The sequence below is a fragment of the Meles meles genome, chromosome 5, assembly GCF_922984935.1.
Source record: "Meles meles chromosome 5, mMelMel3.1 paternal haplotype, whole genome shotgun sequence".
NCBI lineage: Eukaryota > Metazoa > Chordata > Mammalia > Carnivora > Mustelidae > Meles > Meles meles.
Window position 1 is genome coordinate 65,360,741 of NC_060070.1, and position 144,179 is coordinate 65,504,919.

At 41.4% G+C, this 144,179-nt stretch overlaps 1 protein-coding gene and 1 long non-coding RNA gene across 3 annotated transcripts; one reads left to right on the forward strand and one right to left on the reverse strand.

Annotated features, from left to right (window-relative positions):
• The first annotated feature begins 36,974 nt into the window (after positions 1 to 36,974).
• On the forward strand, positions 36,975 to 107,764 carry LOC123941893. Its single transcript, XR_006818365.1, has 3 exons — positions 36,975 to 37,082; positions 69,833 to 69,893; positions 107,671 to 107,764. It is a non-coding gene; the product is annotated as an uncharacterized LOC123941893 (long non-coding RNA).
• Positions 107,765 to 113,713: 5,949 nt separating this feature from the next.
• On the reverse strand, positions 113,714 to 129,940 carry TNFAIP3 (TNF alpha induced protein 3). Of its 2 annotated transcripts, none has more exons than XM_046005707.1 (9): positions 128,040 to 129,940; positions 124,199 to 124,508; positions 120,827 to 121,017; positions 120,025 to 120,172; positions 119,690 to 119,860; positions 118,688 to 118,868; positions 116,621 to 117,540; positions 115,787 to 115,968; positions 113,714 to 114,819 (listed from the first exon to the last, which is right to left on the reverse strand). In XM_046005707.1, the coding sequence occupies exons 1-9, from the start codon at positions 128,574 to 128,576 to the stop codon at positions 114,535 to 114,537; spliced, it is 2,925 nt and encodes a 974-aa protein (XP_045861663.1). In that variant the 5' UTR covers positions 128,577 to 129,940; the 3' UTR covers positions 113,714 to 114,534. The 2 variants fall into 2 exon arrangements, with proteins under 2 accessions (XP_045861663.1, XP_045861661.1); XM_046005705.1 differs by having other exon boundaries at positions 115,772 to 115,968.
• Between the last annotated feature and the right edge of the window lie 14,239 nt (positions 129,941 to 144,179).

Consider the following 144,179-nt stretch of genomic DNA (forward strand, 5'->3'; position numbering starts at 1 on the left):
GATGCAAGACTCCATAATTGAGAATTTGCATTTCCAACAAGTTTCCAGATGATGCTGAGATTGATGGTCCAGGAACCACATTCTGAAAACCACTGCTCTACCCGAACTGGACTACTAAGTCTTCCTTCAAATACCCTGAGTCTTTGACATCTGTGCCTTATTGGTCACTTGGTCTAAAGTGCTTTCCTTCTTATCTTTACCTTGTGAAATCCTATTCATACTTTAAGGCCCATCCCTAGGGCTGCCTTCACCATAAAGTCTATGCAATATTATCTGTGTATATGTTTTTCTTGTTCTTCTGACTGGTTTCAAGCTCCTTATGGGCATTGAGTGTGTTTGAATCATCTTCGTAGGAAAGCCCTGAAGGCTGGCACAGTGCTCATACATTGCTGGTACTCATTAATATGTGTTCAGTTGAACAGAATGCCAGGTCTTTTAAGGTGGTAGTCCAGAGACATGACTCTAATTAGGTGGGGCTCTATGTTTCTCCTTCTCCCAAGCATCTGATAAATCCTAATAATTCAGTACTCCGGAAGTCCTTTCAAAAGTTCTTCCCTGGCTGGCCTCATGATCAGGATCCAGAAGATCAAACTATTAAGATCTTTTTAAGTTATATCATTTAAAGAGTATTTTTACAATTGCTCCTCAGACATTAATATAATTCTAGAAGCCAAAGTCTCTATGGAATGCTGGGACATGACTGGGATAGTAAATTTTACCTATGGATAGATTATTTCAAATATAGAGTAGCACATCTATTTATATAGCTTCTCATGTAACTTGCACAGGTATTCAGTGGAAAATTGCAAGATAGCATCTTCCATTTTCCTAGCAATGCTGAAAAATAGTTAAAATACCAAACAAGTCCTCTATTAGCAAACTTGTATTTAAGGGTTAGTCATACTTCAGAAGGCGGAGATGAGGGCTCAATACAACAGTGTATAAAAAAGACCTGACCCACCTTCAATACCCAATATATGGATTTGTTAGTAGTAGTAATGGTAGTACCCATTTCCTCAACTCTTCTTGCTCCAAGCTTTTGTTTACAATATACCAAGAAAACAAAACCATCAACAAGAATTCTGTCTTATCCTGTCCCACATCTATAAATGTGTCTGCACTTGCTCTTAATCCTTTCATTCTCCTCCATAAGGTGAGCTCTTCTGTGCCCCAGAGCCCCACCCTTTCTACTTACTCAGGAACTTGGCTCCAATAATCATCCATTTCTGATGCTCCTGGCAGGACAGCCATGGAAGACCTTAAGAACTCCCTTCCCCCACTCCCATATGGAAAGTAAGAAGAATCTCATCAAAGTATGAATTATTTTGAAGTATCTTATCTCAAAATTTCTCTAGTATAAGGAAGGGATTGTGATTTTGTGTCTCATTGATGCAGAGAGGAATCTTAAAAATTATGAAAAAGTTAACAACATATTTAATTCCCTTTTGTAAGTTGGTCTTTTGAGAATGTTTGTCATGAGAGGTGTGTGAATATGAGCCAAAAGATGTGCAGAACCCCAGAGGAGTTCTGACTGGAAAGGCCCACACTTGATCTTGGCCACACCTGCTCTCCTCTTCCAACCCAGACTTTTGAGCACAGCTTTTAGTTTCTTCTTCTGTACGTTCCACTTTATTTCTCCAGTCCTTTAGAAGAGAAGGTCATATATGTCCCCATAGTCAGGTGTGGAATGGTGGGGAAGACCCAAGAGATAGGGCGTATGTTGGAAGAGTGGTTGGTTTTCTTCTAGTCTTACAGAAAGAGCAGAGGCAGAAGAGACTGCAACTAGGAGCCCATGCAAGGGTTCACAATGGATTTGGGAGAAATGCGGAAGAGTCCAGAAGACAGAGGAGCAGTTCTGCTTGAGCACTCAGTTGGAACCTGAGTTATAATTTCCCCCATATGGGTTCTAATAACTCCTGACTCTACACCCTTGGGTAGAGTCTGTCTCTCTCCTACCTATTGGGGTCTACCTTACCAAATGAATAAACTCACGCTGATTGCTTGATCTTCGGCTCATTGCCATCTTAGTGATACCATCTTAATGATTTTCTCTCACTAAGCCCTCTCATTTAGGGCACCAGGAACTTCTGTATTACAAATATAACGAGTGTATTTCTGCTTATATCTTTCTCAGCATCTCTGAGGCACTGTTGATTATGTCCTCCACGATAGATTACTATCCTGTTTTACCATTTAAATCATTCCTACTTTGTCTTCTTCCTGAAACTTCTTTCTCTGACCTCGCCTTGACTATTCCCCAGAATTGTTCTTAGCCTTCCTCTCATTGTAAAAGCCATAGATTCAAATATTTTGGTAATAGTTATTTTTTCCTAAATCAATGCTAATCTATCCCAATCTTAAATTATGATTGATTTCCATAGCTGCATGTTGGATACACAGACCTGGATGCCTTTATTTTTGTTTTTATTTTTAATTTTTTTCAGGACTGGATGTCTTTAAACTCAACATTCCTTGTTCCAGAATTCCTTACTTTGGTGAATGGTACTGTCACCCTCTCAATGACCCAGGCAGAAGCTTGAAACAGAATTTAAAATTTCTCCCCCTGCCTTTTCTTCATGTCTTCTCTAACCCACATCCCATATTCAACCATATCTATTCCATCTTCCTATTTACCTCTCCTATTTAGGTTCTTTTACCACCGTGAGGGTGAATACTGAATAATCATTAAGGGCAAGTATTGTATTGCTTATCTTCTTGTTCCTGGTGTCTAGAATACCGGCACTATTTTAATAGATTATGTGGAATATACAAAGAATTAAGAAGTGAAGAAATAATTCAATAAATAAGTAAACGGATCCACACAATTCAAGTTTAGCCCTTCTGATGTCAAGAAACAGACACCTTCACAAGAGAAGTCAAGAAAAGTACAAAGGAAGGTGGGGCAGCGGGTTTATTATAAGGAAACCCATGGAACATAGGGAGATGAACCAAAATAGAAAAAAAGAAGCGGTAACTCAGCCAGCGTCTATCAAGGCAAGAGTGTTTACAAACTGTAACAGCTGGGGTGTCAGACCCTTACCTCGGATTCCTTTCTGTTTATGTGAGGTGGTTTTTTCCCAGGGGTTTGCTCTGTTCATCTCTCACTGCAACTTACTTTTTACCTCTACTCTGCATACTTTTTTTCTTACATCACTGAGTCTGCCCACACATAATGTCTGCTTTCTCATGACTTATCATGACCACAGCCTTACCTCTTGGCTTTAGCTATGCATCCCTTCAACTTTAGCCTCTGTTGCTAACTGCCGGGTTCTCTCCGCACTTCCCAATTCGAGTCCCCGAGGGCAGGAACCTGACAGGCCTACTCAGCTTTGAAATGTCCGCCCACTGATTAACTGCCTCTGAGTAGAGGCCCAACCTAGGCCACCACCCACGGCCACCCAATTGTTACCATTCATTGGTAACAAAGAGTCCCATGATACAAACCAGGCTGGCCAGGGCTGCATTTTGTGGGAGCAGTAGTCAGAGAAGAAACTGTGACTAGTGTGAACACAAACATGTGATCACATCGTCCCAGGGAGAGGAAAAACAGAGGCATTCTTACTTTCAAGGAGGATGGGATGGAAGCTCACCTGATGTGGTGGGGAAAGCTGGCGCTAACTAAGCCCACAGAGTCAAAATTCATGGAGGAACCTGGAAAGTGCAAAAGATGGGATAGGATTCCAGAGAATCAAGAAATCTATGGGGACCACAGTAGGTTATTAAGGGAGGAGAGCAAGGTCCAGAGGATTTCCTGGAATATTGTTTTCCAACTCTGGATCACCCAACACAAAGACTCAGAAACCAATGAACCATAAATACCAACTCACTGATTTCTCTGCTTCTAATCTGGTCCCCCTCCAGCCACTACTCTTATATTTTAAGTAGCATTCCCCACACCCCAACTAGAAAATGTCTTACTTAGAAAATTAGAAAAATAAAAACTGTTAGAAGAAAATAAACATCAGTTGTATCTCTACTATTTAGCAAGAACTGTCATTTCATAATTTCTTTTTCTAGTGTTTCCTCCATTTTTTCCTAAAAAAAAGGATTTGGGGGGATATAATTTTATACTGTGCATTTTTCTTTAGTTATTATGTCACTAGTATAATAACACATTACCTAAAAATACTGTTGGTATGTTTCATCATAGGGCAGTATTCTAATTTATTTTATCATGTCTTATTGGTGACATTCAGGTTGTTTCTGATTTTTCCTTACTATAAATTAAGGAGTTGAAAAAAAAATTCTGAGAAGTAATATCCTATATTAAAGGGATTTAGAAGGATAATTATCTTTTTTTTATTTTTTAAAGATTTTATTTATTCATTTGACAAAGAGAGATCACTAGTAGGCAGAGAGGCAGGCAGAGAGAGAGGAGGAAGCAGGCTTCCAGCTGAGCAGAGAGCCCAATGTGGGGCTCGATCCCAGGACCCTGAGATCATGACCTGAGCCAAAGGCAGAGGCTTAACCCACTGAGCCACCCAGGTGACCCAGGATAATTATCTTTTTAAAACACAAATTAAACCATGTACATTCTCAGCCTAAAATTCTTCAAAAGTTAACTTTTATCCTGAGGATAAATTTCTAATTCCTCTTGTTACCACAACAGATGCTTCATGAGCTGTCCCTTGCTGGCTTCTCTAGTCTCAGCTTCGCCCAGCCCGCAGATGGACCCCCATCTCACTTTCTCTACTTGCTGTGTCAAAACCAGCCACACTCTCCTGTGCCTGGGGACATCTGCTTACACCAGTCTTCCGCTTAGAACCCCTCTCTTGCCCATGCCTCCCCCATCACTAATTTGCCTCATCCTCTGCGATTTGGCTCAATCGTTGACCATCCTTTGAAGCATCCCCATCTTCCAGTCTGGGTATGTACCTGTATCCATTTCAGTTTGGATTCTGTTCTGCAGCTAGTCAGAAAAAACCTGACTTGGTATACAAACAGAGGAAGCTTCTGGTATTTGTTGAATGCCTGGACGATGCTAGAGCAAGTGTACCTGTGCTTCTCTTGGCGTTTACTTTGCAGTTACAAATGGTTGTGGCAGGGTAAGCAGCTGCCTTGGGTTCCACATACACATAATCCAGGCCCTGGGCAAAGACGCTGTATCAGCTTTGCATATGCTTTTCTCTTTTTTTTTAAATAGAAAAAGCAAAAGGCTTTTCAGGAACTGCCAGCTGATTTTGACTTGTCTCTCTCTCCCTGCAGAACCGTCTCAGGGCCACTCCAAGAGGCTGGGGAAAAGAGCATTTAGTCCCCAGTTTACTCCACTGAAGGCAACAAGGGATTTGGGAAAGTGCTGGTTAGCAGGGAAATGGCGCCTGCACTGACGCCCTTCTTTGCGCTCCTCTCTCCCACCCTCCTGGTGCGACTGGCTCACTCCTGTCCCTCGCCCTCCCAACAGGAAGCCTTCTGAAGTCAGGAAGAGTGTTTTCGAACCTTGTTTTCCACAGTGTGCCTCCAACCTGTTACCTAACGCACGGTTTTGAACAAATCAGCTGCTTTTAGAGACCATCCACTCCACACTCTCAGCGAGCAACCAAGGGCAGGAGAGCAGAAGAAACTTCCCCAAAGCATGATATTCGAAAACAGCAACAATTTTTTTTTTTTTTTTTTTTTTTTTTTTTTTTTTTTAAGAACAATGTACTGACCAGACAGCTCGTGGTGCAGGGGATGAGAAGGTGATGGTAGAAGCAGCCTGAGAGAAAGCTGCAGGACCTGGGCCGGCAGTTCTCAAACATGGCTGCCCAGGAGAATCACCTGGGCCTGGTTCTCAGTGACCCTCTGCTCTGGCCTCCCCGATCACCACTGAAAATTGAATGTCTAGTGAGGGCACCTGGGTGGCTCAGTCACTCAAGCGGCTGCCTTCGATTCAGGTCACCAGAGTAGGGTCCTGGGATCGAGCCCCGAATTCTCCCTCTGCCTGCCGCTCCCCCTGCTTGTACTCTCTCTTTCTGTTAAATGAATAAGTAATATCTTTATGAAATAAACAAACCTCCCCAACCCCCAGAATCTCTGGTGAGGCCCAGCTGTGTGCTGGAGCTGGTTCATCCGGGCTCGGAGGCTCTTCCTAAGCCCGTGTTCATCCTGTTGGTGGCTTAAAATCAGCCGCCATGTTGCATTTCTACCATAGCAATTGGCAGACACCACAAATCACAAGTGAGTTCTCTCCGGCTGTCCCCAAGAGCCAGTTTACCAGCACACTGCTGTTGGTTGTTTTAAAAACTCCCCAAATGTTACTAGCTTAAGCGGCCAAGTTTAAGATGACTGGTCCAAAGTAAGCTCCTCTTTTGACCTGTAGTTTTCTGCCACATACTATATTGGATTCATTCATTCTTCTTCTTCTTCTTCTTTTTTTTAAGATTTTATTTATTTACTTGGGAGAGAGCGAGAGAGAGAGCACGAGAGGGGAGAGGGTCAGAGGCAGAAGCAGACTCCCTGCTGAGCAAGGACCCCAATGTGGGACTCGATCCCAGGGCTCCAGGATCATGACTTGAGCTGAAGGCAGTTGCTTAACCAACTGAGCCATTCAGGTGCCCTGGATTCCATCTTTTGCCCTAATCCTACATGTGGGCAAGCATGGTTGTATGGGATAACTTGGCTTGCATGTATAGAACCTGAGGATAGATTTTGGGGGATTTTAGCCACATCTCTTTCAGTAAACCTTTAGGGTTGGATCTATAGAGGCATGCTAATTCACTGAAGGACATAGGGGATCTCTGAATAGTGCTGTACAATTAGGAACCTTAATGATCCCCTTCTGAGACTGCAGTTCCTTATTTGAAGGCATAATTGTCTGTAGTATAATTTATTAGATCTCACTCCCCTGGCTGCATCTGATTTAAATAATTGGGCCCCACCCTATTCTAGGGTAGTCTTTCCATAGCTATCCATATCAGATCTTGCCCCCACCAGGATATCTACATATTTATATATTGATATATGTTCCTTAATTTATAGATAGGACACTAGACAGAGGAAGGAGTTGTAGCTTTCCTAATATCACAGAGTAAGTAAATAGATTCAAATCCAGGTAGTGCATCTCCAGAATCTGTGTTTCTAAGGACATTACCATACCATGCAGGGAGAAGTACAACTCAGACCGACTTGCCTGCATCATAAAGATACACATTACTAAATGCCCAGCTGGTTCCTCTCTCCTAGACCATGTTAGTCAATGGTGTGGTGTTGTGGACTACAGCCTAACTCAAATGAAACGATCACCACCATATGATGTTCAAGTCTGGCCGGAGAAATTCGGATGCAGCAGAGTTGCTATGCCTCATGGGCAACTAGAAGTCCCAGGGACACAGGGGACCTGTGAAGAACCAGGGGCCACTGTCTTTACAAAGTGGTTCTGGAGCTTTGGTGAACCTTCAAAGCTAGCAGCAGTGTTGGGCTCTTCCTGAAGAGGTAGAAGGAAGCTGGAGGGCTGTTTCCAATCAATTTGAAGTGGGGGTCCTACCAGGATTGAGCCCAACATCCCAGTGAAATGTATATACCTTGGGGTCCTGTGGGGGAGGTGAGCTGCCATAGGAGAATATTTCAATGCTCTAACTTGATTTCTGTCAAAACCTAGTTGCTCAAATTCCACCCTGAATGACCTAAATGGAAGTTCCTCTTAAAATATTTTTACCTTGGGGCACCTGGATAGCTTAGTCAGTTGAACATTTGACTTTTGGTTTTGACTCAGGTCATGATCTCATGGGTCATGAGAATGAGTCCGAGATGGGCTTAGCGCTCAGTGGGGAGTCTGCTTGAGATTCTTTCTGCCCTTCCCTGCAACTCATGTGGGCTATTTCTCTCTCTCAAATAAATAAATAAATAAATCTTTAAAAAAAATTTTCTCATCTTGAACCTTTATTGTGATTAGGAAGAATGGAAAATTATAAATTAAGTATTAAATTTAAGTAGACACTTCTGAAGAATGTTTTTGTGACAAAGGATGGATTAAATCTAGACATTGACTACTTTATAGACATGAGGGAAGTTTCTAATATGAGGTGTTCACTCTTTAATAAGCATTTCTGGTGCCTTGTAACTCAGTCTGTCGCAAGATTGGCCCCTAGGAAACATGACCTTTTTATTCTGGTCACCTGCCATCATAAGATCATTAATTTATTATTGTTATTTCTTTATTGTTTCTGAGGTTTAAGTTCCTTTTTCCTCAGGCTTTCTGCTCCCTATAACAGAATGAAAATGCCATTAGAGCTATTATCCTTTCTGGTATATTTCAACATATCCTTTTATAGTGTCACAGTCCTCACTGAATTTCTCCAAGAGAATATCTTATATTGGTTAAAGTTCATGACTGATTTTTTCCGTAGTCAGCCATGTAGGGGAGGAAAACAGATTCTCCATCTACCCATGTTAGGTGCTCCAGGAGGGCTCTGTTAATCAGACTAAGAAAAGACAGACTGACAAGAGAAAAACAAACACAGTTTTATTAGCAGGTGCAACATGCATCCACATGAGAGCACTCAGAGATGAGTAACTCAAAGGGGTGGTTAGAACTTGGGGCTTATTCAGCATCTAAACCAAAAAACAATAATACGCAGAGAAGCTTTGAGACAAAGGAAAAGGACTTTGAGTTCCTAGAGTAGCAAATTGTGGGAAGGTGAGTATATGGGTGAATTAATGGAAGATCAGTTTATTTAGTAAAGCTTGTATGCAGATTCCTCTGGTGCCTCTTGCTGGGTTGATATGAGTCTATAGCTGTCTCTGGTGATGAACTTCTGTCCTTCCTGGTAGAGTGGGGAGGGGACACCTTTACAAATGTATGTCCTGCTTTTAGGCAAATGGGGGAAGGCAAAGAGCTTCTCTTGTATTTGCTTCTCAATTGCCTTTAGCTCAAAATATCAATATGCTAAATGTGCCATATTCTGCTACCATCAGCTGGATAAACTATTCGTTTCTTCTTTTTTTCTAATCCTCTGGCTAGGATAGATTGCCGAAACAGAATCATGGAGATGAAAGCACTACAGATAAAATGAATATTACCATTTTCTTGTTTTTCTGGGGTTTTACTTGGCAGTATCCTTCCCTGGCAGAGATGTGCCTGAGAACAACTCTGGTCCAGACCAACCTAGAAACTTTGCTTCTGAGACCACTTTTCTCCTTTCTAGCCTCTCAACCTTAAACATCCCTGTAAGTCACAAAGTATGCTTGGGTAAAGTTCCTTTTTATATGGGTGTTTCATATCAATATCCTTTTTATCAACCCCTGTTTCTCTCCCAACTTGCTGTCAGAAGTTGGTGTCAAAATCTGCTTACCTCCTATTTTTCTGAAGATGTTCAGAGTTAGCCATTTATCCTGGACATGTGTGTCATTCAAGGGCACATGGGAAGAAGTCAGGACAACATTGTGAATCTGGGAAGTTTGGGGTCTTTATTTTTTCTGACTTTACCTTCTCTTCTTTAATGACTTACTTTTCAGACACCTTTCTATTTTCCTACACTATTCCCTATGTCAAAACCAAAATGACTTCACAAAATCACCTAAACTCTGGTTTAAACTTATTCCCATCATCATGTGGGTGAGAACATTGGGAGGAACATAGGCGAATGAGAAGAGAATTTGTACAAAAGCAATATTAATTATGTCAGTTATGCAGCTTGCTTAGGAGGGATGCCTAATCACTCTGCAGTACCTTATTGATGATACACTGTGAAATCACAGCTAACTTTGCTGTAGGCTTGACGTAATTGGAACAGGGTACTGCAAATGCACTTCAGCCTTCAGAGCTTGTTGCTCAATAAGCAAACCGACATCGTAAGCCCAGTAGGCGCATTTTCACTGTTCCATCAGATAGGAGGGGACCTTCCCCAGTGAGGATGAGTAGGGGCGTCCTGTAACAGGTCACAGATTTCCTGCCTTAAACCCTCGCTCCTCAAAATGTGGTTTGTGGAGCTGCAGCGGCAGTATGAACTGGGAGCTTGTGAGAAATGCAGAGGCCCAGGCCCTACCCTGGATCACCTGAATCCAAATCTGCATTTTAACAAGATTCTCAGGTGATTCTAGTCACCATGAAATTTGAGAAGCAACCCTATAAATCATTCATTCCTTTGCCAGGGGGAGTTGACAGAGGAATGGAGAGCATGAAGAAAAATAGGTCACTGCTCGAGTTACTACTTAGCCAGCAGTAGTGAGCCCATGGCTTATGTAAAATGCAGATTTCCAACCCTGCCCCCAGAGTTTCCCATCCTCAGGTATAAGGTGGGACCTGTCCTTTGATTCTTTAACCCTCAAAATGTCTGAGAAACCTTCAAGTTTGAGACCCACTGTCTGTGCCTATTTATTGACTGACACTAGAGGAAAGGGAGAGGGCGAGGGAGCTGGTGGTGGGCCGGGGAGGGGGCACAGAAGGAAGACTTCAAATGGAATAGGGAGAAAGGCTGCCTGGAGAATATATTCTACAGATCTTTTTATTTGGTTTTCTCTGAATTTGATTCCATTACTCAGTAATTTGCTGACACTCGCCAAAATAAGAGTATTGTTGCTATATTTAAAGGCAAAATGGCTTAATAGCCTCTTCATTTTTCTCACTTATGGGGCGTTTCTCTCCAGGAGCCATCAAGGCTCTTCCCGTGGCCCCAGCGACAGCATGTCATATAGAAAGCATTCTGTTACTCCAGGGCTAATCTACTCATCCATTTTTGAATCTGGGTGACCAGGAGGCACGGGTGGTCACCAGCCCTTCTTAAGGTCCCAACCCAGAGAATAAATATTTAATATCTAAAGGCAGCTCGATCCGTATTTGCTGAATATAGCATAAATCTGAAGTTGCTATAGAAAGAAAAGCTCAGCTAATGTGAGCCGGGAGACTGATTCATAGTTTTTAAAATGATTAACCCCACACCCTCCCCTGCCCTAGCTGGCCAGTAACAAATCATCCTTTAGAGATTTAATGAGTTAAGAGAACACGCTTAACATCAAGGACTATGTCATGGGTTCTTTTAAATGCACTTGGTCAGACATAATATGTTGAAGTCATGTTTCATATATGGCGTCATCTCTATGTTTGCAGAATTTGTGAAACTCTGAAATTTTTATGGTATACTTTAATATACATGAAAAAATATTAAAAAGTAGCCCTGAATTCTTCCAAAGTCTCATTAATTATAAGATCCTTGGAAGAGATATGACTCTTGGAGAAGATATGACCTATGACCTATGACTTATGAGAAGGTATAAGAGTAGAGCACGTATAATCTGGGGGTAAATGTGTTCTATAGAGAAAACCACATTAGGTAATGTAAGAGAAGATCTTGGAAATATAAATAAATAGATCAGTATATACAAGACTCCATAAAAGAAAATGCCTCACAACTTGTTCCAGGGATCACAACTTACTGATTCAGACTAACATCGTAAGACACTGAGCCTGATGGGTGTGCTGTGTGAGATGACACCCTCTTTGGATTTGTTCTGCTGGGTGGAAAGTGGACCCCTGGAAGTGCTGAAGAGACGTCACTGCTATCAAAGAGCATTTTAAAAGAAAATCCAATGACCATGACACATCAAGGGCATTTTTCATGACCCAATTCCACATACCTATTTCAAATTCACGAAGTAATGGCTCCTCCCTATCCACTTTGCTATCGTCTCAATCATCACAAAAGCCCCTGTCTTTTCAGTTTTGTTTTGTTTTTAAGACTTGTTTCTTGGGGCGCCTGGGTGGCTCAGTGGGTTGAGCTGCTGCCTTCCGCTCGGGTCCTGGTCTCGGGATCCTGGGATCGAGTCCCGCGTCGGCCTCTCTGCTCGGCGGAGAGCCTGCTTCCCTTCCTCTCTCTCTGCCTGCCTCTCTTGTGATTTCTCTCTGTCAAATATATAAATAAAATCTTTAAAAAAAAAAAGACTTGTTTCTTTAGAGAGAGAGAGAGCGCGAGAGCGCACAAGTAGGGAGGGGGCAGAGGAAGAGGTAGAGAGAGAGAAGTTCAGAGCTCAGAGTATGAGGTGGGAGCTTGATCTCAAGACCCTGAGCTCATGATCCTGAGATCAAGACCTGAGCCAAAATCAGAAATCTGCTCCTTAACCAATTGAGTCACCCAGGCGCCACCCCCCTCCCCACCCCGGCTTTCAGTTTTAAACTGCGCTGCTTCTTTTCTTTGCATCATTTAAAAATTAATCAAAGATTTCCTGGGCACTTGCTCTATTTAGCTAAAAGCTGGGGAAATATGCAAAGAGGAACGGAGCTTGCCCTCACGAAGCCTGAATTTCTGCTTGGATTGTAAGCAGAGGTGTGTGAATAGCTGATACTTATGGGAAATTTTCATCAGGAAAAATCACCATTCACAATCCCTTCTCTTAAAATTTGGCAAAAGACCCAGATTATTGATAGTATAGAACGAAGTTTTTTTAAAAATCACGAAAATAATGCAGAGAGAAAGAAACCACACTTTACGCCTCTATGTAAGTAGCCGCGCATTTCATGTCAGGAAAACCCGTTTTTCTTGAACTTGGTTTGACGAGTAGGTAGAAATCTGCTGTACTCTGGCGCCACCTGGAGGCCTTCTGGCACCACGGAGAAGGCCCAGCCTGGCAACTGCAATGGGAGAACCTGCTTCTCATTTTTGTTCATCAAATCACTCTTTTCCTTTTTTCTTTTTCTTTTCTTTTCTTTTTTTTCCTTTTGCAACAGGAAATTGTGATCTGTATTTGTCAACTAGAGTTTGTTCTAACGTACGTATTTTCCAAGCAGAGTACAATTGAGCGGAAGAGAACATAAAGGAATGTCATAGGTTCTTCTAAGGGTACGTGAATGTAATGTACGTTTTGCACCACTTGTGAAACTCTGAAATTCTTATGATACCCTCTGGATTATTAGGTTATATGTCATTTATATCTCAGTAATAAAATAAAATATAGCAAAACTTATTTGTGCAGAAATGGTGAATCAATAAAAGAACAAATGGTCATGTTTTGGTGTCCCATGAGGTAAACATATCTCATTAAGCTGCCATTTCCTGACTACCTTCTTGGAAACCCTTCTATTCACAAGGACTTGGCACCCTTTTGTTTGAGGGCAGTTATTGACCTTGGTTATTGTTCAGAGATGGACAAAGAAGAACCAGGACGGTGATATAATTTGCCTCTAAGAAAAAGTGTCCTGGGGATGCCTGGGTGGCTCAGTTATTAAGCATCAGTCTTCTGCTCAGGTCATGAGCGGAGGGTCTTGGGATTGAGCTCCGCATTGGGATCCTGGCTCAGCAGGAAACCTGCTTCTCCCTCTCCCACTTCCCCTGCTTGTGTTCTGTCTTTCGCTGTGTCTCTCTATGTCAAATAAATAAATACAATCTAAAAAAAAAAAAAAAAGAAAAAGTGTACTGTCTTGTAAATGACTGAATATTTACATCTGGTTGAAGGTTATTCTTGCCTTCAGAAGAAACTTCCTTAAAGACACCATATAAAACACTTATACTCATTTTCAACAAAACGTTTTTATTTTCTGGAATAAACACTCGCCTCTAATTCATCAGCTGACCTGAAATTTTTGGATCCCAGACTGCTAAAGATGCACTGTGTTTTCCATCCAGAAAGTTCCTGAGCTTCCTTTCTCGAGAGGAAGTGGAACTCACCAATACTAGAGACACAATGTTATCAGCTTTCACTTTATTGTGCCTTGTAGGCATTAAACTTGGTTTTCCAACAGGATGGGAAAAACAGTATTCTTATTTATCCAATATTCTGCTTAATAGGAACTTATCATTTCAAACAGGTACAATATACCAATTTCTTAAGAATCAGGACACGGGGGCACCTGGGTGGCTCGGTGGTTTAAGCCTCTGCCTTCGGCTCGGGTCATGATCTCAGGGTCCTGGGATCGAGCCCCGCATTGGGCTCTCTGCTCAGTGGGGAGCCTGTTTCTCCCTCTCTCTCTGCCTGCCTCTCTGCCTACTTGTGACCTCTCTCTCTGTCAAATAAATAAATAAAATAGTAAAAAAAAAAAAAAAAAAAAAAAGAATCAGGACACGGCAATTATCATCGGTAGTATATTATGTGTAATGGAATCTCCTTTTCTTTGTAAAAAGTAGTATTGGGTCTTACTTTACTTATTGAAGCATAATTGTCCTACAATATCCTCCTGGTTTCAGGTGTACATCACAGTGACTTCATACTTTTATACATTATGAAATAACCCCCCACAGTAACTCTAGTTCCCATCTGTCAGCCTACCATGGATTGTTTTCTCAGTGGCTAGAATACACTTCAACATCATTTACTGCCTTGGTAATCACTGTGACCATTAAAATACGAGGCTAGGAGATGTACTTAAGGCTCAACTGGGAGTTTTGAACCGAGATTTGGCATTCGAAAGCAGCCATTGTAGGGAAGGAAGAATCCAAATAAGGGTATTTGTAAGAGTCATTATCCCAGCTATAATTACTACTACAAGGCTGAGCTGAAGAAATATTTAGAATGAGGAAGATATTTCCCACTCCTCCCTACTGTAACTATGTATATGTTAGTTTGAAGATGGATCTAAATTTGATGATAAATGCTCAGCCCTGGGAAGAGAGAGGGCAACATTTTTTTTTCTTTTCTTTAAAAAGAGGGGCGTATCCCACAATTCAGCAATCACACTCCTTGGTATTTACGCATCGGAGTTGAAAACTTATGTCCAAACAAAATCCTGTACGTGGATGTTTATAAGCAGCTTTGCTCATGATTACCCAAACTCGGAAGCCACCAAGATGTCTTTCAATAAGTGAGTGGATGAATAAACAGTAGTGTATCCAGCGGATGGACTGCCCTTCAGGGCTAAAAAGACATGAGCTATCAAGCCAGGAAAAGACATGGAGGAAACTTAACATGCATGTGACTGAGTGGATGGAGCTGATCTGAACAGGCGACCAGCTGTCTGATTCCAACTATATGACCTTTTAGAACATGCAAACTACGGAGATGGTAAAATGCTCAGTGGTTACCGGGAGTTGTAGGGGGGAGGATGAAGAGGCAGAGCACAGGGGCTTTTTAGGGCAGTGAAAATATTCTGCATGATACTCTAATGATGGATACATGTGAGTATACGGTTGTAAAAACCCACAGAATGTACACCAAAAAGTGAACCTGAAGGTAACCTACGGACTCAGAGTGATTAGGGCATGTCAGTGCAGGTTCAGCAAATGTGACGAATGTACCATTCTGGTGGGGGATGGGGACCGTGGGGGAGGCTGTGCCTGTGTGCACTTTCAGCTCAGTTTTGTTGTGAACCTAAAATTGCTCTAAAATCATAAAGTTTTAATAAAAATTTAATTTAATTTACAGGCACCTGGGTGGCGGGCAAGTATCTGACTCTTGGTTTTGGCTCATGTTATGCTCTCAGGGTCCTGGGATTGAGTCCAAGAGGGGCTTCACGCTTAGGGGGGAGTCTGTTGAGACCCTCTCTCCCTCTGCCCCTTCCCCTGCTCTCTCTCTCTCTCAAATACATAGAATAGATCTTTGAAAAAATTTTAATTTAAGTTAATTTAATTTAAAGAATCACCATGAAGCAGGTACTGTAACCATTCTTATTTCACAAATGTGTAAACTGACTCACACCTACAAATATGCTAATAACGTATGCAGGTGCGTAGCTCGTTAGCCACAGAGCTGAGATTTAAACACAGATGGTCCTGCTCTAGAGTCTCAACCCTTCTGCCATTCTCTTCTCTGCCGGTAGGGCTGAGTGTCAATTATCCCCATTTTAAAGATGAGGAACCGGTCCTCAGGATAGTTCAGTAACCTGCCCAAGGCTGCCCAGCTAGTGATCCACAAAATCTACATTCAAACCCAAGTTAATCTCATTCTAAAGTCTATGTTTTTCTTAGCAAAAGCCTTGGCCAATAAAACTCTAAAACTTTGGTCCTAACATTTCAGTCCAGAGCACAAGGAGCAGCCCCTAGGTAAATTTCCTCCTGTCACTGAATACAGTATGACTCTCTCACGGCCCTGAGCCCATCACATTAACACGATGGTTTGTTTAAGTATCTGTTCTAACACCTCATTTTTAATTCATCCTTGGTTACTCTGTGCCTAGTGTGGTGCCTGGTACTCTAATGGTGATTAATAAATGCTCCCTGAACCAGACAGAGCTGCTGAACTAAACATCTATTTTTTTTTACTGCTTATGATACATAGTTCCTTCAGTTCTTTCTATCTCTGCACCCTTCCCCAACCTATGCTCAAAGTTACATTCATGCTATGGTTATGACTATTGTGTTACTGAAACAAAAATCTAGAACCCCATCTGACAGGTATAGGGAAAATAGAAGAACATATTTGAAATCTGTGCTTCTTGTATGAAATCTCAACCTATACCAAAACATAGAAAACATAGAGTGGCTTTTCCAGGGAGACTACCTGAACTGAAAAAAAAAAAAAAAAAAAAAAAAAAAAAAGCACTGGGGATTTCTGCCATTAGCACCTAGTATTTGCATAAAGCTCGATCTCTCTAGACTTGCAACTCACTGATGGCAGTAATGTTAGGATCCTTTAACACTCTTAGTTACCAACTCCATTGTGAAAGATATTTAAGGTTCTATACACAGAGTCCTTCTCAAGGGATGTCTGTTTTCTTCCAGCTTTTTCACTGATTTGTTTCTTGTCCTGTTTTAGATACTAAAAGCTTGAAAGTCAATTTGTGACTAGGAAATAGGAAAGTGTGTAATTTGTTAGAGTTTGAGTATTTATTCATTTATTAATTCCTATTATAAAAACCTCCTGGGTACCAGTCAGGGACCCCGCGTGGTTCTAGGTACTGGGGATTAAGCCGGCAAAGCCTCCCCCTTCTGGAGCTGACATTCTGGTGAGGAAGAGTGCCCGTAAGCAAACAGTCAAGTAAATATATAGTAGGTAAGCTGAAGACAAGACGGTGGAGAAAAATTAAACAGGGTGAAATGAATCGGAAGTGCCAGGGTTGAACACAGACCTCAAGAAATGAGGGCACACCACGTGTGTAGGGGGGAAGGAGATTCAAGAGGAGTGAACAGCTGGAATGAAAACGGGCAGGAACATGCACAGTGTGTTTGAGGAACAGCATGGGCTACATACAGCAGAGTGAGCGAGGTGGGGATGAGGCCAGGGTAAGTAGGGGTCACGTCGTGCAGGAGCTTGCGGCCGCCCAAAGCCTTTGGCTTTTACTCAAAATAAGATGGGGAGCCTTTGCAAGGCTTTGGGCACAGATGGGACGCGTTCCAATTTAAGTTTTCAAAGGATAATTGGCTGCTATAAACGGAGGTGAGGGAGGGCAAGAATCAGCACCTTCTAGGACCAGTTCAGAGTTGTTTTTGATTCATTACACAGAACCCTGTATTCTAAACTCAAATCTCACTAGCATCTTACTCCTCAAGATAAGAGAGTTCTGATTTTTTTTTTTTTTAAACAAGGTGGTTGGCTCTGCAATTGCACTACTGAACATTTACCCCAAAGATACAGATGTAGTGAAAAGAAGGGCCATCTGTACCCCAATGTTTATAGCAGCAATGGCCACGGTCGCCAAACTGTGGAAAGAACCAAGATGCCCTTCAACGGACGAATGGATAAGGAAGATGTGGTCCATATACACGATGGAGTATTATGCCTCCATCAGAAAGGATGAATACCTAACTTTCGTAGCAACATGAACAGGACTGGAAGAGATTATGCTGAGTGAAATAAGTCAAGCAGAGAGATAAGTCAAGTATCATATGGTTTCACTTATTTGTGGAGCATAACAAATGACATGGAGGACATGGGGAGATGGAGAGGAGAAGGGAGTTGAGGGAAATTGGAAGGGGAGATGAACCATGAGAGACTATGGACTCTGAAAAACAACCTGAGGGTTTTGAAGGGGCGAGGGGTGGGAGGTTGGGGGAACCAGGGGGTAGGTAATAGGGAGGGCACGTATTGCATGGAGCACTGGGTGTAGTGCAAAAACAATGAATACTGAATGAACCATGAATACGCTGAAAAGAAATTAAAAAAAAAAAAGTGGTTCGCGGGTGGATCCTGGCCCTCCTTTCCGCGGCTCCCAGGCGCCCCCTACTGACTACAATAAGAACTGAAGGGCTCCTGCAGATCAGTTTCAGAACCCAAATTCTGGGTACCCACACACCTGCCTACCTTAAGGAGACAAAGGGAACCTGGAGTAAAGAGAATCTCATAGACTGGGATCCCTTCCTTGAGAGGTGTGAACAAATGACCATATTCACAGGGCTTCCCTGGAAAATAAGTTTTTGAATCTGGTTGGCTTGTGCTGGCCAGTTCCCCCAGTCACAGAAGGGTGTCAAAGAGAGGGAAGTCACAGAGGAAATATGTTCAAATACTTTGAGAAAGATGTGAAAAGATGGGTCATTCAGATTGTGACATGCCTGGTCTTGACCAAGAAGATGAGAGGGCCCTGGAGAAAAGCCCGAGAGATAATGTGGGGAGCAGCAGCGCCAACTTAATCAGGATTAATGGGCTTCACTCCCTGCTTTGTGTTGGAGAGGTGTGTGTGCATCTGAGAAATGAGCTGCAAGTCCTGTGCAGAATTTCCTGAACTCTGGAGGAAGCAGGGTGGGGTCTGATGGGTAGCTCTTATTCGCTAAGTGGAGAGGATAGTCTGTCTCAAATACAAAATGCCCGGGGTGCCTGGGTGGTTCTGTCAGTTAGGCGTCTGACTCTTGATTTCAGCTCAGATCATGGTCTTAGGGTCATGGGATTGAGCCCGGTGTTGGGGTCTGTGCTCAGTGCAGAGTCTGCTTGGGATTCTCTCTCTCCCTCTCCCTCTGCCCCCTGCCCCACTCATACTATCTAAGTAAACAAATAAAATCTTTAAGGAATACAATAAAATAAAATACAAAAGGCCTTTTCACAGCAACATTGTGCCTTTATAGGGCTTTGCATAGAATAGCCTTCACAAATGCTTAGTAAGATAAATCAAAGACTTTGTTATGTGTAACCTTTCAAAGAACTATCTCTGAGCCCTGTGAGAAGTAAAATGCCCTATAAAATAAAAATGTTCAATAGATCATACTTAATAAAATGTCTTGCAATTATATTCTAATAGAATTTTTCATGTAGGGGCGCCTTGGTGGCTCAGTGGGTTAAAGCCTCTGCCTTCAGCTCAGGTCATGATCTCAGAGTCCTGGGATTGAGCCCCGCATCGGGCTCTCCACTCAGTGGGGAGCCTGCTTCCCTTCCTCTCTCTCTCTGCCTGCTTCTCTGCCTACTTGTGATCTCTGTCAAATAAATAAAGTCTTTAAAAAAAAAAGAATTTGTCATGTATATTTATGTGACTATTCAGGAAAACAAACTGACTGATGAACTTCCGATCACATTTTTTCTGTAGGTAAACCAATACGTGGCTTACAGAATTGAATTATTCCAGGTAGGTGAATGTATTTTAATGTAGCATCTCAAGTAACTTAAATGTTTGTGATATGACAAGAGTATAACTTTCACAGTAAGATTCAAAAAAATAATAATAATAAGCCAGGGATATTCAGGTTCTTACCCTCCTATATTATCTAACTATACATTATTGGACATTTCTGATTGAGATAACATAATATTTATGGTTGTTTACTATAAGCCAGGCACTCTTCTAAGTTCTTTACATATATTAACTCATTTAATCCCCACAAAACCCCTATGAGTTGTTTGTTTCTACTTTACAGATAAAACCAAGCACAAAAAGACAAAGTGACTTGCCCAGAGATAAGTGTGTGTTATGTATCCCAGAGACTTCCCCTGGTCCAGTGATTTGCTGGGATGATTCACAGGACTTAGCATATAGTCACACTTATGCTTAGGACTGACGACAGTGAAAAGATACAAAGCCCAATGAGCAGAGAGAAAAGATACATGGCATGGAGTAGTGGGGAAACCAGGCTCAGGCTTCCAGTGTGGTCACCCCGGACATAAGTAATTCCCAGCAATGAATTGTGACAACACAAGTGGAAAGCAATAGCCAGGGAAGCTCATTAAATAGTCAGTGCCCAAAGGTATTATCGGAGGCTGGTCATGTAGGCAGATTCTGCCCCATGTGTGTCAAATTCCAGGCTCCCAGAAGCAAAAGCTGGTGTTCAGCGTATCATTTGCCCAGTTTAGGCACAGTGAACCACTCATATCAGTTTGGGAAATGGAAGGAATGCTTTTGGTATCCCAGATCCTAGATGTCAACCAAAGCCCAACCTTGGAAGAATACCTTTCTAAGAATAGCAGTTCGAGTTGGCATGTCAACACTTTTCTGCATGTATGCTTACTGAGTGGAAGGGCTGGGCTTCCCTCACAGAGAGATTCTGGAGGCCAAACACAGAACCCCTGTGATCTTTGCATTAGTGGACATGTGCAGCAGGTCAATTTCAGAGTGTGACTATGAGTCAAGTGCAGTCAGTGTTTCAAGAAGGTAGAGAGGAACGACAGACACTGTTTCCAGCTCAGACAAGACTGTGACGTGACCATTGAGCTTAATCACGTGGAGCTTGCTGACCTTGACAAGGACTGTTTCAGTGGAACAGTCAGGCAGAAGCCTCATCGCATGGGTGGGTTTAAGGGAGGATGGGAGGAGAGGAAGTGATTGCAGAGTATTAAAAACTCTTTTAAGGCATTTTGCTATAAAAGAAGGAAGGGAAATGGGTTACTGGCTAGATGGGAAAGCAATTTCAAATGGTATGTGTGTACATGACAGATGTGATACTATAGAGGGTTTGGATGCTGATGAGATTGATCCAGTAGAGGAGGGAAATGACTGTTGAGTGAGATAAAGGGATAATGGTGTCCTCCAGTAGGTGAAAAGGCATGGGGCATAGTGTACAAGTTGGCCTTAGATTAGATCATGGACTGTTCACCCACAGTTACAGAAGGAGGAAAATTATTTTGGTATCAAAGTGGGTGTATGGATGGGGAAGTGGCAGTGTGTGGGATTTCTCTTCTGGTTGCTTCCACTTGCATCATGAAATGGGAAATGAAGCCTCCTGCTGAGAATCAGAAAGGGGGAGAACAGAATGAAAGGCTGAAGAGAGAGGAGGACGTGTACGACAGTCACCTAAAAGGTCCCAAGGGTGAGCTGACTAGGGGAATATGGTAGAACTGCTTGGGCTACTAGGGCCCCAAAAGAACATTCAACCTTTACTGCCATGAATTTCCAGTAAGACCAGCAGCCATCACTGGGTGTTTTTTTCTAGCCCTGCGCAGCAGCAGGGTTGCAGCCACTGAGTGACAGAGGGTTGGACTTAAACAGGTTGGGTTTTGCTAGGCAAGTGTAAGGAAGAGAGAAAGCTGCATGACATTGGGGGTAGATACAATGAAATTTATCTCTAGAGGGGAGGCTGTGTTGTCCTACAAAGTTCTAATTCTTTCTTGGAGGTTGGTGTGGCAGGAAGCTTGGTTTTAGAGCATCTCAAAAGTCATTTTCTTTAAATGTGTGGTGTATTGTGCAATAAATACATGAAGAGAGCAAGACTGATCTGTGTACATACAACCTACTGATTTTTTTGACTGAGACTCACCTTTGTACTGGTTGTCCAGTCTGGAAGCCCCAGTCCTCTGTTTTGGAGGTGAAGTTCTAGTGACGGGTTGTGGCATCTTTATTAGATGTCACTGTGTGGCCTTGAACAGACACAATCATGCTCCCAAATCAGTACACCATTCATAGAACAAACCTGGCATCCACCAGCCTGCCCTTTATAGGAAATAGGGTTTGAGAGGTTTATTGGTTGTTCCAACCTAGATTCAAACCCTGGTCCCATCATCGCTGGCCCTGCACCTGCCAGAGAACCTTGTACAACTTCTCTACTTCTTACTCAGATCAGGTCCTTTTTTCAGACCCACACACCTCTGGTTCTTTCATTCTTCTTTATTGCAGGCTCTGGTGACTCAGTCTGCTTTCCCGACCCTTACTGTCCCCTGAGGGCCAGGCCATCTTCCCTCCTCTCCAGCTTCCTTCCTAGTCTTCTCTAAAGAGAAGTCCTTGGGCTGTTATGATTTTTAAAAGATTTATTGGCATATCACAAATATATAGGACAAGTAAATATATCAGAGATAACTGAAATTGTCATGCTACAGAGCTTCTAGAATCCAACCAAGATTGTATAAATATGGTTTGCTTTATGGTCTGCCTCCTGCCTGTGATGGTGAGTGAGAAAACCACCTGGTCTTCCCTCCTGTGTATCTCCTTTACTCTCACACCACAACCACACTCATAACACTTGACACCTCTGGTCACCAAATGTGTGTTGAGCTTTCCCCACATTGAGCAAATCTCTGTGACACCAGCTCTGTGTCCTACAATATAACTCAATTCTGACACTATCTGGAGAAAGCATCAGATCCCACAGGTTATGGCTCAGTCCCATGAGACTACCCCCCACCGCAAGTAGTAGGTCCTATGCTACCCACAAGTTCCGCCCGACTTGGCTACACATCGGAGGTTCCCATGATCTCCTCCCCCTTAGGTGCTTTATTTGCTTCAACAGCCAAGAGAACTCAGAGAAACACTACCATCTCCCAGTTTATTAGAAGATGTGGTAAAGGATATAGAAGAAAGCCTGATGAAGAAATACATGGGGTAAGGTCTGGGAGGGTTCTGAGTACAGGAGCTTCTGTCCCCGTGGAGATGGGGGTAGGTTGCCCACCTGGTGTGAATGTACTCACTAGCCTCGAAGTTCTCTGAACTCCCTGTTGCTGGGATTTTATGGAGGCTTTCTCACATAAGCATGATGGATCATAAACTCTACTTCCCAGCCCTCTCCCCTTTGTGGAAGGTGGGGGGGGTATGACTACAAATTCCAAGCTTCTAATCCCAGCCTGGTTTTTCTGTTGACGAGCCTCCATCCAGCAGCCATCCAGGAGGCCCCTCAGAGTTGCCTTCTTAGAACAAAAAATCCTCCTTAGATAAGAAACTAGGGTCTTAGCCTACAGGACCCAGGAGGAAGACCAAATATACATTTCCTATGATAAATCACAGTATCACAGATGGGGAATGGAAACAGCTGCTTTTCATTCCCAAGGCTGAATTCACAGTCAACAACAGGAAGGTCTTAGTCTTCCCCCAGCGTTGCCTAATGGCCCAGTGTTCCTGCTCTCAAGGCTGAGGAACTCACCTCCCTGGAGACCAAGATGGCTGCTGCTGAGGGCTGTGGTCATCACAGCTCATTTGCCCACAGGGCTCTGACCAAGTCACTTAACCTCTCTGGAGTTAAATTTCCTCATACTCAAGTCGTGGAGAGTAACAGATATTTTATCAAGTGACAGTAAATGCTGAAAACATAGAAGGTTATTTTTCTTTCTCTTTCCTTTCTCTAGAGCACATCAGAATGACTCTGAAAAGGACTTCCCCAACCATATAGTCTCAGAATTGAACTATTTTGAAAGCTTCTGAACAAAGAGAACCACAGAACTCAGAGTAAAGTCCCAAAGGACCGGGCGGCAGGAGATGCTTCAGGCTTATGGAGGCATCACAGACCAGACATTCATTTATTCCTTAACCTCTTACCGCACTCTATTTTCACCAAAGGAAGCACTCTGTCTCTCCATCTCTTCTCCCAGAGAGGCCTAGGAATTGCTTGTTGGGATAATTAAATTCTGATTCCAGGTGTGCCATTAAACAATCAAAGGGATTTCCACCATTTTCTCCTTGCTTCTTTCTCTTTCTTTCTTTCTTTTTTTCTTTCTTTCTGTATTTGATTGATTGATTGACCATGAGCAGGGAGTGGGGAGAGGGAGAGGGAAAAGGAGAATTCTGACACAGGCCTTGATTCCCTGACCCTGAGATCATGAACCAACAAACTAAGCTACCCAGGCACCCCTCATTGGGCCTGTTTCTTACCTGGAAACTGGCAGGGGGCCTATAGATTTTCTGCTCTAAAATCCTACCTTATTTCACTGTTGTTGAAAACCACATTCAGAGGTAAGTTAAATACATATTTCTGAGCATTCAGTATGTAGCAAGCAAAATGTCCATAGTCCCAACCCTCTGTAACAGGAAAAATAGAACTTAAAAAATGAACTATCAGTGTGAGGATTGTTATGAAGGGAGAATTACAGGTGCAGGTAGGAAGGGGAACCAAACCAACTGCATGGCACTGAAAAGAATCACAAGAAGGTAAACATGGATGGCAAAAGATGCGAAACAAGTGGACAGGAAATCAGATCTGGGTTGGGGATTTTAGACTTTAATCTGAGGACAAGGGAGACCAGGGAAGGACTTTAAGCACAGTGATAAAATACAGAGTTTTAAAGAGCTATTCTGGTTGTAGTGTGTGTGTGTGTGTGTGTGTGTGTGTGTGTGTGTGTGTGTGGTGATGGATGTATGGGAAGACTATGGAAATAGGTGAATTTCTACCTTTCTTTCTTTCTTTTTTAACATAGGAGAAAGAGGGAGAACTGGGGTAGGTGCAGAGAGAGAGAGAGAACTTTAAGCAGACTTCATGTGAGGTCTGGAGCCTGGTAGGGGCTGGATCTCACAGTCCTGAGATCAAGACCTGAATGGACATCAAGAGTCAGATACTTAGTTGACTAAGCCACCCAGGCTTAGTCCCGAATGAATTTCATTTTGGATCCACTGAGTTTGAGGCCCTAACGTCCCCTGAGGGACCCAAACCGCTTAGAGCTTTCATTAAATGTCAATTTTTTGTGTGACTCCCCTGCTGTGATAAAACAACAGACATTTGCATCGTTTCATTGAACACGTACGATTTTGACCCTTAAAAATATCTCAGTAACTTTTGTTGTGTTATTTTCTGTCTTTCCCAAAACATTTGAATTTTGGTTATTCATCTAGATTAACGTGAACATCCTGACTTAGGGCAATCCCCCCATATTAATAAGTAGGTCTTGATTCTCCATGGGTGGCTTAAGAGAAGCTCAACTCCAACTGCTCAAAACCTGAGAAGTTCTTTCTAAAGAACTAAAACATGTCATAGGCCTATGTAAAGGTTTTATTCAATACTCAAGACTCAGTCTGGGAACAGGAAGTGTACCTCCTTCCTAGGAGAAATCATAGACTTCCCCCCCACTCCCCCGGGGTGGGGGGAGGAATAGAGAACTTGAGGCGGCCTTAGCTTAGGGCCCTCACTTTTAAACCACGAGGTGAGATAACATCAATTCTTAGTTAACTGGGGCCCCAACTGCAGGGCTGTGCATTTTTAGGTTATTTCAATAATTCTGAACTCAGCATTTGATTTGCTGAATAACTCAGTTTACCACAAGATGGCAGCACGATGTTATTTTTTTTAAGTAGATGAAGAATTTCTTTTTCTCAAGCTCACATAGACAAATAAAGAGCTAGAAAGGAACCATAGCTGAGAAATTTTCTTCTTGTTCCTATAATTGAAAAGAAAGGAAGGAATGAATGGAGAAGGAAGCAACCAAGAAAGCAAGATAAGAAAGGAAGTGGGATGGAGGGAAGGTGGGAGGAGAGACAATGAGAGGGAAAAGGAAAAGAACAAAGAAAAAAGGCCACATTCAGCTAGATTCTATTTAACTAAAGAAAAGGAAATAACCAAGCAACCGATGTAGGAAATTTCCGAGAGAGGAAACCAGCGCTTTAACCACATTTATTCACAGCCTTGAAGTGTGAGTATAAGATAGACATTTGACCTTCTTGTGAAAGCATTTGTGTCTTTGGGAAACTATGAGAATGAATACATTTACAAAGGGCTCTGGTCCTTTCAAGTCAGTCTTACATTAGCATCATTATCAGCTTGCGCTTAAGACTTCATTTAGTCTTCTTCAAAGAGGCTGCACATGGTGGTTTCCATGTTTAATTGAGTGAGGAAGAAAGAGATGATTCAAGAAGAGAATAATCAGGGGCCCACTGGCAGGAATGCCTTGATATGAGAGCAGTGGGGAGCTTGCTAGCAGTTCACTGCTCCTCGGGGGTCTGTGAGCCGAGAAGAAGAATTCTCTCAGAATTGGCTCCTCCATTCTCCACTGACCACCGCCTACTTACTTGGCCTCCTGTTTATCCCCTCTATTTGGTCTTCCTTGTCTAATGAATGTGGCATAGCAGAGAGTTCTGGAAAGGGAGAGATCATAGGAAGGGTGATTGCCTCAGGCATTGAAAAACTTCAGATTGAGGTTTTTCACCCTTAGTACTGATGACACTGTGAGCCAGATCCTTCTTTCTTGGGGGCCGAAGGGCTGTCCTAGCCATTGAAGGATACTTAGCAGCAGCCCTGGCAGTGAACACTAGATGCCTGGAACATGGCCCCAAAAATGTCCTCAGGCATTGCCAAGCGTCTCCTGGGGAGAAAACCTGTCCTCACCTTCCATCTGAGAACAAGTGCTTTAGATTAACTCTAGGAATGAAGGAAATCCTGAAAGTTTTGTTTATCTGGGTGTCTTGTTCATGGATAAAACTCATGTTGAAACGCCAGAGAAATGTGTGTTCTTCAAATCTTTGTTAGAATTAAATCCAGGCATAAAATGCCTTTAGTAGAGCCAGGATAATGTTCTCTAGATGAAACAAATCAACAAATATTTATTGTTAATGCTGGGTTGAGCAAAAACCTATACCAGTCACCATAGGGTATACAAAAGGGAGAAATCGTAGGAAGGGTGATTGTCTCAAGCATTGAAAACCTTCAGATTGAGTTTTTTCTTACAGGAATGAAAGGAATTAAGGCTGGTGGAATTGTTATTCCATGCCAGGCACTTTCCTATCCACTGAGAATGTCCATTTTCTGTTCATTTTATTTGTATTTTGCAGGATCTCTATGAAGAAGTATTATTTGCATTCTATAGGTGAAGAAACAGGCTGAGGGTTTAGTTACAAGCTCAACGTCATCTTCATAGTGAGTGGTAAAGGCCAGATTGAACCTGATCTTTCTGACACCAAGGACTATGCATGATCTAGTACCAGCTACTAATCCTTGAGGATCTTACAGTCTGTTTAGGAGAACAACACATGTACGTAGGAAAGGTGTTTAATATCACAAGGCTGTAGATGATCTATTTCAAAAGCCATAAAAATTATAAGACACACTGCTGTAGACTAGAGTATTGAGAAATTGTAGGGGTGTGATGGGTCTTGATATGTGTGCCTTTAAGGAAGGAAAAATGAGAGAGGTGGAATAGAAAGATGGGCAGGGGTGGGATCCATCCTATCTAGGGTCATCTTCTGAGGAGAAGCGGGGCACACCAGGGTATTGAGAGTACAAGATAGAGGTGGCAAAAAGGAATGGAAGATCCACGTGGATGGAGAACGAGAGATCATATGGGTTGGAAATGGAGGCTGACAACAAATGTCGGAAGGTCTTGAATGTAATCCAGATGTCATAACTGTCAGGCCAAAATAGTAGTTTCTGTTTGGCTCAGAGTGGTGAAAATTGAGAAATTTGGGGAAAAGAAAAAGAATTTGGATTCCTAACATTTTTAAATATGGCAACATTGGGCCTACATTCCTGTATCTCAACTTTTGGCTGAAGCCAAGGAAGTCTTGTTTTCTTTGATGGGGTGTGGGCTTTCCACTTCACCAAAATCCACACCACGCCCTATTTTATTACTGTCCTCTTGCTTCGGTTAATTACCTGATTGCCTTTAAGAATAGTGGAATTTGCAGCTCAATTTAGAAAGAGGTGTTTTCAAACACTTAATTTGATAAAACTGATGAAAACTCTACTATTTCTTTTAATAGTCCAATGATATAGGAGCAAAGGCTAATCCTCCACTCAACATTTCCCTGTATATCCAAAGATTGTTACTTTTTTTTTTTTTTTATTTATTTGACAGAGAGAAATCACAACTAGGCAGAGAGGCAAGCAGAGAGAAAGGAGGAAGCAGGCTCCCCGCGGAAGCAGAGAGCCCGATGTGGGGCTCGATCCCAGGACCCCGGGATCATGACCTGAACTGAAGGCAGAGGCTTTAACCCACTGAGCCACCCAGGCGCCCCCAAAGATTGTTATTTAAGTTTCCTGACATTCCTGTCTTCCCCACTGAAATTACTCTTGGCTGTTTAGTCTTTTCCTGTGGCTGTGAACTAAATATGGTCATTGTTGTTGCTCAACATTGACATTGATGCTGATTTTCACATCTTTGTAATCTGTGAGCACCAACCTATATATCCCAGGACTTACACCATTTCCTTTACTCCTGCCTGGTGTACGACGACTCAACATGCTTAGTTTTGAGTGACTATTATGTTTCAGGCCCTGTTTTATGAAGGTGGGGTATCACTGAATAACAGACAAAAATCAAGAGGATTTAAATTCTACTGGGATAAGCAATGAACATAATAAGTAAATGACAGATGTTGGAAAATGCTATCTGCTAAGGAAAAAAACATGATAGAATAGGCTAAGGGCACTGGTGATGCGAAATGCAATATTTAATAGGTAGTCCATGTACGCCTCATTGAGAAGGTGACATTTAAACAAAGACTTGGGGAAGATTGTTGTGGGAAATGGCCTTGATGTGGGGGTACTTGCAAGTACCAGGCCAGCTGTTTTGTTGTGGAGCAGAAAGTTTCACAGACCAAATCAGATGCATTGAATAAGCAGGTTATCATAATGCATATCACCAAGGAGTGGCTAATTTGAGATTACAAAGCCGTCAGCCTGGAGGTGGTGTGATCAGTACCTTACTACTTGGTCCTTTAACACCTTTCTTTGTAGAAATAATACTTCATATCATTCCATGCCTTTAAAATCATGTACCTCACTCATCATTTTTAACATGTCTCATAAGACACTTACTGTATTTATCACATCTTAGGAGTTTTATCCATCACATCGTTTTTCTTAACTTTCTGAACAGGATTGAATATTCCCCCCAAAATGGAGGAAGCACACACTACAGGATGAAGGAGTGAGCCATGAGCATATCAGAGGGGAGAGCACAGCAGGCAGAGTACATGGTAAAAGTTTGAGGGTGTCTGATGAGTTCCCAGAACAGCAAGGACAGTGTGGCTGGGGTGGAGTGAGTAGAGATTCACGGGAGAGGAGGTAGACTTTGCTGGGCCTTGTAGCCTTCATGAGAATGAACACCAATGCATCCTTCATTGAATTACACTCCCAACATGACTTTTCTGTCCTCTAGGAATTACCGTTTACGCAGAAGTAGGAGGAAAATCACAGTACTGCAGTGTCATGGAAGCTCTCAGAGTTTCAGAGAGAGACTGACTGTGTCAGCGTCACCAAAATGACTTTGATAAACAATAAGCTATGAGGGATGTTGAGAATGGGGTGGAAGAAAAGGCCATTTGAATTAGCAATAAAGATGTCACTGGTGACCTTCAAGGGAAAAGTTTCGATGAAGCAGTAGTGGCAGAAGGCTGAGTGCTAATGTTACAGAGGAAACATGTGGGGAGGAAATGGATGTACTGCTTCCTCAGACCCCGTGACCTTTGTGCCTCAGAGATGCTGATATGAAAAAGCCCCCTCCCCTACTGGAGGACTGCGGCCCAGGCACTCAAGCACTTCCCAGCAGAGCCACCCAGACCCAGTTCCCATGTATCAGGCTGCTGATGAAAGTGTTTCCAGCAAAGTCTACAAGATTCTTTGAAAGGCCTTTGAGGTTGCTCATTCAAGTGAATCCTTTTACTCACTCTTTTTTTTTTTTTTCGGTCATATGAGTGAAGGGAAAGATATGATTAATAATTCTATCTGCTGATTGATCATTTCTAGTACTTAAAAAGCTATCATTCTGATTCCAAAGTTTACCTGTGTATCTATCCACCCACCCATCCTCTTCCTGATAGCTCTCTCTATGAAAGACAGGCTCTCCTTCTCCACAGGGCGAGTTGGTCCCCCTGTACTCAGGATGCCAGTCTCCTCCCCACCTTATCTCTGCCTCGATCTCCCCGAGAGAATAGATCAGTGAATCCCTTCTTGTTTCTGATCTCTTATGTCCCCTTTTCTTGAAAAAACTCAAGTTATTTCTATCTTTCTGTCTTCAACAATAACACCTCTCCCTGCCCATATTCATCCGTAGTTATCCCTCCTGGTCTCTTATTTGCTGAGAACCAAGTTCTCTGAATGTCACAGACGCGCGAGCTTCTAATTGCCCTTGACACTCCACCGAAGGCACTGTCAGTAAGGTCCAGTTATCCATGCCATCTCAGAACATTTATTCCTTATATATTGTATTGTAAGCATGTTGGTGTCATTTTTACCTCTGTCTCTAGCATCTAGAACCATCTCTGGTGCATATTAGGCATTCAGTGTTGGATGAATGAATGAATCAGTGAAGAAATGAGTCCTGTTTGCTACCTCTTTCATATGTGACTCCCATTCTTCTATTAGTTATTCAGTAATGCTCTGGTTTTCATCCTAACCTGTTGACTTTTTTTGTGGCTCCTTATCTTTAAATGATGCAACTTCATAGGGTTGTCTTTGTTCTTCTTTTCTCAACAGTATCTATTCTACCTAGGCCAGATCATCAATAACCAGCAGCTTTAATTATAACCTATTCTGTACCCTGAGCCCTGGTCTCACACCTGTTCTTCAGACTCATATAACCAGCTGTCTACTAACCACTTCCATCGAACTCTCTTTTGGAAGGACCTCAAATATATAAATTCAATCACTGAGCCCATAACTTCTGTGTTAGTAAATGGGATGGCTATCCAGTTAGTCACCAAAGCAAGGGATATGGGCATTTTCTTAGATATCTCTTCCCCTCCCCTATTTCATTTAATCAGATATGAATTTCTTTAGGTTAGACTCCTAGGATGTAGCTGAAACGTATCCTATGCCTCCCTATGTTTATTGTCATAGTCTGAGTATCATAGGTAACACATGTAGTTTGTTCGGGCAGGGCGAATGAATGCTGCTACTCTTCTCCTGAAACCCCTCCTTTCACACACACACGCACACACACACACACACACACCCTTGTGCCTGAGCATACAGAGAACTGTGATTAGAGTCAGGATGTTACAAATGCTAGGTTCCAGGCCTTCTAGCCATCTGTGAAACAGAGCTAATAGCCTCCTCCCTACCAGCAGAGAGAGCAAAGTGGGGAGTAGCATGGAAAAATTGGGTCAGTCTAACGATAAGAGATAAATGATAAAGGCTGTCCTGCTCCCATCTGAAAAGCTTCTCCCTCAAGTAGTATAAAATAAAATAGGGGGGAAAAGAGCAAGTATAAAGGAACTAAAAGATATTTTGATTGGGGCAATTCCAACCACATATTTCAAAATCCCTTGTTAACTTCTCTATCTCCATTTCACTGTACTGAGTGCCCCTCAATACAGACTTGTCATTTAGAAGTGGATTATGTTGCCTCTTTTTTGTATCATTTTATTTTTTTTCCATTTTATTTATTTTTGTATCATTTTAAAATGAATTCATCAAATAGTTGACATCCCAGGCACTACTTGTACAGAGCATGAGACCAGCACAGCAGAGAGATGGTGGGGGTATGGGTTGGGTGCAGTGCAGGGACAGCAGAGAGATGGACAGAGCTGGATGCAGGGACAGATTCCCTGATTTCCTGACTTAGAAGTCACTAGGCCCTTTCATGTAGCAACATCTGTGACCTTTAACTTGCTCATGGTGATATTATTTTCTCATTGGAGTTCTGAGGAGAGGGCTGGGCCGGTGCTGCCATGAAAACATAGGGAGAGGGAAGATACAGGCAGCTTGAGAGAGTGTGGCTCTTTATACTGAAGGCAAAGAGTAACAATTCAAAGATTTTAAGTAGGGGATGATACAGTCAGATTAAAGTATTAGGAATAATAATATAAATAAGCAGTATTTCTTAGAGCTTATTATATAACAGACGCTGTGCCAAATGTTTTACATAGGTTTTCTTAATTTTTAGAACAGCTCCATGAGATAAGTACTTTGAATTCCCCTTTTTTTCAGACACTGAAACAAAGACCTAAAGGACCATTTGTTCAACTTCTCACAGACAATAGGAGCAGAGCTGGGATGTAATTCCAGGTTCAATGGACTCAAGTCCATTTCAACCATGACCCTGAGCCCAGAATCATGATGAAGTAGGTGAATGAGATGGGTTGCTAACGTAGGTTGTTTGTTCCTTGGACGAATCTCTACCATCCTTCCCAGTCTCCTTTTCCATCATTTGCCTGTGTTTAAGTTACATGACTGTCATAGCTAAAGGCTCTAGGCTCCCTTTTGCATCTGCCTTCAGCTCAAGTCATGATCTCAGGGTCCTGGGATGAAGTCCTACATCAGGTTCCTTGCTCAGCAGGGAGCCTGCTTTTCCCTCTGCCTACTCTGCCTGCCACTCCACCAGCTTGTGCTCTCTCTCTCTCTGACAAACAAACAAAGAAATAAATAATAAAAACTTTTAAAAAAATGCAACAGTCTGGGAGAGGTGCACAGACATAGAGAAATACAGAATTTGCTGAAATGCTATGAAGTAGAGGTGGGGGGATGCAGTGGTCGGTCTGGGGCAGGTGTCAGCATTTGTGTGGGATGGGGATTTCTTTCCAGGTTGCTTCCCTACCTTCCTTAATCCAACAAATGCCCAAATATTCCTTCAGCAATTCTTAGACTAGTCTGTTTATAGACAGATTACATTGCATTAGAAGAGTGTTGAATATCAGCCCCTTGCCCTAACATATTTTTCTCCCCTGGCTGTTCTGATCCTCAAGTCCTCCTATTGAGTTGAATGATTAATTTGGATAGGGCATTATGTGTCCAGAAGGCCCTATTAGAATGCAAAGGCGCATCATGCTCAGACACTAATATGTTAGTAAGGACTGTCTCATCTCTTACACTGCCTGGCTTTCAGTTAGCTGGGAGTAGGAAACGAAGACTAAGGCTTGAAGCATTAAGCACTTCAGAGCCACAGAAGGAAAGAGAATGAAGAGAAAGAGAGGACAGGGAGGTGAAGAGAAAAGAGGAGAGGTAGAGCGAGGCAAGACCTGGAGGAAGACAGACTCTTCCCACCAATGACTCAAGGTAGAGCAGTGTCTCCGGAGGGTCCCCAGAGAGTACTGGAAAGGCATTCGCTGGTCCTAGAAATTTGGGAATAAACCAAGTAAAACTTTCTAAAATTCTTCCTAAACTCTTAATTATGCTTACATGCCCATAAATCTTATCAAGATATCGGGGCGCCTGGGTGGCTCAGTGGGTTAAAGCCTCTGCCTTCGGCTCAGGTCATGATCTCAGGGTCCTGGGATCAAGCCCCGCATTGGGCTCTCTGCTCAGCAGGGACCTTGCTTCCTCCTCTCTCTCTGCCTGCCTCTCGCCTACTTGTGATCTCTCTCTCTCTGTCAAATAAAGAAATAAAATCTTTAAAAAAAAAATCTTATCAAGGTATCGATAGTAATATCCATAACCATATTGATAATAATCACTGATACCTATTGAGGACTTGTTTCTTTTCAAGTACCATGTGTGTGCTTTCTATAGGGTAGCTCTCTGAATCCTCACAACCCTATCCACCAGGCTATTCTAATAGAGATTGTTCTATAGACAAAGAAGCTGAGGTTTAGAAGAGGTTAAGAAGCATGGCTAAAAGCCCAGCCAAAAAAACTGAGGCACTGGATTCTAATTGAAATTCTTGCTTTGACTCCAGCATAAAACCCTTAACCACTGCCATGAAGTCATGTCTTGCAGGGGGTGATTTTCTAAAGCAGGGATTGGCCAATTTTTTTTTTTTTTTTGGTAAAGGGCCAGATAGTAAATATTTTTGGCTTTGTGAACCATATGGTGTATGTTCCAACTACTCGGCTCTATTGTTGTAGCCTGAAAGCAGCCACAGATGATATGTAAACAAATGGGTATGACTGTTCCAATGAAACCACATTTACAGAAACAGGAGAATGGCCTGTTCTAAAGAGACTTTAAAAAGGCCAAAAGAGTATACACTCAAAATGACACTTCAAATAACAGTAGTTGCTTACAAGGAGGGGAGTTACTTTTAACAATACAGCTAGCCTATGGAATTACAACAGCAAAGAATTAATGTTTTTGTTTCTCTTTGCATTTTAGTAGTGATCTCTCTGTTCCCTTGAGGGCGGAGACCAAGCTTGATTTGAAATGGGGGAACAGTAAAGGACATAAAGGGCTCCCCAGCACCTCCTTCTTCTTTTGTGTGTCAGGTGAGTATAGTTGAATTCTGTAAGACAAAACATATGGGTGGTGCCATTCTGTTGGAGGTTCTTTCCCAAAATACTTAAGGGCAAAGCATCTTATGGCCTTAAAGGTCCCTGCAACATTTTTGAGAAAATGCTTGGCTGGGATTATTTGTACAACCCCTGTCTGAGTAGTAGGGAAAACTACACTTAAAAGAGTTGGAAGAAATGGTTTGGGTCTCAAAAAGAGGACAAGCTGGCCCTGGGGTGGTACTGACTGGCTGGATATTATGGGGATGCAAGTTGTCTGGAAGCGGGTATGATTTCTTTGGAGGCATCTATTGTGAATCCCTTGAGACCTAAGGAGAAAAAAAGTCTTATTTTGATCCACTATAGGGACTCAATATAGGTCTAATGTCAGGGGAACCAAGGCTAGCCCAGGGACAGAGAGGCTATGCATGGGTGGAAAGCTTAGACAAGTATTAAGAGGTCTGTTTTCATGCAGATGCAAACAAATCTCTAATACAGGTTTGTTTCTTGTGGCTAAATCCATACTTTCCAAGACTATTTTCTTCAGTTACAACTATCTTTGGATTTGCAATTGACGGACAAGGATTGCATGATGGCCACACACCACACTCAAGATGTAACGTTAGCCTCCATCCAGGCTGTGCCACTTCCTCACTGCAACCTGGGAATGTCCAACCCTCCAAACTTAAATGTCTTTATCTAAAATGAAGGTGACAATAATGCCTACTTCCTAAAAATATGGTAAAGGCTAAAATATTGCATAAACAAAACATTTTGCTCTGTGTCTAGTCTATAGTAAATGCTCAGTAACCTTAGCTTTTATGATCAGATATCAGTAAGCATTTATTAGCCATTCTTAGTAGAGCATACTGGGTTTCCCAGAATGACTTCCACAACAATAGCGCCCCCCCCCAAATATTAGATAAATAAGAGAGAGAAATCTCCCTTGCTTCAGGAAGAGAAAATGGAGACAGTGTATATATAGGTCAGGCAAGAGAGGCTGGCTTAGGCATGAGGCATACTTGGATTCTGTCCTGATTTTTCTACTCTGAATACAGTTGACCCTTGACCAACTCAGGGGTTAAGGGTGCTGACAACCGTCACTGTCAAAAATCCGTGTATTTATGATTTGTACTACTACTACTACTACTAACTACTAACAGTCTACTGTTGACTGAAAGCCTTATCAATAACATAAATAGCCAGTTAACTTACATTTTGTATGTTACATGTATTATATACTGTGTTCTTACAATAAAGTAAGTTGGAGAAAAGGAAATGTTATTAATAAAACCAAAAGGAAGAGAAAACACATTTATGGTACTGTACTATAATTACCCCCCAAATCTGCATGTATGTGGACTTGTATCATTCAAGAGTCAACCTTACTTGGAATATTAATTTGGGAATTTACTTAATTCTCTGGGCCTCAGGTTTGTGTTACATTAAAAAAAAAAGTGGGAAGTAATATTTGCCTGCTTTCTAAAGCAGCATCTGGAATAAGGGAAAGAGAGAATACATTGGTACATAATAAATAGCAGCTACTTGCATTGGGCCCACCACATTGGTGCTCTTCTTATTAATGGTGGGTTACAGAAAGGCGGTGGGCAGTAAGTGGGGGCTGAGCACCTACTGGAAAAGACCTCACAGTGTGACAGGGGGTCCTTAGAATGGAAATAGGAGAGGATCAATGACAATTCTCACTTTACAATTTTATCCCAAATCATTGTCAAAGCTTTATTTTCCTTTTTATTGTATCCTGAACACATATGAGAGGGATGGCTTTTAAGTTTTCTTTTTTTTTTTAAAGATTTTATTTATTTGACAGAGATCACAAGTAGGCAGAGAGGCAGGCAGAGAGAGAGGAAGGGAAGCAGGCTCCATGCTGAGCAGAGAGCCCGATGCGGGGCTCAATCCCAGGACCCTGGGATCATGACCTGAACCGAAGGCAGAGGCTTTAACCTACTGAGCCACCCAGGCGCCCCGGCTTTTAATGTTTTCAACTCAGCCTGGTCCAAACTGAACACAAGTCTGATGAGGCAGCGAACACAGCTGGGGGTCAGAGTTCTGGAGGAGGCTGGCGGTTAAAGGCCCTCCCTGATGTAGTGGGGACATGGTTGGTGGAGAGGTGACTGGTAGAGGTACAGTGTGAGTGCATGAGTGTGTGGGGAGGGGAACATTTTGAGATTAAATGTAAAAATCCACCATGACTCATGCCATTAAGAAAAAAACCCAAACAGCTTAAAAAGTCATGTTTCAAAGAAGAAAACAACTGAAAAAGTCATGTTAAAAGTGTGGAAACTGAGAACGTTCTTGTTTGGGTCCAAGGCCCTGCTATTTGTTTTATTTGCAATGCAAAGCAATCCTTTGTAGCAAAGAACATAGCATTTTTTTCCAAGTGAGTAACACATTTACATGATTCAAAAATCAGAATTATATAAAAGTACACACAAAGAAGTTCCCTCCACATCTGTCCCATCTGTCCTATCTTCTCTCCTCCGAACTCTATGTATTCATTTTGGTTTGTTGGCTTGTTTATCCTTCCAATATTTCTTTTTTTTTTTTTTAAAGATTTTATTTATTTGACAGAGATCACAAGTAGGCAGAGAGGCAGGCAGAGAGAGAAGGGGAAGCAGGCTCCCCACTGAGCAGAGAGCTTGATCCCAGGACCCAGAGGCTTTAACCCACTGAGCCACCCAGGTGCCCCCCTTTCAATATTTTTTTATGCATATGCAAAAAAGATAAGAATAAAATATATCCTTACCTACCCTCCTCATTTTATTACACAGAATGTAGCATACAGTACAGACTGATTTGCACATTGTTTTCTTTACTGAACAGTATAACCTGAACATCTCTCCACATCAGTACAGAAAAGGTTTCATCATGTTTTTACAGCTGTGTACTATTAGTTATGTAAATGGGCCATAGTTATTTTGGGTTCTGTCCAAGCTCTGCCACAATAAGTGGCCTTGTGCATTTTTATTTACTATGTGTGCAGAAGTAGCTGTTGGAAACATGTCCAGAGGTGGGATAGCTGGGTCCAGAGAACATCAAATCAAAATTTTGGTGGGTATTGCCAGACTTCCTCGAAAGGGGCTGGACCATTGCTCCTTTCATGGTAATGTAATTTTCATTTGTATTTATCATACTAACTTTTATTTCACCAGGGATATTTCTTTTTCTGTGAAATGTTTAATGTGCTTTGCTCATTTTTCTATGGAATTATTTCTAATCTTCTTAATTTCTGGGTCACCTCAGAAGTACATTATCTCTTCAGGAAAACAGTATTTGTCATTGATCTGATTTGTCATTTCTTTCTAGTTTATCATTTAATCCTTTACTTTGTTTATCTGTATTGGCCAGGCAAGTGAATTAAAAAAAAAAATCATGCTATTTAACTTACCTTCTTTAATTTTTTGGTTTCTTTATTTTTGGCATAGAAGGGCCTTTCCTATGCCACATCAGCAGGAAATTCACCCATATTTTCTTCTATAATTTTTATTTATTTCTTTTTACTTTTAATATCTGATAAAATTAAAGTCTTCTCCTGATGTACAATGTGAGGCATAGATCCAATTCTCCTTTTTCTTTAAATGGACAATCAGTTGTCCCATTAATCTAAATATCCATCTTTATTCTATTAATATGGATGTCATCTTTATCCTATACCATATTTCTGAATAGATTTGTGTCTATTTTTGAAGATTTTATTCTATTCCACTGGTCTTTCTATTCATGTGCCAATATTAGACATTTAACTAATAAGACTCTGTGCCCTGTTTTATTATCTGGTAAATTGAATCTTAATCTTCTTTTTTTTCTTTTAGTTTTTCTAGTTATTTAATTTTTTTATTTTTCCACATGAACTTATGCTGTTGTTTTTATTGGGATAATACTATATTTAGAAATTAACTTGAGGAGAATTGACACCTTTCCCTTATTGAGTCTCCCTATCTACAATGGCCAAGGTATGTCTTGTATTCATTTAAGATATAGGGGAAGAAAAAAAATTCCCATCTACCCTCCTTAGTTCTTCAGCTGAGGCCCTACAAATTAGACTGACAAAAGACAAATTAAGAAGAGAAAAGCAAACAGTTTATTAACACATGCTGTGCTCAAAGTAGAGAAACCTCAGTGATGAGTAACTCATTTTTTCATTTTTTCAAAAAAAAACAACTGGGACTTATTTAGCATCTTAACAAAAGAACAATAAATTTGTTAAGAAGGGACAAGAAAAAAGAAAGGTGGTTTGGTCTTTTAGAGGTGGCAAACTGTGGGAAGGTAAATGTATAGGGGAAAGAAATGAAAGGTATGGGCTATTTAGTAAAGTTTGTTATGTACATTCTCTGGGCTGAAAAGTCTAGAGTCAATTTTGGTTATAAAGTATCATTGTCCTTCCCCGTAGAGAAGGTAGGACAGAGTGTTTTTGTGTCTTCTTTTTTTCAATTGCTTTTAGCCCCAAACAATCCTTGTTGGAGTGTCATATTTTGGGGTGGCAAATTCTAAATCCCTTCAAAGTCTGTTGTTGTGTTCTTCAGAAGGACTTGAAAATTTTCCTCAAATAAATTTGTAAATTTTGTGTTCAGTTTTTTCCCCTTTGTATTTTGTATTTTTTTGGATCTAGTGTATATACAATCTTCTATTCCACTTTATCTTCAGACTGGTTGTCTTTAAAATTAAAACACTGAGAAGCACCACGAGGCAAACCACATATTGCATTGAAGTAATTTATAAGGTCAATCATTGAAAGACAAAATGAGTCAGCTTCAGAGCGAATTCAATCAACAAAATTTGTACAGACACTTTTCACTACCATGAAGCTACTGTAACACATACTGGTTATGTAGCTTCTAAAATCTGAACAACTCAAAGAAAAAGTTGTTAATGGAAGTTATAGAATGCCAAAACATAGTCAGAGATATGATTGTAAAAGGGTTTTGTTCTCATTCATAACTCCTCACTGCCTCCTAATGGGTGGTCTTAGTATTTGAAGGGCCCTCTCTTTTGCTGAGGGTCTAGATGTGAGCGTATGAGTTAAGAGGTTATTGGATTGGGTGGAAATAAATTGTTCTGGTAAGAAATAAAAGAGAGATTTAGATGTCTGGGGAAAAGTCCTGGACTGTGAAAGCCCAGAGGCAGCTGGGCTGGTAATTGGAGGGGGGAAGGAAAAGCCCCCTGGTTGGAGGGAAAATATGGGTATAGAAGAAACAAATCATATTGGGATATTTGAATTTGTGTGGTGAAAGCTAGGCCATGTTAACCTTCTCTGACTCCCCTGTGGAATGGTTGTTAACGGGGAATGAGATGAACGTTGTGAGTTGGCAGTTGAGGGATTTTTGCATGTTAGGAAACAGTGTTGATGTTGGGTGGTCAGCCGTATCTCCTCTTGGAGACATTAAGTCTGTCTTGGATTGAAGAGGTGGAGAGAAATTCTCAATCAAGATGATTTCAGAAAATGGATTGGGATGGAATTTGCAGATTAGGAGGGAGGGACAATAGGAAACACAATAGTGACGATCTGAAAAAGGCTGGGGAAAGAAGAGTAAAGTTGACACCAACATTTATTAAGCATCTGTTTGATGGGTGAGGATATAAAGCTGGGGAATATTAGGTGAATGGCTCAAGGGTACTCAGTTTAGAGGTGGAATATACATGATTGGGAAATGGTTGCCTCTCCCAAATGGCTCCGTCTCCATGTTAGGGTTTGTGCTTTGGTTCCTGCCAGTTGTAGTCCAGAGTTTCCCAACCCTGTGACTGTGGACACCCAGAAGATTGCTGGTAGCCATTGCAAGGGATTTAAGAATCCTTTATATTCTAAACATCACCTGTAGATTAAATATTTCTAACACATATGTGTTGTTACTCTTCCAAATGAACTTATATTAACCTCAGTTTAATCAAGAGATAGAAACCAACAGTAATGTAAAACAGGGGAAGTTTAATATAAAGAATTATTAAACTATGATAGAAGAGTATCTATAAAGATGTAAAGACAACTTTAAAGGGTGTCCTAGGGCTGAGAAAGAGCATCCAGGGATGGACAGCTTGGAAGGAGGTGTTCCTTTCTCAGGCTGGGGTTTAGGGCTTGTTGGAGAAGTTGTGTTTATAGCCTATTGGATGTCAGAGAGGATGGTCATTTACCATGACCAAAGGTGGTTCATAGTTGTTGGACAAGAAGGAAGCAATCTCCTCCTTCAGCATGGGCAAACAGACATATGAGGGAGTAGAAGGTACATGCTATGAACTGAATGTTATGTTCCCCTCAAGTTGATATGTTGAAGCCCAAATGTGATGGTGTTTGGAGGTGAGGCCACTGGAAGGAAATCAAGTCACGAGTGTGCAGCCCCACGATGAGATCAGTGTCCTTGTAAGAACACAAAGACAGCTGAATCTTTCTCTCTCACTCTCTCCTCTCTACAAGAACACCAGCTATCTATAAACTAGGAAGAACTTCACGAGGAAGTCCCAACCACCTCCGCACAACTCTATAGATTACTATGAAGAACACACATTGAACATATGTGGAAGTGTACTGAATAGTATCAATCATCATTGCTATTGCTAGTAATAGAATAACTTTTTAATAAGGTTTCCTTTGCATTTCAGTAGATTTCATTTGCAAATTGGTGGGATAGATACTCATACACAGAAACACACACATGGTTTCTACTCTTCTAACCAAACTCACTAATACCTAAGAAATTCAAAATTTCTGTCAAGTCTGCATTATATAGAAGATTCTGTCATTAAACTCTACTGGTAAACCTGTACCTAAACATTACAGCTACAGTGTGATACTGTCCCCAGTGCTGCAGCACCTGGTTTGCATCTGAGAACACTGACCTGAATGACATTTTCAGGAAGTAAGTGAGAAGAGAGGAGAGAAGGGAGAATCAAGAGCAAAAGTTAGTTTCATATAAAATGAAACAATCAAGTCAGCTGACAGTGTGCTAGATGAGCCCCCCTCACTTTACAGGTTGAAATTTTACTTTAAACTCAACTTTTCAGTAAAAGAAAAAAGAAGAAAATTCTAGGATACAAATTGTGAAACTTGTAACGATAATGTGATACTTTAATTTGGTTAAAATGCCTGACAGTATAAGTCAGTACAACTTTTGGCTGACACAAATGAAGAGTTATGCTCAAGTGCACAAAAGCTTTCCCATGAGCGACTTGTTTTTGGTTTTAATAAGTCTCCATCTCTTTAAGTGGATTGCCGGTAAACTCTTTTGCTAGTTTAATGCTAGAAAACAAATGGGAACCTTGAGGTTTTTCCCCTCAAGATGCCTATTTCTAATATCAAGATTGCTACAGCCATTTGGAGGATGGGAACATGGAGACAAGAGAAGGCATCAAAAAATATTTTGGGCTGGGGAAGTAACAGAAAGAAACACATCATAAGGAAGAATATTTTTATATATTTTTATAATTATTTTTATAGAATATTTTTTATATGAAGTATGTAGTTAAGAAACTCAACAAGCTGACCAATAGTTCAGGTACACAAGTCCTGAGAAATTATCCAGGCAAGCCCATTCCTAGGTTAAATGAGGACACTGAGCCCTGGAGCTCCACAGTGGGACTTGCCCAAAATCTAATAGCTGATTTTGGGTAGAGCTATGTCTCGTGATTGATCTGAGAATTTGTGTCAACTGTTCATTTCATAAAACTCCACTGAACTTTAGAGGAAACATGTGCTTGAATGTTAAATACTTTTATGTGCCCTAAGAGCTATAGAACTCAAAAGATTATTTCCTATTTGGGATCTCGGTTGTGAATGTTCCTTTCTCAAACTATAATATCCTCACTGGGCTTTCCCATTCTCCAAATCTACTCAACCATAGCACAATACCAGACTCCATGTCAACTGACTTCCTCTCTCTTTGACCTTCCTGAGCCCAACCCCACCATAGGTCACCCTCCATCAGCTTTCCTTACATCTCCATCAGTCTATGAAGCACAGCTATAAGAGGACCAGTCAGTGTGAGGTCTTGGCTCAACGAAGATTCAGGTGCCACAATGTCATTACCTCTTCGTGTTGCCTCTTACTTCTCTGCTGAGGAGCCTCCTCAGTATTATCCTCATAGTGGCTATTTGAAGGATCTCTGTCTTTAAACTCCCTTTTTCCTGCTCCACAAACCATCAAACTGCCTATCTGCCTATCTAAACAATTCTTTTTTCTTTCTTTCTTTCTTTTTTTGACCAAGATGATCCAAGCCAAAATGTGTGAGCTTCATCAATTAAACTTATCTTCAATTCAAACAACCTATCATTACATCTTTTACTTTGTTCTTATTTTTACATTCAAAGAAGAGATAGTATCTCTGTGTCCTAGATCAGGGATTCTCAAGTTTGGTTGCATGTTAGAATCAATCAGGGATTTTGATGGCAAGGCACTCCCAGCCAATTAAATCAGAGCCTTGTTTTTAAAACTCCCAGGTGATTCCTTTATATTTCCAAATTTCAGAACCACTTTTCTAGATCTCTTGTCTCAGCTCAACTTTGAAGGGTGTCTGTACCCTTGTCTTTCTGTCCCTCTTCAACTTCTTCATTCTCTTCCCCCTCCTTTTGTTTTATGCATTTTAGCTTTCAGTATTTTTAGAGCTCCTGATGAGCAAATATCTCCCTTTACCTGCTGTCTTCTCTAGCAACTATACTACTTGCTACTTCTGTTTGCTATCAAATGTGTGGAAGAGACTGAACCTTCCACTTACACTTGTCACCCACTTTTTAGTAATCTGACTTCTAAATCCCCTACTCTGTTAGAACAACCTTTGAAATGGACTTAATTTTCTTGCCTCAATTTAAGTGACTTCTGGTATTCTTGACTACTGCCTCCTTGAAGTGCTTGATTTCTAGGGAACTACATTATCCATGTTCTTTATGTCAGCCTTCTTTTCCTTATTCACTAATATAAACACATTCAGGCTCTTTCCTTAACTACCTGGTTTCCTCTACTTTTGCTCTTTCTTTTCAGGGACTTAGGTATGACATTTCTATTTCTGTGGCAGGAGGCCTTTCTCTCTACCTCTTTTCTTTATCCCCCTCACCTCTGATGGAAAACACATCTTTGGAAAGATGGAATAAAGAGATAGAGCCCACACTATAAGACTGTAGCCTAATGGTTTTAGAACAACAATGCTGAATCCCTGCTGCATGGGTTAGAACCCCAGCTCTCATAAGTAGCTTTGTGGCATTAGATACTCTACTTAGCCACTTTATGTCTCAATAGCCACCATAAAATAAAGAAAATGATAGCACTTATTTCATAAGGAACAAGTTAGTTAACTTGTATAAAGTGCTTAGAATAGTCCCTGGCATATAAATGTTATATAAATTTTAGCTATTTTTAGAAACCTTAATATAAGAAGAGAAAGAGTTTTTTGTCGTATTTTGCCTTGTTTTTCCATTAGGTAAAGATTCACTCCACCTGAGCAAGATCCTACAGTCAATGGTAAACAGTTTCTTTAGAATCCTAAAGTTAATTCTTGTTGACCTCCTTAGGAGCCTCTAAAATGGATATGGGATGCTGTGAGGAAGTGTCTGGAAACAGAAATACCACAGGGATCCCAGTGACGGCAGGGTAGGTAAGAGGGTGGGTGGATTAGAGAGAGAGGGTGAGAAACCCATCTGAGGAACATGTACCATCCTTCAGTCTCAAGGAGGGTGTGTGTGTGTGTGTGTGTGTGTGTGTGTTTCTACTAGTAGACTCCACCTGCACAGCTTTCCAGATATGCTACTATGATCACAATGGTGAGGTTGTATTTTTTAATGCTCCAATCTCAAACTCCTGGCTTCTGAATAAAAGTTCTGTATCTCCAGTAGTTTAGTAGGCATCAAACGTTGGGTATCCAGCTCTCTGCTCAGCATAATACATCTTTCCCTTGGAGCCACCGTTGTCCAAAACTTATTTATATTGTCAGAAATACCTTTCCTCCAATCACTCAGGCTTGAGACCTGTAGTTATTTCCAATTATTCACCATTAGAATTCAAGCTCTATTTTGTACTAGCTAAGTGATCTGAAGGAGGCTATTTACATTTCTGATCTGTATTTCTTTATCTGTAATTTGTAGTTAATTTTGACTGCCTCATAAGGCTTACTGAAGAGGACAATGGTACACTACCATAACTACTAGTAGTAGTAATATGGAAAATAGCATTATTAGTAATGATGATAGGTAACATTTATTGATCTCTTAGTATTTTCTCACTTAACCCTCATAATAACTCTATGAGGCAGGTTGTATTATCATTAGGTCCCAGAATAATAAAATGAAGCCTATAAAAGGCTCATGCATTGATTCAACAAATGTTTACTGAATGTCTAGTCTATACCAGGTATTTTTCTAAGAGTTTGAGATGCATCCGTGCATTAGACAACATCTTTGATCTTAATGAGCTTATCTCCTAGTTGGGATAACCAAGTCAACAAATAAAATAAATACAGCCTGGGAAGAGTCCTGTGAAGTAAACAGTAGAGTCTTGTGAGATGGAGTTACAGGTGGACTGCCCTACTTTGGATAGAATAATTAAAGAAGGTTTTTCTTTAAGCTGAGACATAGTGATAAGAAACGATTCACCCAGGAAAGTCCTGAGAGGGAGTGCCGAGGCCTTAACACAAGTGGGGGATGGCATGTTTGAGAGACTGAAGACAAGCAGGGCTGGGACAAAGTGAGGCTGGGGGAGTTGAGGGAAATGGGGTGGGACAGCCCCAGAAGAGGAGATTCCTGTGGACCGCGGCAAGGAGTTTGGGGTCTATTGCAATGCAATGAGAAGACTGAATAGACTTAGAGCAATGAAAAGACTGGCCTCAGTTAAAATTTGAAGTAGCTCTCTGGGGGTGGGGCGCCTGAGTAGCTCAGGTGGTTAAGCGTCCGACTCTTGATTTCAGCTGGGGTCATGATCTTGGGGTCCTGGGATCGAGCTCCACATGCGTCCCTGCGCTCTGCAGGCAGTCCGCTTGAGGACTGTCTTTCTCCCTCTCCGTCTCCCTCTGACCCTCTTCCCACTCACAGAAGCATGTATGCTCTCTCTCTCAAATAAATAAATAAATCTTAATAAAATAGCTTTCTATCAGTGTGGTGAATGGCTTGTAGGAGTGCAAGAGGGAGCCCTGGAAGACGGGAAGGGGGACAACTGCCACAGTCCAGGCAGGAGCTGGTGGGGCTTTGGCTCGGGAGTGATTGCAAAGGGAGAAAAGTACATGGGTGAGGGGCCTGTTTGTGAGGCAGGGTCTTTGCGACTTGCTGGTGGGTGTGGCGCAAATAAGGAAAGAGGAGGACCCAAAGATCGATATCGAGCTGAAGCAACTGGGTGAATGGCGGGACGATAACTGAGCTGGGAGGACTGGAGTAGAAGCAGGTTTCGAGAAAAAGAAATGAGACATGAATTCAAGAGTTATGTTTTAACCGTGTTTAAAGAAAAAAAAAAAAGATAAGTGGGCCTCCAAAGGAAGAGGTCAATTAGACATTTGGATACATGACCCTGGGTGAGAAAATCGGGGTTTATCTGCACATACATGGTGTCTAGAGCCATGGGCCTGAAGCAGAAAACATACTTAAAGAAAAGGCAGCTCATAAGCACTAAGGACCCCTAACATTTATAATTTATATGTCAGGTCGAGGAGAAGAAACCAGAGATATGAGAAAAGAAACCTGTCCCAAGTCACCCAGTCAATAAGGAGCTGAGCAATGATCACGGGTGAGGATTCGCGCAGTCCCGAGGGCTCTAGGATGTGGAGAATCCCCTCCCTGCAGTCTGGATTATTGCAACAGCCTCTTCTTCTTCAGAATGCTGAGTCTGGCATTCAAAGCCAGCGTTGATGGACTTATCCCCACTTCCCAACAGTTTTCTGGCACCACAGATGTTCCTGTATTTGTTGACTGAGAAGCGCTCTACAACCTACAAACTTCTAGAAATGCACAGGTATTCCTCTAGGTAGCAGGAACCATCCCCCCCGTAACACTCATTCATTCAACAAATATTGGGTCCTTGCTGTGTGTCAGGCCCCACTGAAGCTCCTGCAGGGACTGCAGAGAACAGAGCAGATGAGGTCCCCACTCTTATGGAACTGACACCGGGGAGGCAGGTCTTTCCATTCCAGTTCTCTCAGGGGACCTCCCCGAAGTCATAGCCATTTCCACTTCTACAAATGTTCTTTCTTCCTCCTCACCTTCTTTTGTCTCCTCCACTTTCTCAAATCCTTCTTTTCCACAGAAGCCAAACAGTCTAAAAAGAGCATCTGTTAGGTTGCCACATGTGAGTCGCTGATAGGACTTAACATAAACATTACCTGCTCCCCTCCATTCCCTCCCACCGAGATACACAACTACCTACAGAGATCCTGCTCTAAGCGGAGACATCAACACAGAAACATCTGCAGAAACCATCAGATCTCCCTATGCAAACTGATACAAAGAGACCAATCTAGAGGAACAGACCTTCAAAAGAGGAGGAGTGAGAACACCAGTGTTGGTGAGTAAAACAAAAGAGGGAATTTAGGGAGAAAACGTGTTGGCAGAGAAAATGAAGGGTGATAGAAGAGATGAAGGCAATGGGAGAGAGGTGATCAGCAGAACAACTTCAGGTTCCGCAGACAGATGGTAAACCCAGAAGGCCCATGGGTAATAAGCTCTTGGTACTATTTTGTGCTCCCGTGCCTGACTCATTACCTATTGCCAAGAACGAGAGGCAGAGAGAGCCACACCTGGGGGTTCTTCTCACGAGCTCAGGTTCAGAGTAAGACTTGTGAGGAAGGTCAGTTCTTCCTCTCCAGCAAGTGCAGGCTATATTAGGGATGTTTCCCTGGGTGTTAACCTATTTAACACTAAAGCCTTCTCAACCAGTAGATTAGTCTAATGCTTTCTGATGGCATTCATAGATAATTCTCTCATATGTTTACCTACAGCGAACAAACAAATAACTTCCATTAGCACAAGTGACATGGTTGAATAAAGAATTATGATGTAACACGGGTACAAAGCATCATCTATATTGAAGACTAGTGAGACACAGGTTAATTTATGTTCCAACAGATGGAGCCACAGCCTGGAGGGGCTCCATATGCTTCAATGACCCATGCCCACCCCTCAAAAAAATCAATAACAAGAAGACCCATGCGGAAGGAGAAGGAGAATTGCAAAGAAAAAAAAAATATATATATATATATTTGCAATTGTATATATGTATGTATATATAATAACATTATATATATATATATATATATATATATATATAAAATGTTATTTGGTATAGAATTCTTCTGTGGTTGTGCCAAGTACCTGTACCAGTGTTTAATTCACAGTAGACGCTCAATAGCTCATGAATGAATACTCGTGACATAATCTGATGACTAGACTGTACCCTGAGCATTCTTAGAATAGCAAATTTCTCCTCTTCGTTTGGCTTTGTTTTTCTCTCCTGTCCCTTTTATTGTTTGCATATGCATGCCCTTTGGACACCCATTTCCCATCAAAATGTCGTGGAAAAATTCTGTGAAGCTTGCCTACAGGGTCAAACTGATGTCAGAGGGAGGTGTTGGGAGAGGCAAGTGATAAAAATAGCCCAGCTGAGATTCCCACCCGCTCCTCCTCCCTTAACAGGGCATTCTAGGTGGTATTTCTCGAATTGTGTTTCTTTAGCCATCTGCTTCAGTATCATCTGGGTTGTTTGTCAAAAATTCCAATTCCCAGGCCACAGCCCAAAAAGTCTGATTCAGTGCTTCTGGATGGGGGTACCTGACGTCGTTCCTCTGCACAACCAGGCTTGAGAATCTCTTTTAGAGGAAGGTGAACCAGCCATCTTTTATCCCTAATCCAGAATCCAGGGAGAACCGAAAACTTTGAAAATTGTGACTTTTTCATAACTCACTTGGGGGACAAACTAGGACCCACAAAGTGCCACAAAGACACTTCTGATTCTTTTTTTTTTTAAGATTTTATTTATTTATTTATTTGACAGAGAGAGATCATAAGTAGGCAGAGAGGCAGGCAGAGAGAGTGAGAGGGAAGCAGGCTCCCTGCTGAGCAGAGAGCCCGATGCAGGACTCGATCCTAGGACCCTGAGATCATGACCTGAGCCGAAGGCAGCGGCTTAAACCACTGAGCCACCCAGGAGCCCTTATGATTCTTTTTTATTTCACGTGATGTGAACTGTCAAACATTCTGCTGCAGAGATGTTCATAATCTGTTTGATTAGAAGGTGTTGCCCCAACCCCACTAGGAATGACATGGGATATACAGTTTACGCCCTGGATTGCCTTTCTGATGTGCAAACATTTTTTTTTTTTTTTTAATTCAGAAACACATATGGCCTCAAGGAGTTCAGGAAAAGGGCACTTGGACTGGGTTCTCATGTCCCATCTGGAGGCGGTGTTTGAAGCAGTTATATTTAGGTCTGACAATAATAAGAAAGTCTAATAGAAAGAAAGCTAGATGGGGACCCTGGAGACTTCCTTTCTGGGCCTCCATTCTCCTGAAAGTGAGAGAGGAGATGATATTTAAGGCCTTTTAACTCTAAAATTTTGATTTTTACAACTTCTTGCTCTTGCAAATGTTGAGGCATTACGGCCACAAAGATTCAATTGTGGTCTTATTTTTGCTGAGAAGATCTAAAAAGGTAAAAATGTTTCTTGGTCTTTGGGGCTTGGAGACAGATTCTTGAATTCTGACCTGTCTCTCAGCAGTGTGAAAACACGTTCATCCAAATACTGTAGCTACTTTGATACATTACTGCACTCAGTAAAGCTGCTAGGAAACTACTAGAAGGCAGATGCAGTCACAAACTCCAGAGAGTGCTACGGAACATTGTGGAAGAAAGTTTGACTTATGTTAGGCAGAGGAGGAAGAAAGAGATTCAGGATAACAGATCTGACAAAGCCTCCATTACCAGCTGATCTCAGAATGGATTTCATTCAAAGGGCAGCAAATCGCCTTTAAGCAAAATCCTAGGGATTCCTAACCCCACGTGAGTAGGGTCTCTCTAGTCCTCTATGCAGTTATTGATGTTTAAATGATCATTCTAGGACCCTATGAAAACCTGAAGCAAGATTTAGAAAAATCTGAAAAAAAAAAAAAAAAACCCACTCATATAATACAAAATAAAACAAAGTAACATCCTCTGAGTTTATTCTATCAGAAGCAAATTGTGTCCGCCTAAAATATACATGTTGAAGTCCTAACAACATCCCCTCGCCCCAGTGTCTCAGAATGTAAACTTATTTGGAAACAGGGTCTTCATGGAGGCAATGATGTTAAAATGAGGTCTTTAACCTCATTATTGGATGACTGGCATTCCGATGTGAAAGGGAAATCTGTACGCACATGTGCAGGGAGAACATCATGAGAACAAGAAGGTAGCCATCTAGAAGCCAATGAGAAAGGCCCCACGAAACGACACACACACTTTAGTCCAATGGCGGAGGGGGGCCTTGGTAACTCTAGTGTGTGCATTCTAGTCCCCTTTCATTCCTGGCTCGGTTTATCCCTCATTCTTTGTTTTCCATTTGTTTCATTTTCTAATTTTGTCTTCTAGTGTTACCTTACTGTACTGGATATCTATTTATAAGCTTCCTGAAATTCTTTTTAGGTTTAGAGATGATATAAATTTATAAGTAAATATTGTCTTGCCTGAGCCCGTTTAACTCCTACATGGTTGGTATGAAACAATTCGATGACAACAGACAGTTATCCTCTAACTACTGGGGAAAGAACTGTGAGATATGAGACGGTTTGGTTTCACAGAGCAAATGATTTCTCACTCTGGACAAGAGTTCTTTGGGCAATATGCCATTTTAAAGTGGTGCTTGCATAGTCCAAAAAGTAAGGGCTGTCCTCAACTCTTTATGATAGAGAGCAGGTGAAAGGGACAACATTTCTACATGAAGGAATTTTATAAAGTATGCCCATACGTCCATTAAGCAAAAAGAATGACCATTTACTGAGCACCTGTTCCATAGTCAGCTCTGGGCTGGACACGTGTTGTGCAGCTGGTCATCTAATCCTGGTAATAACTGTGCAAGGAGATCTTTCTAGCTTCCTACTTAGGACCAAAAATACCCAGCTGAGAGAGGTAAAGTAACTTCTTTAAGAGTAGGCAATGAGTAAAATGTGGAGCAGAGATTTTTTTTTAATACTTTTCTTTTTTTTTTTTTTAAAGATTTTATTTATTTGAGAAAACAAACACAGAGGGAGAATGAGAGGGAGAAGCAGAATTCCTACTGAGCAGGGAGCCCGATGTGGGGCTCGATCTCAGGACCCTGAAATCATGACCCGAGCCAAAGGCAGATGCTTAACTGACTGAGTCACCCAGGTGCCCCTGAGCAGAGATTTGATACAGAGAAATCTGACTCTTAACTCCATAATGCTTACATCCCTCCCAATTGCCTCCTTATAGTTCACACACTGCTTGTCTCTCTTACATAGAAATAGGAGGATCAATACTTCTGGAAATGTCATTGATGAAGACACTTACCTTAAATTGAACATTTATAAATCTAAGACCAAGACAATGAACGTATCTGCATTTAGTGTAAATGTGAATAAAGATATGTAAAGAAATAACTATATTTTTAGAACAGTGTGGTTTCTAAACCATGTGGGCCACAGAAAAGGATTAGGAAAAAGATTTGGAGTGAAAACAAGGAAAACAGATTAACTCCAGACTATGGTTTTCATCCATTCCTTAGTGAGAAGGGTTTGGAAGACAGTAAAGAACCACTCTCTATATTGACTGTGGATACTGTCTCCTAATCCATGGAGGGGAGACTGTTGTGGAAATTACTAGTTGCCCCAATATCCATTTTCTCCCATTTAAAAGGCTATGTGGTTGGGGCTCCTGTGTGGCTCAGTCAGTTATGCGTCTGACTCAACTCTTGGTGTCAGTTCAGGTCATGGTCTAGGTTTGGCTGATGGAGCCCCAAGTTGAACCCTGTGTCTGAACTCCATGCTGGGCAGATTCACTCTCTCTCTCTGCTCCTGCTCATCTCTAAAATAAATAAATAACTAAATAAATAATAAATAGTGGTTACCCAGGTAAAGTATATATTTCATAGCCTTCCTTGCAGACAGATATAGCCATAAACATTGGTCAGGTGGCTGTGAGCAGAGGTGCTCTGTGCCTCTCCTCACTGTGCTCTTGGGGGAGGGGTTGGCTCCCATGCTCTGTATTCCTCCCTTTGGCTGGAAAGCAGGTGTGGTGGTGGGGTCTGAATCAGACACTGTAGACCTTCAGATGGAAACCAGGTTGTTGGGGATGAAAGAGTAATAAAAAGAAGAGCCTCAAGATCATGCAACTGCTTCCCTAGCCTGATTGCCTACCTGCACTTTTATATAGGAGAGACATGAAAAATCTGTTTCTAAAGCCATCATTCTTTTGTCTCACTTTTATTGCAACCAAACCATTATTCTCACTAATAAGCTATATTTTAACTAATAATTAAACAAAATGCATCATTTCCCCAAATCTTCTGAATAAGAGTGTATATGCAAATTCTCTCTATGGAATTACTTACTTCATTTCAGTATACCTTTTGTGCCCCAATGGCCCCCAACAATGAGAGATCTTTAAATATTGAGGGCAATTCATTTCCTTAGTTCCTGTACTCTCTTCAGGAAAAGTCAACCAAGGGGATCCTGTGTTCTCAAGTTCTCTTAGGAGGATGTGAAACTCTGTGGAAACTCTGGCTCATTTCTTTTCGGTGCAGCATAGAAGCAATTGTGAAAGTGAAGACAGCATGAGGATGAACTGATATTTATTTGTGATTTTGCTTAAGCCCAAACACTCCAACAAGTGACTGGAAATTTCTGTCACGACCTGACCTATCAGAGCCCTTCGAAACTTGGGCAGGGGGTTGGACCAGGGGTTTCTCAGACCTATCTGAGGTTTCTAGAGATAGTACATTGGCAGCTTCCGGAAGAGATGGGGGAAGGGGGTGTTATAACCAGAATTCCCCTATGGTCCCCTTTTCTAAAATAGGGTATAGAGAAGAAGTGGGAGGAGTCCCCCTAAACCACTAAGAAGTCTCAGCTGTGAAACTGATGACTTATTGATGAGCACATGGAGTCAACAACTACACGTTGTATAATACATTTCAATGAGGAGAAAAAGTGAAAGGGCACTTACCCACTTCTTATAGGTATTCGAATAGGCTCCTGCTCTCAGCAAAACTGCCAGGAAGTTATTGCAGAGTTTAAAGCAAAGTTAATTAGTAGGATCAGGAATTGCATATAAGGCTCTTGAGCTCTTTGTCTTCTCTTCGTGGACGGTGGATGCCCGGAGTAGAACAGAGGGGCCAGCCTACCAGGAGATGCTAGAGTTAAGGTGGGAGGCCTGGGGGCAGCGGGGAGAGCACCTGCGCCTGTTAGTGAGTGCCCGAAAGATAATGGGTCTGATGTTGGTAAAACACCTCTCACCCCCACTCCCGGAAAGGAGATATTTGAGTTATGCCTTTTTTATTTTGCATAAGGGAAGAAAAAAAATGAGAAGAGGGGGGAAAATCCTGGGGCTCATTAAATAAAAAAAGTAAAAGTTAGTAAAGAATATTGGGAGGGAATTATATTGTAAGAAGAGAGAAAGAAGTCTGTTCATCAAATTGATAAAACGCAGGGTCCCCACAGTCGAATATTCGAGAGTGTCACCACATACCATCTCTAAGTCCTGGGCAGATTGTAGTTGAAGAAAAAATTAAACAAATGTGGTCCTTACCTTGGAAAATAAAATTCTAGGCGGGTAACAGTGACCTAAATTGAGGTAAGTTACTAATGCCGTAAGCTATAAAGTTGGTTTTTAGACTGCAGTTAACCCTTGAAGAACACAAGGGTTAGGGGTCTGACCCCCTGCATAATCAAGAATCCTTGCATAATTTTGACTCCCCCCAAACTTAACTGCTAATAGCTTAGTGTTGACTAGAAGCCTTAACAAGACATAGTCAGTTAACACAGTCGGTTAATGCTGATCTTGTATGTTATATGTATCATATACCATAGTCTTAAAATAAAGTAAACTAGAGAAAAGGCAATGTTAATAAGAAAACCACAGGGAAGAGAAAACACATTTTCAGTACTTTATGGTAGCCACGAGGAAAAAATCCACGGAGCAGTGGACCTGCGCAGTTCAAACCTGTGCTGTTGAAGGGTCAGTTGTACAATAATATTTTCAACATGCTTACCATGCTCTCAACCCCAAGAAATTTCTGCTGCCAGGGATTAGTATTGTGTTAAGTTATAATTCAGAGATATGTAGGTTAATAAATTTTCTTTAGAAGAAAAACAAGTTTATGCAAGAAAATGTCCATTTTAGTAGAAAGTGAGTAAGTATTCTATGTAGAGATACCCTCTATATATTTTTATTTTATTATTTATTTTTTTTTTGGTGACGTGTTACCAGGAGAAAAATGGACATTCTGGAAAAAATCCACATGAGCAAGTTCCACATATGGTTCCCAAGCTAAAGTTCCCTTCTGTGTTTATGGCAAAAGAAAAGCAGCATGATTCTCTGAAACTTTCCCTTGGTGCATGAAATCCTTGGTTTATTGGCATGAGACAATGATGAGATGAGTAGGTGTTTAGATTGAGGCTGATACACAGCCAGGCTGGCCAACTCCTTCACTAGGTAGACCAAGGTCTTCTCATTCTCAGATTAAATACTAAGGAAGTACCTAAGGCCAGAATTATTTGAAATAAGCGGGGAGTTGGTGAACCTTTGATGAGTTCATGACTTAAGTTAATGAAACAAAACTCTGAAACACAGCAATCAAAAACTGAGAAGCTAAAATAGGAAAGGTTGAATGGTATGGAACCCCAGCCAAGCCTTGACCAACACAGTATTTGGAAACAGATGGCATAAAAGATTAAAAATATCTGGCACAAACTGGATTAATTAAGAATGGCAGGGGCCAACTGAGTGTGGAACATGTGGGCGGATATGGAGTTAAGCTGAGTTTATAAAGCTAAGGGAGTCCAAATTATTTCAGAGTGTATATATATGAGCCCTACCTTAGAAATATGTTCTGTAGCCTACATGCAGATCTTAGTGAGTATTAATACCTCACCAGGAATGTTTGTAAAGGTAAATTTAATGGCGTATTCCTTATGTTTAGCTTCATTATGGTCTTTACTGTGAATTTCCTAAGAAGAAAATAAAAGTATATAAAACAAAATTGCCATGTATATTTCACTACGACTCAAGACTTTTCAAATACGTTTGTAGCCTTCACCTCGTCATCTCATATACTTCTAAAATAAAAAGGCACTGGTCATTATCTAAAAAGTTCATATTCTTTTGTGTCTTCTAAAAAAACTTTTCAACCTGCAGAACCAAGAAGAACATATTGTAGAGTAAGAAAGCCCTCAAAATCTAAGAGACTATAAAACAATAGGGTTATATTTGCCAGAAGCCTTTTTCTCCTGACACTTCTGTCTTGTATTCTGTGACCTGTAAATACTGACAAAGAGCAAGAATAGACACCAGCACCAGGCAGATGTCACTGTTTTTGCGTAAGACAGAGGAGCTACACCTGAATTTGAAGCCTTTTATAAACCAAAGAGAAGAAATAACCTATTTTTAGGTCCAACTTGTTCAACTTAGTATTCCAATATCATTTTCTTTAACGTTGTTAATTATTACAATTCTGAATAATTCAGTTGCATAGGAAATTCTTTAGAGATGTCACGGAGCCCGGCTCTGTCACAGAATCAATGGGGTAAGATCCTGGTCTCCAGAATTAGCATTTATAAACTTCTGGATACTTTTCTGTAAAATAGTTTTGGTTTTGAGGATTAAATGAGATAATATTTATGGAAGTACATTGGAACTGTAAGTCACTATACAAATGGAAAGTATTGTTTTGTAAAGTTGTTATTCTCTGCTCACAGAATCATGGCTTGGTTATCCTGAGACCCAACTGGATTTTCTGTTCTATGAAAAACAAAGGGAAAAGCAACATCAACAACTTTGAATCTTCTCATTGAAGAATAAAGAGTTCTGTTATAGGTCAAAGGACTTAAACTTAGTCTAGCAATTATCTTTCCCTTTCCCTTTTCCTGAAAGGCAAGACTGCGTGCAAAGTTAACTGCTGACGGTTTCCTGTCCTGCTACTAACGACTGCCTCAATTAGACTGAGAGCCTTGATCCCTGAAAATAATCCTTTGCTGCAAAAAGACACCATAAACTTTGGCTATAAAATAAACATATTTTGTTTCATATAGATAATAAAAGGGAACATTCACATTCTCATGCCTTTTTGAGCAGAAAAACTTTGAAATGCTTCAAGTCAAATGTTTAAAATACAAAGGGAGAATGGCATAAATTATTTAGACTATATGTGATAGATAGGGGATTAAGTTAATTTATACAAGGTCCCTTTAAGTTAAAAAGAAGCAATCCAAAATAAAAGTAGTCAAACGACATAATCAGTTCCTAGAAGTGAAAATGCAAATGATTAATAAACATACGAAATAAAAAAAGCCCAGTGATGTATGGTTTCCTCTGACGAATAGTTCACAATTAAAAAGATTGATAACTTGCAATGCTAATAAAAATAGAAAAGAACAAACATGCTCATGTATTACTAGTTGGGAGTACAAATGACTGTACTCTTTTCAGATAGCATCTATGGACCATCAATGGACGGTAGTAATTCTAAATACTGCGTCAGAAAGGATGGTTGTCCATCTTAATTCACTTATTTATCCAACAAGTATTTATTGCATGCCTACCTGTTGCCAGGAATGCAGAAGTAATAAGATAGAAATAAATCTCTGCTTCCATGAGGAAGGGATTCACAGTTTATTGGGAAAGAGACAAACAGGAGGCATAATAAAGAAGTCAATTGCATAGTATATAAGGAAATGATATGTGCAATGGAAAAAAACCAGCACAGTGAGGAAAATCCACAATATTGAGATGGGAATGTGGACTGCAGTTTTATTTTTTTTAATTCTTTTTAAAAAGACTATTTATTTGCCAGAGAGAAAATACAAGCAGAGGAAGTTGCAGGCAGAGGGAGAAGTAGGCTCCCTATGGAGCAAGGAGCCCCATGTGGGCCTTGATCCTAGGGTTCTGGGATCATGACCTGAGCCAAAGGCAGATGCTTAACCAGTTGAGCCACCTAGGCAACCTGGACTGCAGTTGTAAATAGCGGGTCTGTGTAGGTCAGACTGAGAAAGCAAAGTTTGAGCAAAGACTAAAAGGAAGCATGGGAGTTACTATTCAGATGCTCCCAGGGGAAGAAAGTTCCAGGCATAGGGAGGATAGGGTGTAAATATAAATACATATAAATAGATTTAAGGGAAAAAAAGAGAAGTGATTGAATTCAAATATAAAAAGCCAAACTGGTAGGGGTGCCTAGGTGGCTCAGTGGGTTAAAGCCTCTGCCTTCAGCTCAGGTTATGATCTCAGGGTTCTGGGATCAAGGCCCGCATCCAGCTCTCTGCTCAGCAGGGAGCCTGCTTCCTCCTCTCTCTGCCTGCTTCTCTGCCTACTTGTGATCTCTGTCTGTCAAATGAATAAATAAAATCTTTAATTTAAAAAAAAAAAACCAAATTGGTAAAAGGGTGTTACCAGGGCTGGAAGGTGGAGGGATAAGAGAGATGTTGTTCATGGGTACTAACTTGCAACTTATAGTTAAATCAGTCCTGGAGATCTAATGCACAGGGTAGTACCAATAGATAATATTATATTATAAACATTTAACTTGCTAACACATAGATCTTAATTATTCCCACCACAAAAAAGAAATGAGAATTACATGATGTGAAAGAGCTGTTAGCTAACACTTCAGTGAAAATCATATTGCAATAGATAAATGTATCAGATCAACATGTTATATACTTTAATATGACACCACATTATATGTCAAATATAATTCAATTAAAACACTGTCACTTTATTCTGTCTAATCAGAGACCTCTCATAATCTAGTGGTAACTTTCACATCCGACAGTATCCTAGATTTTTTTGTATACCCCTTTTACTAGCTCTTCTGACAATGTCTCATACTGTACAAGTTTTCTTCATAATTTTTTTGGAGGATTAACATACTTTTAAGTGTAGAATTGGATGAGTTTTAAAATACAGACGCAGGAGTGCCTTGGTGGCTCGGTTGATTAGCAACTGCCTTCAGCTCAGGTCACGATCCCAGAGTCCCAGGATTGAGTCCTACATCAGGCTCCCAGCTCCACAGGCATTCTGTTTCTTCCTCTGATCTTCTCTCTCTCTCTCTTTCAAATAAATACACAAAATCTTTTAAAAAATAAAATGTGGATGCATTCATGTAACTACCACTGTTTTCCAGAGTGAGTGCCCAGTTTACATTCCCACCAACAGTGTAAGAGGGTTCCCCTTTCTCCCCATCCTCACCAACATCTGTTATTTCCCTAGTTGTTAATTTTAGTCATTCTGACCTGTGTGAGGTGGTCTCTCACTGTGGTTTTAATTTGTAGTTGATTTGTGGTTTTGAGTTGTAGATTTGAGTGATGTTGAGCATTTTTTCATGTGTCTGTTGGCCATTTGGATGTCTTCTTTGCAGAAATATCTGTTCATGTCTTCTGCCCATTTCTTGCCTGGATTTTTAAAATTTTTGGGTGTTGAGTTTGATAAGTTCTCTATAGATTTTGGATACTAGCCCTTTAACTGATAAGACATGGGCAAATATCTCCTCCCATTCCCGTTCTGTAGGTTGCCGTTCAGTTTTGTTGGCTGTTTCCTTTGCTGTGCAAAACATTTTATCTTGATGAAGTCCCAATAGTTGGTTTTTGCTTTTGTTTCTTTTGCCTTTGGAGATGACTCTAGCAAGAACTTGCTGCGACCGAGGCCCCAAACGTTGCTGCCTGTGTTCTCCTCATCCATTTTTTAGAAAAAAAATTTTAAAGACTTAATTTTTTTAAGGGCAATTTTAGTCTTAATACAAAATTAAGAGGACTTTACAGTGATTTCCCATATACCTCCCAGGCAATTTTGAGACATCTTCAGCCCTGACACAATATAGTAATATCTCAAGAGCCCCTAAGTGTTAAAAGAAAATAAGTAAAATCACATTTTATATAACTGGAGACAGAGGCCTCTTGTTAGTGTTCATCACTATAATTCCATACTTTTAAATATGCTGTGTACGTCTGTCATTGTTAGATTGGGTTTCTGATTTATTCAGGCAAGAACTGAATGACCATAGGAGTGAGGTGACCCTGAGAGGGTTGCTAGAGGGAGACAGGCGGGGGGAGGGGTAGTTAGGTGACTGGCATTAAGGAGAGCACTTGAAGTAATGAGCACTGCGTATTGTCTGCAACTGATGAATCAGTGACTTCTACCTCTGAAACTAGTAATACAGTATATGTTAATTACGTTGAATTTTTTAAATATTTTTTTATTTATTTGACAGAGAGAAATCACAACTAGGCAGAGAGGCAGGCAGAGAGAGAGAGGAGGAAGCAGGCTCCCTGCAGAGCAGAGAGCCTGATGTGGGGCTCGATCCCAGGACTCTGGGATCATGACCTGAGCCGAAGGCAGAGGCTTTAACCCACTGAGCCACCCAGGCGCCCCTAATTACGTTGAATTTAAATAAAAAAATTTTTTAAAAAGTAGGTGACAGGGGCACCTGGGTGGCTCAGTGGGTTAAGCCGCTGCCTTCGGCTCAGGTCATGATCTCAGGGTCCTGGGATCGAGTCCCACATCGGGCTCTCTGCTTGGCGGGGAGCCTGCTCCCCCTTCTCTCTCTCTGCCTGCTTGAGATCTCTCTCTCTCTGTCAAATAAATAAATATTAAAAAAAAAAAAGTAGGTGACAGAAGCAGTCCCAGTCACATAGGGGCGACAGGTGGCTGAGGCATGAGGAGCTGTGCCGTTGGTGGCAGGGCCCACCAGGAAACCAGTCCCTGCCAAGAATGTTGCCCCAACATCCAGAACGCACCAGTGTCCTAGGCAGGCTGATTGGCACTCTCAGTGTAGCCCGACTCAAATCCACCGTGGAAATGAATTTTGAAGGAGAGTGTCAGGACCTGGAAAAGCTTCACTTTCTAAAGTGACAGACGGATTGAAAATTTGCAGAAAGAAACTGCTCCATTTCTATACAAGTTTCTCTCTCTTTTTTAAATTTAAGTAATTACAAGTTGTTTGATGGAGAAGCGTTGGCGAAAGTCCAGAAACCAGCACAGAACAGAAATGAGGGCCGAAGAGCCATGCTTCCGACAAACATCTGGTTCAGAAGGAGCCCCACGCACAGCCCAGGGAGCACATTCAGCTCCCCTGGGAGGGTGTCACGTTTAACTGATGGCTCTTGTTGCTGACCCCGTGGGTGGCAGGAAGGAAGAGGAGTGACCATGGTATTCACCGAAGGACCAGCATGTCCTCCTGCCCCCCGAGAAGTTGAATTCTTAGACGGCTCGACCACGGACTTGTGTGGTGCAGGAGGGGATTTCCACTTTCAAAAATAGTCTGACTTCAGTTAAGGTTGAGATCGCATTTTTGGGAAGTTTGTTATATTTAGAAGCTTTCTTTCACCCTCATGGCTTTTCAAGTCCATCTGCAACATGGCGCAGTACTCTCAGTTTTTCTGGCCTCATTTACCTGGGGGTTCCATTTGGAACCTAGGCTTTTTCTTAAAAATGTATGAAACCACCATTGCATTGACAAAAATATATTTTATTTTTTAAAGGATTTTATTTATTTGCCAGAGAGAGAGAGCAAGCCGAGAAAATGGCAGACAGAGGGAGAAGCAGGCTCCCTGCTGAGCAAGGAACCCCAGGCCATACTTGATCCCAGGACCCTGGGATCATGACCTGAGCTGAAGGCAGACTCTTAACCATCTGAGCCTCCCAGGCATCCTGAGAAAAATATATTTTAATCAAAAAGCTGAAAGTGGTGAAATGATAAGGGACTTTCTTCTTCTTCTTCTTCTTTTAGGCTTCTCTGTACTTTTCAAATCTATATTGTGCTTTTCACCAAGGAGATGTCCCAGATCTGGGCAGTGGTTTCTCAGGGGCTCTCACTCGTGGAGCTGTGCTTTTGCTGCACTTTTCTGGGAGCCCTGGAGGCTCGGTCTTGAACCCACAAGCCACAGGAATCTCTGTGGAACCTAGAAGATCACTTACACATAATGCAAAAGTAGAGTCAAGAAAAAATAAATTCCAGAATGAGTGTTTTTGCTGAAGAACTAAAAATAAACATTATTTTTAAAAAGCAAAGCAAAAAACATCCCTTTAAAATGCAATAACCCGGGGCGCCTAGGTGGCTTATTGGGTTAAAGCCTCTCTGCCTTCGGCTCAGGTCATGATCTCAGGGTCCTGGGATGGAGCCCCGCATCCATTTCTGCTCAGCAGGAAGCCTGCTTCCCTCTCTCTTTCTGCCTGCCTCTCTGCCTACTTGTGATCTCTGTCTCTCAAATAAATAAATAAAATCTTAAAAAAATGCAATAACCCTATAAAGAAAGGTTGGATTTCAGAGATGGGCCTTTCATGGAGGCTCAGATGACAGCTCTTCCATGCGTTCTCGTTGCTCAGCAAGGTGAGGGGCAAAGACATTATGTATGGCTGTCTTTGGCTTGAGGGAGGTGATGGTCTGCTCAATCCAGTGTCCATTATTTTTCCTATCCTCCCTGTAAATGACTCTCTGTGCAGACTATAATGTGATGTGCCCCCCAGCGGCCCCAACATGGAGCTGGTGGGACAAGACAAGGATGAGGAGGAGAAAGCTCTTTCTTTTTACACTCTAAACAATTCATAGAAGCTGATGGTTCCCACTCACCTCCTGCCTCTGCCTTGGAGCAATGATGCCAATCACTGATTGGGGGTTAGAGTTTTTCAGCAAATATTTTTCAGCAAATATTTTAAGATATCTACTTTACCCAAACACTATCAATTTGAAATGCCCAATTCCTTTTCTTTTGGCCCCCACTCCCTGCACCAAGTTTCTAGAAATTTTTTTATAACAAGGCTTTCTCTTCTTTTTTCCCAACTTCACTAGTCATTTCTAGCACAAGCATGAACATTCCCAGCAGGCAGCCTTTCTGAGTAAATAGACTATTCTCCCTCACTCCCCAAGGATGGCCTTTGGGAACCACGGGTAGTGAGGCAGCAAAGCCTGCCAACCTTTCATGACTCTGGCCATTTGGGGCTGCTCTTAGACCCTGATGCCTCTCACCCTGAGTAAAATTTCCTTACATCTATCCTGTAACTTTGTAAGGTACATTCCAAGAGGTATACAGCTGATCTATCAATGAGCTTCTGGGAGTACGAGAAAGGGAATTTAGGTACATTTTAATGAAGCCTTGTAAGCATCCCCCCCAACTCCCAACCCCACTTTTTTACTCTTATGGCTTCATAGCAGCTCACATGTGCCAGGGAACTGGTGGGTCAGAAGAAAGAGAGGTTTTGGTTGTTGGAGGACCTCTCGGCGCAGAGCTGGTCCTGGTCTAAGGGTAGAGACCAGCATTCTGAACTGTACTCAAAAGCAAAGAAGAACTATAAAGCTCAGAGCTGATTTCCTCTCTGACGCTAGAATCCCATCCCACCCCCATTTTTTCCCCCAGTCCTACCACTTTATTCTGAGCTGGGCATAAATGTACATAAGTATATATGTATGAATTTAGAGTGCTGCCTAAGATGTCAGCAGAATTCCTTGCACATAAGAGGCGATCGGTGACTATTTCTGGAGTATAAGTAGCAAATGGGTTTGAAGGGGAGAAAATGGGAGCAGTCTTGGGAAAGAAGCACATGACATAGAAGCTGATGGAAAAACCTCGTGGGCAGATGGTTGAGGGAGTACTCAGGACAGGATGGCAGAATAAAGAGCCAGGATTCAGTGGAAAGAGTAAAGGCAGAGCCAATTCTGCTGATATCACCAACATGTAGACTTAGCAAATCATATCACTTTTCCAGGACTCAGTTTTCTATTTTGCAAATTGAGGAAATGACATGCATTGGATTTAATGCTTTCTCTGCAAGTTACCTTCCAGCTTTACATTTTAGTGAGATGAATTTCAGCAAAGCTTCTCATTCACCACACCACACTAATAGAGAAAAGTTGGAGGTCCTGCCAAGGGAATAGTGACCACGTTTGATGAATGGTCAGTATGAACAGACAGCACTGAGGTTTTGGTCTGTGAGGAGCAGTATAGAGGGGTGGGTAAGGGTGGGCTTGGGTTCCATTTCTGCTCTGCCGTGGACTAGCTGTGTCATCCATGGCTGTGGTAGCTCCCCTTGGAGGCTTTCTCAACTTAAAACATAAACATTAAATCCAGATAATACCAAGACTTGTTTTATTGGTACCTATGGAAATGGTGAGGATCATCTGACATAATGAAAATGCAGATCGTGAGTCAATGCCTGGCACATGGCCGAGAACTGTTGGCTGCTGTTATGAAGTATATGAGGATGGGATCACAGGAGACAGAAGGGCAGGAGTGCTTGGGAGACTTTGGGAGACGCCGTGGCTTAGGAAAATCCCCACTGGATGTAGGCTCCAGACAATGAGGTAGTTAATATAAATAACTGTCCGATAGGGATCCCGAAGGCCAATGGCCTGTATTCCATAATACCGATCCTAACTTAATTTAAAATGTTCATATTTTGCTCATCCTGGATATTTTGCCTTAGTTTCTATTTTCAAAACTAGAGGGGTGCCTGGGTGGCTCAGTCAGTTAAGTGTCCACCTTCAGCTCAGGTCATGATCTTAGGGTCCTGGGATTGAGTCCCACGTTGGCCTCGCTGCTCAGTGGGAAGTCTGCTTCTCCCTCTCCCTCTGCCTCTCCCCCTGTTAGCATGCCTTTGCATGTGTTCTATCTCTCTCTCTCAAATAAAAAAATAAATAAAATTAAAAAAAATTTTTAAAGATATTATTACAGTAAAACATCTATCTTGGTGACTGAGTTTTGGGCTGCCCCCTTTACATTCTGCAGTCAAGGTGAGTGTTTGTCTCACCTTAGTCCCAGCACTACTCAAAGCGAGGTTGAAGCTTGTTTAGTCCTAAAGGGTAGTAACTTGGTACAGAAGGTTGAAGGGGTGCAGGATATGCCACTCCAAAATATGCCACTTTAACATCAAAATTATTTTGAGCTGAAGACATTTGAATTCATGAAATCCCTTATCTTCCTAAAAGCAGAGCCCCCCACAAAGAACTCAATTGTCATAAATCCTTTCCCTGGAAGCAACTCTACTCTTCTCTTCTGGGAGCCTGGAAATCGGCACCACACCCAAGACAGACGTCTTCCAAGTGATCATATCTCCCATCTATTCTCCTAAGGGCCCATTTATCTTTCCAAAAAGTCATTTGTTTTTTCCATAAGTGCCCTTTCTCCCCCACCTTTCTTCTACTAGGTTAGATACATAGGCCCCACATTCTAACCACGCCTTTCAGCACTCACCACTCATCACTGAGGGCTCCCATGTGTAAGTGTGATATACGTGTTAATAAGCTTCTGTTTGTTTTTCTCTTGTTAACCTGTCTTTTTGTCAGTTCAGTTTATAGGGCCCCCAGAGAACCCAAGATGGGTAGAAGGAAAAAATTCCTTTTTCTTTCTGAGTCCTGAGAAGACTCAAATACATCTAAATGATCACAACAGCAAGAAGAGAAGGAAATGTACCTGTTTTGTTTTATTTTGTTTTACTGATTATGGGAGTGAGAAAATAAAAACTGATGTGTCTCTCCTATTTGTCACCCATCTTCCATAAGGACAGCGTCTAGGCCCCTTAGGGCAGAGGAAGAAAAAAAATAACAAGAACACCATTAACCTAAGTCTTTCTTTGGAATGTCAGGGGTGAGAAGGCTCCAGAGGAGTTTTCTAACTTGGAGAGGAAAAATGGACTGCTGTATAGGCCTTGAGTGGGAGGGCGAAGGCAGAAGTTCAGCTAGCTTCACAGCTAGTTGGTCAAGGATGGTTCTCCAAAGAAGGAGGAATTGTTCTTGTGGATTAGCAGCTATTGGGCAATTTGGATTTTATCAGGACAGACAGAGAAGGGCTATTATGATGGGCAAAAGTGGGTGTGGAGGAATAGCTCCAAAGGGCAAGGACAGGTGAAGGCCCTTGTGGGCGAGCTCAGGTCTTCAGGCTCCTTCGCAGGTCTGTCCTGGGCATCCACAGGTAGGAGGTCTAGCGGGCCTGCGCAGGTACTTCCAACATTTTCACTGGGTCTTTCATTATTTATAGCTGGTGGGCTCAGTGGGGGAGGGAATGGATAACTTGAAGTATCTTGGAAAATTCCAGTTTCCTTTGGCTATAGCAGGCTCTTTCTTACCTGTTCTTGGGAGATACAAGAGCACCATTCCCAGGTAATATGACAGACAATATGGTCAACAGCCCATTCACTATCACTTACTCTCAAGCCCCCTATTAGCGCATGAGGCTGCTCACAAGAGTGCTGCTCCAAGGAGACTAGGGGGTAAATTCAGACATCTTAGTGACTAACCCAGTATGAGCAACGTTTTGTTTGCTATCTCTGATGTTTCATATGGCACAGAAAGAGAGTCCTTATAAAGAGGTATTACACATATTACCTAGTTTTTGTTTTTACTCCTATAAAAGGTAAGGCAACAATTTTTAACCCTTCCTTTTATGGATGAAAAGCTACCCCATAAAATGGTTAAGTGGCTTGCCCAATATTAGTCAGCTGGTTAATGAGAAGACAGGAGACCAAGTTTCCAAATTCTCATTCTTCATTTATTTCTAGGAGACCACACGGTGGAAGAATTTTCAGCTAGGGACATCTTTCTCTGATCCTTTAAAAGCTCTTTTTCTTTCAAACTTCATTATGGTCTTTTTGGTGAGAAGGTTGGATGTTCTCTCCAAAGCTGGCTAGGAAAAGACCAGTAACCTGAGCTCACCAACCTTCCTCAGGTTCTAAAGCCCACCAAAGCTTTCTTTTGCCCCTTCTCTCTTATTTTTGCTTCAGGAAAGTATAAACATCTGTTATCCCACCACTGGCTACCATAAATTTCTGGTTGGCCTCTGTGGTCTAATCCTGGTTCTTTCTCTATGAGAGGGGAAATGCAGTGCAAAAAAAAAATCCCCAATGTGTCCCAGATAGCTTGTAAATTTATTCAAGAAAAAGATGAAATATTGTCCTGATGCCAGGGACATCATCATCATTATCATCATCATTATCATAAGGTGCTACAATTTCAAGAAAGATACTGACTATCTGATTACAGGGAACTTCACGTAAAGGGAGGAGACAGACTTAACTAATAAACAATCTATACATTGTGTGATTGCTGAAGAATGAACCAGGTTCAAAGCACTATGGCAGTAGAGAGAAAAAGATGCCTCGGTCTCCTGGGTGATGTGATAAGAAGAAATTCCCCAAATAGAGACCCTCTCATCATAAGACTGAGGCCACCTGTGTGTGTGTGTGGGGGGGGTGCTAGAGTTGGGTACAGACATTTGCAAGGAAGTTCATTAGATGTAAATAAATCCTACTTAATATTTTAGAATTATGTTTGGGGCTAAAGGATCACTCCCAGTTCTGTGGCCAGGATTAACCAGAGAATTAAGTAATCGAGTAAGCAATTCAGTGACAATTTTACTTTGTTTTTGTTCCTGGGGCAATGCCCTGATCTGCTTTATAATCATGACATTGCCCAAATACAATTTACTGAATGCCTACTACATGTTAAATATTCTGGGCACTAGGGCAGTTTCAGTGAACAAAACAGAAGAATGAGACTTATTTTAGTGGTATATGTTGAATATTCTTCTCAAATGATACTTGTTTTCCTTGGACAGTGGTTCTCAACCTCTGCCCCTTAGAATCACAGGGGACCTTTTAAAAAATTCCAAAGCTTGGCCCAACTTAGACCAAATTCAGGTGATTCTCATGTGAAGGAGGGTTGAAAACCACAGCAGTAGAAATTCTCATGTACTTCCCTAGGGAGGCAGGTCATTCTTTCCCCACCTCCCACCAACCTTCTGCAGGTCGTTTACATAATTAGCAGATGAGGAAATCGAGATTCAAAGACTCAAAATGATATTGCCAAGGTAAATGCCACAACTAGAGTCACAGGGCCAGAACTTGAATCCCAGTCTTCTGATTTCATCTAGTGTGCTCACCACAAGGTTGACAGAATTGAGAAAACAGTGACTGTTTTTATTGCTTACAGCAAAGATCCTAGGAGCTCCCCAGGGCAGTGAAGAGATTGTCTGCAAGCTGCTGGTCACTTCTTCTCACTCACTAAAGATTTTAGCACCTAAGCTGATCTTTTTTTTTTTTTTTCCATTTTATTTATTTTTTCAGCGTAACAGTATTCATTCTTTTTGCACAACAACCAGTGCTCCATGCAAAACGTGCCCTCCCCATTACCCACCACCTGTTCCCCCAACCTCCCACCCCTGACCCTTCAAAACCCTCAGGTTGCCCCAACCTTCCACCCCTGACCCTTCAAAACCCTCAGGTTGTTTTTCAGAGTCCATAGTCTCTTATGGTTCGCCTCGCCTCCCCAATGTCCATAGCCCGCTCCCCCTCTCCCAATCCCACCTCCCCCCAGCAACCCCCAGTTTGTTTTGTGAGATTAAGAGTCATTTATGGTTTGTCTCCCTCCCAATCCCATCTTGTTTCATTTACTCTTCTCCTATCCCCCTACCCCCCCATGTTGCTTCTCCATGTCCTCATATCAGGGAGATCATATGATAGTTGTCTTTCTCCAATTGACTTATTTCACTAAGCATGATACGCTCTAGTTCCATCCACGTCGTCGCAAATGGCAAGATTTCATTTCTTTTGATGGCTGCATAGTATTCCATTGTGTATATATACCACCTCTTCTTTATCCATTCATCTGTTGATGGACATCTAGGTTCTTTCCATAGTCTGGCTATTGTAGACATTGCTGCTATAAACATTCGGGTACACGTGCCCCTTCGGATCACTATGTTTGTATCTTTAGGGTAAATACCCAGTAGTGCAATTGCTGGGTCATAGGGTAGTTCTATTTTCAACATTTTGAGGAACCTCCATGCTGTTTTCCAGAGTGGTTGCACCAGCTTGCATTCCCACCAACAGTGGAGGAGGGTTCCCCTTTCTCCACATCCTCGCCAGCATCTGTCATTTCCTGACTTGTTAATTTTAGCCATTCTGACTGGTGTGAGGTGATATCTCATTGTGGTTTTGATTTGTATTTCCCTGATGCCGAGTGACGTGGAGCACTTTTTCATGTGTCTGTTGGCCATCTGGATGTCTTCTTTGCAGAAATGTCTGTTCATGTCCTCTGCCCATTTCTTGATTGGATTGTTTGTTCTTTGGGTGTTGAGTTTGCTAAGTTCCTTATAGATTTTGGATACTAGCCCTTTATCTGATATGTCGTTTGCAAATATCTTCTCCCATTCTGTCAGTTGTCTTTTGGTTTTGTTAACTGTTTCCTTTGCTGTGCAAAAGCTTTTGATCTTGATGAAATCCCAATAGTTCATTTTTGCCCTTGCTTCCCTTGCCTTTGGCGATGTTTCTAGGAAGATGTTGCTATGGCTGAGGTTGAAGAGGTTGCTGCCTGCATTCTCCTCAAGGATTTTGATGGATTCCTTTCTCACATTGAGGTCCTTCATCCATTTGGAGTCTATTTTCGTGTGTGGTGTAAGGAAGTGGTCCAATTTCATTTTTCTGCATGTAGCTGTCCAATTTTCCCAGCACCATTTATTGAAGAGGCTGTCTTTTTTCCATTGGACATTCTTTCCTGCTTTGTTGAAGATTAGTTGACCATAGAGTTGAGGGTCGATTTCTGGGCTCTCTATTCTGTTCCACTGATCTATGTGTCTGTTTTTGTGCCAGTACCTTGCTGTCTTGATGATGACAGCTTTGTAATAGAGCTTGAAGTCCGGAATTGTGATGCCACCAACTTTGGCTTTGTTCTTCAATATTCCTTTGGCTATTCGAGGTCTTTTCTGGTTCCATATAAATTTTAGGATTATTTGTTCCATTTCTTTGAAAAAAATGGATGGTATTTTGATAGGGATTGCATTAAATGTGTAGATTGCTTTAGGTAGCATAGACATTTTCACAATATTTATTCTTCCAATCCAGGAGCATGGAACATTTTTCCATTTTTTTGTGTCTTCCTCAATTTCTTTCATGAGTACTTTATAATTTTCTGTGTATAGATTCTTAGTCTCTTTGGTTAGGTTTATTCCTAGGTATCTTATAGTTTTGGGTACAATTGTAAATGGGATTGACTCCTTAATTTCTCTTTCTTCAGTCGTGTTGTTGGTGTACAGAAATGCAACTGATTTCTGTGCATTGATTTTATATCCTGACACTTTACTGAATTCCTGGACAAGTTCTAGCAGTTTTGGAGTGGAGTCTTTACCTAAGCTGATCTTTATTCTGGGGAATGAATATCCAGAGGCCCATTCAACATAGGGCCTGGTGGACAGGCTCTCTCCTATGACCTTTTCATAACTTTCTCTTGCATCGCACTCCAGGTACCCACTCCCATTGCCTCCCCCTGCACATCATCTCTATTTCTAATTCAGACAAGAAGTTCTCCAAGAAGAAAACCTTATCCTTTCAGATGCAGGTCCTAGTTTGCCCACTTCAATAGCTCTCCAATCTCATCAGCCATGGACAGGTCACCAACGCACTCCTCACTCTCCTCTTTCAGCACCCTCCTTCTGTCATACCGCTTCATGCCCAATTTAGAACTTGTCCTTTTCATCACTGTGAGGCAAATACTTAAAACTACCATGCCTACCACTCCAAAAATTCTCTTTTGAGCATCAGCCTTCACACTTGATGTTGTCCATGTCTGGTAACCTCTTCCTACACCATTTTGTCTGAGTCCTTTAGGGCTCAGTTTAACTACTGTGAGAGATCCTCCTTGACCCCTCAGTCTAATAGAGGGACCCCCTCCTTATACCATTCCTTCCCAATCCTTGTAAGTTGCATTTCTGCATGTATCTGTGTAAAGCTTTTTTCCATGTCTGTCTCCCCACCAGGCAAGGGCATGGGCTCTCTATTTTGATTACTGTGACATCACTTTCTGTTGACACACATTTTGGCATATAACAGGTACATGAATGAATGGATGGATGGATGGATTAATAGCCCCAAATTCACATAGGGTTATTTGGTGGCAGATCCACAAGTTACACATCTGTTTATGGTTTGATCTCTGAGATGATTTTTCCACTGCAGTCAAATTTCACAGTTGAACTCTCAGGGTACCCATTTGCAAGACCCTGCTGCTCAGGACTCCATGAGAGACAGAGTTTGCCCAGTGGTGAATCCTCAAGCTCCATGATTGAAGATCCTATCTAATGCAATTGTCCATGCCTCATGGGGTTGTGAACCCCAGAGATCATAGTTCATCATGGGCAGAGTGAAGAACAGCACAGAGTAAGCCACCAGCTGGCTGGTTCTAATGTCAGCTCTAAGAGTTGGCATCTCCAGTACTTTCCTAGACCAGGCCAAAGGGATTATGCTTAATATGCAATTTCCCTAATTCCGTTTCAAATGATCTTCTTGAACATAAATTTAAAACTTTGTTTCCATAAAACATTCGTTCACGTAGAAGGACTTTCAAAATTCTGAACATGCTCAACTGTTCCCTACAAAGATCACTTTCCGGCAGGGCTTCTCCAGGTTTTATATATATGACCTCTTCAGAGAACTTTTTTTCCCATGGGAGATAATTTCAGGTCCCTCAGAAATCTCAAACTTGTGTTGCTTCTTTTAATATTTACTTAGGTCCTGACTGAGAAGACTGAAATGGGAACCAGAAGAATGGAATAAGGCATCTACTGCTTTAACTGGTTAATTGATTAAGCACAGAGAGGAAGCTGACTATGATCATAGTTTTGTAGAGAGTAAGATACATGACTTGGAAAGTTTGAGGCAATGGCCATCCAAGGTGAGCTAGGGAAGAAAGTCACCCTTTGTTCTCTGTTTGGTATCTTCCCCAGGACTGGGCATGACATATGCTTCTGTTACTCATCAGGTGTCCAAATGGAACACAGGACTGCTGTAAGTACTGTTTTCACCTAGCCTATATAACCTTGGCTTCCAACCTCAAACTGATGTTAATGTTTGAACTTACCCCCCAGACATCTGACTGAGAAGAGGTAGAGCAGAAGTTTGTGTCTGTTATATTAAAAAAATTCCACAGGTGATTCGACCAGAGTTGGCTACTTGCCCCCTTCACTAAAACCTCTGAGTAGAAGTCTTTTGGTAATTTAGATGGCTGATGTCATGTATTTACTTAATAAGAATCATCTAGGTCCTGCACTTTAAAGGGCCCAGTGTTTCACAAACATACACAAAATAAATTTATTGAGGGACACGTGGGTGCCTCTGTGGCTTGGAATCTGTCTTCTGGCGCTGGCCTAGTATCCGACCCATAACTCTAAACATTCTTAACAATGAACCTCATCCAAACCCCATGGAAGCTTTGCAGTGGAAAGTGGGCCTGCTGAGCTGCCAGTAACGTGGGGTCTTCTCTGGGGATGGATCCAATTGAACCCCCATCTGGCATGTGTTTCCTTTAACCTTCTGCCCACCTTCTCCTTTCCCCTTCCCTGAACTAGCTGGAGTATATTTTGGCCATGCTAACAAATTTTAGTGAAACGGAATGATTCATTTGAAATTCATTCTTAGAATCCCTGTTTTGGTTTGATAATGGATCCGGAGAAAACATGTAGGGGAAGCACTCGCCCTGTCTGGGATGTTAGTCTTTATTGAACCGTGAATTCCCCTGGACTCAGGCCTGGTGCCGAAATCCCTCATTCTTTACATAAATAAACAAATAAATAAAATCTTTTGGCTGGTACCTAATAAAAACTCATACAGGCAAATCAAGTTTAGCACATATCTTGGAAACTCCCAGCTTTCAAACTTCAATAAGATAGTCATGGAGTATTCAACCCAATTACGGTATACACATAAAATCCCCTTTTAGTCTAACAAATAACAAACAATGGGGTCTTTTGCTTTTCTCCAGATCCTTTGATTGAGGATTAGTGGCTAAAAATGGGATTAGTAGAGAAAAATATTACTAATCTGAAAAATTTGTGGGGGAGGGGAGGAAAACGTCATGATGTATCAAAATATCCTAACGCAAAACAAAACAAAAAACTAGGCTGAAAATGATCTTTGGCAAAAGGATTAGCCTCTTATGGCTCCCGTGGTTATTTCAAAAAGCAAGAGAGGGGGAAAGGTGGGTGTTCTATCCCTAGTCTGGCCATATAGTTTTAGTTTTATTTGATCAGTTTGGACAGAAACATCCAAAAGCAGAGACTGATCAAATTCCCAGCTTTCAAATAATGCCAAACTAGAATCTGTCCCCACTCTATTTTGGTCCCAAAGCCAAAATCATGAACTGAAAAATCCCCAACGGATAGAATTTATTTCTAGTGGCGTACATTTTATATTTAGAGTTTGGAAATTCTCTTCTAATGTGACAGAGGTACAGATTAAGATCTTTGGAGCCCTTCTATTTTTCTTCAAAAGCATTTAATGGAGAGGTTCTCAACTGCGGGTGATTTTATTCCCCTCATGAGGCATTTGGCAAGGTCTGGAAACATTTTTGGTTGTCATAGAATGGGGATGGGGAGGTGGGGGTGGGGGTGAGAAGCAGGTTCTCTCCAGTGGGGAGAGAGCAGATGCTTTCTAAAATCCTACAGTGCTGAGGAGAGTACTCACCAGGGAGACAGCGAATAACAGTAGCTATTATTTATTGAGTGTTGCCTGTGTTCCAGATGCTATACACATTAATTTTTTAAGTTAATAGACTTTATTTTTTAAAGTGGTTTTATGTTTACAGAAAACTTGAGCAGAAATTATGGAGCATTCCCATATCCTTCTTCACCTGTCCCTTTGTTTCCTATATTATTAGAATCTTGCATTACTGTGGTATGTTTGTAAACAGTTGCTGAGCCAATACATTATTATAAACTGAAGTCTACAGTTTATATGAGGGTTCATTCTTTGTGTTGTACATTTTAAGGAATTGCAAATATATAATGACATGTATCCACCATTGTATCATACAGAGTAATAGCACAGCCCTAAAAATCCTCGGTGCTCCCCCTAGTCATCCTTACCTTCCTCCTCCCAAACCTCTGACAATTATTGATCTTTTTACTCTCTCCATGGTTTTGTCTTTTCTAGAATGTCATATACTTGGAATCATACGCTATGTAGGCTTTTCAGATTGGATTCTTACACTTAGCAACATGCATTTAAGTTTCCTTCATGTCTTTTCATTGCTTGATAATATTTATTTTTAGAGCTAAGTAATATTCCATTGTCCAGATGTGTCACAGTTTGTTTATCCATTCCCTTATTAAAGGGCATCTTGGTTGCTTCCATGTTTTAGCAATTATAAATAAAGTTGCTACAAACACCCATTGCACAGGTTTTTGTGTGGATATAACTTTTCGACTCATTTGGATAAATACCAAAGAGCATGATTACTAGGTTGTACAGTAATAGAATGTTTTGTTTTACAAGAAATTGCCAAACTAACTTCCAGAGTAGCTATATCATTTTGCATTCCTACCAGCAATGAATGAGAGTGCTTACTGCTCCATATCCTTAGCAGCATTTGGTATTATTAGTCTTGGGGGGGGGGTTTAGCCATTCTAGTAGAAGATAGTAGTATCTTGTTGTTTAATTTGCAATTCCCTGATGACATGTAATGTTGGACATTTTTTCTTATGCTTATATGCTATCTGTACTTCTTCTTTGGTGAGGTGTCCAGATGTTTTGGATTGGATTGTTTGTTTTCTTATTGTTGAATTTTAGTTGTACTTTGTATATTTTGGATATAAATTTTTTTTTAAAGATGAGGGTTTTGTTTTTTTTTTTAATTTATTTGACAGAGATCACAAGTAGGCAGAGAGGCAGGCAGGGAGAGAGAAAGGGAAGCAGGCTCCCTGCTGAGCAGAGAGCCCAAAGGACACCAGGCTCAATCCCAGGACCCTGGGATCATGACTTGAACCGAAGGCAGAGAGGCTTTACCCACTGAGCCACCCAGGTACCCCTTGGATATCAATTTTTTAATGGATATATGATTTGCAAGTATTTTGTCCCAGTCTATGGACAATCTATGGATTGTCTTTTTTCATTCTCTTCACAGAGTCTTTCACAGAACAAAAGTTTTAAATTTTAAAGAAGTCCAACTGACCAATGTTTTCTTTCATGAATAATGTTACTGGTACTGTGTCTTAAAAGTCATCACCAAACCCAAAGTCACCTTGATTTTGTCCAGTGTTATCAAATATAGCTTTCAATTCCTCTGTGGTCATCCTTAATACCCAACAGAACACACACTTGAGAAATGCATTTCACAATCATTTGACCTGATATACACACATACCATTTTATATTCCAACAGGCGGTACTAAGCATTTACAACATGTGGGTCATTATGTAATTCCACTAAGAACAGAAATGACTTTACCCTGAATGAAGTGGCCTTGTAGTTCAGGATTGGTCAGTTTAAGTCCACTGTAGGGTCATGACTTGCATATACAATAGAATGGTAAACACATTAGTGGGAAAACAAGACTGTCAGGTAGGGCTCAATACAGTCCAATTATCAAAAAGCCTAATTTCTAACTGGGGAGATCCCTCATTCATACTATATAACAAGTTGAAGGGGGATGCTAGGAATATAAATGCTAAAATACTTTGAGGGGTGATTATAAAGTTAGGTGGGATTAATCCTACGTCTTTCAGCAAGAGGTATATTTTTCAGTTGTACTGATAAATGAAAAGACTGCTTTTGGATATAGTTCAATTTGATTTCAAAGAGTTTGATTAAGAGAGGGTTAAAAATGATGAGGATATATTAGGCTGACAAAAAAAGGAAGCAATTGTGCTTGCTGGACAAATTCGTTAGGATGCCCTCAGGGACTGCCCGTGAACCATCTCTAAATGGGAAATGAATTAAAATGAAAAGAATGGCCACCAAAGAAGAAGAGCTTAAGGGGCAAGACTTGGCTCCAGGATTCTGTTGTTTCCCTAACATTCCCTGCCTGTTGTCGAGCCAATGGACCTGTTTTATAGCATAAAGGTGTTTCCCCAGCACAAATGAGCAGCAAAGATGCCAAAAAAAAAAAAAAAAAGTACAGCTTTAGCCATCAATCGTCACTTTCATTCATTTCTTAAATCTGCTGATTTTTCTGCTTAACTTGATGGGAGGGAAGTTTTTTGATGAAGAACAGGCTGGTGAGAGACTGTGGCAGACAGAGGGTAGAGGGACTGACTTTACAGATCAGCATCCAGTCTGGGCATATCAGCTGCAACCAGCTGAAAATCGTATGGCCAGACAGGACATTTCAGATACACTGGCTTCATTTCAACCCAATCAGCATTTTTCAGTGTCTATGTTGAGGTCCCACCCTAATCTGGAGGTTATACTGGCTGAAGGGTTGATTAGGTGAATAAACCATGCTTGCACTGTGGAATTGATGGCGGAACCTGTAGTGTTTATGACCGAGCAATGGGAGCATGGGAAACTATGAGAACACAGCGAAGGGCACAGAAATATTGTGATTTATACAAAATATGTATTTCCTCATTTTGATTCATCCACCCTTCCTGGCTCATAGCTCCCAATCCCTTGGAATTTCCTAGAGAGCTTAAAGTTATCTTTTGCTATGTTAATGAGGTGAGTTTTGGACAGCATCTAAGGATGGGGTCTGGTTGCCAGTAAAACCAACTGTGATTAGAGTTTTGAAACTCTCAGTCCTGCCCTCAGACTTCCAGGGAGAGAGAAGGACCTGAAAGTTGAGTTAAGTCACCAATAGCCAATGATTTAATCAATCATGCCTCTGTAATAAAGCCTCCATAAAAATCCAGTAGAACAGTGTTCAGAGAGCTTCCAGGTTGAGGAACACGTGGAGATTTGGACAAAGTGGCATGCCTGAAGTGGGCATGGAAGCTCTGTGCCTTTTCCCCATTCCCTACTCAATGCACCTTTTCCACTTGACTGTTCCTGAGTTATATCCTTTTATAATAAACTGATCATCTAGTAAATAAACCGTTTCTTTGAGTTCTGTGAATTGAACTGAGAGGGGGGTTATAAGACTGTCTGATCTACAGCCAGTGGGTCAGAGCTACAGGCAAACAACTTGAACTTGTGTTTGAAGTGCAAGGAGGGGGTTGTTGGAATCCCAATCTATAAACCCTCAGTCAGAAGCACAGGTGACAACTTGGATTTGGGACTGACATCTAAAGCGGAGGAGAGAGGAGTCTTAGAGGACTGAACTCTTAAATTGTGGAATCTGATGTTATCTCTGGGTAGATAGTGTCAGAATTGAGTTGAGTTCTTGGATACCCCACCTGAGTCCAAGAATTGCTTGCTATTGTGTGGGAAGCTCTCCCAGTCCATTAGAATTGGGTCTAGGAAACTAATTTAGGCACACAACCAAGCTTCCAACCCTTCCAACCCTTGAGGGAAGACCTCTTCATGGACAGTAATATTGAATGTCCATAAACGGCACTCTAATAATAAAAACAGCTGACCTTCTATTTATTTATAGGAAAATAAAATAGAAATAGAAAATTCCCTCTTACTGAAAAGAGTAAGACTATTGAGGTGGAGGGAGATTTTGAAGAAGTTAGAGAACTTACGGTGTTAACCAAAATTCAGTTGAGTAAATCTGAAGATCTAATTGGCTTTTTTAAAAATTTAAATTCAATTAGCCAACATATAGTACATCATTTGTTTTTGATGTAGTGTTCAATGATTCATTAGTTACATATAACATCCAGTGCTCATCATATCATGTACCTTCCTTAATGCCCATCACCCAGTTACTCCATCCCCCCACCCACCTCTCCTCTAGCAACCCTCAGTTTGTTTCCTAGAGTCAAGAATCTCTCATGATTTGTCTCCCTCTGATTTCTTCCCATTCAGTTTTCCCTCCCTTCTCCGATGATCCACTGTGCTATTCTTTATATTCCACATATGAGTAAAATCATACGACAGCTGTCTTTCTCTGATTGATTTCTTTCACTCAACATAATCCCCTCCAGTTCCATCCAAGTCAATGTAAATGGTAGATATTTATCCTTTCTGTGGCTGAGTAATATTCCGTTGTATATACGAACCACATCTTTTTCATCCGTTGATCTGTTGAAGGATATCTCAGCTCCTTCCACAGTTTGCCTATCATGGACATTGCTGCTATGAACATTGGGACACACATACCCCCTCTTTTCACTACATCTGTATCTTTAGGGTAAATACCTAGTAGTGTAATTACTGAGTCATAGAGTATCTTTATTTTTAACTCCTTGAGGAAACTCCATATTGTTTTTCAGTTTGCATTCCCACCAACAGTAAGAGGATTCCTCTTTTTCCATATCCTCTCCAACATTTACTGTTCCCTGTCTTATTAATTTTAGCCATTTCGGACTGGTGTGAGGTGGTATCTCATTGTGGTTGTGATTTTTATTTCCTTGATGGCAAGTGATGTGGAGCATTTTTTCATGTGTCTGCTGGCCATTTTTATGTCTTCTTTGGAGAAATGTCTGTTCATGTCTTTTGCCATTTCTAATTGGCTTTATTCAATGATTCATGAGTCAGAAAACATCCCATCTAGCAGACAGAACCTAGCTCTGAGGTGCTGTACAAAATGGAAGACTTTTATAGGCAGAAAGGGGGGGGTGGGGGGGGAGACAAAAGTTATTATTAAGAGAAAAGAGAACTGTTTCAGGCAAGGTCACTTTCCTTTGGGAGAAGGGCAGGGGGTCTATCATGCAGATGACCTCCACTGGTGCTGATCAGGAAATTCCAGATTGACTGGTGAAAGGTCACATTTCTGCAGTTAATCATGGAAGCAAGATATTTTATTGTGAACCTGTGGTTGGTTGGTTGGTTTTAACAATTCTCCCCTTTTGATCAGACTGTCAGCCCAATTGTGAGATGTGGTCAAAACTTCAGTCATTTGCACTAGTCTAAGCTACCACTCTGTAGTTGTCACAGCTTTTACTGATCCGTTGTGATAATTACAGGTCATGATATGTATTGCTGAATCTCTATGACATTCATAGGTCATGATTTCCAGTTCACAGTTTTGCAGTCTATCATTTTCTGCATTCCTATTCTGGTGTTCCAGTCTTAGGAAGATCATTTGCTCAATAACTAGTGGCTGCAAACATTCATTTAATGCCTTTGAGACAATATAATGCCCCAGGCAGATTACTGTGATTACAACAAGCAGGGTAATGCATGAAGTTTGGAGTGGATTTCAAAGCTATGGTCCCCAAGGCCCAAACAAACCAAAATCAGGTAAGTCACAGAAAAGACTCCATGGAAGGAGTTGCCTTTTTAAACCAGGTGGCTTGCCCAGTGATTTTATGTAACTGACTTTCAACTTTCCCAGACATTTAAGCTAGGCTTAGCAGGTAGCACTGGCCATAACATAGACAACTCCTTGGTCAATTACCAGATAATCAGGAGTTATTCTATAATTATCAAGAACTTTGGCCAGTGAGTCTAAGGATTTTTGCTGGACAGCTAATACTTTTGTAGCAGATTCTGCAATATTTCTGTGAGTTAAGGAGAGATTTTTGGTCTCCTTTGCACTTACTCCTGTCCAGGGAACCAGAGACCTGCAAAAGGAAGCGGATTATGAATCATGAAAATGATGTAAATTCAGGGCAGTCGACTAATGGGGTGTCTTTTTTGTGATATGTCAGGGGCACAGTTAGGTAGGCTAAGGGGCATTGCCCAGCTACATGCCAAGTATTGAAGAGAATGATGGCCACCACAGACCAAAAAAAAAAAAAAAAAGCCTGTTAAGACATCAACTATTCTTGTTAATGTGGTACTGTTAATAAATTAATCCACAAGGATTGTTGCATTCATTTGCCTACTCAAGCCAAGGGTCGGTTAGGTTTTCTCCTGGCCTGAAATTAAAAAAAAAAAAAAAAAAAAGTGTTCTAAATTTCAAAAGTTACCCCCACAGCCATGACCAGGGAGATACTGAAGATGACATTATTTTTCCAGGCCAATGCCAGAGTAAAGGAAATAAAAGGAAGAAGAAACGGTTTCATGATTGAAGTGTGAAGTTCCAATCTGGTGTCTTCGGAGTTGTGTACCTTGATCCCAGCTACTTTTCTCACAATAAGCTAATTTGAACTGGAGGTCTCCAGCATTCACACGGGATCTGTGTCATATGGAGCCTTCTTTAGCTGTGAGATGTACATTCTACGTTCAAGGCCGTAAAGCAGTGAGAAGAACCTGGGTTTGCCCCTTCAGAGAAGATTCAGGAGCAATCTTTAATTCTTAGTGATTCCAAATCAGAAGGGTGGGACTGGAAACATTAGTTTACTGATTTACTAACAGACATTTGAGGGAACTAGAAGGATTCAGAATCTACTCCAGTTTACAGGTTTATAACAGAACCTCAAAGACAATTAACAGGATTAGGATCTCATACAGACAAAGGTGCAAACATAATTTTTATTCCATGATTATCCCCATCACCACCCCAAAGGATAATTACAGTAGAACCAATTTGCTTACATTGGACTTGGCCTGGTCATTTACATAAATGCAGGAAAATACTGGTGGACCATATAAGCTCTTTTTAAAATTTCTTTTCAAGACCCTTGTAAGCAAGATAAAAGGCCAGTTTTTCAAGGGATTATACTGCTTCCATAAAGTCAACTTTAGCTCCTTAAAATTCCTGGTTATATCAGAGTCTATGTGCATCTCTCTCAAAATATGACATTACAGTCAAAGTCTTAGTGATATAATCAATATTTTCAGTGGTCTCTTGTTATAAGAACAGAGTCTCATTGAACTTATGTATGTAACTATATTTCCATGAAAAGAATATTGAAGAGATTCCAAATTCTGGAGGGATCAGGTAGGGAGGAAAAGTAAATGTTTTACCTTTGTTCACAAATGTTTTACCAAATTGTGGGTAGCATAAGAGAAAAGAGAAAAAGGTTTCCTAAAATCTGGAAAACCAAAATATTAAAGAAACAGCAATGTTTTAAATGAGAAGTTGTAAAAATTATAACCAACTTCCTCAATTCATTCAGTCCCATGTAACTGATATTTGTTCCACCTGAATCTTAGTTTTCCTGTTAGTTCTGGAAATTCTTACCTAGTTCAGTTTTGTGATCTTGAAGTTATCAGAAACCTGTACTTGTCAAAAGTTCTCTCCTTGAATCTCCTGGAAAATTAAGGATTTTTGGAATGCCTGGGTGGCTGAGTCAGTTAAGTGTCTGCCTTTGGCTCAGGTCATGATCCTAGGGTCCTGGGACTGAGTTTTGCATCAGGCTCCCTGCTTGGCAGGGAGTCTGCCTCTCTCTCTCTCTGCTCTCTCTTTCTCTCTCTCTGCTCCCCTTGCTTGTGTTCTTGCTCTATCTCTATCAAAGGAGTAAATAGGGGCGCCTGGGTGGCTCAGTGGATTAAGCCGCTGCCTTCGGCTCAGGTCATGATCTCAGGGTCCTGGGATTAAGCCCCGCATCAGGCTCTCTGCTCCGTGGGGAGCCTGCTTCCTCCTCTCTCTCTGCCTGCCTCTCTGCCTACTTGTGATCTCTCTCTGTCAAATAAATAAATAAAATCTTTAAAAAAAAAAAAAGGAGTAAATAAAATATTTTTTAAAAAGTAAATTAAGTACCTTTGCAGGAACACCTTTGCAAAGGGTCAGAGTAAAGCAATAATTGTAAATTACAAAAGACTTAAAAAAAGTCCACTGTTAGAGATCTGATGAGAGTTCATCATAATGGAATTGACCCCCCCCAAAAAAGAGAGAGATTATTTCTATAACATACATTTTAAGAAAATAACTAGAATTATGACCAATAACATTTTACTAGGACATATCACACTTCAGGAATTTCCTACAATTTCTACAACACTTATAACATATTCTTATACAAATACAAAAGAAGGCTTAATATTGTTATTTGACAATGCTTCCCACATGATTTAACATATCAAATATACCTATCAGTTTAACACCTCCCTTTTTATAAGAAGAGAAAACGAAGTTTTTAAGATGTTTCAGGGAAACATTCCGAAGTTATTTCAAGGCCAGAAAGATGTCAATTTCAATTTTGAATGTTTGTCAAAAATAACAGAAGTTTTAAAAACTTGAGTCGTAGGTCACTGTAAAATAATTCTTAGTTATCCGTTTACCCATCGTGACAACTGAAGACTTCACAGGCAAAAACAGGTTACATAGCTCTGAGGAAAACATAGGTCCTTTACTGTAGAGGTAACTAGGTTTGCTTAAGTTATCAAAGACCTGATAAGGACAACATGGAACAAAGGCAATGATTTTGACAAAACACAAGATCTTTGCTTTTTCTAATTATGAAGGTAAATAAAGAAAAACCTTCTGGAGTCTCTTATTAGCAAGAACAGACCAGCAGTCCAAGAAAATTTTGTCCTTTTAACTGAGAGAATACCAAATTCTAATTTTGGGCCAGTTTAACTTGTGTAATATTAATATTTATTTACTTAATTATTTCTAGTAGGTTTAATTATATATTAGAAGTTTTTATCCTTAGAAACCTTTAATTTCTACTGAAGACAAAGAACTAAACAGTTGTGAACTGTTCTAACATTTTTTTATAATTTCTCATATGGGTAAATTTCTCAGTGTGGCACAAAACATATTTACTACTAGACCTAAATATCTGTAGTTCCCTCTGTAAAAGGAAGCAAAAAAAAAAAAAGGTAAGAAATTTATCCATTTTATCCGTACTTATCCATACTTATTTATAAGTATATACTTATATAGCATACTATACTTATTTTATCCATACTTATCCAAGCATATGCTCAGTAATTAATGTTTCAATATTTTACCATATTTAGAAACGATCTGAAGGGGCGCCTGGGTGGCTCAGTGGATTAAAGGCTCTGCTTTTGGCTCAGGTCATGGTCTCAGGGTCCTGGGATCGAGCCCTGCATCGGGTTCTCTGCTCAGCGGAGAGCCTGCTTCCCCCTCTCTCTCTGCCTGCCTCTCTGCCTACTTGTGATAACGACTTTAGGATTTAGGGAAACTATTTAAAAGGTTCACCAAGAAACTTTTTATCCTTTCATCTATTTGATTTACTTGTTCTTAGCAATTATGTTTAGACAGCCCACAAGACTTCTTGACACTTAGACCAAGTCAGTCATCATCCCACGCTATTTTTCTTGCTGACAAGTTTTGTAAGAGATAACATGAACTCATTTGACCTTTTGTAAGCCTAGGTAGAATAAAAGTATATCACTGATAACTAAAGACAAGCCTGTTTTAATTAAGCCAAGAAACTTAAAATAGCTTTGATACCAAATATTTTTCCAGGTCACATGAACCTGAAATTCATTTGGGCTAGTTTCTATTATATTTCTGAGAAGTCCATTTATATAGGAACTTAATCTTCCTTAAGCCCATTAAATAGAGGTCTTTTAATTTTGGCAATATCATCTGGATATAGAAATACCCACATATATAAAACACACACGTATATGCGTATATATACATACACACATATAAACATAGAGTTATAAACCGAGGTCCTAAAACTTTCACTTTAACATTACTGCTGTGAATTAGGTACAATAATACAAACTCTCCAATTTTAAGAGAAATTAGATCTAAATTGTTTTCCTGGTAGATGAAATGAATTAAGATTAGCTGCTCCCCTGACTAAAGCTTTTGGTATTAATATTTGTGGAGAAGACACTTCAGATACGTATTTGTCCTTGACAAGTTAAGTTCTAAATGACTTCCTCCTTTTGTTTTTTCTTTTGATAAGAATTACCTCTCTGAAGTTTGTACTTCAAGTTTGTATGATCTAGATAAGAATTGTGCAGAAGACCCTGGATAGAACATTTACATCTCAAGGGCACAGGGTGGAAATGCAAATGCCTACACCCCTTTTGAGATAAACCTGGGAGGTTTCCAGATTGGTAAAAAGGATAGATGGACTTTGAATTGTTTTAGGATCTGCTTCTCTGATCCTGTAAAGACTAGATTTGTAAAACGAGGACAGCTGTTTTTAATTCCTCAAAGGATTGGGTTGTGGCCCAAATGATATCAAGAACTGATACATCCAGACATCTAGGTTAGAGTGTCCCCCCCCCCCACCCCCCCGCCCCGCCCCGGATATATTTAGCTCTGGGGAAAAGGTCTAAAAAATAAACTCCCCTACCAAGCTCTAAATATCAACTTCCAATTAGGCCAAATTTCTGATCCTAGAGGTATTAAATCTTTTCAAATATCTTGTCAGCTTTCAGCTGGGACAAGTAGTCAATATTTCTGGCAATATTCAACAATCCTCTTAATTTTAATTTTAGTTGCCCCTTAACTGTTTAAGGGAATAACATTGCGTTTTATCAGACAACCCCTCAGAATCCCCTCCTCTGGGACACCTGGGTGGCTCAGTGGGTTAAGCCGCTGCCTTCGGCTCAGGTCATGATCTCAGGGTCCTGGGATTGAGTCCCGCATCGGGCTCTCTGCTCAGCAGCGAGCTTGCTTCCCTCTCTCTCTCTCTCTCTCTGCCTGCCTCTCTGCCTACTTGTGATCTCTGTCTGTCAAATAAATAAATAAAATCTTAAAAAAAAAAATTTAAAAAGAATCCCCTCCTCTATGGGGCCTTCCTTTGAGGGTAGATACGGGGGCATTCCAGCTGATGTTATAGAACTTACATAGGACCTTTGAGGACAATTTCTTTTTCAGTGTCCCAGTTGACTACAACTCAGACATCTGTCCTTCCCCTATATTTTGGTAACAGTTCCCTAGAAGAGTGTTATTTTAGGGGTTGGGCCTTGGAGCTGTTGTAGCTGTAAAGCCAAAAGCGTGGCAAACCCTTGTTCATGGTTTTGTTCTGAAGTCTTTTCAAAGTGCTCAGATATGATCATGAATCAGTCTGGTGACCTTCTGTCCTATTTTCTGTTTTTTTTTGTTTGTTTGTTTGTTTGTTTGTTTTTTATCAATCCACAGATCTCCGGAGATTATCCTTTTACAAATAGGGAAGCTAGAGCAAGTTGGGTGGCCTTATTTATTGTGCAAAACCCTGAATGCTATAGAAAAAGAGCTTCCCAATGGGCTTTAAAGTCTACCACAGATTCATCTCTCTTTTATTTGCATGATTGAATAACAACCCAATTGGTTCAGGCAGGGAAGACTTTGGGAATGGCTTGTAAAAGATCAGTTGCTATTTTGCAACCTTTACTGGTCCATGAGGAGAATATTTTTTTTTTTTTTTAGAGAGATCACAAGTAGATAGAGAGGCAGGCAGAGAGAGAGAGAAGCAGGATCCCTGCTGAGCAGAGAGCCCGATGCAGGACTTGATCCCAGGACCCTGAGATCATGACCTGAGCGGGAGGCAGCGGCTTAACCCACTGAGCCACCCAGGCGCCCCCATGAGGAGAATATTTTGAAGACTGAGAATCTCAAGTAACATCCTCAGGGGGTTGCCATTTTGCTGCCTGTGTCTAATTTTGGTTTCTACCATGTACACAAGCTGATCAAGATCTGATAGCCTAGGGTCATAGATCCCAATAGTGACTAAGTTCTTCAAAAAACTTTTGGGGCCCTTCAAAGGTTTAGGTAGTTCTTTAACTATGGCACTAAGTTTGACCTTTGACCAAGATCTAAAAGAGGTCTGAGGAGGATCTCTGGCCATTTTGGGGTAGTTTTATCTTGAAAGATAACTTTTAATAATCTCTTTAAGTGGAAAGGCTATTCAAATAGGAAAGCATGAAAAGTAAGGTAAAGAAGGATATGGGGGACAGTAGGAATCATGTCAATCTTTCATTTTAGGTACTTTGGTATCTTTAATTTTTCATTAGATTTTTGTAACAAATCTTTTAATGAAGCTATTTTGGCAACTTGAAACCCTTTGGGAGTTTCTAGCACCAATTAAAATTGGTATCCCATTCTATAGTAAGATTTTGCTGTTTTTGTAGATAGCTATAGCTTCTGAGACTACAGTTCTAGACATAAAATAAGTAGGTATGTTAGAAAGTGGTGCACTTAACTACAGATTACAAAATCCTATTTCTTTTAACTCATCTTTTTTGGGTCTCTCAAAGGCAGATTAATACCTAAAAGGATATGCTACAGGGCTGTAGATTGTATTATATTTTGCAGTGTATTCCATTGTATGGAAATTTTCTTGAGGTTGGTGGGTGACCTAAAGTTAATCTAACCTGTTTCATCACCAAATTATCCTAACTAAGGGGTCTTTCAGTTAGGTGGGGAGTCCTCTTGTCAGTGAACATTCTTGCTCAACTATAGAATTCAACAGTTATTTCTTATTGCACTTTCTTGACACATTGAGGAAGATTTGAAAGTGACCAGAACATTCCAACTGCCAGCCCAGGAAAGCCCTGATACCAACAGAATACATAGACGACCACATCCCACACATCCTCTTCCCCACCCAGGATTGGCTGCACACATACCAACTGCCATCCATGATCGTGTGTTCCCTGACTTCTTTCCTGCATGCACCCCCATTGAACATCTCTCTATAAAACTCTGGGTGTGCATCTTACAGGTGGAGAAGTTGGTGTTAAGATTTGAGCCTTCTACCTCTCCCAGCAGCTGGCACCTGAAATAAATTTCTCCTTTTGTCTTCTCCAAACCCTCCTCTCTTAAGTTATTGATTCCTCTTGCAACAAGTTTAACTGACTTTGTTTGACAACAGTTTTGGCAGACCCAGACAGGAGCTATGCTTTCTGTTGTCAGCCCCCCTCAGGATTCTCCAGGATGGAGCAGTGGACCACAGCAGTACACCATGGCTTACCTGTTCATTTCCTGAGTTCGTGGCTATGATAGGTGGACTTGTAACACTCTAACACCTTTTAAGTGTTCAAGCCATTTTTAGTGGCTTTTTCCTCCTCCTTCTCCCTTTCCTCCTACTCCCCCCCTTCCTATTTCCCTCCCCCTCCCTCTCCCCTCATCCTCCTCTCCTTCTTCTTCTTCAGCTTTTGTGATTCCCATTAGCCCGTGCCTTTACTTACTGCAACCATTCCAGTTTCAGTTGGACCCTGTCCGACTGTAGGTGGTAACCACCTACTGTTTCCAACATGAAATCTGGGGATTTGGGAAAAGAATGAAACAGTAGACCTCAAAGAGGAGGACCATGGATTGATTTCAAACAAAAGGGGAACTGCAGCTGCCACCAGCAGCTCCCAGCTGGACTCTGGGGATCTGGGGAAAAAACAAGGGCTGAAGTTTCTAGCCCTTCCAAATAGTGAAAAGTGGAAAACCAATTGTATTGGAAGCTCAAGGCAAAGCGGAGCTTGGAACTTTTGAACTCAAAAGAATTCACCGGGTGTCATACATGTTTCTTGTTCCCAAACACCATCAGAAGTTTTCATTAGATCCCACCACTGCCACCAAATCTATTAAAAAACAAAATTTAACTGAGTAGATTTGAAGATGTAATTAGCTTTGTTCAGTGATTCATGAATTGGGCAGTATCCCATCTAGGAAACAAAAAGGAGATTTAGGGAGCTATATAAAATGGAAGACTTTTAAAAGCAGAAATGGAGCTGGACAAGTTATTAGCAAAAGAAAAGAAAGGATTGTTATAAGCAAGGTCACCTTCTTTTGAGGGAAGGGCGGGGTTTATCATGCAGATGATTTCACTAGTGTTGATCAGGAAATTCCAGATCAACCCTGAAAGGTCATACTTCTTCAGTTATGTCTTGATTTGCTGTTTTGGGGGCAAGTAACTCTATTTTAGACCTCTTTCTTTCTTTCTTTCTTTCTTTCTTTCTTTTTCTCTCTCTTTCTTTCCTTCTAACAGAAGTAAAATCAATAAATAATGTAGCTCAACTGGTAAAATCAGTAAGTCAATAAATAATCCTCTGACTTATTCATAGCTGCTGCAAGAGAAGCTATAACTGTGTTATTCTTGAAGTAAGAACTTTTAAAGACGGTAGATGGCAAGGAAGAGTCAAGGAACCCAGAAAATCTATTAGCTAAGTAATGCCCCCAGAGGAAAAATACGGGTATTATAAAAAACAATATTTCAAAAATACATGTGGAAATGCTGGGCTTTATTTCAATTGGTGGCAATTCCCCAGGCTTGCTTGTGTTTCCATAAAAATAATATACTTGGGTGGGGCACCTGGGTGGCTCAATGGGTTAAGCCTCTGGTTTCAGCTCAGGTCATGATCTCAGGATCCTGGGATCTCACCCCACATAGGGCTCTCTGCTCAGCAGGGAGCCTGCTTCTCCCATCTCTCTGCCTCCCTCTCTGCCTACTTGTGATCACTCTCTCTCTCTCTGTCAAATAAATAAATAAAATCTTTAAAAAAATAATAATATACTTGGTAAACTATGTTTGAAGACATGAAGAAGGAGAGGAGCACAGAAAGAGATCCCAGTGGAGAGAGGGATGAGGGTATAGAAGTCCTTCTGTTTTGGTTTCCCCAAAGCCGATCTCAACCCTTTTCCTCTTCCTCTTCCCATTATGAAACCTGAACAGCCACAGAGTCTCCATCCCACACTCCCTCGGACTAAGGGTGGCCATTTGACTGATTTCTGGTGAAGAAAGCATTAAGCAGATTTGCAGGGGGACTTTTGAGAAAAATATTTTGCTTTCTGATTAAAAGGACAGAAACTTTCCCTTGCCCCTGATTCCTACTTGAGATGCTGAACTGAGGACAAAATCTTACAACCATGAAGCAAACCACAAGGACAAATACAACACCTTGAGGTTGACTGGTCAGAAAGATACACGGCTTGGAAACATGACAGTGGTTGAGCCACCTAATGATCCCCACCAGCGCCTCCCTTAGGACTCCTTGTAAGCAATACAACTACAGAACATGGCTGTATGCCGCTACTAGCATTCTTTATTCCCTTAGAGTGATTAAAGATGAGGGGCGCCTGGGTGGCTCAGTGGGTTAAAGCCTCTGCCTTTCGCTCAGGTCATGATTCCAGGGTCCTGGGATCGAGCCCCGCATCGGGCTCTCTGCTTGGCAGGGAGTCTGCTTCCTCCTCTCTCTCTCTCTCTCTCTCTGCCTGCCTCTCTCCCTAGTTGTGATCTCTGTCTGTCAAATAAATAAAATAAAATCTTGAAAAAAAAAAAAAAAGAATGATTAAAGATGATGCTAGTTAGTAGAGGCAAGATTTTCTCACCTTAACCCTGCCTCTAACACATATGCCTTTTCTCTTACCACTTGAATTAAGGTAGAAGGAAGTTATGTGAAAGATACATACATGATACAGACATATATGTATATGCCAATGTTGTATAAAAGGAGATAAAAAGCACATTTTTGTGTTTGTTGCTAATGTGTGAATGCACAGACATTATTCAAGAAGAGAAGAATTGAGGAAAATAAAATTTCAGGATGAACAGATCCCTGAGGAAACTTGTAGCATCTCCATGTATTATGTTGTAAGTAATTGCAGTCTTGTTGGAGGGTTGGGGGTTGAATGACCTACTCTTTGAGCCTCACTTGTACTACAAGAGTAGGAGCATGTGGACAAATTGGGGAGGTTATAGTCTTTGTCTCTTACATTTTACCTCAGCTTTCTGGCTGGGGTGAATCCCAGATAGTGTTGTTCCCTGTGCCTTTTCTTCCTTTTCTATCAGTCTTCCTCTACTATGACTTCTTTATTTCCTATCAGTTTTTTCTAGACAAGCGTTTACTGAGACCCCTGCTTGCCCTCCTAGGGTGTCCCCTCTCTGCCACTGATCTGCTATTCCTCATGTGTGCTCACATGCTCTCTTCCCTGATCTTTTCATGCTTTCTCTCCTTTTCCTAATTCTTGCCCTTCACGTATTTTTGTGTCCTCTCTCCTTCCCTGTCCCTCCCCTCATCCATCTCTATTCCTCCTTCTTGGCTTCCTTTCTAGAAGGGAAATGAGAAGTAATTAACCATGATATTATGCTTTTTAAAAATAATCATGATTTATTAAGTAGATTACTGGGTTGAAATGGACATTCCAAACACAATGATGAAAGGATAAAATTCTTATATTATCTAATTTTCCCAAATAATCTGACTTAAACTTCTTCTACTTTAAAACCTTGTTTTACTAGAAAAACAGAGAGACTTCCACTACTGTTTCATGAGTATCTTCTCTCTCACTCAGTTTTACCTTTTTCTAACTTCATTCAGAGAAGGTGGACAGAACCCACATTAGGGCACCAGTGATTGGGGCTAGCACCTCAGACAAATTCTATCTGAATCTAGAATGGGGTTGAGACATGGGCATTAAAACAAACAAACAAACAAACACCTCCCCAAGTGATTGTAATGTGTAGCCAGGGGTGAGAAACAATATTCTAGAATTTGCATTCTCAATATAGTACTGCCTATTAAAACTATGTAAGTTTAAGTTGGGCTGGGGATATAAGGAAACCCCCCATTGAGCTGAGAAAGGTAAAATAAAGCAGAAAAAAAAAAATCTCCTCTAGAAGGTATCAGGACTTCCCAAAAGGGTAAGAGGAGGCTGAGATGACAATGTGTAGGCGCTGCCCACGTTCAGGGGTATGCCCGAAGTTAAAATTGTTTCCAAAAACCCCTGTGTGACCACAGACACCACTGAGCTTGTCATACTTATATTTAGAAACAAAGCAATAAATTCATGAAGGAATTCCATCAGACATAATAAAATTAAAATAAAAAGCTTCTCTCTACCTTCAAAAGAAAATTTTATACTCTAGCTATCTTGTTGAAAAGTGTCCAGAGAAAACATGTTTTTTTTTAAACTCCATGGGGGCAAGCACACCAATTTCTAGGGTGGGTAATTTTGCAGAAAGTTTTCCCAGGTAGTTTTAGTGAAACTTTTAGGAAGTTTTTTGGTTCCATTTAATGATTCAAGTTTAGAGTTCTGACGGGGGGGGGGGGGGGATGATAGAGAGAAAGAGAGAGAGAGTGTGTGTGAGAGATGGGGGGGCGGATTATAGGCTAGATCAGGCACATAGTTGGTGGAATTTCATATTAAAACAAAATCACAGGGTGCCTGGGTGGCTCAGTAGGTTAAAGCCTCTGTCTTCAGCTCAGGTCATGATCCCAGGGTCCTGGGATCCAGCCCCGCAATGGGCTCTCTGCTCAGCAGGGAGTCGGTTCCTTCTCTCTCTCCGCCTGCCTCTCTGCCTACTTGTGATCTCTGTCTGTCAAATAAATAAATAAAATGTTTAAAAAAAAAAAGCAAAATCACTGAAAGGCAGTTTGGCATACCATTTTTATTTATTTATAATCTATTTTTTAAAGATTTTATTTATTCATTTATTTATTTTTATTTTTTAAATTTAAATTTAAATTAAGTTAAATTTAATTTATTTTAAATTAAATTAATTTAAATTTAAATTTATTTATTTATTTATTCATTTGACAGATGTCAATTGAATGTCAATTGTATGTCAGTGGCATACATTATGCATTTATCAAAAATAATGTTGCAGAAGAATTTTTAGCAGTGTGAAAAAATGGTTGCATATATTGTTTATGAAAAAGATCAGGTTACATAATTGAATGTATATTACCTCATTCATGTTAAAAATGTGTTTATTATTCAAATAAAGGACCGAATGAATGTAACATCAAAAAGCAGTGTTTCACTAGAAAGCAAAATCCTTGGAAATAGGGAATAAAATAGCTACATTCAGATACATGATAAGTTATTTAAAAATGTTGGTGAATTTTATTAAATGTGTGATGGAATTATGTGTGATTTTGATTTTCTTGTTATGCCGTTTTATAAATTTTCTGCAACTAATAGATATCACTTAAAGATGAGAAAACATACCAAATTTATAGGATAGAAAATTTATGTATATGGACAAAGAATGAAATAAATGTACAAAAATGAAATTAATTTTTGTTTAAGTGATAAAACAACAGAATGATGGATGCCTTTTTAGTCTAATGTATCTTTACACACATGTGTATGCACACACAGAGACACACAGACACAAAACTTAAAAATCACACGTCCTGTGATATAACTGTGTTCACAGAGAACATAAATCTATAGTCTATTAAAACACAAACTCTACACACAAAAGTCCATTTTATATAGCAAATAAGTTAGAGAAAATAACCAAAGATTTAAAAAAGGTAGTTCTCACAAAAGCAACAAAAAATAAGGTACACAGAAATACTCCCTTCAAAAGAAGAGCAAGAATGTTATCAAGAATCTAGTAACATTTTAATTATTGAACACAGGCACAGATTATGTGCCTCTCCTAAATTCATGGAAAGGAGTAAAGCCAAATTCCTCACTATTCTCTACCATATCCCAAAATCAATTTTGGAGATATTGAAGATTTAAATCTGGAGAACAAAACTTAAAAAAAGGTTTAAATGAACATATAGGAGAACATTTTTATGACCTCTGAGAAAGAAAAGATTTCATAACATTTTTGCTTATAAGGGAAAAAAATTGAATTTGACATGAAAAGTAAGAGTTTGTGAAAATTCATGCAAAAATTTGGAGAAAATATTTGCAACATGTGTGTCTAATGAAAAAATAGTAATAAGAATATGGAAAGGCAGCCTACAAATTAATTTAAAAAATAGCAAACAGAATAATAGAAAAACAATGGAAAATGAGCAAAAAATATGAGCAGACTTGTCACAGAAAAGCAAACCCAAATGATCAATAAACATACAAAAAGAATTTCAAGCTCATTAGTAATCAGGGAAATTTATACCGAACTCAGAATGAGATTCTGTTTCATACCTACAAGACTGGTGAAAATCAAAGTTCTTTGAACAACATCGAGTGTTGGTGAGAATGCGAAACAATGGAACATCTAAAATACTATAAGTAGAAATATAAAACTTTTTGGGGTGCCTGGGTGGCTCAGTGGGTTAAGCCTCTGCCTTCAGCTCGGGTCATGATCTCAGGGTCCTGGGATCGAGCCCCACATGGGCTCTCTGCTCAGCGGGGAGCCTGCTTCCTCCTGTCTCTCTACCTGCCTCTCTGCCTACTTGTGATCTCTCTCTCTCTGTCAAATAAATAAATAAAAATCTAAAAAAAAAAAAGGGGGGCGCCTGGGTGGCTCAGCGGGTTAAAGCCTCCACCTTAGGCTCAGGTCATGATCTTAGGGTACTGGGATCGAGCCCCGCATCGGGCTCTCTGCTCCGCGGGAAGCCTGCTTCCTCCTCTCTCTCTCTCTCTCTGCCTGCCTCTCTGCCTACTTGTAGTCTCTATCTGTCAAATAAATAAAATCTAAAAAAAAAAAAAAAAAAATTAAAAAAAAAAGAAATATAAAACTTTTTTTCCCCCAAAATATAAAGTGATCGGCATCATTCTGGAAGACTGAACATTGACATACATTGTGACCTGACAATTTTACTCATGGAGATACACCCAAGGTAAATTTTAGCACGTGTGTACCAGGAGACTTGGACAAAAATGTTCGTTTCTTTGTAACAGCAAAACCCAGAAATGACACGGATGCAGATAAACAAGAGAATGGATAAATAAATGTAATTATTCATACAGCTAAATACTATGTCATGGTGCAAATGAGCTACACACTATTCTCATCAGCGTAGATCATTTTGAGTTAAAAAGAACAAATCTCAAAAGAAAATCATCTTAAGTTCAAACCTGAGCAAAACAAAGCAATACACTGTTTAGAAATAAATGCCCATGTGGTAAAACTACGAAGAAAAACAAAAGAATCATGAACCTATGACAAAAAATCCTGTTCTTTTCTCATGAAGTCTACTTTCTAATTGGAGAGATCACTTAACATCCATGCTCTAAGTCACAAGTCTCTGGAATGATGACTAGGATTGGAAAAAGCTACATGGGTCTTCAAAAATGTTGTCTAAGTTCTTAAGCTCCGTGGTGGTTATACAAGTATCCAGCCCATAATTATTCTTTGGACTTTACACATAAGTTAAAAATATGCTTTTTGTGGGGGGCGCCTGGGTGCCTTCAGCTTGGGTCATGGTCTCAGGGTCCTGGAATCGAGCCCTGCATCGGGCTCTCTGCTCAGCAGGGAGCCTGCTTCCCGCCCCCCGCCCCCCCCCCCCCCCCCCCCCCCCGCCTGCCTCTCTGCTTACTTGTGATCTCTCTGTCAAATAAATAAATATAATCTTTAAAAAATATATGCTTTTTTGTATTACTTACTTACAGTTCTTTTGTTAAAGAAACAGAAATAGGAGTTAGAGTCTTTTGAAATGGACTATAGAGGTTATATTCAATAATGCTGCATTACTTATAATATTGCTCCCAAATTTGAGGAATATGTTTTATCAGAGTAACTGAAAATAAATGCTGCACCTCATCTGGACTTTGTTACACCCCATTTGCATGCGACATTTCCAGGTTAGTTGGATTTTGTCTTTAATATTGGGCTTGATGACTTCTTCATTACCACAAGTCTTCAGACAACCAGCACTGAAGATTATTTAGATTAATGTTCACTTCTCTTTGAAAGAAGATAGAGGGGAAAAGTGACATGAATTTCGAAGAGGAAACTGAAGGCTACAGGTCCTAACAGTGTTGGCTGAGATGTGCCTCTTTAGATGACACCAAGCCTGAAAGGCAGGCAGGGAGTCCCCTCAGGAGTTGGGTCTTAGATGTGCACTCGCTCCATGGGCATGACATCGTTTGATAAATTTACATCAAAGCCCATTGGTTTTAGCCCCGGAGAGGTGGGTTTGGGGTAGCTTTCATGGACAAAAGTCAGACTTTAAAAAAAAAAAAAGTTACATCGCTAGTTTCTGAACCAAAAGAAGACAGAATTTCCTCCAATCGCAAGGAACCAAGACAAAGATCACATTTCCCGGCTGCCCACTCGACTTACCACACCCCCTCCCCCGGTTCCCCTTTAGCAACAGAGAAAGAAATCACAGTAGTGAATTAATAATTCTGTGAGACAGACTTTCCTTCTCGGGTGTGATTCAGCCCGGCAGCCTGGAGGAGGGGTAGGTAGTGAGTTCTTTAACTCTGCGCGCTCTGGACTGGCTTTCAATATTAGACATGGGGAGTTTTTGAAAATTAACACTGGAACAAAAGTGACTGTCGTACTCCATGTACCCTTCCCCCGTCCTCTATCCAAACTTAATCTTCTGTTGCTTTGGGGCCGCTTAAAAACAAAACAAACAAACCCCCCCAAACAACTGGGAAACACTATCTAGAATGGTAGAGATCAAACCAGTACTCGGAGCGCGTTGTGACAATCATCACCACCTATGATTGATTTCACTACGCGCTAAAGGAAAAATCTGTTTTACCATAAATGACACTCCTTCACCTTTGTAATCAGCCTCCTTCCTCTCTCTTTCCAGCATATCTACTTAATCATGCATAACTGCAGCAAGGTGATGCAGTAGTTTCAATGTAACTGCCTTATCTAGGTCTGGAATGAGCAAGCCTGTGTGACCGAGGCGTCCTCAGCTCCACCGGCGCCGCCCCTTGGCTATGAGAATAGCAGCAAGAGTTTTTCCACTGTGGCCTTCCAGGGGTATCTGTGCCACCTGAACCCCCTGGGACATGCCCCCCAGTAATCCACAGACCAGATGGGAACTCCAGGGCACTGTGCTGACTTTCTTGCCCGACACATTTCTAAGTTAAAAGTCTCACAATAAATTTAATTTCCAGTCCCTTTCTCTGCTTTCCGGGTTTTCAAAACTGGGGAGACCTTGCCTCCAGTAACATATGGGTCCAGAGGAGATCCTGTTCATCTGTCGTGGGATTGAGAACTCATTTTTTTTTCTTTTTCGAAGATTTTATTTTATTTGTTTGAGAGAGAGGGAGCACAAGCAGGGGGAGGGGCAGTGGGAGGGAGAGGGAAAAGCCGATTTCTGCTGAGCAGGGACGCCCCCTACGCCCACCTCAGGCTGGAGCCCAGGACCCTGGGATCATGACCTGAGCTGAAGGCTCATGCTTAACCAACTGAGCCATCCAGGCACCCCTGGACGAGGACTCAGAGATGCCGCCATTGAGTCTGTTTTTTCAGTCCTCCACTGACATTCTTGGGATAATCTCTATTGGAGATATGCTTCTAGTAGGTGAACCTCCCACTAAGAGGTAATGTAAACCCTTCTAGCCCACCAGAGTAAAATCAACACTTAATGCTAAAGCCTCATAGGATTTCCTCCCCCCCGGGGAGGGTGGATTATTGTTTTCATAATACAGCTGTTATCCACAGGTCGGATGGTTGTCAACTCAAGCAAAGCCTGAGATAATCCTCAAAAAACAACCCCTGTGGGACCACTCAGAAGTCACTATTATTCTTCTCCAGCACATGACAGAGAGCCCAAGGGCTGCTCAGACTCACAAAGGAATAAGGAACCCCAAATATAACTTTTGGCTGAGAGATGTCTGGACAATTGCCATTCTCTGAGGAGGAGATCCCAGGCCTTGGGGCCCAGAGCAGAACAGTTCCTTGAATCTCATCTCCACCCTCCCTCCTTTGGGAAAACTCTGCATTGGATTTTGACCTTGAAAATCAATATGATCCTATCCATTAAATGCACTTCACACAAGCTACATGTCAAATATTTTAATACAGACTCTGTTTCCCGTTACAAGTATGTTCCCACTGTTAGAAAATTTGTCCCACCCTTTTCTTAATAATGTTAACACTTGAAGAAGAAAACTGAAATTCTTTCCCACAGCTTTCCCTGAACTAGAGGAAATGGACAAAAAATTCTTATAGTTTAATATTGCATTTAAAAATAAATATTTTATGAGAGTTTATTTTTTTTTATAACTCTCATGTCTTTTATGAAGGATAAATTTGGTAACAGAAGGATTTTTATTTTGTTGAACAACATGTTGAGGTCTGGGTAAAAAGCTTTGTAAAAGAGGAGCTCTATTGGAGTGTAATTGTTAATCAAATTTATCAATATTTTCTTCTAGGACAACATATTCAGTTTTGTTTAAGAAATCATTTTCTATCTCCAGATCAAACCTGTGTTTTCTCCCCAGAGATGTAAAGTTTTGCATTTGACTTACATGTCCTTGCTTTATCTAGAATTGATTTTTGTGTGTGGTGTGAAGTAGGACTTTCAACTTCAATTTGGTCCATAATTTTAATCAGTTTTCCAACTGTGTTTATTAAAGATTCCTTCCTTTCCTTATTGCTCTGCTATGTCATCCCCATGTAACAAATTTCCATGTATCCATATGTCATATAAAGTGATATTTAACCTCACTAATGATCAAGGAAATGCAAATCAGGACTATGGAGGTATCGTTTTATACATGTTCAATTGGCATCTCTACTTCTCTTCCATTGAAAGTTTGTTTGTCCTTGTGCCGATGTCAAGGTGTATTATTTTCTATAAATTGTGCTTCTTGGACAAATCTTGTAGGTTTCAGTGCATGGGTCTTTTTAACCCTCTTGGTTAAATTTAACCTCCTTGATTCTTCTTGATGCAAGTGTACATGGGATTGTTTATTTAATTTCTCTTTCTGATAGTTCATTATTAAGGTACAAAAATGTAACAGATACTTGTATATTGGTTTTGTAACCTGAAATTTTACTGATTTTGTTAGTTCTAACAGTTTTTCATTGAGCCTTTATGGTTTTCTATTTATAAAACTATATCATCCATAAATAGTAAACAGTTTTATTCCTTCCTTTCCAGTTTGGAGGGCTTTTCTTTTTTCCTGCCTAATTACTCTAGCTAGAACTTCTAATCTTATATTGAATAAAAAATGACAAGAATGTGCATCTCTGCTTGTTCCTGATCTTAGAGGAAAAGCTTTCTGCTTTTTACTATTGAATACAGTGCTAATTGTGGATCTATCCTATATGGCCTTTATTATGTTGAGGTACATTCCCTGTATATTTGCTTTGTTGAGGCTTTTTATCATAAATGAATATTGAATTTTGTCAAGTGCCTTTTCTACATCTGTTGAGATGATCATATGCTTTTAATCTTTCATTTTATAAATGTGATGTATATTGTTGATTGATTTGCAGGCATTGAACCATCTTTGTGTCTCTGGCTAAATCACACTTAATCATGGTATATGATTTTTTTAATGTACTATAGAATTTGATTTCCCTCTATTTTGTTGAGGATTTTTGCATCTATGTTCATCAAGGATATGGGCCTGTAAATTCTTTCTTCCCCGCCCTCTTTCCCTTTTTTCTTCCTTCCTTCCTTTCTTTCCCTCCCTGCCTCCCTCCCTCTTCCTTTTCTCTCTTCTTCCTTTCATTTTCCTTCCTTCCTTCCTTCCTTCCTTCCTTCCTTCCTTGTGTCTTTGTCTGGTTTTGGTATCAGGGTAATGCTGGTCTAGTAAAATGAATTAGGAAACATTCCCTCCTCTTCAATTTTTTTGCATGAATTTAAGAAGGGTAGGTGTTAAATTTTCTTTGAATCTTTGATAGAATTTACTTACAGATCCATCTGGTTCTGGTCTTTCGTTTGTTGGAGGTTTTTAATCCTGATTTAATCTCCTTTTAGTAATTGTCTAGTCTAGTCAGCTAGTCAGCTTTTCTATTTCTTCACAATTCAGTCTTGGAAGATTGAGTATTTCTAGGAATTTATCCATTTCTTCTGGGTTGTGCAATTTGTTGGCATATAATTGTTCATAGTAGTCTCTTGTGAAACTGTGTATTTCTTAGGTATCAACTGTATCTTTCCCTCTTTCATCTGACTTTATTTATGTGGGCTCTCTCTCTTTTCTCTTAATGAGTCTAGCTAAAGTCTTATTGCTTTTGTTTATCTTTTTAAAGAACTAGTTCTTAGTTTCATTGATCTTTTCTATTGTCTTTTTAGTCTCTATTTTATCTATCTCTATTCTTACCCTTATTATTTCCTTCCTCCCACTGACTTTGGGCTTCATCTGTTCCTCTTTTTCTAGTTCCTTTAAGTGAAGAGTTAGATTTTTTACTTGAGATTTTTCTTGTTTTTGAGGGAGGCCTGTATTACTATGAACTTTCCTCTTAGTACAGCTTTTGCTGCATCCCATAGATTTTTGGTATGTCATATTTTCATTTGCATTTGTCTCAGGATATATTTTTTTAATTTCTCCTTTGATTTCTTCATAGACCCACTGGCTTTTGGCAGCATATTATTTAATCTCCACACATTGGTGATTTTCTAGTTTTATTTTTGTGATTGATTTTTAGTTTTATACCAGTGTGGTCTGAAAAGATGCTTAATAAGATTTCAATCTTTTCAAATCTATTGAGACTTATTTTGTGGCTGAAAATATGACTGATCCTGCAGAATGTTCATTCTTGAGAAGAATATGTATTCCACTGCTTTTGAATAGATGCTTCTGTATACATCTGTTAAATCCTTCTGGTTGAATGTGTTGCTGTTTAAGGCCAATATTTCCTTATTGATTTTCTGTCTGGATGATCCATCTAATGATGTAAGTGTGATATTAAAATCCCCTAATATTTATTGTATCACTGTCAATTTCTTTCTTTAGGTCTGTTAATATTTGCTTTATATATTTAGCTGCTTCTATTTTGAGTGCATAAATATTTATAACTGTTATATATTCTTGGACTCCTGGGTGGCTCAGTTGGTTAAGCAACTGCCTTCAGCTCAGGTTGTGATCTTGAAATCCCAGGATCGAGTCTCACATTGGGCTCTCTGCTGGGCAGGGACTCTGCTTCTCCTGCTGACCTTTCCCCACTCATGTTCTCTCTCTCTTGCATTCACTCTTTCTCTCTCTCTCAAATAAATAAGTAAATGTTATATATTCTTGTTGGATATCATTACATATTATAATCTTTGTCTCATTAAAGTCTTTATTTTAAAATCTATTTTTTCTGATTTAAGTATAGTAACTATATTATATAAAGTAGCTATACTTATGTCAGAAAAAATAGAAACAGAAAAAGATAAAATTCTTTTTCTTTTTTTCATTTTATTTTATTTCTTTTAAGTGTTCCAAAATTCATTGCTTATGCACACACCCAGTGGTGCATGCAATACATGCCCTCCGTAATACCCACCACCATGCTCACCAACACCACCCCCCAAAAAAAACCCCTCAGTTTGTCTCTCAGAGTCCACAGTCTCTCATGGTTTGTCTCCCCCTCTGATTTCCCCCATCTCACTTCTCCTCTCCACCTCCCCATCCCCTGTGTTATCTTATGTTCCACAAGTAAGTGTAACCATATGATAATTGACTCTCTCTGCTTGACTTATTTCACTCAGTATAATCTCTTCCAGTCCCATCAATGTTGATATAAAAGTTGGGTATTCATCCTTTCTGATGGAGGCATAATACTTCATTGTATATATGGACCATATCTTCCTTATCCATTTGTCCAATGAAGGACATCTTGGTTCTTTCCACAGTTTGGCAACTGTGGCCATTTTTGCTATGAACACTGGGGTATAGTTGGCCCTTCTTTTCACTACATCTTTATCTTTGGGGTAAATAACCAGTAGAGCAATTGCAGGGTCATAGGGAAGCTCTACTTTTAATTTTTTGAGGAATCTCCACACTGTTATCCAAAGTGGTTGCATCAACTTGCATTCCCAACAACAGTGTAAGAGGGTTCCCCTTTCTCCACATCCTCTCCAACACATGTTGTTTACTATCTTGTTAATTTTGGCCATTCTAACTGGTGTAAGGTGGTATCTCAATGTGGTTTTGATTTGAATCTCCTGAATGGCTAATGATAATGAACATTTTTTCATGTGTCTGTTAGCTATTTGTATGTCTTCTTTGGAATAGTGTCTGTTCATGTCTTCTGCCCATTTTTTGACATGATTATCTGTTCTCTGTGTGTTGCTTTTGAGGAGTTCTTTATAGATCTTTTGACATTTTTCATTATAATGTGTCTTGGCTTGGATCTTTTTGGATTAATCTCCTTTGGAATTTTCTGGGCTTCCTGGATCTGGATGTCTGTTTCCTTTTGCAGGGTAGGGAAGTTTTTAGCCACTATTGCTTCAAATGTGTTTCCTGTCCATTTATCTCTCTTTTCATTCTGGGACTTCCATTATGTGAATGTTGCTCCACTTGATGCTGTTCCACAGTTCCCTTGAATTATCTTCACTTACCAAAAAATGGTTTTTGTTTTTGCTGCTCTGTTTGGATGAGTTCTACTGTTCTGTGTTCCAGGTTACTGATTCTTTTGTCTGTCATCTAGTCTGCTATTGAACCCCTCTTTTGTATTTTTCTGTTCCATTATTATGTTCCTTAGCACTGTGATTTCTGTTTGGTACATATATTTTCTCTTTATTAAAGTTATTTCTCTGTTTACCCTTCTTCTCTTGAGATTAGTGATCATCTTTATGGCCATTAATTTGAACTTTTTATCAGGTAAATTACTTATTACCATTTAATTAAGGTTTTCTTCTAGGGTTTTATTTTGTGCTTTCATTTGGAATATATTACTGTTTCTTCATTTTGCTCAACTCTCTCTGTTTGTTTGTATGTATTAGGCAAAAACAGCTATCTTTCCCAGACTTAAAGAAGTAGTCATAAGACTGGGGGTGTGTTAATGTCTGTTTTCTGTGCATCAGGGCAATGGGAGCCTGCCAAGAATTGTCTGGGGATGGGGAGCCTGGCAGAAATAGTCTCTCCAATTGTTTTAGTCCCATGGTACTCAGAAATGCAAGTCCTCCTGGCCACCAGAGCCAGGCATTCAAGGGGTGTACCATGTGTGGACTGTGTACACCTGCTAGCTTTGGTAGGACTGTGGGGAAGTGCCAGGCCAGGGGAAGTTTGCCTTCTGAATTTAGCAGGATGAGGCTGCAGGAGAGTTCAGGGTTGAGGCAAGCAGTGCTAACAATGTAGAGAGAGAGTGAAAAAATGGAGCCCAAGAGTATTTGTCCCTGGAGAGAGTTCCAACAGATCTGTCTCCCTCTGACAGATGATTTAAGAATAGCCAATGTATCTCCTTCATGTACGGTCTAGGCACTTTCCAATCTGCTGGTTTTGTGCTGCCTCCAGGGATGAGTGAGTCTGTATATGAGCTCTTTAAGAGTGGAGTCACAGTTTCCTCGAGGCTTTTGGTTCTCCTAGTCATAAGCCCCATTGGTTTTCAAACCCAGACATTTTGGGGATTCAATTCTCGAGTGCACATTTCAAGGCTTGGTGTACCTGATATGGGCCTCAAATCTCTTACTCTTCAGGGATACCCTCCATATATTTGAGGTTCCTCTGCTTGTGGGCCATTGTGTAGGGGGGTGAGGAGGGAAATTTTTGGTGAGACTGTGCCTCTTGCTTTCCTACCTGTTTTGATGTGGACTCTTTGTCCTTTGTTGTGAATGAGTTGTTCAGCTTGTTTTCAGGTCTTTCCAGAGTGAACTGCTCTGTATTTAGCTGTAGATTTGGTGTGCCTGTGGAAGAAGATGAATTCAGGGTCTTCCTGAACTACCATCTTGAACTGCTCCCAAGAAAGCTTTTTTAAAAAAAAGATTACAAAAGGAATACATGCCCATCACCAGAAATTGTAAAAATACCCAAAATCATAAATTAAAAATAAAAATAATTTTTAAGATTTTTATTAAGTATGTTAGCTTAGTAAACACTGTTCATATTTAGGAAATACTATTAATTTACTACTAATTATAATTTGGTATATATTCTTCTGGTACTTTTTGTCAATTTGTCCAGAATATGTCCAATTTACTCTTCATATATACCTCTGCATGTTCTTAGATACACATACAAATGCATATACTCACAGAATTATGATCATAACAGTATATAGTATTTTATATACTTCTTCTATTTCATTAACATTTTCCCATATTTTTCTTCAAAAACAGGAAATTTAGTAGCTGTATATTAAGCTAATTACTAAAGTGAATCCAAATTATACTCCCTCTGGATCTTAAAGCAAAATTTTCATTTTTTTAGGTGAGTAATTGTTTAACAACTCAATACAATAATTCATTAATGTATATTTTCACTTCCTGTTAAGCTTTAGGCACCTGCTGTGTTCATTCATAGCTCCAACCTGGTCTTGACCTAGTTGGCCTTATCAAGCCTGGAGGTATATAAAGTGCCCCAATCCTAACCATAGATGCAATCCTTAATTTATACTGGAGCCATGACATTGTTCTTGAGGTGGGTTCTTACATCTTTAGTTCATTGAGCTGCATCCTTTCTTTTCTTTCTGGCCTGCACATAGCTGGCTCAGCTCATGTCACTGGGCAGCTAATCCTGATTAATACTAAAATTCCCCCTAATATCCCTGGAGCCAGATTATAAAACTGTACTGAGCTTTTCTGGGGCCTTGACAGAATGCTTTCTTATTGTCAGGTATTTATTAATTTATTTTGTTAGTCAGTCAAGTCAATAAAAATATATTGATTGCCTCCTCCATGCCAAGGTACTAGGTGGGGATACTACTGCCTGGGCTTTGATCTGCTGCTAAATGAATGATAAGATATAATTTCAAAACAGACGGACTACAGTCAACCTGATAAGTGCCTGATTCTGAAAATCACCACTGCCTGGACAGTCCTGTTTTGCTCCAAATTGGACCTCTTAGATATTTATCAATATTTATCAATATCTTAGATATTGCCCCAAAGTGGATCTCTTAGATATTGATCAATATCTAAGATATTGATATCATATAGAATTTACTATACTCTTTGGACACTATAACTTGAAAATCTGGTTGCCCATTTTAGGACTCTGTTATGTAGCTAGGTTAGTTCCCCATAAATTCTGGCTTCCGCTCTTATCCTTGTCTCCCATTTGCAAAGGTCCTGGCAGACATTTCATGTAAGTTTTCTTGGGGCTGAGCTTCACAACATTTAGTTTATATTGTGTTTTATAAACATAGTTTATAAAAATATCTTCATATACTTTTCTCACTTTTCATATACTTTTTCTCACCCTTCATATACTTTTCTCACTTTTCACATACTTTTTCTCACCCTAGTTTTAAGTCTTCAAGTAACTATTAGAGGTAAGAGGGAAGGTTTGTTACATTCTGTTTCACTGAGAGGAAATTAACTTTAAGAAGTCAAATGACTTATTGATATTTACATAGTTAATAATTGGTCTCCTTAGGTCTTGAACGCTGACCTTTTTTCTCTTATTTCCGTGGTTTTTCCATCTGATGGAGGCCAGAGATGACTAACCTCCACTTTGAATTGACCTTACAGTTCATCTCAGAAAGCAGTCAACTTTTCAGAGTGAAAGATTAATGTATCAGAACTTCCAGGATAGTTAACCTCCAAATAGTTACTCAAAAGCTATCAATATCAGATACTGTATAGTTAGTAGAATAAAAACCAGTGGATATAAATGACATATCAGATAAAGGGCTAGTTTCCAAAACCCATACAGAACTTACCAAACTCAACACCCAAAGAACAAATAATCAAATCAAGAAATGGGCAGAAGACATGAACACATATTTCTCCAAAGAAGACATCCAAATGGCCAACAGACACATGAAAAAGTATTCAATATCACTCAGCATCAGGGAAATACACATCAAAACCACAATGAGATACCACGTCACACCAGTCAGGATGGCTAAAATTAACAAGTCAGGAAACGACAGATGTTGAAGAGGATGTGGAGAAAGGGGAACCCTCCTACACTGTTGGTGGAAATGCATGTTGGTGCACCTACTCTGGAAAACGGTATGAAGGTTCCTCAAAAAGTTGAAAATAGAGCTACCCTATGACCCAGGAATTGTGCTACTGAGCAAAGATACAAATGTAGTGATCCGAAGGGGCACCAGCACCCTAATGTTTATAGCATTGTCAACAATAGCCAACTATAGAAAGAGCCAGATGACCACTGACAGATGAATAGATAAAGAAGTTGTGGTGTATGTATACCATGGAATATTATGCAGCCATGAAAAATGAAATATTGCCATTTGCAGCAACATGGGTGGAACTAGAGGGTATTATGCTAAGTGAAATAAGTCAGTCAGAGAAAGACAATTATCATATGATTTCACTGATACGTGAAATTTAAGAAACAAGGCAGAAGATCATAGGGGAAGAGAGGGAAAAAGTGAAACAAGATTAAAAACTAGAGAGGGAGACAAACCGTAAGAGACTCTTAATCTTAGGAAACAAACTGAGTGTTGCTGGAGGGGAGGAAGTGGGGGGATGGGGTAACTGAGTGATGGACATTGGTGAGGGAATGTGTTGTAATGAGCACTGGGTCTTATATAAGACTGATGACTCACAGACCTGTACCCCTGAAACAAATAATATATTACATGTTAATTAATTGAATTTAAATTTAAAAAAAGATGAGAGAAATTAAAAAAACAGTGGATATTAAGGACTTTTGATAAACATCCCTTAAATTTCTCCTGGTCTCTTTAATATAGAGCTAGCTTCTATGTGAGAATACAGTTTTTATTGGCATAGACCTATCAGGGGGAAAGTTCTGTACAGGATTCCTGGAGATTCATGCTGACTTGACTATCTCCAGAACAGGGAAGTTATCCTCTTACATGTAGTGTATGGGCGGTGTGAGTTGCTAGCATCTTTGCCAGCCTTTCTAGACTCCCCTTTCTGGGTTGGGGTTAAAGGCTTGGAAATGACATTTCCCAGGCTATCTTGCTGGCAAGACTCTTGCATAGAGTGACCCTCTGAGAGGAACTCACTAGAAATTGAAAAACAAAAGAGACAATTATCCTGTGGTAATGGAAGTTCGTAGCAGATATAGGCAGAATGGAAATGCAGTCCTTGCATTTCCCTACTTTTTGAAAATCAACATTTTTTTTTTCTGAGCTTCTCTCTACCAATAATTCTGTTTTATTAGCATCGTGTTTCTTATATTAAATCCCTTCCTGCTTAGGGGTGCCCAGGTGGCTCAGCCTGCTAAGTGGCTGCCTTCAGACCAGGTCATGGTCTCAGGGTCCTTGGATTGAGCCCTGAGTCATGCTCCCTACCTAGGAGGGAGTCTGCTTCTTTCTCTCCTTCTGATCCTCTCCCATCTCTCTCTCTCTCTCTCATAAGTAAAATCATAAATAAATAAATAAATAAATAAATAAATAAATAAATCTCTTCCTGCTTAGAACTTCTAGAGTGGTATCTTTTATTTCTTGAACTAATTTTGACCAATTACAGAACTTTCCCCATGGTATTGTAATTTTGGTATTCATATTTGTTTCTTTCTCTGGATGTTTTTTCCTCTGGTCTCTCAAAGAGGTGGATGTGTCTTTTTCATCTTTGTATCCCAATGTTTGCAATATAAAAGCACCCAATAAATTTCAAAAGAGTATACAAAGAATAAATTTGAGTAAGGAGAGAGTGAGGTGTTTTGGAGCAAGCCAAAAAATGTATAAACTGAGTAGGGAAACCAAAATCTTCAAAGTGTCAATCTTTAAACCCAGAATTGATTCAGTTGGTCAACTAGTTGATTCAATCAGCACTATCTTGATTAGGAAATCCTATGCAAATAAAGCCTCTTTACAACCAAGTTGGACCTCTTAAGAAATCACAAAAATGATGTATTTGTACATCATGCAAATTAGCATTGATGTTCTTGTTAGGGTTAAATTCAATGGTGACATGTCTCCTCACTGACGTTCTTTGGTGGCTGATGATCACTATAAGAGAAAGTACATATAGGGGTGCCTGGGTGGCTCAGGGAGTTAAAGCCTCTGCCTTCAGCTCAGGTCATGATCTCAGGGTCCTGGGATTGAGCCCTGCTCAGCGGGAAGCCTGCTTCCCCCTCCTCTCTCTCTGCCTGCCTCTCTGCCTACTTGTGATCTCTCTCTCTCTCTGTCAAAAAAAACAAATAAAATCTTTGAAAAAAAATTTTTCTTGTTCATTCTATTTCATTTTCATTTGTATTAAATAGTATTTTCTATTTACTAGATGGTTTGGAACATATCCCTACTATGTTATTATGACATCTGTTAGAAAATACTCTGACAATCATGTATGATCTTGAATGTATGTTGGGGATAGAAGAGACATGAGGGGATTTACTTGGACCTACAATACCAAGTTGTCCTTTCTTCAAAATTACAAAATCCTACATAGACATAATAAAGAATAATAAATAATAATAATAATAAATAATAATAATAAATAATAAAGAATAATAAAGAATAAAGAATAAAGTCAGTTTAAACAATATATTTCCAAACTCTGCAGTTAAAAATAATTGTGGTACATTTTCCACAGGCTCCAAAACTATTCTGCTGCCCCTAGGGTTCCTGTGTAGCTTTTGCTGGGCCAACAGGGATGATCCTTCTGTAGATCCAGAAGTTTCTGTGGGAACAATTTCCTTTCCACTCTGTAAAATTATTCTTGTTTTTTTTTCCCCTGCGAAAAGACTATTCCTTTTTAATATTCATTTATTAAATACATTTCTTTTTTAACCAGCAGTAGTTTTGCATGTTTTGTCTTTAGTCTGTTTAAGCTATTAGAAAGCTGGAGGTCTCAGTTTCGGGTAAGAAAAAGTCAGTTGCCATTTTAGATATTCAAATGTTGAATATTTGAAATATTCTCTACTTTGAATACAGTATTTTAAACAAATTGTAATTTTGGACATGAGTTAGAAAATATAATAGTGTGAAAACTGAGAAACAGCTAATAACATGACAAATACTTTTATTTTCAAGTGCCTGCTTTAAAACCTGCAAACCTGATGTGTTTAAATCCTGAGGAAAATATAAAACAACTACCGGACTTCTATCTAGTCATTTTACATTTTCTAAAATTTGAGTTTAAGTCGTTTTCTGTTCAAGTTTTCTAAAGATAAATACCCAGTAGTGCAATTGCTGGGTCATAGGGTAGTTCTATTTTCAACATTTTGAGGAACCTCCATGCTGTTTTCCAGAGTGGTTGCACCAGCTTGCATTCCCACCAACAGTGTAGGAGGGTTCCCCTTTCTCCGCATCCTCGCCAGCATCTGTCATTTCCTGACTTGTTAATTTTAGCCATTCTGACTGGTGTGAGGTGATATCTCATTGTGGTTTTGATTTGTATTTCCCTGATGCCGAGTGACGTGGAGCACTTTTTCATGTGTCTGTTGGCCATCTGGATGTCTTCTTTGCCGAAATGTCTGTTCATGTCCTCTGCCCATTTCTTGATTGGATTGTTTGTTCTTTGGGTGTTGAGTTTGCTAAGTTCCTTATAGATTTTGGATACTAGCCCTTTATCTGATATGTCGTTTGCAAATATCTTCTCCCATTCTGTCAGTTGTCTTTTGGTTTTGTTAACTGTTTCCTTTGCTGTGCAAAAGCTTTTGATCTTGATGAAATCCCAATAGTTCATTTTTGCCCTTGCTTCCCTTGCCTTTGCCATTGTAGATAAGCATGAAAATTGTGAAGTGTTAGCTAGCTACTTCCTATTTTCTGACTCATTATTCTATTGGAAAATCTAACTACAAAACAGGAATTCACAGAGAAGCATTATAGTTTTGTGTTCAATAGTCAACCAATATGTTAGGAGATTTCACCTTCACAAAGACTGTTGATAGAGGACACAGGACACCCAGGACCTGGAGGATCTGGGGAGCAAGGACTTGAATGAAATCTAGGTCTCTAAGCTCAGAGCAGAATTGCAGTGAATCACAGGACCGGAAAATAAATAGTTCAGAGTTCAGTATTGTTTCATTTTTAAAATTTTTTAAAAAGATTTATTTATTTATTTTTGAGAGAGAGAAAGAGAGAGTACAAGTCGGGAGGAGGGGCAAAGGGAGAGGGAGACGGAGAAGCAGGCTTCCCATTGAGCAGGGAACACGATGCAGTACTCAATCCCAGGACCCTGGGATCATGACCTGAACTGAAGGCAGATGCTTAACCTACTGAGCCAACCAGGTGCCCATCAGTATTGCTTTAAAGGCAGGGGTAAGTAGGTGAGGGGTGGGGGTGCGTGAGGACAGCAAGAGGGATCTATTCCACTTCTCTCCTTAGTCACTGCAGGACTCCCAACTTTTTTAATATTAACAAATACATGGGTGTGTTTGCTAGGATTCCTCATGCTGTAAATAATGTCTTCTCTTACTTTGATTCCTGTGTAGACTGAGAGCTGGATGTCATTTTAAATATGATAAAATGTTATTATAGTTATATTATATTATATATACCATATATTACATATTATATATAAAATATACTATATAATATAATAATATATAGCAATATAGTAAGTAGCATCTTATTATAACGATCTCTAAGGATTTCTTTTTTTTTTTTTTAAAGATTTTATTTATTTATTTGACAGAGAGAGATCACAAGTAGGCAGAGAGGCAGGCAGAGAGAGAGGAGGAAGCAGGCTCCCCGCAGAGCAGAGAGCCTGATGCGGGGCTCGATCCCAGGACCCTGAGATCATGACCTGAGCCGAAGGCAGCAGCTTAATCCACTGAGCCACCCAGGCGCCCCTCTAAGGATTTCTTAAATTACTACCTGTAACTCAAGATTCTTAGGTCTTAAATGGATGCGGGTGTAGCTCGGAAATAGGGATTTCCTCTGTGAGTTAAGTAACAAACCAGTTCAGAAGTGTACAAAGTCACTGGAAGAGACAGAGTGTGGCCGAACTGAAGGTGTTGATGTGATTAAAGATAAGTGGGCCAACCAGAAGTTAGGGTAGTTACACAAAGAACAGGGCAGAGTCTCAAAAGCAGACTGGTCCATCAAAGTACCATTGGCAGGAGACGGCATCTGGGACTCCTGCTGTGTAAGGAAAGAGGACTTGACCATTGAGACCAAAAGGTGGGCATATCCCAGCGCATAGAAGGGTACATTTGTCCTGTGAACTCAGATACTAGCTCCCCCAATCTCATTCCAGGCTTGCCAGGCGTCCTAATAAGGATTCTCATAGAGTGAGCCTCTGAGGAGGGAGCATATTGACAAGAGGGTGCAAGTGTTTGTACCTCTTTGGTAGTAAATTGTTCTCATATAAATTACCAATACACTAATATATCTCTGATCTTGGTTAATATGGCATTGCCTCTGGAAGATGGAGCTTTTATGGCAAAAATGGCACACGGTGATAATGAATGCCACCTATGGGGTTGCAGATGATAGATCACCTGCAGAAGGCACCACCTGAAGGAAGACATCTGCCTTCTTCAAATGCCCCACGTGCACGGTATAATTGTGTTCTCTTTCTCTCTGTTGCGTTTGTGAAAATAGTGCTTCTTTGGCTACTATTGATTCCAAATCTTGACTGCATATTAGATTCATCTAAACTTAAAAAAATTCCAATTCCCAAGAGTGCCATCTCAGGCCAATTAAGGGTGGAAATCTCTGGACACTGGTTTGGTTTAAAAGCCCTCTGAGTGGGTTTAATATGTCCTTAGCTCAGTTACTGATAGAGAAGAATATTTTCTGGTAGGATGAGCAAGGAGACATTCCCTGATATATTTTAGAAAAGATTAAAGGAGAATTTTACAGTTGAGGAAACTGAACAGGTAACTGAGCTATGGTCTGAATCTGAAATTTCTTTTACAAGATATTAAGTTCTTTCTATGATATCTGGCAGAATGCAGAACACAAGGAAAGAACTCTGCCAGATTCTAGTGAAGAGAGAAGGGAGATGGGAAAGGAAGGCAGAAAGGGCATCAAGAAAGACAGCCCAAGAAAAGGCAAAGAGGTAGAGAAATTTGCAGGATGATCTGTAGAGCTGTCTTCAAAGTGTGTGCATATGACTCACTGGGGCATGGCTGGAAAATGGTAAAATTTTTTTTTTAATCTCTCTTTTTTCTTTTCCTTTTTTTTTTTTTTGCATGTTTTACAAGGTGCAGGATCCATTGATATGGTAATAGATGTATATAATTTATAAAGAAATAAATACACATATAATGGAGTACATGCTCAAAAACTGTTTGCTGGTAGGGACAAATTGTCAGAAAAGCCTAGAGTCCATTGTGTAGAGAAGATCTTCTCCACTAGGGCTTGTACAGGTCCCTGCCTGGCCACAGGCACCGAATTACTGGCCACAGGCAGGGCACGGGCACAAGACATTCTCAAAACATTCTGCATGTGTTACTGGTGTGGTGATGGCAACCTTAGGTTAAGAATCATTATTTTAGGGGCACCTGGGTGGCTCAGTGGGTTAAGCCTCTGCTTTTGGCTCAGGTCATGATCTCAGGGTCCTGGGACGCCGCATTGGGCTCTCTGCTCAGCATGAAGCCTGCTTCCTCCTCTCTCTCTGCCCGCCTCTCTGCCTACTTGTGATGTCTCTCTCTCTCTGTCAAAAAAAAAAAAAAAAAAAGAATCATTATTCTAGAGCAGAGGCTCTTAAAGTAATGTCTGGAGATCTCCAGGGGTCCTTACGACTTTGTCAGGGACTCCACGAGGTTAAAAATTATGTTCATAACAATACCCAGGTGTTATTTGTCTTTCTTGTTCTCAGACTCTCCTAGGTGTGCTGTGGAGTTTTCCCTAGGCTCTGTGACATGTAACGATATCATCGTTTTTGGAAGCTGATGGAATTTTTGCTTATATATTCTGTGCTTTGACATGTTTTAATTTCTAAATGCTAAGTATAAATAGATATAGCACACATAAACAAAAGCTCTCTGGAGTCTTTAATAATTTTTAAGAGTGTAAGAGTCCCGAGACCAAAATATGTCTTTTCTAGAGGGAACAGAAGAGAATATAGAAGGTCAGGAGATATATATATACTAGTGGCAGAAGGAAAAAATGAATACTTAAAATTGCTCAAATTGTCAACAGCACCACATAACATGTTGGAAATTCAATTCCAAAGGCTTTAAAAATTTTTTTTAAAGATTTTTATTTATTTATCTGACACAGAGAGAGAGATCGCAAGTAGACAGAAAGGCAGGAGGCGGGGCGGGTGGGGGGGGGGAAGCAGGCCAATGAGGGGCTCGATACCAGGACCCTGAGATCATGACCTGAGCCAAAGGCAGAGGCTTAACCCACTGAGCCACCCAGTTGCCCCAATTCCAAGGGCTTTTGATCTCATCTCATGTGATGATTTAAATCTTTAAAAACATGTCTGAGAGTGCCTTCACAAGATATGTATTATTTTAAATCAATGAAAATATACTATTAAAAAATCAAAAAAAATGTGAGGATTTCAAAGCAGTGAGATAAAGAGGAAGTAATACTCTAAAATAATTATTTTTATTAATGGTAAAAACACCTTTTGCTCTCAATAAGAAATAATGAAGTCAATAAATATATTTCATTATTTAAAAAAAAATCATTATCTTTCACATTGTGATAAAGCTATTCCGAAGTCTCAGTTCACTTTGCTGTGATCCTTGATGTTAATGACCTCCAGAGCTGGAAAGGCACCTACAGAGGATAGAAAAGCAATAGAAAGCAGAACACAGAGAAAAAAAGTTATTGTGCCTCCTTACTACATTTCATTCTAGCTACCAACTATGCAATGGTTTTTGTTGGAACGCAGGTAGCAAATTCCAATCTTGGATGTCAATTAGATGTGAAGATGGAGAGCTATGTTGGTATTTCCAATAAATGGGTACAAAACCCCTTGAAACTGTTCTTTGGGTAATTTTTAAACAGACTAAAAATTGTTGTTTCCAAGCTTAGGTGTGCAGATAGGTAAGTTTATACGTGGCATGGCTCCATCAATTTTGGCCATAAAATCACATAACATGGGATAATTCAAATGTGATTTGTTTCAACATGCAGGAAGTAAATGAATGCAGGTGTCCCTACTACCCCCTCTTAGCCCGGCAACTCATAGTTCCTTCAGGACTGCTCAGGGGACAGTGGCCTCTGATGTCAAGAAAGGGGGACCAGTCATTCATGTATCAAATACTCACCAAATGAACTCAGAGGTTTCCTCCTTTCTTCCTGCACCCTCTGTTGCATGCAGCCACTTTGGGAAAGCCGTCAGGGGGTTTTAATTAGAGGAGACAGCTCACCAGGTCTCTGGTTTGCAGGCGCAGGTGAGCAGTCAAGTTATGCGAAAGAGCAGGCTAGAAAGGGGAGATAGAATGGAGGCAAAAGGGCAGAAGGAAACTAGGGACCAAGCCAGAGTGGCAGAAAGCTAGAGACTAGTGGATTTGAGAGAGACTTTGGAAGTAACACTTCATAAAGTTTGGAAGTGGGAGGAGGGGGGAAAAGTCTAGAGTGGCTGGGAAGATAATGCCCTTTTCTGAGCATGGGAGGAAGGGGACAGGGATAGAACATTAAGAGTTCAGTTTTGGATGATAGGAACTTCCACTCTTGTGGTATGAGGGTGACATTTGCAGTGCTGGAAGCAAAAATCAATTCCTCCCAAGTCTTAATTCTCAGCTCTCTTTATGCTGAGGTTCTTGGCTTTTTTGGAAAATCATCCATTTCTTTGAGACTCTGAAGAAAGCCTCTGATTGGCTCCACTTCAGAAGAAAAATGAACACACCCGGACATAAAATTGTGTGTATGCCTTATAGGCATCCCCATCCTCAGAGATCCATCCCCGCCAGGCTCCCTTGCTGTCCTCCAAACCTGCCCCCTATTACCCTGTCTGTGGGTCATTCTTCTGAGTCAGAGATAATTTGCTAATTTTAAGTCACTTCCTATTTTAGAAATCCTGATGACTTATGGTCAAATGCTTATGTTCATCATGCTGATTGAAGAATTGTAGCTTTTAATGCTGGGTGAGAGGTGGGAGGAAGAATGGACAAAAAGAGAAGAGCTGGGGGCGCCTGGGTGGCTCAGTGGATTAAGCCGCTGCCTTCGGCTCAGGTCATGATCTCAGGGTCCTGGGATCGAGCCCCGCATCAGGCTCTCTGCTCCGTGGGGAGCCTGCTTCCTCCTCTCTCTCTGCCTGCCTCTCTGCCTACTTGTGATCTCTCTCTGTTAAATAAATAAATAAAATCTTTAAAAAAAAAAAAAAAGAGAAGAGCTGAATTTGAGGCTTTATGATTCCTCTGGGCTGGCATTCATATAGCTCACACAGGAAGGGTCTTGATGGGACCCTGAGTGATTCTTGCCTCATTGAACCAGAATTAGAACCAAAGTACATTATAGAACAAGTTAAGTAGCACCATAAGAAAGCAATCAGTCAAATCCAGAATGTGGGCCCTTCTACAGAAGAAAAGATCGAATTGCCCAACAAATTAGTAAGAGGACAAATTAAAAAAGAATGTTACAGAATAAAAGAGGCTTAAGCTAACCCTAAAGCAATAGAACTATGTCTCCACAGTAGACACCCTGAGAAGTTAGAATACATACTTAGTATTGGATGACTCTAAAAATCATCTAGGTGTAAAAATGATGGTTGTACTAAAAAAAACAAACAATGATCAATTAGAGAGGCACACTGATATATATGTGGGTGTGAGGACACACATGGCTGGGATTTGCTTTGAAGTCATCCAGAAGAAAAGAGGGAATGAAAGAAGAAACAAATCTGGCAAAATGCTGATCATTGTCGAAACCAAGTAAGGGACACATGGGGGTTCATTAAACTCTGCTTTCTTGTGTGTTAACATTTCCCGTAATAAGTTAACAAAAGATCATGAATGATTTGTCAAAGCACGGTTCTAAAATCTCGCTGATGATCAGAATCTCCTGGGGAGCTTTAAAAAAATAGATTCCGGAATCTGTAGTCCTCCTGAATCAATCTTCTGTGGGTATGTTTGGATTGGGTGGAAGAATGTGTCATTTGATAATTTCCCAGGCCTTTGGTGCTGTCCATCCTTGCAGCCACCACGGCCATCTGTCACCTCTTTTAAGGTCTGACCCAGGAAATCTTACACCAGGCTTCCCACCTCCCTCCTATTTCTTTCTTTCTAAGCCTCTCTCTGCTGCTCTCTCCTGCTTTCCTTTCCTGCACTGCAAGAAGGCCAAAGGCAGCAACCTTTGGAGGGGCACAGGGACCTAATGTCTCCTGAGAATGGGACACGTTGAACTTTCCCACTCCTGACTGGGCCTCAGTGTCCCTGCAGTTGAACAATGCCTCACCCTCATGCCGTTATAATGTTCACAAAGTTCTTACTACATGGGGGAGGGATGGATGACCACTATCCAGGTGTACCACGAAATGAGGCTGTTTGGGAAACATAGCCTTAGTATTTGGGTCTCTTTCTCTCACCATTTGTAAGCAGAAAACATCAAAATCTGTTCTTAAATAATTTATTTTTTAATATTGACTTTTGTGAAAAGTTACACATATTTAGGAAAACTTGAAGGAATCCAACAGAGTAAACAGCTCTCTATCAGGGACAACTAAATGTGCAAATTTCAAATGCTTTCTAAGATAAGTATAAATAATTCCATTTTTCACATTAAGAATGAAAATATTGATACACACAAAATATTAAAATATTGACTTTAGAAGAACTGGATGAACACTGATGTTTATTTGAGATTTTTAGAAAAAATGATTAAAAATTATTTTGAGGAAATAGCACTCAAGGTGGCAAACATGTCAGGTAATACAAGTAAAGGCTGTGTAGAGTTATAGATTACTAATATTTTCAGGTCATAAGTTCCGACCAAAAAAAAAAAAAAAATGGCAGCCTTTACCTCTGGGAACAATGTGTTTCCCCCCTTGTTTTCTATAACAAGTATGACAGCAACACAAAGCAAACAGAGAAACTGCAGGCCAAGGACAGAAAGAAATTTCCCTATGCTCATGGTCACAGGGTTTTGCTGTCCCAGCGCGAAGGTGCCACTGGTTGTGTGGTCGCTACCGGGACAGAGAGTTAAAACACAGCAAATAAAACTATCATTAAAGGTCACATCATCCCAGTGACCTTCTCCAATCTCATCCCCATTCCTTCCCAATTTTATCTCTAAAGAGGTAGGATATTCAAGGCATCTGTTTACTGCGGAGAGCAGTTATTTTTTTTTTATTTTTATTTTTTTTTCATCTGGCTAGCAAAAGGCTCTAACCCAAGTTTCAACAAGAAGCATGAGCTTTTAATGAATATACCTTTGGTGCAATTCCTTTTTTCTTAGGGAAGACAACCACAGTACGTCAAAGAGACCAAATCCCCAAGGTACTCGGGTACTCGCCCAAAAGAGGACTGACTATGAATACGTTATTTCAAGAAGACACTACAGCAAACACTTTACCCAGAGCAGAAGAAACATCTTCATTTAAATAACCCTGAAGTTTGAAATAAAATAAATAAAGTGAATTATATAGACAAAATATTTCACCACAATAAAAAAATTCCCTCATACATAATATAAGGGTACATTATATATGTACATTTTCATGCACACCTCAGGCGAACTTCTTTAGAAGTGAAGACAGTGATAACCAAGAGAGTCACACATCTTCCCACTACAATATTCTGATTTCTTCCAAGGTGCATACTGTAAAGAGCAGCTGGTTTGCTTTTCAGCGTGAACTGATTCGGTCTCAGCAGCCTCAGAGCCACAGTCTGTGGATAGCTCGGTGTCTGCCGTGTCCGCAGGAAATGGACGAGGCGGGGAGGGAAAGACCACTCACCACTGGCACTGAATTTGTCCGTTCTCCCTGAGCTTCCTGAACTTGAGGGCCTGCGGGCGTGGCGGGTCAGCTCCATGGCTCCAAGCCCGGCCGGTGTGGGGTTGTGCGGGGAGGAACGGCTCCAGGATCCCCAACCCACCTGACCGAGCTTCTTCTCCCTTTTCTCCCGAGAAGATGATGTAGTCCCGGCACACTTTCCGAGTCCATGCAGTTCCTGGCCTTCCGCGTGGCAGGCGAGCTGGCGGGGGAAGAGCAGCAGCCCATCCGCCACCCGTCGTCCCTGGCCTTGCTCTCGCTCCAAGGCCACCTCCGCAGGCTGGCCGTGACCGCGACCCGAGCTTCTCTTTGCTCCCCTGCTCGAAGCCGCCCACAGCTTGCTGCGGCTAGCACCATTGCCCGCTGAGTCTCGAGGTCCCCGGGGTCCCGCCGCACCCCTCAGCCATACAGCTGCTTGAACTGGAAGCACTCATTGCAGTAGCCGTTACATTTGGCGTTGCCGAAGTGATCGCAGGCAGGGGCCCGGCAGCGCTGTTTGGGGGGCTCCTCGGGAACCGGCTCGCCCCGGTGGGCCCCCACGCCCATGCGCTGGCCGAGGTGCTGGCACTCCATGCAGAGCTCCTCACTGCGGCAGGCCAGGATGTTCTTGCAGGAGGCCCTGGCACACTTGGGCCTGGAGGCGCTCGCCGTGCTTCGAGTGGCGTCTCTGCGCTGGCTCGATCTCTGAATGGAAAGAGCAGAGAGAACTGTTGGCCAGTTGCTCAGGGAGAGCACCAGGCAATCTCCTCAGCCTGCGCGGGTGTTACCAAGAACTCGGTGGGGTGGAGAGCCACCACCTGATCCAGGGAGCCAGAGCTGCACGTGCTGTCTGCGACTGGGAGCCGGCCAAAGAGGCCTCCTCCCAGTCCCATGAGCGCAGGCCCAGTGCAACCAAGGAGCCTGACCTGGAGGCCTGCGTAGGCTGGCCCAGCTAGCCTCCGCTTGGATTAGTGAGAAGCTGCCCTTCCCCTACCATGCTGTAAACAACAGGAGAGGCAACCATCAGCCTAAGTTGGCTTTTCTCCTATGCCACTGTGTGCAGGCACGTGGGCTACTCTGCCTCCTTCTCCTGTCTCCTGATAAAGGACTACTTCCAAAAGTCTGCTGGCCACTCAGACCCCTGTGCTGCTACAAATCAAAAAGTCTCTGTCTGGTATCAGGCTTTTTGGAGACTTTAAGAGGTTTTATTCTATGGCTGATTTGATTTACTTTTTTTTTTTTCTTCTTTTTTTTTTTAAAGATTTATTTATTTGACAGATAGAGATTACAAGTAGGCAGAGAGGCAGGCAGAGAGAGAGAGAGGAGGAAGCAGGCTCCCAGCCAAGCAGAGAGCCCGATGCGGGGCTCGATCCCAGGACCCTGGGACCATGACCCGAGCCGAAGGCAGAGGCTTCAACCCGCTGAGCCACCCAGGCGCCCCTGATTTACTTTTTAAATGAATTCTAAAGTACAGTTAGGCCACGAAAATCAAGAGTACCTACTGCACTTCCAACCCTGGGGGCCACAGGGACTTCTTCCCCAACCACAGCCTCCCTAAGGTTCTTCCCTGAAACTTGGTAGGGAGGAAAGTCCGCTGTCTCAGTGGGAAGCAGTGGCTCCGGGGAGGAGAGCTGGCCCAATGGGGGCGGGGAAGTACCTCAAAATGTCTCACCAGTTGCTCTTCAGTCCTTTTGGCTTCGTGAAATCTCTGACTCTGAGCTTCGATGAAACACTTCTGACAGTATCCTTCAAACACGGTGCTTCCCAGGGTGCCACATTCCCTTCCCAGGCAGGGGACAGCATTCTGGAACCTGGGGGCTGTGGGACTGGCTTTCGTGGAGGCAGTGACAAAATCTGAAAGAGAGTTGGAGCTCATGAGTGCCACAGGTGGTCTCCAAGCAGAAAGAGAGAGACCGCCAGGTTCTGGATATAGGTTAGGGCACCCTGGGCTGTGCATACATGAGCACGGCCTTCTCTAAATTCAGTCGAAGAAAAAAAAAAAAAAAACGATAATAATGCCATTACGGAAATGGCATCGTGCTTTGACTTTACAGACCTCTCGTTTTTGAACGTGCTGCACGGGCCAGGCATGGTAACGGAACGGAGACACTAACTGCCTATCGGTCCGTCTTCAAACGAGAGGTTTCTAAATCCACCTGCATTTTCTCGGGGTCAGAGGAGACTTCCCTCTCTTCAGCTACTGCCCATCAATTCTGGACTTCTCTCTGTTACATCCACATATCCAAAAAGTCTTATTTAAACTCTGCCTCACAAATGCCAGATGCTAAATGATCACGTGAAATAAAATTCTATGAACTCTATCTAGGAGGGGCTGTAGGACTTTGGAAGGTGGTTTTCTGTGTCTTTCGCTTCCGAGTGACCATCCCGCTGGGCCAGCTGTACTCTCCCCCCAGCCCAGAGGGGCTGCTTTCTGGCAGCTCAGGAGCAAAACTGCTTCTGGCACAGGGGTTTAGAAACGGGGCTTAGGAAATCTCAGTTCACTCACGTTTGTTTTCTCTGTACTCGATGAAACACAGCGTGCAGAAGCCTTTGTTTTCTGGAGTCCCGAAATACATGCAGCCGGCTTTTCTGCACTTGCTGGTCCCCATCCTGTCCCCTGGAGTCCGCGTGGCCTGAGAGAGGCAGCCGGAGGGAGCCTCGGTCCCAGCTCTATGGCAAGAATGTGTGGAGAGACTCTGGACGAGCTGCGAGGGGTCTGACTTGGACCTCTGGTGACAGGAAGGAGGGACGCTGGAACTGAGGCCCGAGGAGGGCTCTGCCGTAGTCCTTTTGAAGCAAGTACTGCAGATCCCATTAAACGTCCTGGTGACGTCCTGCAGGCAGGCTCGGCACTTACCGGGGTCCAAGTGCCTCGTGCTGTCCGAGGGGTGGCCCACGCCCAGCTGCCGAGCATTGTGGCAGCGCTCACAGAATCCATTATGCTGCACATTCAGCGTGAAAGGGCAGCCGGGGCTCCTGCACTTCATAGCGGTGGTCTCGCTGAACAGGAAGAGACTGGGCGCCGTCGGAGGGGCCGAATGAGGCCCCCCAGTTGGCTCCTCGGGGCTCCAGCCCATGGGCTCATAGGCCTCGCCCCGGGAGGGCCCGAGAGCCATGCCAGGGAGCACCTCGGGGCCTGGCTTGGAGTGCAGCTTTGAGGATTTGCTTTGGGTCTTTTGCCGCCTCTCTGAGCACTCGTGGCACAGAGGCTGGGTGTTCACGGACATGAAGAAAGGACAGTTGGGTGTTTCACATTTTACGTCCATGAGCGAAAGCTGGGGAACGGAAGGTTCCAAGGGATTCTGAGCATGTGTCTCTCTCCGCTCCTGCTCATTATTCTCCTGCCATTTCTTGTACTCATGCTGGACAAGTTCAAAGTAATCATCTACCAGATTTATTTCTTTGGGTAAGTTGGCTTCATCTAGCCTAAAGAGCAAAAGGAAAAATATGAGACTACACACAAACATGGACACACACACACACACACACACACACACACACATGCATACACAATTTCACATCATGAGCTCAGAGGCCAAACTCCTAGAATGTGGATTATGGCAATACTTGATAACCACTCACTGAAATGCAGGCCAATGATCATGAGTCTACACCTCCAGCACAGTACTTTCCAATACTGCTAAAGAGATTTCATTTTTTCAAGAACCACAGTCTTATTTAATCAATCTTAGTCTACTCCAAATTACTGATAATTCTAAAGAAAGGGCTATTCTGGGGACACTGCTATACTTGACTCTTTTAAAAACTCACTTTTACTTTTTAACTTCTCTGATGTCAAACTTCTAGTAAAACATCATGTAGCATGTTCTTTTGGGACTAGTCTACGTTATAATTCAAATTACTTTGGGACCCTGTTGCCTGTATTTTGGGGTTATTAATCTTAAACTGGCAGCTGGTGTCTATCAGCACGGACTACCCCGCACAGTGACCAAGCAGCGGACATACCCCTGGGTGCTGTCCACTGACTTCTAAGCCTCTGTCATGTGTCTGCCTCCCCCTCTGGTGTATTTCAAGTCCTAAAAAATAGGCATCTCTCCAACATAAAGCCAGTGTTTAAGATCTGGACACCTGCACTGCACGTCGTCTGGGTCTTGCCTCCACTTCCCAAGTGGAAAAATCATATGCCTGCCCACATAAAGATGACCCACAACCCCGACTGTGTCTGAGGTGTCTGTCCTTACCAAGAAGCCAAGAGAAAAAGGCTTCTGTTTCCAAGAATTTTCACTTGCTAGCCTAGTACTACGGCAGTTAAACACAACGCAACAAAACTATCCTTGGTTCAAGAGACTTTAAAGCCACAATCCTGACTGTCAGCATCCAGCTATGCAGGAAAGTGACCACGGAGAAATTACTCGCTCCCACGTGAAACCCAAGTTGGTATGGTCTCCCATCATCCTCTCTGACTATATACACCACACTTGGATCTGTTGCACATTGGAGGAAACCGGCTTCAAATAACTTTATGGTTGAGCTCTGGGATGGCCTCAGCTTATGTGGTGGAAGTAAAAGCAGCTGAAGATGACAAAGGACAGAGGTAAGGATAAACTCTTACTTTGCGGCATTGATCAAATGGGTGGTGCCGTGGTCCCAGCCTTGGACGGGGATTTCGATCACCATCAAGTACTCTTTCAAGAGCTTCTCCTTCATCTCGTTTTCAGGATCTGTCAAAAAGTGAACTTTTAAGTCTTCAAATCTTCCTCGCTCTCTGTTAACAAGTGGAACAGCTCGGATTTCTGAGGGAAAGAAGCAACACATAAGCGACACGGGATTCTAGTAAATGAGATTATGTGTGAGGCTGCATATATAATGGTCACATTTCACAAACACAGAAAAGATACAATGAAAGGGTAGAAAAGTATCATCTAGTCACAATCAAATGCAGATGGGGAAACAAACTGCACTAAACTCCAACATAAAATTCTTTGTATGTTCTGGAAGCTCAGAGAATTAGGCAGCCTGGAGGCAGTGGATCTCACTGGGTAAATCATCACACTTCAGAACCACGCTGATCTGAGTCTGAACCCTGGCTTTGCCACTGTCAAGCTCTGTGACATTAGGGAAGTTACTGAACTTCTCTGAGCTTCAAGCATCTCTGTAAAACAAGGCTTCCAGTGCTTACGGTCCACAGGGACGCTGTGAGGATGAAATGAGATGAAATAAATGTCCGAGAAGTACTGAAGTACTTCGCACACTGCCTCTTCCACTGGAAGCTATCTTAGTAATAGCTAACCTGACAGACACTGACCTGCTCTGGGCCAGGGCTCTGTGGGCCTCACTCGGTCATATATCAAAGGGTGGTGGTCACGTCACAGATCTCCTACTTGCAGCTAAGCTGTGGGAAGTGCTTTCCAAGCCATACACAAAGATGGCGGGATTACTGCCATGGCTTTACTGTTGCTAACCAGGCACATGATGGAACACTGTATTCACATACAAATAATAAACATAAACAAGGCTCTTGCCAGAGGGCCTCAAAGAGCCCAGTGGTCAGTGGGAACAGGGTGTCCCAGTATCTAGCAGCAGTTACAAATGTGAATCCATGCTGTGTTCTCACCAGGTCCGCTGTCCTTCAGGGTCACCAGGGGTACAAAGTGCTGGCTGTCATAGCCGAGAATGATGGGGTATCGGTAGCACTCCTGGGCTGGCCAGTGGAGAGGCAGGTAAATCCCGCCCACCTTCAATGGAGCGAAATTGGAACCCGATTCCAAACTTCTCAGCATTTTGTCTGTTTAGGGAAAGAGCAAGAGAAATAAGGACCTCAGGTGGTTTTCATCAAATTCCCTTCAGCTACTATTGCTGGTGACCCAGGTAGCCTCGGTTTTTCCGAAGAGCTAACTCATTAAAGCCAACCGGCCCTCGAATACAAATAAGCAACCTGCAGGCTCTCACCTGAGATGACAATGATTGGTCTTCTGAGGATGTTGCAAAGGACAAATATGTGTATTTCTTCCAGTGAGTTATACTGAAGTCCACCTCGGGCCACGGGTGTGTCTGTGGATGCCATTTTGATTAGGCTGTCCCATTCATCAGTCCAATTCTAGGAAGTGGGTAAAGGGAAAATCGGGATTGAATGAACTATGCATTAAACGTCAGTCGGACTTTGCTCTACAATTATTCATTTATATAACCTGGCTGACTTTTCCCCTTTCTGGAAATCATCATTTGACTGATCACACTTTTTTCCCCAGTTTGGTTTTCTTCCTTTACTTTTTTCCACTACAAGGCCAACTTAGAAGTGGGGGAGGATGGGGACAGCACCTGCTTTCAAAAAAATCCCTGATGAGGCATAACACCAAAGCCCCTTATCCAAATGTTCACAAAAATTCCAAGCCTGTGACTGAGAATGGTGAGCCCCACATCTGAATTTGATTGGCAGGCTCGGTAAAGCATGCAAAGGGCAATCAGATGGGAAAGCAACCAAAACACCACAGGAAAGACCAAGTAGCCCTTCTGCTAAGACGAAGAGATCCACAGCTGGGAATCTGCTGCCCGGAAACCTCCCAGCCATGACAAAAGCCTCAAGTTCATCCCACAGGAGGTTTCTGGTGTTTTCCATGGACTGTGCTCTGCTTAGCCAAGTTCGCGTGACCTAGGAAGTCATATGGTCCTCAAGAGCAGGGGATGGCCCGAGAGACCCTTCACCCACCATGGAGCACTATCGATAGATATTTAATGGGGGAGCAAAACATACCCGAGTGTCGTAGCAAAGCCCCGTTTCCACAAATTCCTGGGATTTAAGAGACTCCAGCTGCCAGCGGAATTTAAAGTTGCGTGTGTCCGTCTCCTTGAGAGTGCTGAAGAGTGCCTTCCTCAGGACCAGGTCTGTGTCCTGAACACCCCACATATACTGAGAAGCAGCGTGCATGAGGCAGTTTCCATCACCTGGGGAAGAAGCCATACACATCAAAGGCCTAGCAGAAATTTTTAGAATGCACTAGCCCTGCTTCTAGTACAGGGGACCCAGTAGGGCATGTGAGAGATGCAAACAGTTTACTTTCTTAGTCCAACAGCCAACTGAGAACATTTCACAAGGTGATGACATCTATAGGGAAAAAAACCACTCTTTCCACTCTTAATTTTAACGATGGACCCAACAGAACAAAGGGGCCAGGAACTGATTATCAGGGGACCTTGGTTCTAGCCTGGCTTGCCTTAACTGGTTTAGGCGTGACCTTGGGGGAAATTCCTCAGCTTCTGAGTGTTGCTTTTTTTTTCTTCTTTGTGAAATGATGGTATTGGGTTATGATCTCTAAAGTCTGTCCCGTTCTAGCATTCCTTGATGTTTTGGCTAAGACACCGGCACTATTACTCTGTGGCTCTAGAGAGAACACACCGGGTAATGTGCACAAACCAGGAGGCTGGCTTGGCTCCGCTTACTAGACAGGGATGGTCTGGCTATGAGTCAGTGGTAAATGACTTGACCATTCCACTGAGGCCTCTGGGGCCTGGGAGTTTCCTCTCCTGGTTTATCAAGTGGGATCGAGAACACCGCATTACCTCCTAAGCCTGCCTTTGAGCATTGTGAGAAACAGGCCTAATTTTACTCCATGAATTTGTTACTTTCACAGGTCAAAACCCACAATTCAAGAGGCTGTCTTATTTCCAACCTCCAAACAATAAACATTTGGGGGGAGTGTTTAATATCAAAAAAGTCAACTCCTTAGTAACTCATGGCCAAGTGCACCACTGTTTTTACAAACAGGAGTTCGACTGTTTTCTTACATTACTCTACAAGTGGGGTTATCAACGTTTTTTGAAGCTTTTACAGTCATACTGTGAAAAACAAAAACAAAACAACAAAGAAAACCCTTCAAATATATATACCCATCTACAACTCGTATCCCTGCAATTCATACACAGGGAAAAACGAGCTAAGTAAGTATTCACGAGAATGAACAAAATAGATCGCTTAGCCTTTTGTCTTGGCAGAAGTGTGGCAACGATTACATTCTGTTGAAATTTCCCCTTTGCAAAATCTAGAGCAAAGATAAGGCTTTTTTTCTTCTTCTTGTGCTTACTTTCAGTTCTTTATTGAGATGCACCAGTACAAAATTCCCTAAGCAACATCTGGAATTCCCCAGTGCTAAGTTATTTGACTAGCAATTGAGCAACAGCTATTGTACTTTTTGTTCTGGTGTGTAGACATTTAAACTGCGAAGGGCGCCCTGGACTTTCCAAGTGGGTGTGGTCAGGGTGAGCTGGAATAGGGCTACTCATTATACAAGTGAAATCGCGGCAGCCAATAGACGCTGGAATTTTTCACTTGAAGTTTCAATTTTATGCCACCTACTCCCTTCCTCATTCACCGCAGTCTCATAACCTCAAATGCAAACTTGTGAATCACCCCCTCCCCAAACAGACCACTGACTTTGTACAACCCTCCTGAGGGGCTGGGGGTTTAAAAAAAAAAAAAAAAGGTGCTTAATAAAAGCCAGAGAGTAAAAGTCGCTTTGTCTATCCCCCTAAATATCTTTTCTTCCTTTTCCAGAATTTTAAGGAATTTTCTTGAAAGTGGGGAAATAAGATCTGAGTCCCTACATTCCTATTTCCCAGAAAATGTTATCAAAATACACTTGCTTTTGTAGCTTTATTTGTAGCATGAATCCTTGTAGACTTTAATGACACACCTTTGCAAAACAAGTGTTTACTATTTGTATTCATTATTTTCTTAAGAAGTAAGTTCAACCTAAAATGTCAGTTAATTCTGTTAATGATAAGAAGGTTTTCCTCTTCCTACCACATCTCTAATTTGGCAGAATCTCTCTGTTTCCAACTCTCCCAGAGTTCACTCTATTTCTTTTTTGTAACAAAATGGGAAAGAGCTAAAACCACAAACTGTCAGGAATATAAACCCCTTGATGATGACTTAACATAATTACCCACTTCTACGCATCACTTGATTTAAGGCCAAGAAAAATGTAAACATTAGCTCTCCCCAGTTTTCATTCTACCTTTGTTTCTAAGAATCTGTGCTTCAAAAGTAGAGGCAAGATATTCAAGTAATGCACCAGAACCAACCCCCTTCACCAAACACCACAAAATATACCTATCTTCAGGCACTCCACGCTGCCCAACTCAAAAATGGCCAACGTGAATGTACCAGCTAAGTTAATTAACACTCTCATCCTCTCATTGTCAACAAGGATTTCTGTGCTTGGATGTATTAATTTGATCAAGGTGGTCTTAAAGAAGGACTGTTACTTATATAAGAACCTGATTCCTGCCCTCATCTATAAGCATTTAATTGATCACAGACAGTCTACTTGCTTCTTGTAATAACCAGCAACATTATAATGCAGGATTTTGTATCTGCCTGAAACAGTGTGCTTGGATGTGGCCATGATGCACACACTCTTGCTCGAAGGAAACAATCAAAAAGCAAAACAGTAAAGTTTAGTACAGGAAACAGCTATTAGTGGTAAAGGGCCATTGAGCAGATACACACAGATAGCAAGAAATTCAGAACTAGGAATCCCTAAACATAACGAAGTAAAGCTCTAAAGTTTGTGCTAAAAATCTCAAGTATCTTTCCACTTCATGTCATGGGACCCAAACCAACAGAACCTAGGTAAGGGAGAGGCAGGCAACAGCCATTCACTGGTTAACCCATAAAATGCCATCAGTTCAAGTCGTGTAAGGTCATCATTACGAGCATCTTCTAATGACAGTGGGAAACAATAGTAATACTAGTTTTCACACCATGCTTTCCTTTTGAACTTAAAGCCTTTTAATGTTTCCATTACTGGCCAGGAAAGGGTATTTTACAAATGATTACACAAACAGTCACAAAAATTAGACACACAAGTCCCTCAATGGGAGGCATGGTATTTTGGAATGCATTCTTCAAGTCTCAGTGCCTCTACTCTCTAATACACACAATTACAAAATATCCTCCGTAAAAATATTGGCAAAACCAGCTTGTTTTTATCACATGTCTTTCATAGAGTATTCTATATTAAGGGTTCTGTGCTCTCAAGAGACTTGAATTTGGGCCAGCGCTATCAGAATTGAATGAATGGGGACCCAGCATGGTGGGAGCCGAGCCTTAGACAAATCTTCTTACCATTCGTTTTCAGTGCCACCAGCTTCCTGACTTCTCGACACCAGTTGAGCTTCTTCTGGCTTTCGAGGGAGGCCTGGATGTTTCTGTCAATGAGAGCTTTGTGGATGATCTCCCGAAATTGTGGACAAAACTGGCAAGTTCTGAACATTTCTAGTGTGTATCGGTGCATAGACTTAAAATGGTGAATGATCCCATTGGTAGGCTTAAATATATCTTCCGGAGTTCTCTCTCGTATCTTCACAGCTTTCCGCATGTTGCTCAAATACAAAGCCTGGGGAAGGAGTTGTTCAGCCATTGTGCTCTGCAATACCTGAAGAGGAGGGGAGAAAAACCCATTCCGTTAGTCCGCCTTTGATACCACTCCTATATACCTGCCTGCAGGAAACCCCAGTGTTTGATCTTGTCATTACCCTAATCTGTAGGCAAAAGATCTTAGTCACCTCTACTCCCAGGATACTAGCTGGCCCCCAAGATTAACTCACACTGGACTGTTTTAAGTTACATCACTTTTAAAGATTAGTCTAAACAAGAGAAGGAAGGCGGGGAGTGGGTACTGAGGAGGAGGGGAATAACCCGCATTTTCAGTAACGTTTGTCAGGGAGCCAAGCCTATCTGTCAGCAACAGGTACTGCACCTCATAACCGGCAAGCTCCCCTCGCATTCTCATGGCACCCTGACGCCACAGCCACTGGGTCTTTGGAGCCCTGAATGCCAGTGAAGGACACAAGGCAGCCTGGGCAATTCTATAGCTCCTCCCCTAAGACATGGTTCAGCAGAACTTGCTCTCCGGCAGTTCCTTGATTTTTCCTTCAAGCCCTCCCTCCCTATACTGCAAAGGAAATGCTTTGTGAAAAACCTTGCAATTTTATGTTGTTACCTAGGCTTCTGATTAGTTTCCTCTTCAGTCCCAAGGAGAAGTATTTATAAAGAGCTCATTTGCAAAATGAATTATAATATTTATAAAAGTTAAAAAAGTCTATTTCCAGTAAGATGCTTTGCAATTTTAAGAGCAAACAGTAAGTCTTTTGGAACCCTCTCTGTTGAACTTTACAACATCAGAATAATAGAATTGTAAGAAGAATAGAAAGATAAATTTTACACTTCCAAGAACAGGCATTAGAGTTCCATTATTCCAATGCAACTGCCAACCACATTTATTATTATCCTCCAGGGACCAACACTCAGATGCATTTCCCACCCTGTCTTCATGCTGAAATCTTCAAGCATAATCCACGGGTGGAAAAAAAACAACGTCTGGAAGCAGGCAAGGAAAGATGGCCAGGAACACTCAGGACAAATGAAGGAAGCTGGGGGCAAAACCCAGCATCTACAACCCATGCCAACAGCCTGGGTTGTTGTGAATTGACACAACATGGTATCCTCCTAGTGTGGGGTTGTGTGGAAAGCCAGCTGTTATTCACAAGCCTCAGCAGGGTGCCTCACCATACATCTTGGTTTCCAAGATGAAAACAAAGATGGTTTCAGAGCATGAAGATATTCCCTAGGGAGTTTCATGACGATTGTTAATCTCGCTCCTGTATCACACTATTTACCAGGGCAAGCTTTTAGTTGAGAAAGACCTGAAACCTATGTAAAAGTGAGAAGAAACCTAGATTTTTAGGGAAGTCTTTCCTACGTGGGTCTAGGCTCTCTTAAAGCCATTGATGAAGCGGTTTAAATTCTTGCGGTCCACTCAAAGCAGAGAGGTTAGACTAGGTGACCCCGAGGTTGCTTTCTGGTGATAGCTCTGGATCAGGATTCCTAATCTGATTGCCAGTGAGGCCTGGGAGAAGTAATTCTCTGGGTCAGTTGGTAATCTTTCCTTTGACGTCAGACATTCCCTGGAGGTGGAACTGAGCAAAATTAGAGCAGGACCATAAGCACAATGAGGGGATAAAAACATTACGCCCATCTCCACTTCGTGGCACGGTCAAAGTCTTGCAATGCCACTCATTCATCTGTCCATCACTCAAAAAGCACTACCTGGGGGCGCCTGGGTGGCTCAGTGGATTAGGCCGCTGCCTTCCGCTCAGGTCATGATCTCAGGGTCCTGAGATCGAGCCCCGCGTCTGGCTCTCTGCTCCGCAGGGAGCCTGCTTCCTCCTCTCTCTCTGCCTGCCTCTCTGCCTACTTGTGATCTCTCTCTCTGTCAAATAAATAAATAAAATCTTTAAAAAAAAAAAAAAAAAAGCACTACCTGACCACCTACTAAAGGTAGAGTGCCATGTTTGATGCTGGGGCTAAAAAACCCAAGATGACCTTATTCCCTGTATGCAGCCAAAGCAACAGAAGTACACGTTCCGCTCAGGTTCCACAGCAGCCAAGGCAGACAGCTTTGCCTCGACGCCAGATCTTCCGACACCTGCCCCTCGCTATTCCCACAACACCACCTCTGGGGCTGCAACGCCTGCTGCTCTCAGATGGAACGAGGTGGGAAGTAAAAAGATCTGAAACAAGCTAGGTGTTGCCTTTTTGTTTTCCTGAGTCTTCTACCACTCTCTTCTCACTTCAAGACCTTTCAGCCAAGACCTCAAATAGTGAGAGCCATAAGCCATAATCAAGACATGCAAATGTCCCTACCAGATAGCCCACGGTCCTCTCATTCATGGGTCTGGCCTTGCACAGACTGCAGAACCGCCTCCTTGAAAGAATCAAAACCCACCATCCAAATTCCCAGTTCTCGGATTTCTCCACATTTAAGATTAAGGAGTAAATGTTCCTGACCTATGATGATAATGTCCTTATGGGTAAAGACAGGCACTATCACCCTTAAGATTTCTTTAACATTTGTTACCTCACTGACTTTTTATGCACAAATGCCTCATCGAATTTTTGCAAAGGATCCCTCCGAAACTTCGAAAATTGTACAAAGAATCATAGAAATCAAAGCAGCCCCTTGGACAATGAGAACGCAGCAGTAAGTGGCTACTCAACAATTTGGGACACAGGGGTTTGGGTTTAATCGACAATGGTTCTCCCGAGATGCTGCCCTGAGTCCCTTGACCAGAGACCAGCTTTCTAAGGAAAGAAGATCAGAGGCAGGGAGAACTGAAAACAAAGCGATCTCAAAAGAGCTGAGCTCCTTCCTTACTTAATACCACTGCTTTCCTGAGAGGCCAGGTGGCAGGATGTGGGACAACCCGGGCTGACAAAGACTGTCTGACTGTGGGGTAGGGGCTGGGGCAGGGGCCTGCAGATCACTGTGAAGTGGAGCACCCGCAAAGCAGGTCGACGACCCACTTTAACATGCACACTTCTCTTGCACGGCTGCCACTGAGGATCGACACTGTCCCTGGACCCCACCCACCTCCCCGCACTTCGCTCCCAGTGTCTGCAAGCTGTCCCCGGACAGGCTGGCTGGCGGAGTCCTCCACCCCCGCCCGGTTTCGTGGCCTCCCAGACATCCCAGGGGCGGTGGGGTGCTTCTGCACAATCTGGGAAGAAGCCATAGCGGTTCTGCAAGGTCTACGTGTCCAACAGCATCCAGAGCTCGATTTAAAAATACGAAAGGCACGAAAAAGAGCGAAACACCAAGGACCACCCGACCTGGGAGTCCGGAGGCTACTCGCCAGGAGTCTGCTACAGCTTAAGTTCTTTGCAGTATTTAAAAGGAACAGCTGGCTGGAGGATTCCAGAGCTGTCACCCCAACATCTGGCGCGGCGACCTCTACTCCTAGCATTTCAAAACCCACAGTGGGCACAAACGGCCAACAAACTCCCCACCAGGACCGCTGCCAAACCCATGCCAGGTAGGACCAGCCCGCGAATCGCTGCCGATTACAGACCCGCAACCCCTGACCCCGCCGAGCCGTGGCAGACGGAACCGGGACGCGGCGGTTACCTGTCCCGGCCGCGCGTTCCTCTTCCGAAGTCCCAAGTCCAGGTCAGGGCAGGCGCGCGCCGCAGGCGGGGTTCGGGGCCGCGCGGAGGAGGCGCCCCATGGACGCCGGGGCTTGGCGCTCGCTCGCTGGCCCGGCCGGGGGTGGGAATGGTGCCCGCTGCCTCCCTCCGCCACCGCCGCAGCACTTCTCCCGGCGGCTGCTGTCACCGCTCCGCCCCCACGGGCTCCGAGCTCGCTGCACTTGGCCCGCTGCGAAGACTGCAGACTGCCAGTTCTCTTTTTCCCTTTCTGTTTTACCGCCGGCGGAGAGCGGGGATTTCCACCCGGGGACTTTCCAGTCACGTGATGCCCGGCCCGGCGCCGAGAGCCGCGGGTCGCCGGCCGCCAGGGGGCGCAGAGGGCTCGGGAGGCGCAAGGGGTGCTGGAGGCGAGCGGCGCCCCGCCCCGCCCCGCGCGAGAAACTCCTGAGCCCCGCCCCCGGGTGTCCCCGCGTGAGTCACCTGGGCATTTCGGAAGCTGGCCCAACGTCACATCCATGTGGAAATCGCGATGATGGGAACTGGAAATGAAATAGGTTCTTTTTTCTCAGCCGTTTTTCTGCAGAAAATCACCAACTGTGAAGAACAAGAAGGGAAATAATAAAGAAAGAAAACCCTAAAAACCACCCGGGCGTCCGGGACCGCAGGCCTCAGACAGGGTTTGAAAAGCTGGGGCTGTGCACGTGACGAGCTCCTAGGGGAGAGCCCTACTTTGGGCCCGGGCGGGGATTTCGAGAAAAGAAAGCGGTCACGGCCCTTGGTCCCCACCCCAGCGGTCCTGCCACCCAGACTCCAGGCTGGTGGGGGTAACATCCTGAGGCCCCGCAGCCTTGAAATTTGCAGGGGCAAAACCAATCGTAGGTCAGGTTAAGAATCAGAACAACTATCAGCCCTGTCTGCACTTAAATTACTTCCCATTCTCCATTTCTGCATACCAGGTGCCCAGGTGACGCCGTGTTCGGGTAGCATTTCAGTTTAGAAATGATTTCCAATCCATTACTATCCTTGCCATGTCCCCCTAAGATCCTATTAGGAGTTCTTTATTCTTATTTTTAAATTTTTATTATTTATTTATTTGATAGAGAGCAGGTGGAGGGAGAAGCAGGCTCTCCACTGAGCAGAGAGACCGATGCGGGGCTGGATCCCAGGACCTTGGGATCGTGACCTCAGCGGAAGTAGACGCCTAACCGCTTAACCGATTGCCACCCAGGTGCCCTTAGGAGTTCTTTTAGAGGACCTGACAATTAGTTCACTCCCAGGTGCTAAAAGCTGATAATACTTTTTACACACTGGCCGCCCCACCCCTTATTAAATAGTGTGGTAACCCACTGTCTTTACCCAGGGGACATCCTGTGGAAATAGGTGTCAGCCACCTGGGCAGTGGAGGTACCTGAACTGCAGAGGGAGAGGCAGGCACATGTGCTGCCTAGCAGTGCCCCAGGCCCATTACTTAGAAGAGCTAAACTAGAACCAGACTGAAATGTTCTGTGCATTGTCTCCTTCTAGACTTAACTATACTTGTCAGACCATGCCTCTCAGTTTGGGAATTAGAAAAATATGCTTCCCTCTCCAGTAAGGACCTGCAGAGACAGATGGGGCCTGGGAAGAGGATGGCACTTTTTTGGCAAAGGGAGACTTAGAGAAGAGAGTCAGTGGTGGCCAAGTTTCCAAGGCTCGTGTTGGCCATTTGAAACGGATAGTTTGGATTTCGGACAACTCCAAGACCACCTTGTATTTCTTCTTGTACCTGCTGGTATAAGCTTCTCATTCACAAATGTTTTTAGCTGCCAGCTCTACAACAATGGATAGTGAATACGATGATTGTAATGCTTATTAAGTCCTTACTATATGCTACTCTCCAGGCTAGGTGTTTGAAATGCACTCTGCCATTTGAATCTCCAAACAGCTCCACTTTGAAGCTGAAGAAATTGAAGTGTAAGAAGCTTAAACCATTTGCCCAAAGTCTACTTGATGACTCAGTGGCAGAGCTGTGATTGGAACTGGGCCTGTTTACTCCGAGCAAGGTAAACGCTGTTAGGTCTTAACTATTACTCTCAGAAAAAAATCCTCCAAGATTTAAAATCTCAAGGCTCTGGTTTCTATCCTGGTCCCCAACCTCACAAATGCACGGCGCTCGTTTAGGCAAAGGTGGATGCTGGGCGGTGGTAGAATGTGGGCTTGGGAGCCAGATAGGCCTTGATTCCATCCTCGGGAAACTTTCCGGGCTAGTCGAGATGATAAAAGATGGCATTTGTGAACGAGCAGCCTCAGACCACTCTCCCCTTGTGTTCTTTTAGAAACAGAATTTGCCTTCTCTGTCTCCTGTCTGTAGCTCTGGCCCCCTAACTCCTCCTGTAGCTTCCACTGCCCCACTAGGTCTACAGTGGGTTTGATGTGCTGGGAGTGCATAGCAGGAGTAACAAGCCTGAAAGACCATGACCACCTCCGCCACTTCTGAGTGTCCCCGGGTAACTGTTCTACCATCCTGCGAGCCAGGATTTGTGATGCGTTAATAGCAGTCAGATGCAGGAGTGGTCTGGAACCCTCGGTTTTGCTCTCTCTGCATTTTTCCCCACAGTTCTTGCTAAAGTGATTGTCTCTGTTGGAGGAATCCTCAGTCCTGTCCTCTGCTAGTGTTTACTGTCCTTTTCTGTCTTCTAAGACAGGGCTCTGGCCATACTCGTTTTCCCTTTCTAAAACTTAACACGAAGGCAAAACCAGTAAGGATTTTCTCGGTGGTAAATCAGAGCTAAGAGTGGAGGAGGAACAGGAAGGTTCCCGTATGGGCGTATGGGATAAAATTTGGAGAGATTGGTGGAATGAATCAAAATCAAAGAGATACAGAGTGCCCCAAAGACTTGTAAGGCACTTGAATCTCTGCGATAGTCTTTAGCAAGATGAAGAGAACTCTGCAAAGAGGAATGTATGCTTATTAACATCTAGTGGACACATAGGAGGAAAAAGCCTGTTTCTTTATTAGAGGAGAATTGAATTCTGATTATGTGGAGTGTTTTGAAGAATTCCTGAATGATGTCCCAGTCTCAGTGTGATGCCAGCGTTCTCGTGTCACAAACCACATAGAGTGAGCACACGTGACCTCTTGGAGTTCGTCCTTAGGACTGGGTCTGCAGCCTGTACGCATATACCACATAATGAAAAACATGTGCATCCCAAGCTATGGGGTGGGGGAGGGAGCAAGGGCAGGAGAAACCAGGTAACAGAGAGGCAGATACGACAATTGGGAAGGGGACCTGAATCTGTCTCAGCACTCACCGTAGTTCATGAGTCTTTCTTGGAAAATCAAGTTACATCCATGTACATTTGTGAGAGTGTAAGAATCCCAGGACACAGCAGACTTGGGTCAAACGAAAATTGGACATTTCATGTCTGTTGTACCATTCTTCCTTTTCCGCCTGCAGCATTGTGCTCTGTTGCGAAGGAAGGTCCCTATTCAACACATTTTGAAACAGCCTTTTTAAGTTATGGCAGTTTAGTTATTTCAGGATCGTTTTGAAGCCTGCTTTAAATTTTAGTAAACCTTGGCTGGGCTTTGAGATGACTAGCGGTGTTTGCACTCTCAAAGGCTAGTGCTGAGAGGATAATGCAGGCTCTCTGTGGGCTTTACCTACAAGGAGAATTCCAATAAACGATCTCATAGATTTCATTACGTACCATACAAATGCCAACTTATCCTGAAATACTACTTCTTATCTAGGAACCTCAGATCCTTTGTAGGTATTATCTGGGGGTGCGGAGAAACAAAGACCCACCGTGGTAAAGGGACGTAACTGAGGTAATCCAATGAGTCACTAGTAACAGGAACAAAGACCTTCCAGTGGAAGGGAGGAAATTGGTTTCCTGCCAAGAACAACTCCTCTCACTCCATTTTGCCTGAAAATATGGGATGCTGAAATCTAAAACTTGTCAGAAAATTCATTTCTCCACTAATTCTGGTTGAATTTCCTGTCAATACCTGACTGAAACACTTGAAAAAATCATTTTATTTACCTTAGAAATAAATATTCAATTCTCAGTTTCATTTCTGTTTCTGTGGACGCTGCTGTTGATGACCACATATGACCAATGACAGATCTGAAGTGAGCGCTGCTAGCAACCAAGTAGTATGCAGTGTTGGGGTTAGCGGTAAGCAGAACATTAACTGAAATAAATTTGTTTTTATTTGGAAGAGTGTGACCACTGTGAAAATTGCCCTTTGATACTCCCCTTTTCTCTTCATTTGTGCCTGAACTCCCTCAGTCCAGTTTGGGATGCCCATAAGTTTTGTCTCCTCACCAATCTTGCCTCCTCTCCCATCCTACTCCTCTGCTACCACCACCCCCTTCTCCATAAAAAAGGATTTTGGCTTTCACTTTTTCAGGGGCCTGTTTTCTGGGACTGGCTCATCTAGTTAAGGCAAATTGTGTTCATTTGCAAAAAAAAAAAAAAAATTGCAATGTGTTATTGTGCTATGTTTCCTAGGAAACATTCCCAGTGAAACGGGAACTTCCTAGAGCTTTAATGGTGGAAATTCTAATCGCCTTAGCAGGCTGGAGAAGAAGCTGTTACATTTCCATGTAGGAGTCCAAGTTATAAGACACCCAATAGACTTAATAACGTGGGAGAATCAATCTCATAATATTAAATGTACGCATGTCCCTTCATTTACTAACAATGGGCTACATTCATTGATATCATCACGTTCTTCTTTCTTCTCTGTGTGGAGAAGGAAAGACTTTTCCTTTTCTCTCCTAGATTCAATGGCTGGGTCTATGAAATAAACTGACAGCAGGCAGGTTAACAGAAGAAAATGTATACAAATTTGTTAATTTTTAATATTATGTTCGTGGGGGCATCATTGGTAAACAGTGTGTATCCCAAACGGTGGTGAGATTTAACAGCTTATGTAGGGGAAGGGAGGGAGAGATGTAGGCATTTTAGGGGAAAGTAAATGGTTTTTGGAGAGGATGAATGGGTCCTTAGAAGAACAGATAAGAGATGTAACAGTTTGTGACAAAGTTTGGGTGTGGCCTCATCGTCTAGTCACTTCTCCTGGGAGAGTCAATCTCTGGTTAATGAAGCTCCTGGGTGGGGGGTGCATGAGAATTGAGTTCAATTTGGAGGACTGTCCTTTAGGCAACTAAAGAAAGTTCTGAGAAGGCCTGTTCCTGCATTTTCTATTTTTCAAGTGCCTTTTGTTCAAGAAATTCAACATACCAAAGTGCAAATTTTGGGGTGGCCTGTTTTGAACTTCATCAACAACAACCAGAAAAATTCACCCCTGTGGTGTTGTGTTTCCAGCTCTGCAAGAAACTCAACTTAAATTTGGATTCCTATTAGTTAAATAAAATATCGTTAAAAGATACATTATGGTATTGTATTAAAGCTAAAAGAGAAAAACACAGAACAAAAGCACGTGAAAATATTTTTTCTATGAGAAACAAGAGCTCATCATTAGAGAAATAATTGCTCTTTGGTTGTCTCTGGTAAAGCAGAAACCAGCGGCCTTAGGACCTTAAAGGAAAGGTCTCCACATAGAGATAAAGCTGTTTAAATGTCTGATGAAGATACAGACCATCTCTTAACACTGAAGGCTTAGACAATGCCAAATTCCTTCCCAAGGTTAGAATAGGTACCTGTCACTGAACACAATGTCTTTAAGGACTAACTCTCCGGACCTTCCACAGAAGTTTAAAGGAATATAATTTCATGGTCAGTGCTAAAGTTCTAAAGAGGCCAGCAGAGGAACCAGGTTATCAGAAGCAGCCTTTCTTAGCAGTTCAATGCACAATTGTCAAGGACCCAAGTCAGCTCAGAAGAATCATAAAATTCTAAGAAGCCTGAGATCTAAACATGGATGGTGACAGCTGAAGAAATTCAAGGCATGTCAATCCCAAAATATGCACTTTGTAACATTGATTATTTTGGGCTGAAGCGCTTGGAAAAACAAGTGCCTGGGGTTGCCTGAGTTTTCCACACTTAAAATGGATCTGCTGACCCTGTCTTGAGACATGTTCAGCTCTCTAGAGAAAACAGTCACACAGGCATCCTACTTCATCTCCAGAATGAAATGTCATTTTCTGTGGAAACAAGTAACATTCATGGTATCTTAAAGAAGTACTTCCCAAAACTCAACTCATTACAACTTAGCTCTGAAATAAATGCTTAAGAAAAAATGCCTTCATTCTTTAGGCTCTTATGATTGGATCTTGGCTTCTCGGGCTGAATGGAACATTTATCCTTTGGTTGGTTCTCAATGATGTCAGATACCCAAACTCGAACAAATGAGATTAAACTTAATTTTTTTTTAATGAAAGAACTTAATTCATTTGTACATTCCTGGCTTTGAACTTCAGGAAAATTACTGTACTGCTTGGGTGGTTGAAAAATTCTTGGCCCTGGGCATTTTAACAATAATCGCTCAGAAACATACAACCTGTTATGTCTTATTCCCTAACTATGGGATGGTTTTTTGTTTTTTTGTGTGTGTGTGTCAGATTTTTTTTTTTTTTGGTGGGTTTTGTTTTTGTTTTTGTTTTTGTTTTTTTGATAATTGAACTACTCATGCAGAACTCTTGTTTTCAAAGTGCTTTTCTAGAGCGAAATCAGATGATATGAATGGAAAACTTAACCATCACAAAATGTAAACAGTCTCTTAAGTTTATTCTAAGTTTTAAAGGTTCTATTTTTGTGATGTTTTCTAAGTTAATACTTGTTTCACTCTTCTAAAAGCAATGTTAATTCTTTAAGTTGAAAATTCTGATAGAAATCATTTTTGAAAAACTATAAGGAAATTTGTAGAACTTTCAGCTGAGCCAAGATGTTATTTTTTCATCTTTAAATTGGTTTTACTTATCAGATGAAAGATTTGGAATACACTGGTCCCTCAGAGTCATTCCAACTCTAACATGTTATGTTTCTATGCCTCTATCAAGAAAATTGTGTTTGGATTAACACCCCGTTGGGCTACATTTAATACAGAAATCTGAGGACAAGCTCTAAATCACATTGTTAAGTTCAAAGCTCAGCTTTGCCACTTTAAGCAAACCGATCTCGGGCAAGTTACTTCAGTTCTCTGGTTTTAATTCTGTGTTTGAAAAATGGAGATGATATTAGGGCCTAGGGTTATTAGGAGGATTAAATAAATTGATACATGTGATGTGCTTTGAGCAGTGATTGACACATGGTAATGTGAATTATTATTATTTGTTCATTTTAGTGACGGGGCAAAACCTTTTTTTCCAAGGTTTGCTTGGCATTAATCATACAAGGCATTCCATGATTGTTTTCCATATTATTGGGTATTACCTTTATTTTGCAAGGGAGTTCAGGAATTCCTTTATGCATTCACTACTTTTTTAAATAAATATAAAATTATAGAACTATGAATGTTAGCACATGATGGAGGTTTAGAAACTGTTAAGACCGATGATTCTCTTTTCTGTTTTCTTTATGATGGTATTTTAGTTCTTGAAATAAACATTTTTCCCAGCTTTATTGAAGTATAATTGACAAATAAAACTTGTATACATTTAAGGTATACAATGTGATGATTTGATATAGTACACATTGCAAAATGATTAACATACCAACCTAATTAACACACCCATCATCTCACATAGTGTCCATATTGTATGCATGAGGGGAGAACACTTAAGATCTACTCTTAGCAAATTTCAAGTATCCAATGTAGTGTTATCATTTTTCATTAAGCATTTGAATTTTTTGGTCCATTTAAAAAAATAGCACAGCAAACCAATTTCAGTTCATATACACTTATTTTTAATTCACCGAATGTATTGTTATCAGAAACAATTATTTTTATGTAAGTGACTTAATTTCTTGTCCACATCATAATTTGCTTTTTAAAAAGATAAAAATTATCTGCAGTTAAGGTGTACAACATGATGTTTTGGTATACAGCTACATAGTAAAATATTTACGACAGTCAAGCTAATTGACATGCCCATCTCCTCACAGAGTTACCATTTGTGTGTGTGTGTGTGTGTGTGTGTGTGTGTGTGTGTGTGGTGAGAGCACCTGAAATCTACTCTCTTAGCAAATTTCCAGTATGCGATATAGAATTATAAGCTGTAGTCATTGTGTTGTACACCTTGTTGTATGTTAGATCTCTAGACTTATTCAACCTTTCTCATTGCAATTTTGAACTTTTTGACCGTAATCGTGTTTTCCTTACCTCCTGGCCCCAGAGGTCACCATGCTAATCATTAGATCCACAGAATTTATCAATCTTATAACTGCACGTTAGTACATTTGACCAAGATCTCCCAGGGATCCAGAGAGACCCAGGAATCTCTGAGTTCCTTGGAAATGATATGAAGGTCATCCTCAAAGCTATGCAGGATGGGTGTGGAAGGAGGCGCTTCCATAGTCTTTCTTCAAATTCTACCAGAATGGCTTGGCTTCCAACTACTTTATGTAGTTGTCATTCCTGGTAAGAATTTTCTGATTTAACACAAATTTCTGATTTAACACATTTTGTAGATGAAGAAACTGAGCCTCAGTGAAGTGAATTGATATGCCCGGGGACACATAGAAGGTGAATAGCAGAACAGAAATAAAAACCAGACTTCCGACTGCCCAAATGACCACATTCTACACAATGTTACCATGGAAACTTCTAAGCAGATTAAAATAAAAACAAACAGACTCACAAACAACAACAACCAAAAGACCCCAGAACATCTCTAGGAAACACCAACGCATTTTTGCCAAGTGGGGCTTATTCTACTTGATGAAAGCAGTGAAGACTAAACCCAGGGAACGAGAATTTAGAAGTTAAATAAGATGCCAGAGATTGGGCCTTTAGATTATTTTATGAGATCTTCAGCACTTAAATTTGATTTTCTATATAGAAATGAATAATTGCTTTTTAAAAGAAGCAACCCAAAGAACAAATAACTCATATGTGTCAAGCACCATGGGATTTAGGGATGAAAAATTCCCTACAGCTGGAAGGCAAGCATGATAATTCGAAATTTCCTGACAGTTTTTGCAAGAAAAGAAGTACTAACCTTTCTTTTCCAGGCCAAATGCCAAATTAGGTAATTACCCTTTGCCCACTTTCTTTCCCTCAGGTGTTTTAATTTGATAAGAACTCTGCCTTGACTTCCTCTTGTGGACTGAATTGTGATGTTGGCACATGTCTTTTCAATGACTGTTAATGCCCTAGTTTGCTGAAAGCTTTTCCCCCCAGAACCAAAGAAAGTTTTGTCATAAGTACCTGGCTTTTGGGTACAAAAAGCTTCCCAAGGAGCAGAAGGATTAGGGAGCAAATTTTTATGTTTCCCAGAACTAGATGTCCCAGCTTCAGGTCTGCTCCAGACACTCAGGGAAGAATCAATAAGTCATACTTTCCCTGCTAGTCCTGGATAAGTGTGACAGATAGTAACGGGAAAGCTACTAACCAGGTCAAAGTCTTATAGTTCACCCTCCACCCGACTTGCCGTGCCCCACTCCTTGAAAAACTGCCAAAAGAAACAATGAATCCATAGAGTAAAAACCACATGCCGTCCATTGACCCTCCCCATCTTATCAGCTCCATGACTTTCCCATGGGAGCAGAACAGCAGTGCCCAATACCCATTCAAGCAGGCTTTATACTCAGAGCAGACTTCTACCACAAACTACCCTACTTAACAGCAAATGTATTTTAGGTAAGTTATTCAACTTCTTGAAGCCTCTTTCCTCAGGCTTGCATATTTTTTCACTGAAAATATCTTGGAGCTGTCCCATATCGCACATGCGATCTACTCTATTAAATTGTTAATGGCTGCACAAACATTCCATTATATAGCTGTACTATTATTCCACTATTGATGGACATTAGGCTGGTTTCAGTCTGTTGCTCTAAGAGGCAATGCTGCCATGTGGGTAAGTCATTGCACACATGGAAAGATGTTTGTGAGATAGACCCTTATGAGTAGAATTACTGGGTTAAAGAACATTTTTTATTTGAAAGCTGGGGGTACCTGGGTGGCTCAGTCAGTTAAACGTTTGCCATCAGCTCAGGTCATGATCCTAGCTAGCTTCCTGGGAACCCAGGAATCAAGTTCTGCATCGGGCTATCTGCTCAGTGAGGTGTCTACTTCTCCCTCTCCCTCTCCTTCTGACCCTCCCCTCCACTTGTGCTCTCTCTCATGTGCTCTCTCTCTCTCAAATAAATAAATAAATAAATAAATAAGATCTTTTACAAAAGTTGGTAGACAGTGTGAAGATAACCAGCATTGTGGTTATCTCTTCATATTCTCGCCAGCCTTGTGGGAATGTTCACTGGAAAAGGCATCTCCTTGTAGTTTACTGAGCGCCACTGTTGTCCTAAGGAAGGGTGGGCATCCTTTCATATTGTAAAGAAGTATGCTTATTTTCCTTTCTGTGACTGCTCACTTCTTGTGTGCATTTTTTCCTTGAGTGGTAGACTTTTTCTTACCTAAGCATAAGAATTGTTTATGTGCATGGAAATTAACTTTTTTTGTTATATGAACTGCAAACACACACACATGAACACAAACACATATTTTTGTCTCTTAACTTTGTTTAGTTTTTCAAGCTGAATTTTTAGGAACTCTTTCATGGCTTCGGGGTTTTTAATCATCTTTGGAAAGTTTTTTCTCAGTCTAAAATAAAAAAGTTAAAATCTCCCATTTTTTTTCTTTTCCTCTCCTCTCTTTCTCCTCTCCTTCCCTTCTCTTCTTCCTGATGGCCACCTAGTTGTTCCAATGCCATTTGTTGAATAATACATCCATCACCCACTGAATTTATAATACTCTGAATTTCTGTGTATATTTTAATATATTGTTAGGCTTTCTGCACTATTCTACTGATTTTTTAAATCTGTTTTTAGGTGAAGAAAACATTGTTTTAGTAATTCAAGTGTTAAAACATATTTTCAAATCTGATAGAGTATCTATCATCTAATTTTTTCAAGACTTTTCATGGCTTATCTTGCTTGTTTACTTTTTCATACAAAGAATTCCCTTATCTAGTCCCCCCCCCAACAAAATTTACTAGTATTTTGGGGGGAAGTTTGTTAAATTTATAATTTTTAAGGAAGACTATATATTTATGATGCTAAACCTTTTTATTCAAGGATATGATATGTCTCAGCGTGCCTGGGTGGCTCAGTTGATTAAATGTCCAGATCTTGATTTCAGCTCAGGTCATGATCTCAGGGTTGTGAGATTGAGCCCCTTGTTGGGCTTGGCACTGGGCATGGAACCTGCTTAAAAATTCTCCCTCTCCTTCTCCTTCTGCTCATCTCCCTTCATGCCCAATCTCTCTCTCTCCATCAAATAAATACATAAATAAATCTTTGTAAAAAGAGAATATGATATGCCTCATTTTCATTTAACTATCTTTGTGTTCCTTGGTAGAAGTTTGCATATACAGGTATTATAAAATGGAGATGAGGGCACCTGGATGGCTCAGCTGGTTGAGCGACTGACTCCTGGTTTTGACTCGTCATGATCCCATGGGATGTGAGATCAAGCTCCAGATGCGGCTCTGTGCTCAGTGTGGCGACTGCTTGAAGATTCTCTCCTTCTCCCTCTGCCTTTCCTTCCGCTCATGTGTGCGTGTGTTCTCTCTCTCTCTCTGAAACAAATAAATCTTTAAAAAACTTAAGTGGAGATACTATGAAGAGGAATAAAAACAGTACTTATCTCAAAAAGTCATGGTAAGAATTAAATGAAGCTCATGTATAGAACCTGGTCTTTAGCCATGCTCAAATAATAGAATGTGCATAATGTGTGACAAATGCACAATTTATTGCTGTATCCTGAAGTGTATGTGACTAATCCAAGAAGAAAAATCAGTCTCTCAATAATCTGAATTTCCAAGACTGTGACTCATACGTGGCTCTACCCTGAAATAGAAACTATTTTCCTATCTTTGCCACGCTTCCCTATGCCCTACTCACCTTTGTCACAGGTGTAGCAAGGAGACCAAAAGTTCCACCAGGGCCATCTATGTCATCCTTGTTGGACCTGAGAGTTTAACAGGTTATGGCTGCCCTGTCTATCCGAGGAGGATATCAGCAACAACCAGGAAGAGGTAACTGAATGGGCCTCACACTTCAAATCTCTTGAAAACTATGGACAGAATGAAGGAAATATTGCCAGATACTTTATACATTTTAAGCTACTTTATTTCTGTTTTGAAGGTGGAGAATCTCCCTCTATAGGATAGTGGGATGTTTGATTAAGATTGGTTAATTTTTGGGGCACCTTCGTGGCTCAGTGGGTTAAGGCCTCTGCCTTCGGCCCAGGTCATGATCTCAGGGTCCTGGGATCAAGCCCTGAATCGGGTTCTCTACTCATCAGGGAGCCTGCTTCCCCCTCTCTCTCTGCCTACTTGTGATCTCTCTCTCTGTGTCAAGTAAATAAATAAAATCTTAAAAAAAAAAAGATTGGTTAATTGTTGGGGCGCCTGGGTGGCTCAGTGGGTTAAGCCTTTGCCTTCGGCTCAGGTCATGATCTCAGGGTCCTAGGATCAAGCCCCACATTCGGCTCTCTGCTCAGCGGGGAGCCTGCTTCCCTCCCCCACCCCCCCCCACCTGCCTCACCGCCTACTTGTGATCTCTCTCTCTCTGTCAAATAAGTAAATAAATAAATTTTTTAAAAAATTGGTTAATTGTCAATTAAGTATAGAGAGTCTGGATTATCATCTTCTGACACTTAGGGCCCCATATCCATATATATTTTGTATACTCTAAGAGCACACTCACTGTATTCTCAATATTGAACTAAATGTGTGATTTGCTTTTTCACACTTAATCTTCACAAAAAGGTATCATTATCCCATTTTGCAGATAAAATAACTGAGGGTTAGGTCGCAGATCTAGAAGCTGACAAAACCTCTGCTAGAGATTGGCTTGTCTCTAAACCTGTGATACTAACCACAATGCTTAAGTTAGCAGATGTTAAACAAGTTAAATTACATCAACTGTGAAAAAGTTAAAATACTATTTGACTGCGTGTGGGAGCATGCTCCTTCATCTTGAATCGTAGCATTGTCATGCTAGGTATTCTTAGAGAAGTATTCTTTTTGTTACTAAAATCATACCTCCTCTGAGGGCTACAGTTCCTGGTCCTTTTTGAAAATCAACCTGAAAAAATCCTGGGGAAATTAACTATCTTTTCAGCTGTGTTTGCTTATAGGGAACAAGATTTATACTTTCCTATGATCTGTGCTATAACTACAATATCAGAGGGATGCTCTGTCTTAATTTTTTAATGTTTTCATTAGATTGAAAACATACTTGTCTCACACCTCCATCTGGCCTTTCCCAGGTCACTTATCCAGACTCAGAAATATTTCAGCAAATATGGAAGGTGATCCAGTGAATTACTTGCTTCCCAGAGGAAAGAGCATGTGGCCAGTGAATCAGGGGAAACCGCCTAGGGAAGAGCACACTCAAGGCATTTCAGTGTGAGTCACAAAACATGAGGACTATCCCATGATCAAAAAAGATGAATGAACAAAGCCAGGGTTCCTTTTATAGTTTCCATTCACGCATATAGCTTGGGCTTTTTTCCACACAAGCTTGTGAGGCTTGTCATGGTGAGGAATAAGGGATTGTCACTAAAGCACCCAAAGGGATGTTCTATCCCAAGAAGGCTCCGATCAAGTGTGAAGGAACCTGGGAACCACCAATGAGAGAGTGGGTCAGGCATGTGGAAGGTCAGCATCGATAAGGTACAGCAAGGCGAGCCTGGCAGCAGAGGAATGGGGAGACCCATGTAGTCACAGCATCGGCAGGAGATGCTGGCAGGACTAGGTATCAGAGGACCTCACTCCTAGAAGAACCGGGGAGAGCAAGTCTAGGACTCAGCCTGGAGGAAATGGAATATTTGGTATTTTAGCAAGGCGGGTACTCAGGGAAAGGACCGATTCAGTGGGGTGTAAGGGGAAGTCTGTACATAGGAACTGTATGTCTATCTGTATGTCTATCTTGCTCACTGCTCTGTTGTCTTCAGGAAGTATCTGCTCAACACATAGGAGGCATTTGAAAAAGTATTTGATGAGTGAATATATGAGGCGTAAGACAGGCACCCAGTTTCTGAATGTAGGACATGTGGTGCGAGTGGGTTCCTGAGTGGGGCTGCCTTGATGTTGAGTCACCTGAACGCTGACTAAGGTCATGGTTATTCCAGAGCCTAGGGTGGGGCTGAACCTGCAGGTGGCGTTCAAGGACCCAGGTGGAGGAAATTAGGAGGATGAGCAGTAGCAGGTCGTTCCTTACTCATTCCTGGACAGTTTTACATATGATTGGGTCTTCACTTTTGGTCACACACACTGACTTAGCCCATTCAGGCTGCTACAACGAAGATACCGAGGACTGGGTGGCCTATAAACAACAGAAATTTATTTCTTACAGTTCCTGTAGCTGGAAAGTCCTAGATAAATTGGGTGCTTGGTGAGAGGTCACTTCCGGTTCACAGATGTCCATCTTTTTACTGTGTTCTCAAATGGGGGTTGAAGGTGAGGGAGCTCTCTGGGGTCTCCTTTGGAAAGGCACAAATCCCATTTGTGGGAGATCCACCTTTACAACCTAATCACGCCCCAAAGGCCCCACCTCCAAATGCCACCACTTGGGAGATTAGGTTCAAACATGTGACTTTGGTTGGGACACATTCAATCTATAGCACCCACGGAAATGGTCTTCATTTTTGATCAAACACACTGCAAAGTTTTGCCAGTTTCCTCGGTTTCTATGGAGCCTAAATGGTAGACTCTTTTTCCCCCCCACAAGATTTATTTATTTATTTGAGAATGAGAGAGCGAGAGATCGAGAGAGAGAACATTAGCACGGAGGGGAGGGGCAGAGGGTGAGGAGAGAGTGAAATCCTCAATCAGACTCCCCACTGAGCATGGAGTCCATGGTGGGGCTCTAACTCAGGACATCGAGATCATGGCCTTAGTGGAAATCAAGAGTTGGATGCTTAACTGACTGAGCTGCCCAGGTGCCCGCCAAATGGTAGACTCTTAATTAGGAATATCACATGCCCCAAATGCCCATCTTTGGCACTACCATTCAGTTTCAGTGTTTTAAATGCTTGCTATGTGGCCGTCACTGTGATAGGTCCACTGTATATAGTATTCCTATGCTTCCAAGTAATCCTTAAAGGTACATGTTTTTGATGGCTCTTTCTAGATTAGAAACCTGAGGATCAAGTTCAACGTTGTATGGGAGGCTACACAGACAGGAAATGCTGGAACCAACACTCACGGCAATTCCCATGTGCTTGGGAATGTTCTAGTGTTATATAAGCAGTTGTCTATTTCATCCTTACAATCACTTTATGAAGTATTATCCCCATTAGACAGGTAAGGAAATTGAGGGTATCATGCCCAAGGCCACCCTTTCCTTAAGTGGCAGCACAGTTTGGCTCCAGTATTCTTGTTCTTAACCACCACACTGGAATTTTCCATCTCAGGCTCTCTAGACTCTCTGGATATATTAGTCTGGCTGGCCATAGGGACTCAGGGTGGGGGAATCTTCTCTCTGGGAGCAATGGGGCCCTGGGGACTTGCAATTCTTTTATGCCACTCAGTTATGACAGATAGCAAATCTGATTCAAATGGAAATGGAAATAGCTGTCTTTGTCTTTGTCTTTCACATTTACTAAACACTCAAACCAGAGTTCTGCCCTAATTCATAAAGCACACAGTGCAAGTTCAGACTATAGTCTGCGTCTGGAGGTAGATTCATTTTCAGAAGCAGGTGGGGGTGGCATGCGTATTTCTGTCTCTCCTCTGTGTGGGTGATGACCTTGGCTTCATATGTGGACTGTGCACAGGCAATATGAAACAAAAAGATGCCTGTTATGGATCAGAAGGAAATGTCACTTGAACCAGGTCTCCCGAAATTAGTGCCTCTGATTACTTGGATCTTATGAGTCTATAGAAAACTTCGGGTGATTCCCCACATCGTGACTATTGTTTTTCCCATCAGCCAGATTTTAACAATTGAGCAGATCATTTTAAATTATATTTGGAAAGGAATTTTTAGTAACATTTTTCCCAACTCAATACACCTCAGAGAATTTGCACTGGAAAAATCTCTCATTGAGTGTGCCCACATT

Coding starts and splice junctions, on each gene's coding strand:
- TNFAIP3 (XM_046005705.1), bottom strand. CDS start 128,576: ATGGATGTGACGTTGGGCCAGCTTCCGAAATGCCCAGGTGACTCACGC. Junction 118,869..119,689: donor CCTGAAGGACAGCGGACCTG/GTGAGAACACAG, acceptor TCTTTCCCTCAG/AAATCCGAGCTGTTCCACTT. Junction 117,541..118,687: donor CATTTGATCAATGCCGCAAA/GTAAGAGTTTAT, acceptor TTTGCTCTTTAG/GCTAGATGAAGCCAACTTAC.